The sequence below is a fragment of the Pogona vitticeps genome, chromosome 3 (assembly GCF_051106095.1).
Source record: "Pogona vitticeps strain Pit_001003342236 chromosome 3, PviZW2.1, whole genome shotgun sequence".
NCBI classification, from domain to species: domain Eukaryota; kingdom Metazoa; phylum Chordata; class Lepidosauria; order Squamata; family Agamidae; genus Pogona; species Pogona vitticeps.
The window spans coordinates 30,824,827-30,969,005 of NC_135785.1; the positions used below are offsets into that span (position 1 = coordinate 30,824,827).

Consider the following 144,179-nt stretch of genomic DNA (forward strand, 5'->3'; position numbering starts at 1 on the left):
CTCCAGCAAAGATGAAAGATTTCATACAGTTCAATGGTGATGGTCTCTTTACAACACTTCAGCACTTCAACAGGGATGTTATCTTTTCCAGGTGCCTTGCCAGAGGCAAGGGAATCCAAGGCCGCTTTTATTTCTCCTAAGGTTGGTTCACTGTCCAACTCTTCCAAGACAGGGAGGTACTCAATGGCATTCAACTAGCAGCATGACGTAACATAATAGAACACATAGCCTAGAAATACGTGATCTGACTTACAGCAGATAAGATGTCCCCTTTGCAGATGCATTTTATACATTCTTGGGACCAATGACAAAATACGCTACTTCATTTTTCATTTACATATGGTCACATCATTTTCTCCAGCTGTACAGCTTCAAGTCTTCAAACTAGGATTGTACACTTAGTACATGACTCAGGTTAAATCAGCCATTTTACTTTTTCCTATACAACATTTATATTTAATACATATTCAGATCAAAATCTCAACAGATATGAAAGCATTTTTCAAATATTTGAAAGGCTGTCATACAGAGGAGGGGCAGGATCTATCCTCAATCATCCCAGATAGCAGGGCATGCAACAATGGGCTCAAGTTAAAGAAGGTCAGATTTCGGTTGAACATCAGGAAAAACTTCCTAACTGTTAGAGCAGTACGGCAGTGGAACCAGTTACCTCAGTGAGTGCTCCAACACTGGAGACATGCAAGAAAAACTTAGATAATCACCTGGCAGATATGCTTTGATTGTATTCCTACATTGCGCAAGGGGTTGGACTTGATGGCCTTATAGGCCCCTTCCAACTTCTCTTTTCTATGATTCTGTGATTCTATTTGGGCATTGCTATTGATTCTAAAATGTACAGGCTAAGCTCTGGCAGTGAACAGAATTTGGGGAACTGGACAAATATGTCTAGGCTCAAATTTGGTCTTAATAGTACATATACAGTCACCTCTTCATCACCAAGTCCTTGCCTGTTCAGTGTATTATGGTACAGACTGTACATTTCAGTAAATGATGCCAATTTATTATAATTTTAGGCCAAATTTCCAAAGGAGTTGTCTGTATCTTTTCTGCACAATTCCTCCATGCAGTTCATGTCGTTTTTCTAAACCATAGGAGAGGATTCCTTGAAAGCTTTTCTCAGTTTGCATTATCAATAAAAGAAATAAAAGCTTGGATGCCAATAGTTAACAGAGAAATTGTGCTGTTTTACATGATTGTTACTACTGTTTGGAAGACATTACTTCCACCTCAGATTTTCTTCAGGACACATGTAACCTGGGGATATAAATATATGTATACTGATTGCTTGGATAAAAAACTTAGCTGCATTCAACTCTGCTTTGCAAAATGTAGAACCCACTCTCATTGAGGGAGGTGTACTAGCCTTGCCCACTCCATCTTTTCAATGACAGGAACATGATTGTCTGAAGACAAGAAGCCCTCTTCACATATGCCAAAGCTCCAGTGGTCTACTTGGGCACAGCAATTTTCCTTTTTCAGACAATAATGTATCTGTGACAAAGTAATGATGGAGGAGGAAGGGCCAGTGTTCACCTCTGAACACAAATTGGCTTCATGCTCTGCAAAATACAGGGTACAATTGAATAGCATTTTAGTCATACCTATAGTGGAGCCATTGTAATTAAAATCACATTAGTCATGATTACAGTTTACTGATTTCAATTGGTCTGCTGTAAGCATGACTAGACTGGATCCATCTCATTCTAATGATCAAGTTCATATGATGAAACTCCCTGTGGGTTACATCCAGCACATCCTTCCATTTGAGGCTGAGGTGGGGAAACACTTTAATCAAAGGAGGTGATGGATGCTTGCAAAATTTCTCATACTAGATGATTTTTGGAGCCTTGGCAAACAGATTTCTCTGGGTTTTTTTTTCATAGGAAGTTCCCAGTTTTGTAATCCTGTGCAGAAAGGATATCATTCTGCAGAAGAACTGTAATAAGCCTGCATAGCTTTCACTTTCTTACAGAAAAAAAAATGGCCATGACATCTCCAAGAAATCCTGTGACGTTCCTTAGGGGTAGCGATCACACCGAAAAATCTTATTGTGAGGGAAAAGAATAACTGCTATTTAAAAAACAAACAAAAAAACCCACCCTACAAAAACTTTGTCTATCTCCAAGAGCAGAAGGCTCCAGGTTTCAAACTGCTACACTGATAAAGCAGATCTTCTTACTAGATCTTGAAACATGGCAGCAATGTGGGGGCCTCAATAAATCCCACCCTAACCCTACCAAGAAGATAGATCTGGGTGGGTTCACAGGAAATCTCCTCAGTGGCACTTGTAAGCACGCACATTGTTTCCATGCCCAGAATCTCTGGTAAACCAGGGCTCAGAATCATAGAAATACAATAAGCACATTTAGTGAAACATGATTATAAATGATTATATGTGCTGCTGTACACCTTTGTTGTGAAGAAATAAGTGGGTGGGTGGCAGATGTAGGGCAGGGGTTACTTGTGGACCAGCTCCTCTCTGTGCTTCAAGTCTTATTTGCTGAGTAGGGTTCAAAGTCCAGTCCACCATGGGCCCCCCTTCCCCCACACTGGCTTTGCTGTGTAGCATTGACAGATAAATGTAACTGTGTTGAAGTTGGTAAGAACATATCCTAAGAGTACATGCAGTTTTCCTTACTTTAAATGCAACATTGCTTCAATATTTAGGGAAGAAACATGTAACTAGAGGAGGACTAAAGCAGTGTCAGAAACTCAAAAGATCTATCTCTTATCCGCTAGGCTAAAACACAGCTCCATGTACTTCCCTGTTCATAAATCCAGGCTTTTGAAAGTATTATACGATTTTCAGCTTAGAATGTGTTATTTAATTCCTTCTGGTTTAGATAAAACTATTACATAAAACATTTATAGCATGAGATTCCCAGATGGCTTTCTCTTAAAGTCCCTTTAGCTGTGCCATCACTATAAATTGTTATATTTTGTTGTATATAGGCCAAAATACACTTATTAAAACCTTATTCTTTCTCTATGGAAGTGGCAAAGAACCTTGACTATCTTGGAGTGAAAATAACTTTGAACTATGAAATATTGCTGGGGAAAATCTTTGTTTTGGCAAAACCAACACAGCCTATTCTTATACATAGACAGAAAGAGAGAGAAAGAAACGGTGGTAACAAGAACAAAGTTATAAACAAAAAATATATTTTATTTATTTATATTTAAATTTTATTGATACTATCCTCAAAATTTAAAATATGATATTTGAGATATGTTTGGGGTAAAATAAAATATAAGTTTCACACAATGTATGAAATAGCAATACTTTTAATTGACTCATGAAATAGCCCTAAACCTCATTTAAATATTCATCATATAGACCATGCCTATACCAGACAATTGAATGTTGTGTCAGGTTCTTGTGATCCATACAGTAAAAGATATCTCTTCAGTTATACGTTTTAGTTAGTAGTTAACTTACTGTCTAAAAAGTGAATATCTTCTGTGTTTCAATCAAGACTCTTGTTCAACGGCAGTATCTATTTTACCATCAGCCAATAAGTGGAGAAGCCATCTTCAGTAGTCCTTGGAGACTTTATTCTAGGCTATACATGGATCCAGCAGGTATACTCTATGATGGGGAAGCTGTCTGAAATGCAAATAACCAGAAACTCATTCTTAGAGGGCCAATCCTTATGCAGATAAAATGGCACCATCTGTACACAAAAGGGAAGTATTAATGGTCTTTTGAAAGCACGGAGGTTTGCAGAAGTACACATATACTGCTCAGGGACAAGGAGAAAGGCCCTCCTCCCCTCCTCTCCCCTCAAAAACATCCCAAATGCTCAGGAGGGTGGGAGGGAAATAAAGAGTGAATGGAATAGAGTCACCTGTAAGTGATCACAGGCTAGTTAGCTGAGACACTGGAACATTGGCCATACTGCCATACTTCTTTCCCACAAGTCTATAGTATAGTATAGGCTGGAATATGTTGTACTCCCTGCCTCAGATGTTTATTGTGTTTGTATATTTCACCTATCCTTACTATAAATTTTCTCTGAAGGCAAAATTATGTAGGCAGAGATTAAAGAAACACATAATTCTGACAAGGAAATATGGGAAAGTAAAATTTAAGTAATAGCAAAGTAAACATTCTGGATACTATAAATATTTAGCTGCAGAGAATTTAATTCAGAGTAGATGCATTCAAATAGAGTATTGCTTTAATATTCAGCTTGTGGACAACAGAGGGCAGTGCTGTCATAGGTTGTTCATTCATATAACTTTTTCCAGCTTCTTTGGAGTTTCAAGTGTTACCAGTCCCAGCTCTTTGCTGACAAAATTATGCTTGCTGTTTGACACTTTAGCTGTTTTCTGAAGTGATGCGATAAAAAACAGCAACAACACAAAACACCTATTCCTTCCAGCACAACAACAAGATTTAAAATATTTCTAGATGTTAAGAAATCTCCTTGGAAACATTTAGAAATATGTACACACAACGTGGTGAACCAAAAAAAAAAAAAAGGAAAAAAGTTAAAAAGTGCTCTAATGTAGCGATAATGGTTGGTTTTGTTTGGACAGAAGCAGCTAAGATAGCAACACAATCATTACACCTTTCAGCTGTTCTTCCTTCCCACTGTAATCACCCAAGAATGACCTTCTGTGTGAAGGACAAGACCTGGAGCTTGTGAGAAAGCCAGCCAGAGAAAGGAAAGGCATAACAACTGTTGTGCGAGCAAACCAGAGATCTGCCATAACACAGACTAACATTGAAAGAGCAAGAGCAAGATGGTTAGTTATGTTAACATATCACAATGCCATGGGGAGGGTTTGGCCAAAGGGGAGAAGAAGTTCAATTGTCGTTGATAGAAGTGAGTAATCACTTTAGCTGCCATCACGTGGAGTCTTGGGACTTATACTTTGATGAGGAACTTTACATTCAGAGGACTGTACTTGAGCTATCTAGTGAAGAATTCTACAGATTGCACCAAAATATAAACCCTGTGCCTTCTTGAGATGTTGTCATGGTAGTTAAAGTGATACTGAGTTGTGTAGTGTAGACACATTTGTGACATGGTAGGCTTTCTTCTTTGTGTCATAAGCAGAGAATACAAAAAAACAGATTAACTTGCCTGACTTCTCCTTACGTAGAGAATGGAACTTTTAAAAGTAAAAGCAGAATGTGACTCAAAGTCACCTTGTCAAATATAGAGTGATTCACCATAGTTCCACCACTTCAAAGCGATGCTACTTTTAGAAGTCTGTAGTCTGATCCAGAATTCCATTTCACTTCATTTTCTTCTTCTGCTTCTCCACCTTTTTAGGAGTATTCCATTGTCCTTTACTAATAGTATGGGTTTTTGTAGTTCGTGGCAAAAACTTGGTAATTTTCAGTCATCCTTTAGTTAATAGTATAAAAAGAAAACATTTTTCCCTTGACAGTGTTGTAGATCTGCATATCGTTTATTCTCTTTATTATTACTTGGAGCCTCACACTTTTCAGCCCAAAGGAGTCCCTGAAACAGCCTGCAAAGTATAATGCTGAGAATACTAATACTCACCCTATCCTTAGGCTTGCAATCTGAAAAAAAAAGTGATATGAGATGAAAAGGGGGGAGAAGGAGGAGGGTATGAAGCACTTGTTCTTCGCAATCACCAATGAGACGAGGAAGGAAAAATCATTCTTCCCTCAGAAGAACTGATGGAAAGGTCCTGCTTCCCTTTTCTCCCCCTCTGTTCCAACCTGATGGTGTGGCTGCTGTCAAATGGCAACTGATTGAGGGAGGGGGTTTCTCGGCACTGGTGATGGAACGGTCTTGCTGTGCCTTTTCTCTTCCTCCGCTGTAGCTTCAAGTATTTACTTGTTATTTCAGAATGTTTCAAATGTTTCTTCCCAATTTATTTTCAGGGCAAAGCTTAAAAGACTCACAGGTTATTGCTCATGGAGAAATGAATTCAAAATAAACTGATTGAGGAAACCATCCCTGGTTGGGTGAAATGAAAATTCAATTTTCCCAACAATTATCCCCTGTAAAGATGGGTGAGAAATAACATTCGTTTTTGAGAGAGGGCTGGTATAAATCAGTGGTTAGGAGGGTCTGCCTCCAGAGCCAAGCTCATGTTGAGATTCCAGGAAGAGGAGACAGCCTGGAGAGTGTGTGGCTAATGGATTTATGTGCCCGACCACTTGTGTGACCTTGGATAAACAGCATGGCCCCACAGCGCCACAGAAGGGAAGCCTGGTAAAGCACTTCTGAGTACTGTATACCTAGAAAACCCTGAGAGGGTAGCCAAAAGTCAGAACTGACCTGACAGCACATAATTATTAATTATTATTATTATTATTATTGGCTTTTAAATTTTAAAATTTCAAGTTTCTACATAAATTTCAAGGAAGGAATGACTTTAAAAATAATGTGGTAGAAAGAGAAATATACAGATGTGTCCATTCAAGCTGAACAGGTTCAAACTCAGGTTTTAAAAATATGTATGAAGAAGAAACAAAACGGATTTTCAGTTCCTAATACAATTCCAGTTGACTGGATTGATCAGCAAGCCAGGTATCTGACTGCTGAGCCAGGGGCTGGGAGTTCAGTTCCCCACTCTGTATCCCAGAAGAGCATAAGAAGTGTGGATGCTTTCAATAATGCCATGTCTTAATGAGGCAAGATATCTAAGATATTATAGAAGCAGATAGGGGCATTTCATTCATGCAGACAAGCTGGATAGGCAGATAAAGAGAAGTAATGGATAACAGAGAACAGCATATGTACAAATGCCTGACTTTGTAAGAATTTGGGGTCAAAGAAATTGTTTAGCTGCTTACAGACGATTTCCTATCATATAAGGAGCAACTGCTTGCTGGGGTTAAATAAAAGGGTATATATAAAAATTGTGCAAACAACCGGAAGAGGGGAACTGCACTGATTTGCTGCAGAATTTCCATTAAACTGTCTTTCCAAATCAGGTGTTTGGTGTTCACTTCTATAGTGACTTTTTATATCTTTTGTTGTTGTTCTTCTTCTTGTTATTCTAATAAGGAGTTATTTCAATATTGATTTTGGAATTTGATTTGTACCAACATAGCTATCTCTGTTTTCATTTTTAAAAAATGTAACTCAGTTATAATATCATTACTCCAAAAACAACTAGTTACACATATAGTATTTGCATGTAACTGCTTCCAAGCCCTAGTCTGATTTTACTGTGCTTTGTTTACATCTTCAAGCAACCAAACACTAGGGGATAAAATAAAAGTATTTTATCTCAGATAAGAGTCTGATGCTAAACTATCAAAGCATGAAGAAGAGGAAAGAAACAAATCTGTCAGAAGAAGGAAGATAAAGATGGTGGGGGGAATCATACTTCAGTTCCAATTCAGCATTCCTAGAGACTCACATCTGTTCACTCATTAGCTTACTAGGAGCCCCATGGCACAGTGGTTAAGCTGCAGTACGGCAGTCAAAGCTCTGCTCACAACCAGAGTTTGATCCTAATGGACTCAGGATTAAGGTTGACTTAGTCTTCTGTTCTTCTGAGGTTGGTAAACTGAGCTTGTGTGTGGAGATGTGTAGCTTGCATAATTAAATTGTAAACCACTCAGAATGCTTTAGGTGCTATGGGGCAGTATATATGCAGCACACTTTGCTTTATGTCCTAGCTCCTTTAATCAGCTGCTATATTCAATTTCTTCACATCTGGTAGTCTAAGAATTAATTGATCCAGTTTGTAGCAGCTCAGTGTTAGGTTTTTTTCCCTTGCACTGCTTGCTAATGGATGTTCCAACCCTTAGGTAAAGGTAAAGGTTCCCCTTGACATTTAATCCAGTCGTGTCTGACTCTAGGGCACAGTGCTCATCCCTGTGTCCAGGCCATAGAGCCAGCATTTGTCTGTAGACAGTTTCTGTGGTCACATGGCCAGCACGACTAGACACAGAAAGCTGTTACCTTCCCACCATGGTGGTATCTATTTATCTACTCGCATCTACTGTACATGCTTTCGAACTGCTAGGCTGGCAGGAGCTGGGACAAGCGACTGGAGCTCACTCTGCTGCATGGATTTGATCTTAAGGCTTCAATCTTTAACTTTGCATTAAATAAAATCAACGAGCCAACTGAACACATAGCCTGCTATGTGACCCACATTTGAGCAAGAAGACACTTGTTTGTTTGTTCTTAAAATCACTATTAGTCAGGAAGCAGAGTCCCAGAAGCCTTGGTCATGGTTTTTGAGGCTGCAATCCCATACATATTTAGGTGGGAGTAAGGCATGCTGAACTCAACATGACTTACTTTCAAGTAGACACAGATATAAATGTGTTGTCATCTTCTGCCTTCAATACATGCAATAGGCCTGGGAAAATGATGACAAATCAGTTTCTACTTGACATTATGTTTTTTAAACTCCAAGCAGCCAATATATACAACAGCCTAAATCCAATTGCCAGTCCTACTGGAGCAACAGAATTGCCTTTAGTATTGAATTAACATTCAGCCATTCATTTAATGTGTATAGCAATTGGAACTAGCAACTGGATTTAGTTGACATGGATTTTAAACACTGACACTGCTGCCATAAAACCATGGGTATGTGGTGTTACTTGGGATGGTGAGTCACAAATTACAGTATACAGACATAATATACAGACTTTCTAACTCTGCGTTCATACGTGTTTTGCAGACCAGGTGAAACAGGACATTTTAATTAAGACCATCCTTCTAACTATCCCAACTAGCTTCTTCTGCAAACAGTATACAAACACCAACAAGATTTTGACTGTTTAAAATATTCAGTGAGGACAACGTTTTCCAAGTATTTAAGCAATGCCTTTTCAAGTATATATGGCTTCTCATAATATGCATCAGATGTTCCTAATCAGGTGGAAAAAGGAAAACTAACTATTATGGTGAACACTGATAAGAACATACTGTAGCCTGTGTGCCTTTTCTACTGAACAAACTATGGGGAGGGAAACAAAGTCAGCAATGAGCTAACAACAACAAAATACAACAGTTAAAACTCAGTACTAAGCAAGAAAAAAAGTAGTTAAAATAAAATCATTTTTGCCTTTTATTTCCTACTTCCATACTGTGTGAAAAGAGCTCATACAGTATTGAAAACCACATTCAGTGCTGTCAGAGCAGACATTTGAAAGGGTGCACTGTTTTTCAATGAAGACCTCACTCATTGTGCAATCTTACTGAGGTTTCGTCAAACATATATCTCAGTGGGTTCTACAGGGATTACTGCTGGGCAAGTTGGTATTGAATTAGCGCAAATAGTTTTGAAAGCACAGCACCCTCTTCATCAGTTGATTTTTGCTTTATAATTTATTTCCAGACTGAAGTAGTTCTATGCACACTTAATACCAATAAAATACTTGTGATTTTCCGGCTGTTCTTTTCTAGAACATAATTAAAAGTATAGAGAAGTGGAAATTAATTGATTTGATAAATTAAATTCCCACTAGCACCACAGAACGTGTCAACACATTTTTATGCAGCATGACAAATGAAAGAGACCAACTCAGTTCAGACATAACTCAGGACAGGACGGAGTGGGCGTGGATGAAACCCTGAATGAACCCTAAGGTCTTGGGAAGCTGGAGTGGAAATCATAGCCTTGTAAACCAGAAGCTTTCCCTCACTAAAATATGAAGTAATCTTAAGCTGAGTCAACTCCAAGCCAGACAACCCAAACTAACAGAAGGGAGAGCAGCCAACATGGAAAAAGTATGTGTATGGCGTACGTGCAGCAGAGTTCAAGCAACTAATATTTGCTTAAGGAGGATTACATCCAGCTCTTAAGGATAGTATCTTCACTTTAACTCCGCTGTTCATTGTCTTTTTAAAAAGCTGCCTGGATTGTTTAAAATTTGTTCTCTGAATGTGCTGCAAAATATTCTTCATTTTAAAACAGGATGAATAAATAATAAACATCCTTTTTGTTTGTTAAGGACCATCTTAGGCTCCAGTGATGGGCTGTTTCTTGTACCTTCAGCTGCATTTTGACAGTCAGATGTTCTAAGGACTTGGAGCACATTGACTGGTTTGTAGCCTCTGCACATGAGGTGCCCTGTTTCAGTCTGTTTTCCGGACATGTGGCCTGATCTTTTCCAGCATTACAGGAGCAGCTTTCAGACTGGTCTCGTAGTCTGCGGTGGGAGCAGAAATGCACAGCAAGTGAGACCATTGCCAATTTTGTTATCTGAAATAATAATATATGTTGATTTTTTTTAAAAAAGAACAAAGATGTTATTAATGCAAAATGCCAATTGTGGCTTCCTGAACTTGCAAGCAACCTGCAGTTTCTGCCCTGCAATCTGTGCCATCAAGTTCAAAAGCATCTCTGGGCATAACAAACCAGCATTCAGTGAAAAAGAAATCATCATCAACTTAGAACTGCAGAGCTGGAAGAGAACCTATGGATCATTGAGTCCAGACTGTAAGAATTGAGTGCACTCTAGGGAAACTAAATTATAAACAGTTCTGCAAATATTTTTATAGTCACACATAATTACAGTAAATCATTACATCATCAGCACTTATGCAAGTTTATGTTTTTGGATTACAGCTCCCAAAATTTTTCACACAGCCATGGTCAGCACCATGATACAGAAAGAATTTATAAATTCTCTGGAATATTCAAGAGTGAGAGCATGCAAATATATGTATATGGTATGATAATGTAAACCCTGTCAAAGCATAAGCCTTCTAAAATTTGATGCCTCCCAGAAACTTGGGTGAACATTCATATTGCTATGGACAATGTGATTTGTACTCCAGGACATGTGGGGCCTACTAGTTTGAGGGAGGCTGTGTTAGGCTATTCTCATTTTGCAGCAGTTTGTCCCTTCACAAGCTCTGTGAGAGTCCAAGTATAGAAGAGAGAAGATGCTATGTATACTGCTAGGTGTACACTGCTAGGTGTACATAGCTAAGGAGGCTTCCAAAATTGATGTGTGGTGTGTCTTTCTCTCTTGCACACATGCACATACCAACTCATACACACATGTTTGATAATCGTTATGTCTCAAGACTTCATATTGAAATGGAGATAATAAAAGAAACAACTCAAGATCAAAGTGACAAATCTATGGAAATGTAGATAATATAGCATAATGTACATTTTTTTAAGGTGTAGAAAGAAAAAAAATCGGTAAAATAATATACTAAGGGGCTCAAGGTCACTCAATACACTGAAAACAAACCAACAGGATCTGTGCAAAGCTGAAAGTGTGGAGGAGGCTCTAATGACCCTTTGCTTTTTTGCCAACCATGGCGTTTCTCCTCAAGAAATTACTAAAGTTTATTGTAAGCTTATCATATTTTACCATAGATTGATCTTTCAGAAACGAGAGAAATTGTCCTCATACTCAACCTGAGATGTTTGTGCTGCTTTTTTGTTTTTGCTTTTTTAAAACAAGTCGTCGTCGTTTAGTCGTTTAGTCGTGTCCGACTCTTCGTGACCCCATGGACCAGAGCACACCAGGCCCTCCTATCTTCTACTGCCTCCCGGAGTTGTGTCAAATTCATGTTGGTTGCTTTGCAGACACTGTCCAGCCATCTCATCCTCAGTCGTCCCCTTCTCTTCTTGCCATCACACTTTCCCAACATCAGGGTCTTTTCCAGGGAGTCTTTTCTTCTCATGAGATGGCCAAAGTACTGGAGCCTCAGCTTCAGGATCTGTCCTTCCAGTGAGCACTCAGGGTTGATTTCCTTTAGAATTGATGGGTTTGTTCTCCTTGCAGTCCAGGGGATTCTCAAGAGTCTCCTCCAGCACCACAATTCAAAGGCATCAATTCTTCGGCGGTCTGCTTTCTTTATGGTCCAGCTCTCACTTCCATACATCACGACAGGAAAAACCATAGCTTTGTGTATTCGGACTTTTGTTGGCAAGGTGATGTCTCTGCTTTTTAAGATGCTGTCAAGATTTGTCATCGCTTTCCTCCCAAGAAGCAGGGTCTTTTAATTTCGTGGCTGCTGTCTCCATCTGCAGTGATCATGGCGCCCAGGAAAATAAAATCTGTCACTGCCTCCATACCTTCCCCTTCTATTTCCCAGGAGGTGATGGGACCAGTGGCCATAATCTTAGTTTTTTTGATGTTGAGTTTCAGACCGTTTTTTGCACTCTCCTCTTTCACCCTCATTACAAGGTTCTTTAATTCCTCCTCACTTTCTGCCATCAGAGTGGTGTCATCTGCATATCGGAGGTTGTTGATATTTCTTCCGGCAATCTTAATTCCAGCTTGGGATTCCTCCAGTCCAGCCTTCCGCATGATGTATTCTGCATATAAGTTGAATAAGCTGGGGGACAATATACAGCCTTGTCGTACTCCTTTCCCAATTTTGAACCAATCAGTTGTTCCATGTCCAGTTCTAACTGTTGCTTCCTGTCCCACATATAGGTTTCTCAGTAGATAGATAAGGTGGTCAGGCACTCCCATTTCTTTAAGAACTTGCCATAGTTTGTTGTGGTCCACACAGTCAAAGGCTTTTGCATAATCAATGAAGCAGAAGTAGATATTTTTCTGGAACTCTCTGGCTTTCTCCATAATCCAGCGCAAGTTAGCAATTTGGTCTCGAGTGCCTCTGCCTCTTCGGAATCCAGCTTGTACTTCTGGGAGTTCTCGATCCACATATTGCTGAAGCCTACCTTGGAGGATTTTGAGCATAACCTTGCTAGCATGTGAAATGAGTGCAATTGTGCGGTAGTTGGAGCATTCTTTGGCACTGCCTTTCTTTGGGATTGGGATGTAGACTGATCTTTTCCAATCCTCTGGCCACTGTTGGGTTTTCCAAACTTGCTGGCATATTGAATGTAGCACCTTAACAGCATCATCTTTCAAGATTTTAAAGAGTTCAACTGGAATGCCATCACCTCCACTGGCCTTGTTGTTAGCCAGGCTTTCTAAGGCCCACTTGACTTCACTCTCCAGGATGTCTGGCTCGAGGTCAGCAACTACATTGTCTGGGTTGTCCGGGATATCCACATCTTTCTGATATAATTCCTCTGTGTATTCTTGCCACCTCTTCTTGATGTCTTCTGCTTCTGTTAGGACCCTCCCATTTTTGTCCTTTATCATGTTCATCTTTGCGTGAAATGTTCCTCTAATATCTCCAATTTTCCTGAACAGATCTCTGGTCTTTCCTTTTCTGTTATTTTCCTCTATTTCTTTGCATTGTTCATTTAAGAAGGCCCTCTTGTCTCTCCTTGCTATTCTTTGGAAGTCTGCATTCAACTTTCTGTAACTTTCCCTATCTCCCTTGCATTTTGCTTCCCTTCTCCTCTCTGCTATTTCTAAGGCCTTGTTGGACAGCCATTTTGCTTTCTTGCATTTCCTTTTCTTTGGGATGGTTTTTGTTGCTGCCTCCTGGACAATGTTACGAGCCTCTATCCAAAGTTCTTCAGGCACTCTGTCCACCAAATCTAGTTCCTTAAATCTGTTCTTTACTTCCACTGTGTACTTATAGGGGATTTGGTTTAGATTATACCTGAGTGGCCCAGTGGTTTTTCCTACTCTCTTCAGTCTAAGCTTGAATTTTGCTATGAGAAGCTGATGATCAGAGCCGCAGTCAGCTCCATGTCTTGTTTTTGCTGATTGTATAGAGCTTCTCCATCTTTGGCTGCAGAGAATATAATCAATCTGATTTCGATATTGCCCATCTGGTGATTTCAATGTATAGAGTCGCCTCTTGTGTTGTTGGAAAAGAGTGTTTGTGATGACCAGCTTATTCTCTTGACAAAACTCTATTAGCCTTTGTCCTGCTTCGTTCTGAACTCCAAGGCCAAACTTCCCTGTTGTTCCTTTTATCTCTTGGCTCCCTACTTTAGCATTCCAGTCCCCTAGAATGAGAAGAACATCTCTCTTTGGTGTCAGTTCTAGAAGGTGTTGTAAATCTTCATGAAACTGTTCAATTTCAGTCTCCTCAGCAGTGCTGGTTGGTGCATAAACTTGGATTATTGTGATGTTGAAAGGTCTGCCTTGGATTTGTGTTGACATCATTCTATCATTTTTGAGATTGTATCCCATTACAGCTTTTCCCACTCTTTTGTTGACTACTTTTTGTTGATTTCTTCTACGGGATTCTTGCCCACAATAGTAGATATGATAATCATCTGAGCTGAATTCGCCCATTCCTGTCCATTTTAGTTCACTGATGCCCAGGATGTCAATGTTTATTCTTGCCATCTCCTGTTTGACCACCTCCAGCTTCCCAAGATTCATAGATCTTACATTCCAGGTTCCTATGCAGTATTTTTCTTTGCAGCATTGGATTTTCCTTTCACTTCCAGGCACGTCCACAGCTGAGCGTCCTTTCGGCTTTGGCCCAGCCACTTCATTAGCTCTGGAGCTACTTGTACTTGTCCTCCACTCTTCCTCAGTAGCATGTTGGACGCCTTCCGACCTGAGGGTCCCATCTTCCAGTGTCATATCTTTTAGCCTTTTGTTTCTGATCATGGGGCATTCTTGGCAAAGATACTGGAGTGGCATTGCCAGTTCCTACTCCAGGTGGACTGCGTTTAGTCAGAACTCTCCACTATGTCCTGTCCGTCTTGGGTGTCCCTGCACGGCATAGCCCATAGCTTTTCTGAGTTACTCAAGCCCCTTCGCCACGACAAGGCAGCAATCCATGAAGTATAGTAACATTATTTTGTTCTTTCCTAGGGTCTTTCATGATAGACATTTTCTAGGTAAGGGTACAACATAGAATCATAGAATAGTGAAGTTTCAACAGACTTATAAGGCCACCAAGTCCAACCCCATGCTTGGAGCAGGAATACAAATCAAAGGATGTCTGCCAGGTGGTTGTCTAAGTTTCTCTTGAATGCCTAAGCAGTGCTGAATAGAGGAGAACTAGCACCTCGCAGGATTTGGAAACTATACTTGTGTTAATGTAGCCTAAAATAGTATTTGCCTTTTTGTAGCCACATCGCACTGTTGACTCATTTTCAGCTTGTGATCTATGACAATTTCAAGATCCTTCTTGCTTGTAATATTGCTGAGGCAAGTATCCCCCATCTTGTAACTGTGCATTTGGTTTCTTTTTCCGAGGTACAGTACTTTGCACTTATTCCTGTTGAATTTCATTCTGTTCTTTTCAGTCCAGTGCTGTAAACATCTATTGTTGCTTTCCATATGGTTCCTCCAGACAGCATTGAGGGTTTCCACACCAGTAATAAATGTTGGTCGTCCAAAACCATCCCACACTGTAACAGAACAATTGTCAAATTGTTTGCAATGCACACACACAAACTCATGCCCATCATAAATTGGGTTGCTGTCATCGGATAATAAGTCAAATCATTGCAATCTATGAACAATACTATATTTTGGTTGTTGTGGGTTTTTCGGGCTCTTTGGCCATGTTCTGAAGGTTGTTCTTCCTGTCGTTTCGCCAGTCTCTGTGGCTGGCATCTTCAGAGGACTGGAGTAGGAACTCTGACCATGCTCTGTTGATGTTTGTTGGATAGTATTTATAGCTGTGGGAACGATTTTTTGTCTTTTTTCAGGAGATAGGGTGATTGGCATGTTTTTGTTGTGATGAGGGAGGGGGAGCGGGAGAGATTATCTGTCACTGTGGTTGATGGGTGTCGTTAGCTGGTCTTTTTTGTGAAATGATCTCTGTCCCTTGTGGCTGAGTAAGAGTTCATTGACCTTTTGCAGGTTGTATTTTTCAGAATGGGCTGCCTGGTCGTGTTTAGTTTCAGGCATTCTTCTTTCCTGTTGAAGTTTTGTTTATGTTTATGGATTTCAATGGCTTCCCTGTGCAGTCTAACATACAGATTGCTGGTGTTGTCCAGTACTTCAGTATTTTGAAATAGAATTTCATGTCCAGCTTGTTTTAGGGCATGTTCAGCTACTGCGAATACTATCTTTGATATGATGCAATTTGTATCAGACATTATAACCAAACGACAGCAGAGAAAACCTCATATTGCCTTGTCCAAATGTTAGCACTGTGTTATATAAGTTCCAGAGTGGAGTGAAGAAAAATATCTTCCCATGTAATTTCAGAAGCCATTTTTATGTTATTATTGAATTTCACCTGTTTGTGCCCCCAGCAAGCTTTGGTAATGAACACCATTAATCTTTTTGTTCCTCAAGCACTGATTATACCCCAGAGTCTATAAACTGAGCTGAGAAAACAAATAACTAGATCCAAAAACCTAGTTAAGACAGAGCTTTTGGGTTTAAGCTGCTTGGGTTTAACTCAGCTCTTGATCAGGCCGCAAGTAAAACTATTTCTAAATGTGGTTTCAGAGAAGCTATGTGTTGCCAAAATACACACATCCAGAAATTAAATGGGATAAAATTTCACATAATCTCACTTCAGCTTCAATTTACAGTTGAATGCTCTACTGTAAATGAAAAATTATAATGGACTGTAGTCTATGCCTTCTGTTACATAAAGTCCCAATAAAAATCTGGCATATTTCCAACAAGAGAGCTCCTGGTGCTACCAATCAAAGTTATCCCATCATCCCTTATTTTTTTCCAGATGGGGGGGGGAAGAAAAAGAAAGAAAGAAGAGTAGGACAAGAGAAGTAGATTACAAAGGTTGAGATTCTGATATGAAAATGTATTAAATATTAATGTTGTATAGTTAAATGTAAAATGGCTGATTTTACCTGAGTCACTGTACTGATTGTATTCAGGTGTGGGTATCAAGGATTAAGACTTAATGTTGTACAGCTGTGTACACGATGACACTTTGTGTAACAGAAAATGAAGTAATGTATTTTCTGCTTGGTCACAGAACTGTACATAAGTTATGTATAAAATGAGCGTCTTTATCTGCTGTAAGTCAGATTACTTTTTCCTTCTGCTGTGTGTTGCTTCATGTCATGTTATGCTGCCAGAGAAATGTCTAATCTCTATGTATATATGTAAATAGACTAAGTTGTTGGTTTTACTCTCTCAGTGTCGTACGTATCTCTGCTAACCAATATCGCCGTACTCTGCTGATGTTATGAGAATACACGTTATAATCAAAATTCTCAACGATTTCCAACAAGAGAGCTCCTCGTGCTACCAATCAAAGTTATTCCATCTTCTCTTCCTTATTTTTTTCCCAGACAGGGGAAGAAAAAGAAAAAGAAAGAAGAAAGAGTAGGACAAAGGGAGTAGATTACAAAGGAGAGACATCACATGACCCCACTCTCCCCCCCCTCAAAACTCTCCATAAAATCCATACTTGAGTCATGGTGACTGCAGAATAAAAGCATTTAGCATAGTATAAAGCTCTGAAGCAATCTTGAGAATCTGGCGTTCCACAGTGGTCAACAAAAGATTCCAAATACCATCCAATTACTTTTTTAAAAAGGGGGCTCATAATAGCATTTCTAGGCCTTAGTTATGTGAAACTGTCTGACTGAAGCTTAGGATTAAAGGAACACAACAAAAATAAATCTATTTTTAACTAGGAAGGTTGCAATTATGGCAGGAGTTATAATCAAGGGTTTTTCTTTTTTATTCTAAATGAGCAGCCCAGCACTTCATGTCAAGCTGAGGTTGTAATTTTAAACACTTCAATGTTATTAGTGTCCTCCTTTTATAGTCACAGAGTTTACAAAAGCCCTATGTACCTGTCTGAACATATGCTCATTTCGATGTGCTGTTGAATCCTTAGTCTGAATACAAGCGGGGAAGAAAAATTATTTAGTTCCAGACAGACACTTTAATAATGTGTTTCCAAGGTGTGTGGAAGAGAAAGTTAAAAACACCATCATGAAATATTTTTGAATAATATTTATGAGTTTTTTTTCCATGAGTCTGGGAAAACCAGAAAATGTCTTCAACTTTCCATTATTTCAGCGGTTTGTTTTTATTTGCCCATTTATGAATGAGAGAGACCATTTTCATTAGAGGAAGTACAATCCACATCTCACTGAACATTGAGGCAGAACTCCAGCTAATGTTTGTACTGACCTTTGTCAGTCTTGGCATATGAGAAATCAATTTATATATTTAAAATAGACAAATAACATTTTCATCTCTGTGTTGAAGGTTTTTTTTTTGTTAACTAAGACTAGGTTAATGAGTGACTACATTTAGACCCAGTTTTCACATAATTCTTGACTTTCAGAATGGAGCCAAATAATGATGTCATGGATTCATCATACCAAAGTTTACAATGTAAAAGAAGTGCTGGGAGACACATCAAGATTTTCACCATGAAAAGAACAGCCAAAGTGGATTCAGTAGGTTCTGGAGGAGGAGAATGCTATTCTATTAAAACCACACACACACAAAAAAGCATATACTGGTGGAGATGCATGAACAGTGATTCATCCCAGACAACACAGATCTGTTGATTTTTACCAGACATGTCAGATTCCCCATCTGTTCAAGAAATCTTCATAGCACTGAGGTGATGTTGTATACCCCACTGTGAGAGACATTTTCCTATGATTCTTCATCCTCCCCTTCACATTCCTATGAAGGTTGCATTAGCACTTCTTCAGACCTTTCAGCTTTGCACTAATGCTGCTTGTTTGCTTTTAATTTTCTAGGTGATTCTGAGTGCCTTTTTACACAAGTAATGTGAGCTTTTCCTGAGCTTCATATGATGCCTCCATGGCAAGGTTGAAATGAAGAGCATTTCTGCTGGTCTAACTGTGGAAGCTCTAGTCCACTTCAAACCATTACTGGTTTCCCTCCTGGCAGTGACCACCTAGAAGCATAAGACCTGCCAGAACGTGTTTTCCCTCTCCCTGTGGTCCTTCCAACTGGAGCTGAAAAAGCAGCAAGATGACTCAGGGGGATTCTGAGACTTGTAAAACTCCAAAAATAATATTCCTCAAGCTATGTCAAAATGTAGAGCTGCAGGGCTGAAGCCTAAGTTAAATCTGGTGGAACAGAGTTTAGTACTGGGAACAATGCCCAACATCTGCCATTTTGCTAACCAAATAATCACAGAAGCAGTTGGCCCACTTCTGTCAGTTGCCATCTCACAATAGGATATCATGAGGAAAATAGACTTGATGTTGCATACTTCGCCTCCTAGCCCCAATCCTTCTGATTCTCAATTTTCATTCTGGGCTGTGTGCCAGTGCTTCCATTCCAACACTCATCTTATTCATTTACTGCCTTGCCTCTGCTACTGACCTGTGATTCCACACTGGACTTCCTGGATGGATTTTAATGTCATTGCAACCAAGAGAATGGGCTACCTTTGATTAGTGCTGTATATTTGTTACTTCAGATTGAGGCAAATATTAAGAGGCTAACCTGAAATGAAACCATAATATGACTATCTGGTGCAGACAGAAGCAAATTCACACAGAGAAAGTAATTCTCTGAGGTTGCACTTCCGTTAAAGACTGGATTTTGAAAAGACGTCACTATTACAGAATATATTAAACAAACTATTTTTAACCATGCAAAGAAGCACATTGGACATTCCATAAAAATACATTTAACAAAGCAAAATCTGATGGTCTTCCTGACTTTAATTCAAATGCTACAAGAGTGTGCAAGCCTTTGAGTTTTTCAGAACTCTTCACTAGGCTAGCACATTTTTTAAAGTAGGGAATGAGGGGAAACATCCTAATGATTTCACTAGTGTTGTGGCCACGAAGCCTACGGTGTCATGCCCCAACTTGAAATTAAAGTTTACAGGATATCACACAAGTAAAGCAAGATCATGCAAGCAGAAACACTACCAAACACTTAAGGCTTATGCCAAAAAAAATAATCCAGAACTACTTGTGATTTGTGCTAATGTTATATAGTCAATGGAATAAATATTTAAAAGAACAGCAGGGGACGTGACACAAACAATGGGACAAACACCCATCTAGCCATTCCCTGAGTCACAGGGAGGTATTCCAGGCATCTACTTAACATCTAGCACTGCAGTGGCCAAGCTCCATGTTCAAAAGCACTGTTTTGCATTGGTTTTTACTCATAGACCAACACAACTATCTTCATAGGTGAAAACAAAATAAAAGTAAAAAAAAAATACAAAGACATGGTGCCACCTTAAAGACTAACATTTCTATATATTTTAATGTGAGCTTTCGTGGACAAGCCCACTTCATCAGACATCTGTATGTAATTTAAAGCTAAATCAGTTTCTCCCACTGGATCTGCACTCTCTTTCAACCTTTACAACTATCAGAGGTATTCTAGTTCACAGTGTTTTTAAAACAGTCATCTCTGTCAGCTCTTACTAGCAATTGCTCTCAGTCTGGCAACAGCAGACAGAATAAAATCCCCATATTTGCTCCCTTAACGCAAAGTTTTTTCAGATGGGGAATTTATATCATTCTCTCCCTTATTCTTCTTTGTTCAGGAAGACCATCAGATTTACCTGTATCTCATCAGATTTACATCCACAAATACAAACCAGGTGGCAGGAAAGCAAAGATCCAGGGTTATGTTCCATGGTCTTCTCTACTTTGATTGCTTCTTCCAACTCCCTCCCACACCTTGTTCTTAATTTGACAGTGGAAGTTCCACAACTTTATCCCTTCCTTTTAGAGGCCTGAGGTTGGGACAGTGCCAAGGAAAATAACCAGGCCTCAACTGTGAAGGAAAGGACCATTTTGCTATGCCTCTTTGCAGCTCCTTGATTCACCCTCTTGTCCAACAAGTGCCTGTAACATTGAACAGATTCAAAGAGCCTGAAACTGTTTTTTTTTTCTCTCAGAAAACTGTAACACAACATGCATATTCATGACATGCAGATTTATATCTAAAGCAAAACTTGTATCTGGGATCATCTTCCTTCTCCTCCAGATAGCTATTATTTATTCTTGTATCCTTTGGTCAAGAAATTGTATATAGTTAACCCTTGGAACTACCCTGTTTCTCCCAAAATAAGACCTAAACTGAAAATAAGCCCTAGTATGATTTTTCAGGATACTCATAATATAAGCCGTAACCCAAAAATAAGCCCCACTTAAGTGAAACCTTGCCCTCCACCATTGTGCAGCAACCAGAAGAAGATAACATGACTGTATTTGAATAAATGTACTGTAGATTGTTGTACATGAAAAAAATAACACCATCCCTTGAAAATAAGCCCTAATGCATTTTTGGGAGCAAAAATTAATATAAGACCCTGTCTTATTTTTGGGAAAACACAGTACTATGAAGTGCAGGCTAGGAAAGACTGATGACAGGTCCCTGATTTTGTTTTTTGCTTTTTGCTTCTTACCTGAATGGCAGTTGCAGCACAACTAAGAGAAGTAAATTCAAGCATTTGAGAGATTCCGAACTGTAGGCTGACTGGGAAGAATGGCATAAAGGGCTGCCTATAAAGAGCCTTGGCTTTGCACCTTGTCTGGTCTCTGACTCTTAGGGCTGGAAGTGAGCTGAAGAGAAAAGTGTATGTGCAAAGGAAAAAAAAAGATGCAGCTGGCAGGAGGAACTATTTCCACTTTGCTGATTTTCTTTCAGATGTTGTTGGACTGCAGTTTGCTTCTGCCCTAGTCACCAGATTCAACTAGAGCTTTAGCTTGAAACCTGGAGGGATGACTTTACTTTAAGAAGTAGTATATTAGAGGAGGAAGTTATAGTGAATTTTCCTTCTGTGAATTTCTCTGAGGATTCCAAAGACCCATTTAAACCACATTGAAGGTTACAGAAGGAACGTAGCTATGACAGCTTATCATAGAATCAAAAGAATATGGTCTTCATACTAGATTCAAATTCCAGACACTGCAAGATGTATAGAAATGAATTTGTACTCAGGATTTCCTCTCTGGGATTTGCCTAGATATTGCTCTTGGCACTGTCATGTTTGAATTATATAGTAGAGTTACATATTATGTATACAACACTTAGTCTTCCAGGATTAATGTAAACAGTTCACTTCCTGTAGGCTTCTTTGGTGGTCTAAGCATCAATTATGGAACCTCTACACTTCCCCAAAACTAAAGGTTGAAATCTCAGTAGGCTGACTCAGCCTTTCATCATTCTTCTCCTGCAGTCTGAAGCATGCTTCCCTGGAAGCAAGACTCATTCACTTAAGAGGGACTTTCATTTGAATGAAACATAGGTGGTGAAAATGGACATCCAGAACTAGCTCATTTGAACACAGAACCCATTCTTTGTAATATCTCTCTCTCTCTCTCTCTCTCTCTCTCTCTCTCTCTCTCTCTCTCTCTCTCTCTCTCTCTATCCATCCATCCATCCATCCATCCATCCATCCATTCACTCACTCACTCACTCACTCACTCACTCACTCACTCACTCACTCACTCACTCACTCACTCACTCACTCATTCCTTTGTTTTGCATTAGTGCAAAGCACTATTCTGGGCAAGAAAGAAATTACATAAAACCAATCAACAAATAAAATCAGATAAAATTATTTTCCCCAATGCTACTTACACATAGGCATCCTTCAATTTCGAGAGACTATGGTAAAGTGCTCTGAAGGGAGGACTTGGAACAGCGTCTAGTATGGCTGAGAAGTACAATTCGAGAATGACAATCCCTTCCACACTGAAGACAAATACAGTCTGTCCCTTGTCCAGCTCTCTGATTTTGCTGTTTCAGGACTGCCTCTTTGCCTCGGCCTGCTGGACAAGGGTCTCCCATGGGGACAACAAGCCCAGGAATAGGATTTATGGACAGACCATGCTTGGGGCTGCATACAACAAGTCTGTGAAGTGCATGTTGCCAACTGTGTTCATTTCTCTTCAAAATTCATGATGCAGCATTTCTATAAAAGAGAGGAAGAAATCATGTTTAGCCTTGAGAAAGGAAGACTGAGAGGAGATATAACATCACTTTTCAAATACTTGAAAGGCCGTCGTACAGAGGATGGACAGGATCACCCCAGAGTGCACGACATGTAACAATGGACTCAAGTTACAGGAAGCCATATTTTGGTTGAATACCAGGAATAACTTCCAAACTGTTAGGGCAGTACAGCAATGGAATCAATTACCTTGAGATGTGGTGAATATTCCAAAACTGGAGGAATTCAAGAGAAACTTAGATAACCACCTGGCACAGATCCTATTGACTTTGTTCCTACATTGAGCAGTGGGGGTGGACTCAATGGCCTTATAGGCCCCTTTCAACTTCACTATTCTATGGTTCTATGTGACCCATATGGCCTAGCAAAGCCCTCAATATGGTTATTTTGCAGTGTCCTTCCATGCCAGTTCCACCCCATTTCATTCTTCAGATCTGTTTTAGGCCCCGAATTGCACTTTTTTCATAAGTGGGAGTAGCCTTGGGCAGCTATGCCCTCCAGCCTTTAATGCTGCCCAGCCATGTTTTCTAAGTGGCACCACATCATGGGAATTGGGGAATGATTAAAATGGTGACTAATAAAAATACTTGATACAGTTGCCTGGGGTGCCGTGATGTTGTTAATGACAAGGATGATGGTAGAGGTGGTGTGTAATAATTTCTACAATATTTTCTATTCAGAGCTGAATGACTTCCACCTTTTCAGAACAACTTGACATGGGGGCGCTCACTACCTTGGTGCATGTGCTCGTAATCTCAAGATTAGACCACTGTAATGCTCTCTACGTGCGGCTGCCTTTGAGGCTGATGCAGAAACTTCAAGTGGTGCAGAATGCAGCGGCCAGACTCCTTACTGGAGTGAGAAAACACCAACATATTTCTCCTGTTCTGGACATGCTGCACTGGCTGCCCATCCGTTTCCGCATTGAATTCAAAGTTCTAATGCTTACCTATAAGGCCCTAAACGGTTTAGGACCTCGGTACTTGGCGGAGCGCCTGTTCCCACCAAGATCTACTCGGATCACCCACACGAGTCAGGAGGTGAGGCTGAGGAGCCTGACGCAGAGGGAAGCCCGGAGGGAAAAGACTCAAAGCCAGGCCTTCTCAGCGGTGGCTCCTAACCTTTGGAACAACCTTCCTCCAGAGATTCGCGAGGCCCCTACGCTGGGTGCTTTCAAATGCCAGCTGAAAACATGGATGTATATCCAGGCCTTCCCTTCTGTCAACTACTGATTTCTTTTGCTTTGTTATTTATTATTTATTTATTCCTACACTATTTGTTATTGTTGTATACTAATATTTTTATGTTTTTTAATTGTTTCGATATTCTGTAAGCCACCCAGATTGGTAGAATAAACCAGATGGGCGGGATATAAATCGAACAAACAAACAAACAAACAAACACATAAATAAATAAATAAATAAATAAATAAACAAACAAACAAACAAACAAACAAACAAACAAACAAACAAACAAACAAACAAACTTGAGCAAGTTCCCTGGCTGGACAGCAACTCCCCATAACCCCAACCAGTATATCCATTTGGGGAAAGGTAGTCAAAATAAGTAATTTTTCCATGGTCTAATATCACCACCACCACCACCATAAGGAGATGGGAGGAACCTATGGCTCTCTAAGTATTGTCGGATTCCAACAGACCTTGTCAGTATGGGTGATGGGAGGTACAGTCAACAACAGCTGGGGGCAAGAGATTCTTGGCCGCTAACAGTTCTTCTCACAAGAAAAAATCCATTGTTCATTCCCATCTACAGTATTGCATTCATTACTCTAAGAACATATGATCTTAATCTTGTTTGCAACAGTAGCTGGTTACATTTCTAGCAGATGTCCACAAGCTTCCCCAGCATATTCAGCAGCATATCTCTGAGCAAGAAAGTTCTATTTAATTTCAAGACCATTAGTTCTCAGTACATTTTTCTCATTCTAACAACTGTTATTATCCATTTATTATCCATTGGTCAACACACTGATGCTTTATACAGTACATAGCAGAAATCCACAGCAATCCTGGCTTTAAGGGACTTGGACCAGTATTATAAATGCAACCAAAAAATATGTTTTCCATGTGCGTGTCTTCATGTCATCTAAAACAGTTTCATATTATCTAAAACAGAATAATGCAAAACAAGCACTTTTTCCAGAGATCCTGCCATAAAGCAGTAAAGACCTCTTCATGCTTATTAGCTACATTCTGAAATATCTTATATTCTGCAGGAACAATTGTTGCTGATCTGGAGAAGCACTGTGTGTTTAAATAAACCAAGAAACAACAAGGGGCTGCTCCCTGTATTCCACAACATATTTCAGCATCTTATTTTGGTGGTGGTAGCTTCACAGCTGCATTCTAAAATCCATTAAACAAATATCGTATTATGTTAATGTTAACACAACATGCAGAAGCAGGCATAAAACTAATTTACCCAATGTTTATGACCCAACCAAATTAAAGCCTGCACTGTAGGAGGAAAAAAAGGATGAAAATCACCAGCTTCATTGCATTTTCATAGCTTTTTATCTGGTGTCACAAACACCTCGTTAAATAGACCAAATACTATTCTTATTTAAACCAATATTCTGTTCATACAATTGCCATCAATTTCCCTGTGGGACAGTATAATTCTGTCATCTGTCAGTTGTCAGGTTTTTTCTCCCCATGTCTTAATTTTCTGAATCATGTAGTCATTATAGGGCTGCTTAGGGTTTACCCCTTCTTCCTCTTACAATTATGTTTGGAGGAAAAATATATTTGGAGTATCCACCAGTTTCAGGTGACCCCAAATTAATTGATTTTTATCTTGTGTAGGGTGATGTGGCAGTTGTTGCATAAGCACAAATACAGAAAAACTCACAGCCTGTCCGGACTGACTGTTTGGGGTGTAGGTTGGATTGGGCTACAAAGGGTCTGCTGAGGTCAGGGAAAGGAGCAATGTGCCCTTTGACATGCTGCTCCCCTTTGGGCAGCCATAGGTTTCTCCCATCCCACTTTCTGGATGTCCAGCAACAGGCAACTTGTGATTTTTTTTATGTGTACAGTAGCAATATCACAAGCGTTTGGATGAGAAGACATGATGAAGTCACTCAACCCAGTTTATCTTTTTACTGCCACTGTATCCTTAAAAGGAAGTAGTTGCCTTGCTTTTGGCTTCATTGCCCCTCCTGCAACTCTCCCATGTGCTCAACCTTTCAATGACTTGGCAGTAGTGAAAGGAGAAACTCTCCACAGCAGTCTTGCAATTGCTTCTGCCTACATCTGCCATAATCACAACCCAGTCGGTTTGCTGGGAGAGATGAAAGAAGCTAGGAGGCAGCTGCAGGAGGTTGCTCTCAACCCACCAAGAAGAAGCTGGGACAGTCCATTTGCCCGCAAGATTGTAGAGAACAGACTGACTTGGAGAGAACAGCTGGGGATCAGGTCAGCTAACCCAGGGGTCCCCAACCTTGGGCCTCCAGATGTTCTTGGACTTCAGCTCCCAGAAATCCTGGCCAGCAGAGGTGGTGGTGAAAGCTTCTGGGAGTTGCAGTCCAAGAATATCTGGAGGCCCAAGGTTGGGGACCACTGATTGTCCTTGAGGGGATTGGTGTTTTGGATCATGAAGCAGCAGCCATACCATCCATGCAAAAGTAAAAGGTAGGTAGGTTGGTTTGGGATGCTTGGCCAAAATCAAACAAGCAAATACAAATTACCCTTAAGGTGAAGAATTAAAAAGCCCCAAGCATCCCCATAATTGCTAAATGGCACAGAGGCTAAGAGACCTGTTTGGACCTGAAAGCGCCACTTTGCAATCTGACGACCTGTGTCTCTGTGTGAGAATAGCAGAATGAACTTCTCTTGCTCCATAGTCAACGGGTTGGCCGGTGTATGAATTGGATAGGACTTTGGGCTGATCCACATGATTTTATGCTCTAGTGAGCATAACCATACACACACACACACACATAAAATAATGGGATAAGCTTTTTGAGGCTGTGGTCAACTACATTTGGGACATGAACATGTTATGTGGAATTAAGTACAGCATCTACTGTACAACTATATCTATTAGTGGTTGTTGTTGTATAGTTGTTTAGTCGTGTCCGGAGCGCCGGACACGATCCCATGAACCAGAGCACGCCAGGCCCCCCTATCCTCCACTGCCTCCCGTAGTTGTGCCAATTTCATGTTGGTTGCTTCACAGACACTGTCCAGCCATCTCATCCTCCCTCGTCCCCTTCCCCTCTTGCCTTCACACTTTCCTAACATCAAGGTCTTTTCCAGGGAGTCTTCTCTTCTCATGAGATGGCCAAAGTACTGGAGCCTCAGCTTCAGGACCTGTCCTTCCAGTGAGCACTCAGGTTTGATTTCCTTTAGAATTGATAGGTTTGTCTATTCATACACCCACAAACCATTCCAGGGCTCGGAGTTAAAAGCGCAACGCTTCCACATCGCGGGCTCTAATTCTCGCTCTCCCAAAGGAACCCTAATGAAAAGCAGCCTCACAGGCGCGTCGTTCCCGATTGGATTGGGAAGAGACCCTGCGCTGGCGAAAGTTGATCCGGCGATCCAAGCCGAAGAGGCTCTAACGAGAACTCCGGGACCGGGCAGCGGCTTCACGTCGCGCTACCGAGCATGTGCAAACGCTCCATATATGCTCAGTCGAGGATGTTTTGGCAACGGCGTGTCTCCAGGGTGGGAAGTGCGAAAAGGGAGAGTGGAAGCGAGGAGGAGGGAGGGAGAGACACCCCCGCCCCTTTCTCTCTCTCTCTCTCCAAGCCGCCCCCCCCCACCTCCAGTTGCATGGCCAATAGCCGGACTCCGGCAGCTCCTTCTCCTGCAGCGGTTCCGATTTCGCCTCGCTCGCATCTGCCCGCCGGACCTCCCCGCCCACTCGCCTGTCTGCCTGCCTTATAAAAGCTCCTGCGCGCCCCGAGGATGCCCTTTGCCTATTGCCCTTCGCAGAGGAAGAGAAGCCGGCGGGACCCGCTCCATCCCTGCACCTGATCGTCGCCGCAAGTCGACTCCTTTCCTCAATTGCGCCACGCGACACCCCCCCCCCCGCGCAAGTGGGTTGCTGTGAATTCCTCCTTAACCTCCCGCTCCCCTCCTCATTTCAAAACTTTTCTGTCGGAGACCTTCCCCCGGACGACGTGTTCGCGCCATTCACACGTGTCGAAAAGAACGCTCGGGCAATCAATCCCGCAGAGAACCTCGCGCCGTCTCCTTGGCGGCGGGGAGTCGAGGAAGGAAGGAGACGTTGGGTTTTTCTGTGTGTGTTTTGCCCCCTGGCCGGCTTGGCTGGTGCGCCGTCGATGATGATGAGGAAGCCCGCCGAACTCCTCGCCCTCCTGTTGGCTCTAGCCGCCCATCTCTTGCAGCCGATCCACCCCGCTGAGCCTGAACCCGGGTTATCGCCCATTCCTACAGGTAATTCGCCCGCTCGTTATTCGTTTTATTCTACACCCCCCTACTCCCCCCCCCCGTAGTTTAATATGAACCAGACCGCTGCCTTTCTGCAGAGATGAGCCCGGGCGAGGGGTGCAGTAAGATAGTGCAAGCCACGAAGCCTTTTGTGTCAAGGCCGTCAAAAAGGATGGCCTTGGATGAGACTGGAGCCCCTGGACGAGAGGGCCTCCCATCATATGCAGAGTGCTTGGCTGTACCAGGCTGGTTTCTAAAAATAGTCGTCCTGGGAGGGAAGTTGGTGGAAACTTGTCATTTAATAGCATATGGACCCCAGCATTTCTTAGGGGGAAAAAATCACCTCGGTGTTTATCTTCAGCTACCCCGTGAAGAGCCACAGTACAATGAAAGGAATGGATGGATGGGTTGCTAATATCTAATCTGAGAGGAAGGAATGGAATCCAGTGTTTGCCACCATGTGTTTAAATCCCGCCCCCTGTGTATTCACGGTTTAGTCTAAGATCGGATCTTGTTTTGTTCTGAAGAAAGAGGTTTAAATATTCCCGATGAGGTCGGAGTGGTTCTTTAGTTTCAGAACAAGTTTAATCAAAACTGCTCTTTTCTACAAGAGGCGGTGAGTGAGATCCCTCACCATATTGAGACAAAAGCCCTCTTGTGTTATACTTTTCCTTTCCTCAGTCTGCAGACAGCTTTGCTGCGCTGCTTGGTATTTTCAGGGAGTTTGTTGCACACAGCTTTGTGTGAACCAGTGGTGTCCGCCTCCCCTCTTTATTTCCTGTCTTTGTGTCAGTTTCCTTGTAACTTTTGTGTGTAACATAAATATCTGGCAGATACCTTCTCAGCCCACACTTACACAAAGTTAGGGGCAGAGTTGTTTCTTTGACTACAATGAAACAACTTTATTTGACTACAATGAAACACACTTCAAACACAGTTTCAAAAGGTACGTAGGTCAATTTTACAAAGGTTAAATTTCCCTGCATGGAAGAATGATGTAGTGATGTTCTATAGTCTTATGCATGTGTAATATACAACATGTGTCCCAGATGTACAGATAATTAAATCTTTGGGGGCCAGAGTAGGGAAGCTTTATCACCTACAGTAAATTTAACACATTTTCCTACATGGGATTGCTGTCCCATGTTTTTCATTTGTGGCTGAATCATAGTTTTCATTGCAGTGATCACTATTTGTATATGCTGCATTTGAGAATACAAGGGGTAGAAATATGGAAATGCAAGCTCCAGGCTGAAGAAAGTGGCAGATCCCTTATTTTCCATGTGCAGAAAAGGTATCCCTACTTTTTTGGAATCTTTCTCTTAAGTAATATTCTACCCCAGTAATTCACCAAGAGCCCTGTGGAAAGCATTCCCGCTGTGTTTCATAGTTCAGACTTCCTTATAAGTATATTTAGGTTTGCCATTTGAGTCAGGATATTTAACAGAACAGACTTGGCCTATGGAAATACACGGAGTTCCAGGTAATGTAGCCTCTTAGACTATAACTTTTACTTTTGCAATCCATCCTTTCTCTTCTTGGCTACACTTCTCTTAATGGGATGAATATCCCTTCCAGCCGTGTTCATGATCATCTTTTGGATGCTCTAAAGTGCTTGTTTGAAAGAGCTGGAAAGCAACAAGAAATTCAATGCCCAATGTGTAAAACAGGAGAAAAACATGACAGGCATAAAACCTGCTAGAAGAATAGTGCCTGAAACATGTTCTAGCACAGTCAGAACAGACAACAGTTTAAAATGTGCATCATATTGCTTTTTATATACTTCTTCTTTGAACCCTGAGCTAAATCAGGCCTTTGGTTCTGGTCTGTGAACTCACTCCTGTTTGGCCTGGGACATTTATAACTATTTTTTTCATATGGTATTGATATTAATTAAAAAAACTTTCACAATCTTGATTCACACCTTTGAAGTACTAAACAGCCCACTTTAAATATCCAAAGAACAAAAAAGGGTGTTTAAATGGTGAATATTCTAAAGTTGTGTCTTTTTATTTAACACTACAATTTATGGGGAAAATGGCTCAAGAATGAAAGCAGAAATGGCAAACCTTTTATATTCATAAATCTCATTTACATCCTGAGAATCTGGATCAGTGTGCATCAGTGACTTTCATTGTGTGATAACCTTCATATCGAAGACACTTTTATGATGAAGGGACTACCATAATTACCTCTGAAAATACTTGTTATAACTCTAAGGTGGTACAACTTTTTTGTTTAATCTGTTTTTTCAACTTAGCACAAAAATGTGAACCGAGAGTCTGAAAGTATTATTTGTTGTGATGTTAAAATAAAAAAGGAAGCTAACTCCGAGTTTGTTAATAAATAGTTGCAGAGTTTGTTAAGGACACAGTCTCTATGCATCTGGAAATGCAAATTTCTGCATTTCTACTCAGAAGGAAACCCCATTAAGTTAAGTGGGGAATAATCAGAGGTAAACAGATGTGAGAATATGTGATATGGGCATATTTCCATGTTTGTGGGAGAGGTTTCTCTGTTACAAACACATGAAAAATGAGGTACTTAGATGAAATGACAGAAGAGGAATGATGCAGGTCGGTGGGGAAGTGGGGGAATTAGCTTTGTGTCTCTCCATAGACAAATATGGAGCAGATAAGGAATCCTACATGATATTTTAAGTCAGAATGCTAGAGTCATTGTGTTTTCTCTGGCCACAAACATGCTATCCATTGTTCAGGAATTCAAAGAATGCAAATATGAAAAATTGGTGGCCAGGGGCATTGCACAAGGATGCTTCAGGACTTAAATGCACCCCCAATGATGCCTTGGCCTCCTCAGCTACCTTCTCTTCCAGTTTGATTACCATCAGCACTGTCTATCAGGAAAATTTTCTATTCCTTTTAGTAACCAAAACAGATTGGTGGCATGCATGTATGTTTACTGAGTACATATTTTGTGGTCTACAGCTCTGGAGCAATTACTGCACACAACCTAGATTATAGGATACATGCAGATCTAGGGAAGGTTGTACATTTCAGATTTAGGGAGTCAGTCATCTGTAGGCCACAGTAGACCTCTTCTGTACAGAAAACTAGTGGGAATGTAAAACACAAAGTTGGATGTGTAGCTAGGATCTTTTAGAAAAACGTCAACAAGTCCATTATCCAAGTAGCAGAGAAGTAAGGATGTTTACAGGGACGTGGTGGCGCTGCGGGCTAAACCGCAGAAGCCTGTGCTGCAGGGTCAGAAGACCAAGCAGTTGTAAGATCGAATCCACGCAACGGAGTGAGTGCCCGTCGTTTGTCCCAGCTCCCGCCAACCTAGCGGTTCGAAAGCATGCAAATGCGAGTAGATAAATAGGGACCACCTCGGTGGGAAGGTAACAGCGTTCCGTGTCTAAGTCGCACTGGCCATGTGACCACGGAAGATTGTCTTTGGACAAAACGCTGGCTCTATGGCTTGGAAACGGGGATGAGCACCACCCCCTAGAGTCGAACACGACTGGACAAAAATTGTCAAGGGGAACCTTTACCTTTACCAAGGATGTTTGCATGAGGAGGATTTTCCTGAGGAACAAAAGGATGGATGCCACTCTGGAAATATTATAGTAGCATCTGATGAGCAGTTTTTCTGGTACTAGGTGGCTCATTATTTAATCATTAAAATATTAATGAGTGGCAAGTTATTCTTCTGATTGAATTAGAGCATAGCAATCATGGTTCATCAGCTCCAAGGGCTGATGCATAGTCTAGGGTACTAAGAAACAGACGATGCCTCTCTTTTCCATTTCAATGGAAACATCAATCTTGATGGTCTGGCATCCTTGGTTATTAGCTTTTGCCAGCTTGGCAAATATTTAACAGATGAGATGGAAGGTAGGAGACAAAATGGAGGTGTTTTGACAACAGTGTCTTATAGAGCTGAAATGTTTACAGTTGGTTCTAACTTACCACAAAACAAGCAATAAACAAGAATGTCTATCCCAAGAAATGCCTACAGGCCTACTGTGAAGTATCGGAATTTAAGACACCAAATGCAAAAATATAAAACAGTGTAATCTTATTGAGAGTAATAGAATAAAAACAACAAAACAACACTTATCAAACACTTTTTGACAGAAAAAATCAATCAGTGCTGTGGATAAGGGTGGATTCTAGTTTACAGAAACAGTTCAAAGTTAGTCTTATTTAAATGAATTCCCCATTGCATAAATCAGTGGTTCTTAACCTTTGTTACTCGGATGCTTTTGAACTGCAACTCCCAGAAACCCCAGTCAGGACAGCTGGTGGTGAAGGCTTCTGGGAGTTGCAGTCCAAAACTCCTGAGTAACTCCTGGCATAAATCACTGGTGGTGGGACAAAGATTAATTGATTAGGTGTTTCCTGCACGTCCATCACAGGAATATCCAAGATTCAGCACCAAAAGATTCCTTTACCTCATGTGGTTTCCTTCTTTCCATGAACCAAACATCTTTCCATGAATCAAATAGATGTTTGGATTGCTGAATGTAATGTAATGTACTTTTGTGGTTACACTGATCTTAGTGCCACATAACCAGCTATTGTGACAATATTTGTACTGTTAGTAAATGTTCCTTTGAAAAAGTATTTGTAGGGCAAGAACTAGTGTTCTGTTGCAGAGCTAACACAAGTATCCCTGTACTTAAAAAATAATAATAGAAGTATCACTTCTTTAATGCTTAAATGCAGCTATTGGTGAGAGATGGCCAGTTCGTGACAAGCACTTTGACAGTTCCTTTTACAATGTGTGGAACAGCAGTCACCCTTGAATATGTGTGTGCAACCCTCCTCTTGATCTTGCATGTAAGCATGTAGAGTCGGCCTTTAATATCTGTATGCTGGTCCAGTTTGCATGATCTGCCCATTCTCTTGTCTGAAGCAGATTGGTTTTAGGGATGTGCACCGAAACAGGCTTGAAAATGGACATTTTGGAAGCTATACCAGAAGTGGTTTCCTAAAATCCTTCCCCACAGCAGTGGCTGAAAGAAATAATATAATCTGGGAATGCTATAATGCAATATACCATGGGAGTGGAGAATTCACTTCAAGTAAAGGTATCACTTGAAGTGAATTCTCTTTGATTCATCAGGCTTTGCCAGTGAAAAGATATGAAGTGTTATTTTGATGGAACAGTAATGAAACAAACATGTTAGTGTTATGGATTCCCCCTCCCTTTTTCTCCCATTTTAAGAGTGCATTCTGGTTTATATAAACAGTTTGGAAATCTTCAGTGATGTATAGCAGGCTGCTAATCTATAGACTCATGCCAAGCCCAGAGTCCAGACATTGCTGACTTCGTTAGCCGCATGCTCCAGCTTTAATTCATGTTGAAGTGCTGTCTGTTTTGCATACTGTATAAATCTGTGCCATACATCATCTGTTTCAAGATCTAGTGAGAGTGGTTTTGAGGGAATGTTCTCTTTCCTTAAGCTTTGTTTATAATATGTTTAGATTCAGATAATATATAAAGATTCAGAACTGCTGGGTAGTTCAGCGCTTTAGATATCTGGTATCTGACTGCTGAGCTGGAGGTTGGAAGTTTGATTCCCGACTATGTGCCGGGAATCAAACTTCCAACCTCCAGCTCAGCAAAATTTGACCCAACTCCGGGAGGCAGTGGAAGACAGGAGGGCCTGGCATGCCCTGGTCCATGGGGTCACGAAGAGTCGGACACGACTTAACGACTAACAACAACACAGCTGGATACTTTTCTCTCTCCTCTGTAAGCAATTAAAATAAATAAGCTACATTTCCCACCAGAAAATGCATCATGAATGTCTTACGCATGAAAAGGGGATACAAAGTATACCACAGTTACAACTTAATCTTGATTTATGTGTCACAGATACCACTGAGATGGATTCTAACAAAACTAGTTGCTGTTGTTTAGTCATGTCCGACTCTTCGTGACCCCGTGGACCAGAGCACGCCAGGCCCTCCTGTCTTCCACAGCCTCCCAGAGTTGGGTCAAATTCATGTTGGTAGCTTCGATGACATTGTCCAACCATCTCGTCCTCTGCTGTCCCCTTCTTCTCTTGCCCTCACACTTTCCCAACATCAGGGGCTTTTCCAGGGAGTCTTCTCTTCTCATGAGATGGCCAAAGTATTGGAGCCTCATCTTCAGGATCTGTCCTTCCAGTGAGCACTCAGAGTTGATTTCTTGCAAAATGGATAGGTTTGTTCTCCTTGCAGTCCAGGGGACTCTCAAGAGTTTCCTAATAAAACTAGATCTTGTCATAACTCATTTGTTGCAGCTACTCAGAAACTAAGAAAAAACATGATTCTAGAGTTTCTTTCGTAAGTTTTCTATAAATTTTCATAGACCTATTACCTGTGGGTAATTGTAAAGGTAGATACTTTATAATTACAATAAGTTCCTGTTATTGTTTTATTGTTCTTATATGTTTGTAGCTCTGTTAATATATAACAAGACTGCCATTCTATAGATTTTGAAAGCTGATGTGGCTTCAGTTTTTGCATTCTATCTTCTTCTTTCCCCCTTGCTATACAGTAACCCACAGAAGTGGGAATTTTAATTTAAAAAATACTTTTGTTGAAGAATGTTAATCTAAGCCAAACATCCCATTTGTAATAAAGATGTTTAAACTGTATGTTCTGCATTGGTTTTCCCATCAGGTTGCTAGTTTCTCTGTCCTTTTTTTCCCTTTTTGCCAGAAATGTGAGGTTGTCAGTTCTATTTAAAACCCCCCACATGGAATAGCTTGTGAAATAGCACTAAATATTCAGCATAGAATTAGACCACCTATTGGCTAAAACCTATTGGCCTTGACCTTTTAGTTCAAGGCCCACTGAATTAGTGGGGATATGGTAAGTCAACAAGTCTTCTTGATTCAGTGGGGCTACTCTAATTACTGGTCTGGATTTCAATGTGTGTATTTTTTTTTTAAAATGGCAATTGTTTAAGTAACTCTTTAAATTGTATTTGCAAAGGCTTTCATGGCCGGGATCTAATGGTTGTTGTGGGTTTTTCGGACTCTTTAAATTGTTGTATCATATGTGCTATCCTATTGTTTCCAATGAGTGGCAGGTTTAATGGGATTTTTAAGGCATGTGAAGTGTTCATGGAATGGTTTACCACTGCCACCCCAAAGTGCCTTTCCATGGCCAGATGGAGATTTGAATCCAGGTCTCTGAGCCTAGTCTGACACTATATCATAATGGCACTCAGCTCTTTAATACATTTCTCAAAAATATAGCTTAATCTGAGCCACGTAGAAATAAGTATAGTATGTTTTATTCTTGAGGATATGGCAATTTTAAACTGAAACAAATTAAAAATTGCTTCAATTCCTGAAGACTTTCTTTTTGTCACGAGCCAGAATCCCATTGGTAATTGTTTAAAATATGCATAATTGACCACAATCATTTCAAATAAGTATAATCACAGTCTGGCCATATTACTCCAATGGTTGATATGTTATAGCCAGGATGTGTTATGGTGATGTGAGGGAGACGGGAAAAAGAGTGAAAATGACAATGTGCCACAATGGAAGTACCGAAGCTACTGCTAATCAAAAAACAGATAGGCCCTAAGCACTGCTGAGGACTTTATATCAACAGGGATAGAAAAAGTTACTTATATGGCCCACAGTCCACAGAATCTCCCAGCCAGCACGGCCAGTAGCCATGCTGGCTGAGGTATTTTAAGAGCTTTAGTCTAAATGGCAGGGGAGGGAGAAACAAGAAGGAAGAACGTTCCTCATTATCTGCCAGTCAGTCAGGGGACTGGGTGATAAAAGTGATTTAGTGTTGTGATTTTCTTTACTGATGTTTAAACAGCTGGCCTTGTTTTTTTAAAAAAAATCATGTCAAGGCAAGTAGCTCTCTGCACTAGTGATCTTTTCTCACTTTGTAAAACCAAAGATAGTTGCTCAGCATTTAAAATACTGTACACACAAAATAGTATACTATTTAAGAAAGCAGCTGTATGTTGCACAGTTGGGCAATCTGATACATGGAAAAATGTTTAATACATAACAGTAAGTCATCTTATTGTTCAAATCCATTAATATTTCATATTTTATTCTCCCTCCCTCCGCCAATCCTGATAAATAAAGGTTGGTTGAAAGCTTATCAGTAGCTACCTTCCCATTCATCAGACTATGAAGTAACTCTCAGTCTTTAATGATTTCTTCAGCTGTTCCTTCATCAGACAAATAAGCTATGTATTTCTGCTATTTTGGTCTAGGTTCAGTTAAAGTTAAAATTAGTAACAAAGGATTTCCATTGAAAGTCATGTTTTCTAAAAGGCTTCAGCTGCAATCCTAAATGCACTTTTTGGAGAATAAATTGCACTAAACACAGAGTGAGTTATTCTGAGTAAAGATAATTAGGGTTATGTTGGGAACAGGCCTTAAATGAGCTGTGCAAGTTATTTTTGCACACCTATTGTAACAGGCTGTTCTGCTGGCACTTTGGGTCATGTTTCATGGATGCTATCAACGGTCCTTCTTTTCTACTTGCATTAACTCTGCTCTTAAAAATATGGCACAACTGTACTTCATAAAAAGAAAGAACTTCAAAACTTGTTTAGTCATTAAGTCATGTCTGACTCTTCCTGACCCCATGGACCAGAGCATGCCAGGCCCTCTTGTCTTCCACTGCCTCCCAGAGTTGGGTCAAATTCATGTTGGTCGCTTCGATTACACTGTCCCACCATCTCATCCTCTGTCGTCCCCTTCCCCTCCTGCCTTCACACTTTCCTATCATCAGCGTCTTTTCGAGGGAGTCTTCTCATGATATGGCCAAAGTACCGAAGCCTCAGCTTCAGGATCTATCCTTCCAGTGAGCACTCAGGGTTGATTTCCTTCAAAATGGATAGGTCTGTTCTCTTTGCAGTCTGGGGACTCTCAAGAATCTCCTCCTGCACCACAATTCAAAAGCATCAATTCTTTGGCAGTCAGCCTTCTTTATGGTCCAGCTCTCACTTCCATACATCACTACTGGAAAAACCATAGCTTTGACTATGTGGACCTTTGTCGGCAAGGTGTCTCTGCTTTTTAAGATGCTCTTTAGGTTTGTCATCACTTTCCTCCCAAGAAGCAGGGAGGAAATGCATGCAAACACAGAGTCATCCTCACCCCTTCCAAAGCATGTTCTGTGGGAGCACTTGGGTTATTTTTAATGCCACAGCTCTAAGGCATTCAATTGTCCATTTGTACTGTTAGTAGGTTTCTTGTGCAGTTGACCAATGATCCACTCCAGCCAAGAGTACAGAAGTGGATGAAAGTTATTTGTGTTTCCAATGAAACCAGCTAGTCCCTTTTCCTCTCTCTGGTTTTGATCATTAAGTTGGATCAAACAAGGGGTGTCCTGTTCTTTAAAAATATTATAAGGAAAATGCTACTGAAGAATCAGTTTTCATAGTTATGTATTTGTATATGGAGAAAGAGTCCACAGCTCAGTATTCAAACCCATTGCTTGTATTCAAGGAACCCTTAGTTTAGCCCTTGACATTTTCAATTGGAAAGGCAGCTATTAGCAAAGCACTGTCTGATCTCTTTGGAAAGCTATGGCCAGTCAAAATAGTTGATACTGAACTAGATGAGGCATGGTCCGGTTTTCTTATAAAACAGCTTTATGAATCTATGCTGTTTTAGTGAGTTTTTAAAATGAATCTGGCTTTTGAAAGCACAAAAGGTTATGAAAACATATATTTGGCTATTGCGCATATGGTCTTACTCAATTTCCTGTAGGACTAGTATGCACAGTGCTTATGATCCAATTTATGTGGGATTTAAATTGCCAGTGTGTAAGTAATTGCAGTGTTCATCGGAGAACTGTAGCTTATATACTTTCCTCTAACTTGGTGCTATTACTTCTGCATGTCAAAATGGGGGAAAGGGAAACCATTGTCTTATTTGGCAAGACATTTAAGCTCCCAGACCACACAACTACTTACCAAATACAGCAAGGGGATGATATGGTATGAGAAACTTAGAGACTTGTCAAAAGGCATGCTTTCCATTGATTTTAGAGCTGCTACAAAGAATTCTATTCCAGTCTTAGTTCATTTGAGAATTAGAAACTGTGTTTGTGCAATAAAACAACCATCAGTCATAGCAACCAGGTTCTAAGAAGGTTTACCACCAGCACTGTAAGTGTCTATACATTTCAGCATTAGAGTGATACAGAAGGTAGAAGTGTTTACTTTAGGCCCTCTGTTGCAGTAGGTGAGTAACTTGTGCCTCTCTGGATACTTTTAGATTTCAGCTCGCAGTATCATATCACTGGTTATGTTGGCTGAGGCTGATTGTATTGCAGTCCAATAACATTTGGAAGACCACACATTGAACCTATCTTCTCTGCTGCATCCTGGGTTGTGCAGTAGAAGAACTTAGGTATGTGTCAGAGCACATAGAATATTGATTGTTATTCCACATGTAGTTTGTAATATTGGCTGGTGGACCATGCCCACATCATCCATCACAATCATAATAGCTTTGGCTCAGAAGGAGCAGAAACTGTTTAATAGGTTATCTGAAACTCTTTTATCCTCTTATAAACACGGAAAATTGGTCTCATTCTTGATTTGGATGAATGCTCCTATGGAAGTCATTTCAAACGTGTTTCTGTTTTGGATTACAGGTCATTGGCTTTTTCCAAGGAGCTGGCCCAAGGCATTTTGCTATATGAGGTAGAGCTGCATATTTACACACTCAAGTCGTGATGTATAGTTCCCTAATCTAGCCAAGTTATTTTGGCACAGGAGGCATCAAATCCCACAAGTGTCTCTTTGTATGACTGGAAGTAAAAAAGAAATAATGTGAACAAGTTAAAGAATAAACAAATGACTGCCGTTTCATGACACCCAATATTTGCTGCATATTTCCTAAGGGTGGGCATTCTGTTTTACACAGGAATCCATTCTGCATGATTGAGAAACATGTCTTCTCCGTAAACTTTCTTTATAGCCCACTTGTAGAATCCTTCCTTCTTGCTAAATAGGCTTGTATGTATATTGGTACCATGCTTTTATCACATCACAAGGTGGGTGGGGAAGGTCACTGATGTCATAGCCATTCATTCATGTCCTAGATTTTGATCTTAGCACATATGTGAAAAAGCTGGTTCTGAAGCATCTCAGCGTTCTATTTCTATGCTTGTACCTATATGCCAAACTCCCAAGTTATTATTATAGTTGCATTTTTCAGAGAACTGCTTCTTTGTTAAACTGACTTGACTTGAATTTCTGTTACAGTGGGGTCTTGACTTGAGAACTTAATCCGTATTGGAAGGCGGTTCTCAAGTCAAAAAGTCTTTAAGTCAAGTCTCCATTGACCTACAGTGCATTGAAAACCAATTAATCCCGTAACAGGCCGTTTCTGTTCCATTTTGGTTTTTTTCTGGTCTGTAAGTCAAATCTCAGTCTGCAAGTCAAACCTAAATTTTGCAGCCAGAGAAGTCTTTAACTCAAAAAGTCTGTAAGTCAAGCCATCTGTAAGTAAAGGGTCCACTGTATTCAGATTTTACAATTCCTGAAGCTTCAGTTAGCCACATGTTTGTTGTTGTTATGTGCTCTCAAGTTGCCCTCAACCTATGGCAACTCCACGAATGAGCAATCTCCAAAATGCCCTGTCTTCAGTATCTCTGCTTATTTCTTACAAACTCAAAACATTTGCTTGCTTTAGGGAGTCAATCCATCTCATATTTGGCCTTCCTCTCTTCCTGCTGCCTTTACCAGCATGATTGCCTTGTCCATAAAATCCTGCCTTCTCATGATGTGCTCAAAGTAGGAGGGTCCCAGTTTCAACATTTTTGCCTCCACAGATAGTTCAGGCTTGATTTTATCTAGGACCCGTTTGTTTGTCTTTCTGGCAGGCCAGGGAATCCAGACAGCCCCCCTCTAGCACCACACTTCAAATGAATTATATTTTTTACCTGTCAGCTTTGTTAACTATTCTGCTTTCACACCCATACATGATGATTGGAAATATGATAGATTGGATAATCTTGGTCTTGGTTTCCAGTGACACATCCTTACACTTGACAGTCTTTTGTAATCCCTTGATTTATGCCCTTCTTCATTGTCAGCATTAAAGTTGTGTAGTTCTTCTGTAATCATATTGTTTTGTCTTTTTAATGTTCAACTGCAGTCCTGCTTTGCCACATTCTTCTTTCATTTTCACTTAAAGCTGTTTCATGTCATCTGCATATGTTTCTTCCACCCATTTTCACTCCTCCTTCATCTGAATCTTGTCCGGTTTTCTGTATATGTTCTGCATACAGATTGAACAGATAAAGGATATAATGCACCCTTCTCTGATACCTTTGCCTATAGGAAATCATTCTGTCTCTCCATATTGTCCTTATGGTAGCTTCTTGCCCACAGTACAGGCTATGCATCAGGACACTGAAATGCTGAGGCACATCCATTTCTTTCCAAACTATTCACAGTTTCTCATGATGTACACAGTCATAAGATCTTTCTGTGGTCTATAAAGCATAGACTAATCTTCTGAAACTCTTTGGATACTTGTTATGTGATCTTGAGTGCTTCTTCCTTTTCGAAACCCAGTTTGATCATTAGGCACGTCTTGGTAAAAGACTTTGTTGCAACACCTTGAGCATCAGTTTGCTTATATTGGGAGTTAAAACAATGGTCCTACAGCTACTGCAGTCCTTGTCATCTCCTTTTTTGGGGGGACTTGGAATGTTGTTCACTTCTATTTCTTTGCATTGGTTGTTGTAGTTGTTCTTGTCTCTCTGCAACATTCACTGAGAAACTGCATTCAGGGTTATAAACCTATTTCTGTCATTTTTTTATTTTTTGCTTCTCATCTGCCCTTTACAATTTTAAGTGTTTCTTCCATTGTACACCTTGGTTTTTATTTTCCTTTTACTATAGGAATTGTCTTTTTGCATTCTTCTTTAATAATATCCCTGGTTTCAATCCACGGTTCTTCTGGCTTATGGTCAATTGAGTTCAGTAATGCAAATCGGTTCCTTATGTGAACATGTGTTAAACCACATGTTTAGTAAAGAACAAAGGATTACAGCCATTGCAATGCAAACATGCTCTTCCCCATGTCTGAGCTTGGGACGTGTTCTAAAGCCTATATTTTGCATTTTTAGCAAAAAAAAAAATAGTTGTTAGTTATCAAGAGATGAGCAATCAGGTCTGGTAATCTCTGTGGGTTTTTTATCCCAAAATAAAACAGATAGTCATACATAATACACTGAGATATGAAAAATGCCTGAATTGTAAAATAACATGAAGTTTGTGTGATGCTTGACTTTTGGACCATCTATAGGTGTAGGGGCAGCTATTTCAAAAAGTACCTGGAAATGAAAATTCCTGTGCTTATGGTTGAAATGTTGCCAGATGATGCTGAATTGAAAACTTAGGCTAGTAATAAGCTTAGTATTCTAGTAATAGTTATCAGTTTACTAATAAACTCGTCATCTGGTATAATCCTGAGTAACCTATGAACAGTTTGTGCTGGTATTAAGAGAGATGGGGTGGATTAAAGGAATCTAGCCCATTTTCAATAAAAGGAGGAAAAAGGCATTTAGTATGACCGTAGATCTCATACGCATTTAAATCCATTGGCATCCTTTAAAACTCATGCTAGTGAAATAATGTGTGCTAGATGCTAGTGAAATAATATGTGTGAGAATTTTTGTTGTTTGATATGCAGAAGAGTCATCCATTTGACTTTAATGATTGGAAATTTTGTGTTTTTCAACCACTGCACAAGTAGCGAAAGCCAAGCTGACTGTGTAAACATGGACTAGTTAAATAAACTATTCATACATTTATGAGTCGTTCAAGAAAAATGTTACCAGAGTGCTGACTGCTGGATAACCATGTAGGGTCTGCTTTGTCATTCTTTTCCACTTGCTCCAGAAGACAAGATGGAGGGGGTGGGGCATTTACCGATACAGAAGCATTCTGCATAGCATACAGTAGTTTCATTTACTTGAAATTACTCACATCTTGCAGCTTTGGAACATTATAGCTCTAATTTTATTTCGAAGGAAATGATTGCTGTGGATTTTCATTTGTGGTTCCTTTACATCTTGGCATATAACTATATGAAATATACAAGCAAAAAATGAAAATAAATGAGGATGATTGTTATCTAAGGAAGAAGTGAAGTCTCTTTCTCCTTGACTCCGTTGAGGAAGTAAAACTTGGGAAATTAAAGCATTTACATGATGTTAAACTGGTCATACATTCATTATTTATATATTGGTCAAAGTCCTTTGTGTACTTACATTGGTGGAAGTAGCAAATTGCTACTAATTAACAACTTCCTGCTTGAATTCCTCTTTCTGAACCAGCAAGATGGCTTGATGCACAGCTAGGAATCCAAGCAGAGACAAGTCGGGTAGCAGCAATTTCCTGCTAAAGTATTCCTCTTCTGCTGGCATAACTGCTTAATAGGATTTTGGTCAATATTTACAACACTCCTTCATTCCTAATGGTCACTCTAGGACAGCACACGTACCATATTTTTCAGTGCATAAAATGGCACTTTTCCCTAAAATCATAAGAGAAAAAATTGAGGCTCGTTTTATACACGAAGGAGGTGGAGGCGAAGGAGCAGCCACGCTTAGCTGCCTCTCATGGCAGCCCATTGATTGCTGCCGCCACCTCCAGATCGTCTCCTCCAACACCACTCGCGGGCTCTCTTTGGGCAGGGGATAAGTTGGCAGCGTGAGGTGGAGGTGAGTCCCGGCACTGGTGCTGGAGGAGGCAATCGGGCGGTGGCAGCAGAAGGCGGAGGAGCAGCTGGGCTGGGCCACCGCTCGTGGCTGCCTATTGACTGCTCCTCTGCCTCTGGCAAGGTTCAAAATTGGGGGTTGTCTTATACATTGGGGGGCATGTTCACAGAAAAATATGGTAATATTATGCACAAAAAGTAAACTCAGAAATTAACATACAAATTAAGAAGAAGCAGCTATATATTGCTTGATATGCAGTGTTCTTTCTATGGTGTACACCAGAAAGTAAGCCAGTCTGTTATACTCCATAAGTGAGGATGTGGGCCCTGATCCTGCTAAGCATCTCTGGAATGTAATGCTGCTCTGCCACTGTGATGCAGGAGTTTGTGTGAGTGGTGCCACTGTGCGAGTTGAGATTCCCCCTTCCACATGGCCATCTTAGATGTATGCAAAGAGATACTGGATATTACTTGCACAACGTCTTGTATGTGTGACCAGAAAAAGTCAAATGGCTTGCACTATGACCATTGCACAAGCAGTTTGGTTCCGCCAGGATCATAAATTGTGATCCTTACTTGAGCTTTAAATTCCAGATTGCTAGTACAGTATAAAAAATTTTCTTCCCTTATGTGCCAACACATAACAAATCTCTAGCCAACCCAAATCCCTCTGTGAAACCCAGCCAGCAGAGCAAAAAGTTCAAAAACCTAAAACTGTAACTATTCAAAGTTCTAGTTAAATAGATAATGATGTCAAGGTAGAATTTGGTTTAAACAACATCCATCAATAGATCATTCCCCTTTTCGGTTGTCCTACATGGAGCCTTCCCAATGTACTTCATAGTAGCCTTCTTGCCTCTGGAATAGGTTAGGGTGAGGTCACAAGAAGGAGCATCTGTTCAGTTTATGGTGTTTCCTCCAATCTTTCTTTCATCCACCTGCTTCCAAATTTCACTCTTTCAAGGTTTCATGCAGGCCATACCCACCCATGTTGTGTATGTTCACCTAGCAAGTCATGACCCTTCTCCTGTTACAGCTCTGGATCTAACTGCAGCAAATAAATAATCAAAATAAAAGCTCTAAAGGTAGAACAGAAAAATTGGCAGATCCAAAACAAAAACATATATACAGTACAAACAAAAACAATCCTCAATGCTTTATCAAAGAAGCTAGACTGAAAATTGTGGGAAAGTTAAATAAGGGAGAAATGAAACTCTTGGTTTGATTGATTTGTTTACTTGCCTCCAGCCTCAAACATGGGAAGCGCCTGTATCAAATCTGAATGCGTGTATGGATGTGTTATACCTGTCTGTGCCATGGAGAATGTATGCCTGCTGAGGAGAAGTGGATGTGTGTTTGTAAGAACCCATGGCAATGTCTAATCTCATTGCATTTAGAAAATGGAACACTTTTCTGGGTGGGAGCGGATGGTTTGGGTGGGGAAAGATCTTCACAGTCCTTCGAAAATTATAAAACTATAGCAGGGCGAACTTTCTAATCCAAGTTCTGCGGGCACACAAATTGGCAGTTCAAAATGGAATGGATGAGTCACGTCTTTCACTTATTTCAGGGATGTGCTTTGGATTTCTGCTTCCATGTCAGTGGAAATGTCATCAAAGGGAAGGATGGCAATCTTTCTTTAAACAAAACTGCTGACCAAAGTTAAGAATAATGTTGGCAGTAGTTCATCTTTTTAAAATATGAAAATCGGTGGTAGCGAAGTGGCAAAATTAGGCTTTTTATTTTTATCTTCAAGTTATTTCTTTTTAGAATTTGGAATGAAAATCTACACAAACCTGGAAATTTTGAGGTACAGATCTTCCAGAAAGGATCTGCTCCCTTCCCCTCCCCCCATCTAGCTTTTGGATGGGAAACAGCAAGAAACCTATAAGCAGGAGCTTAATTTTCTTCAGTGATTCAATGTTAATTAAATACTACTACTATTTCTAGGCTCTGGGAAAATAGCAATATTTAGGCACAAGAGGAACCATCAACGTCATGGTGTCAAGATTCACTTAATGTGGAGCCAAGATCTAAACCAGAGTAAGCTGTTCTAGAAGGAGCTGCTAACTCAGCAAAAATCCTAAGTTCTTGTCATCTACAACAGTGTTCCCCAACCTTGGGCCTCCAGATGTTCTTGGACTACAACTCCCAGAAGCCTTCACCACCACCTCTTCTGGCCAGGATTTCTGGGAGTTGAAGTCCAAGAACATCTGGAGGCCCAAGGTTGGGGACCACTGATCTACAAGGTCATTGTTTTCTCTGGAACTTCCCCTTTCTCTTGAGTACAGTCTTCCACTTAAGAAGATAATACCTCTTAGTTGCCATACAGAGTGCTGTTACATTGGTACTGGGCTTCCCACCATATTCACTGCTCTGCATTCTTTAATGGGAGTAGAGGAAACTCGCAGAATGAGGATGTGCTTGGGATATGATTCAACAGATTATCTAGCAAGCCAGACGAGATGCCTGTGAAATCAGGCTCTATGGCTACTTTGAGAATAAAGTTGGTTCTTGGCTTGTACCATTATTTTCTGTGGTGTTTCACATCTCTGTAGAGATGCAAGCTGTGCATAGAGAACAATCTTTATAATCTTGAACCATCCTACATTCATATCTGTGTTCTAATACTAATGTGCATAGGCCTGGATGGAGCCAATGAGATTCCTTACACATTGCATTATTTGCTCATGCAGTAGGTGAGTGGTAGACATGTTGAAAGGACTAAATTGTGAAAGATGTGAAAACTGTGATGAAACAAATATTTTGATTTAGCATGATTCTTATTAAAATACTTTCCCATCCAGCTTCTTGACTATTTCAATGGTACTCTCTTTGAAGACAGTTTTCCATGAAATTATGTTTTTACATACACATATTTCATTGACTTGCGGGCTGGGAAAATTTATCAAAATATGAACAAGTTGCCTTCTTTCTACACAAAACAGTGCTGCAGGTGTCATTCTATCATCACTTCTTGAGTGATATTAATAGCTAGAATTGCATACTGAGAAATCAGTTTAAGTAAACAAAGCCTGTGAATTAAGATGACAGTCATGGAAAATATTCTCCCTACAGTTTTTTTTTGACGAAGCAGATCTTCTTTATCAAAGGGTGAGTAATGCAGTCTGGTGGAGTGAATGTAGCTGTAACTTAAACAAGTTATTACAGTGTTATTCTCGACACATAATAGACAGGATGATGATGTGCACTGTCTCCGCTTTCTCTCTCACAATAGAAAGTTTTTGTGAATTTGTTGAGTTTATAAACACCACAGTAATTTCTTCAGTTTTTGAAAATCAAGAGTTCTTAGCCTTCTCTGTTGCTTTGTAAGAAAGCTGGGTGATGACAACTGAAGTACTTAAAGCTGAAGTGCATTTTATAGGCTTTCAAGCCAAAATGAACCCACTGAGAGATAATGATCTTCCTAACAACTATAGTTTATATAAAATGGTTTGGAGATTGTTTGGGATTTGTGACATTTTTGTAACCGCGAAGAGCTGGATTTTGAATTGTGCTCTGTATCTTTAGTCATTTCTGAGCTTTCTGAAAGAAACAACATGCTCATATTAAAGAAAGGCCCATAGCATGTAAATTACACATGTAGTAGGACATTAAGCTGAATGCTGAGTATGTGAAGAGTCTTACACTGTACATAATTTTGCTCAGAACTAGCACCTATATGACAACATCCTATTTATTTTTTATTATTTTCACCTGTATATCACCCCATAGTGTTTGGAAGACTCTCTGAATGTTTACAACATAATTATGCAAGGAACACTCCCCCTATAAGCTATGTACTTATTTTATCAAATTTTGAAAGATGGAAGGCTGAGTCAACCTTGAGGCAGTACTTGAACCATCAGGAATGAACTTAGGTTGTGACAGAGGCTTAACTGCAGTGTTGCAGTGTAACCACTGTGCTATGGGAGCTCCTTATATTTCTCTCATTCTATTACCCATGGGAAAAGGAGAGGGACATAATGAGCAGCTGGGGTTGTTTCTTTTAAAGTATGGTTCCTCTCCTTCAAATAAAGCATGGTCCCCTCTCCAGATAAATTGTGTGTGAGGGGAATATATATCTGTTTCATAAGAGACTCATGTGTTCCAGTGGCTTGCGTTATAGTTCTTTATATGTCTCTGTGTTTAATGAATTTGTAGGTGTAAGAGGGGGTTACCTGTTGGCTGCCTATATAGGGCTGGATGTCCCACCCCAATCAGTGGATGCTTATATGGGTAGACTTCAGTTCCTACTGAAGGGAAGTATAAACTGAAGGCTCAGCATTATTTGATTTTCATGGCGTGATTCAGACTGAAGAGTCACAACAGGTGGTAGTTTGGCTATGACTTTAAGAAGCTCAGGTCCTTGATTAGAGAAGAAGCTCAGGAGAGAACTTTAGCCAAGTCACTACCTTGCATTCTGTGCTGCCTTGGAGGCTGTTTTAAAAGAAGCAGTAAACTTCTGGCCTTCAAGTGTTATTGGATTGTAGCCTTAGCTGGCACAGCCAATGGCAACAGATAAGGGAAGCTGCAGTCCAAGAATAACAACAGGGGCAAACATTACCCACCCTTAGTTTATAAAAGTAAAATGAAGCTCACTGTCACTGCTCTTAACTCCTTTCAAAGAGCTTGATGCAAAATGAATTAAAAAGAATTATCTATAGTACATCTGTTGTACTAAGTCGTTTGTAAGCGGTTCCCTGAGTGGATGCAAACTTGAATGTCATGAATCGTAACTTCGTAAGCTAATATAATACAACAACCTCTGAGTTCGTTGTGTAGTTTCCATAAAATACAGAAGCAGTTCACCAAGTCTTGAGATGCCAGCTGAAGTCTCAGGTAATAGCTGTGCTTCTCCAGGCCACAAAAAAGGGAGACAAATTGCAAGGCTAGCAACACCAGAAGACAATTAGGTTTTTGTGGCTTTAAAACCTGGACACACATCTTCACTCCTTTCCAACTGGCACAAAGGCTTCTTTGTTTACCATGAAAGGGTGTGTGTACTGTATGTTCCTTAAAATGGCCTGATGAGCCCAGATGTGCACACCTGTCAACATTCTCCTTGGTCCCTGGTCCTCTCTCTCTTTGAGGACTTGCTGGGTAGCCCAGTGGTTTAGGCTGGCAGTTCATTTCCCCACTGCACCTCCGTGAAAGGGGCTGGACTTGAAAATCCGTAGGGTTCCTTCCAGCTCTGCACTTTTAAGGTTATTATTATAATATCCTGGACTTCTTGCATGTAAGGCTGGGCCTCTCCTGTCATTCAAGGCACAGAGTAGAGCATCAGTATTGTGAGTCACAAACTGTCATATTGCACAAGCCAAAGTGACAGCACTGCAAGGCCTGGAGGGAAAATTTCCCTGCCATCCTTTACCTGCCCTGCACCTGCAACATCACAAATACTTTTATGATGACTAGGGTTGGGGCAAGTTGTACTGCAAAATAAAGTGTTGATATTTGTTTCTCCTATATCTCAAATTTACCATGTTCAGTTGAGTGAAGAACCTGTCACATGTTTTTTTTCTCATATTTTCTGAATTAAGGTGTGGGGGCTTATTTTCCAAAATAGAAAAACAAACTTCACTGCATTTCCCCCTCTTGGCTACACAAAGAATGACTCTTTTGGAAACCTGTTACTATCAGATCCCTTGGTAAGCCCAATAGTGAATCTGTACGCTATTATGTCTCATGACTGCAACAAGTAGAAATAACTTGAAGATCATTCCCCCCCCCTCCTTGCCTGTGTAACATGCTGTGTAATGTAACTTATTTTTGTAATACATTATGTGCTGAAGAGAACTGAATATCCTGAATGCTCACACACAACATTATGCCCTCTGGTTGGGTTAATATGCATATTACTGCAATATTGATTCTGATTTTTTTTTCTTGAAGCCAGTATGCCTTTTTTTCTCACACTTTTTAAATCATTCTCACTGCCAAGAGTAGGTGTAAAATATATCTTTCCTCACAAATTTTTGCAGCTGCTGCCAGAATTGCTTCTGTGATCACATTTTCCATTACACCGTGCACATTATTCAAAAGCTTTTTTCAAAAGAGTTGTTCCACAGGCAAAAGTAGAGGGGGAAGAGGGTAGTCAATTCCCTTCATGTCATACTGCCTTCCCCCCCCCCTTCTTGACACACGTCTCCTAAATAGGAAGAAGAGGAGATTGCTAAGGAATAGGTCACAAATACTCACAGTATCTGCTCATTAGGTATGTGTGTGGGTTGCTGTTGTCTGTACCTGTTCTATTCCTAGTGGCCATCAATAGCAGTTTGGTTCTCTTAAAATAAGTTTTGATGGAAGCATGTATTTTAAACCAACTAATCCCTAATAATGTTTGAACCGATGACTTAGTAGCTTGGAACAACAGATTTCTAATACACAAACTGGATTTTCCCTTTTGTGCTATGTAAGCCAGGATATTAAAACTGTATAATTTTCCATGAGTGTGAAGGGCTTCCAAATGGCTTCATTCCTACTTGTGCTAATAATCAAAGACTTGAAATGCTATTATTGAGAGACAGACTTTCCACATCTTTGGGGAAGTACGTGTGTGGGAGATGCCAAGTTATGATTTTGGCATGAATTTTTAGTACCGAGTAATATAACATATAGTTTTAATTTTGACAGCTGTAATTCACAAATCAGTTTTCAGGGCCTTGCTTTGCCTTGTGGTTTTGATTATTTGCTGTTCAGTTTTTAAAGTGAAAAGGGTCCACTAGTCTGGGTACTTGACACTGGGAAGTTACTTTTTACAACTAATTACTTACGTGTGGTACCCAGTGTAATATAGTGGATAGAATGGACTATGAGGATTCAAGAGCCCTGGGTTCAATTCCCTGTGCTGTGGAAATCTCTCTCTCAATCTCTCTCTCTCTCTCTCTCTCTATCTATCTGTGTGTTTGTCTATGTATGAATCAGCATCATGCTTTATAGTTATGGGTTGTTGTTTTTTGGGAGTCATAAGAGTTTTATAGTGATTTTGGACTATGGTGGGTGGGGGAATCAGGCATCCCTAACTCCAGTGTTGTTGAAGAAAGAAATTATTCATTTATTTTACCTGTTTATATGATGTTTTTCAGGACATAAGAAGGATACACATTTAGTTTTGTTCTAAATTGCTTTGTCCCCCCTCCCCCAATAACAAAATGGGTTAGGACAGGTTTGTAAATAGCCAGTTTCCTAAGTGTCTGTCATAATTACTCTCTTTGGTTTCTTTAGAGAAAATCAGAGAAAATAGTTTATTTTTAAACAGGAACAGAATCACTTCTGTTGTCCATTCAAATTAACAGGATATCTCACATGTAACTGCCTTCTCATATGCCAGTCTGTTGCTCTATCTAGTCTAGAACTGCCTATCACTGATTGCAGGGGCCTTACAGGGTTCCATACAGAGGTCCGTCTCAGTCCTGTTCCCAAAGACGCCAGATAATCTTGAATCTTGGGCTTTCTGAAGGTGGTGATCCATCATTGAGCCACAGCCCTTCCCCCAAATGAAGAGCCGTGAAGCCAGGGCATTGACTAGATGGCCAACTTGATATCTGAATTCCAAAGGGTATGACTGGCAGCCTGTTCATGTTAGTTGAGCTTGCTAACTTGTGATTACCACATATATGTCTGGGCATCTTTTAAATAAAGTAATTTTTACTAGCAGTGTCCATGGACCTTGCTTGCAGAGCTGGAGTGGATGTTTGATAAGTAACTGAAAGTAATACTTAAATGTTTGAATAGTAAGGATGGGACTTCTGAAATTAGAGCACTTCCACTCCCGTACGTTGGCCAGAACCTCCCAGGCAGAATTGTAGGAGTGAATGTCCCCAGACCAGAAGGAAAAAGAGAAGCTCACTCTACCTCCATGCTATTCTCCTGCTGTTGTTTATTTGTGTGGTAAGAAAACTGTCCTGCTGCACTATGAGTGTCCCACGGATCTCTGCAACATGCAAAGCTTCATGGGAGGGGTAGTTTCATTGGAACTGCTCTATGTGATAGATATCATGATTTGCCCTGCTATGGACTTTGTCAGTCACAGATAGGGTTGCCAGATACACGGGTACTAAAAGGAGGACATAGAAAGACAAAAAGGAGGACAAAGGAGGACATATTGAATGTTTCATTTGAATCATTCCAGATTAAACCCACAATCAATAGAATTTTATTACAATAGCTGCCAATAAATGTCTTTTAGTGAACCGACCAAGAAACAGTCATGTTAAAAAATAAAAATAAATTCAATGGAGGCTTTTTTTCAAAATACCAGGAGTGGGCAGGCAGGTGGGGGAGGGGAAAGCCAGGGGGAAGGGGGTCCTTCCACCTCTCCCCCTCCCATCCAAAATTATAACATAAAATATACAAAAGCCTGACATTTTATCTTTGCCTGCCTGACAGAGGACATTAGGCTAAAAAGGAGGACATATCCTCCTTTTGCCTGACATCTGGCAACCCTAGTCACAGAGATCCTTGGGATAGCCAAAGTGCAGTAGGGCACTTACCTTACTGTTAGAAGAAGTAGTGGTGTGTGTGAGTGGCATGTAAGTAGAGAAGGCTGCTCTAACAGCTTCTGGTTTGAGAAGCTTCACTCCCATAATTCTGTCTGTGGAATTTTGGACAAATTAAGAAAATACAAGTATTTGAAGTCCAAATACCTACCTCCTTCTATATTTTTGGTAAATCTGTTCAGCAGAATTATTACTAGTTACAAAATTTAAACCGTTCAAAATTCTTTGTCCTTTACTATGCCTTTAAACCAGCCCTTTTCTTTGAATGTTTGTAACTACAACTCCCAGAAGTACCAGCAAGCCTAGCCAAAGGTAAGGAATGGCATAAGATATAGTTGAAAACAATTGGAAGCCAATTAGGGAGGTTGCTTTGAAGTATCAATTTTAGCTATGAAAAATTTAAGGGCTCTTTCTTTTTCCTTTCCCTAGACAAACTGTTAGTTCTAACGGTCGCAACCAAGGAAACAGACGGCTTTCACAGATTCATCAAATCCGCAAAGCACTTCAACTATATAGTGAAGGTATTGTATTCTCGTTTTTCTCTTTCAGAAATATTGAACAATTTTCACTCTATACAAGCACATGTGTTTGTGTGGTCTATTCCTATGCTGTACTAAAATGAAACCATTATAGAATGAAATCATGGAAAATACCGCTTTGGTCATTTGCTGCATATGTTTGGCAATTCTGAATTATTCCATAGTGAAGATTTGATATAGGTTCTTTTCTACTCTAGCTCTTAATATTCCAGATGGTGGAGTCTAGCACATACTCAAGAGGGTATTCCACAGGCATGTAGATTTAAGTGGCAGAAAATAAAAATTAACTCATAGGCTGTGTAAACATATATCTTCCATTTTCCATTAAATTTCTCTTATACTGTATTTATTCCCTATTTTTGGCATCCAAAACCAATCTCTCTTTATTCTATGACTCCTGAAGAAAGTGCATCAATTTCCTGACATTTAGATCTTTCAATTTTTGGCCTTATCCCAATTTTTCCTGTACAAGTTAGCTGTTCATGAAATTGTGCTTGTTGATCTTCTTCTCAAGCATCACTCTTTTGCAAACCAAATATTTTCACATGGAAGTTGTGTGTGTGTGTGATACACAAACAGGATTCCTAACCCTGAAAAAGGCACTGTCTGCTTATCGGAAGACAGCTTGTGCATGTGTGAAACCTGTGAATGTTCCTTCATTTACAAAGCAGGAAAGATGAGAAGGGAATGAATCTTTAAATGTGAAGGTGATGAGATTTCAGTAGAGCATAAAGGAAAAAAAATCATTGGCCTGACATGTTTAAACACTCTTCCTTGGGAGAGTAGAGACTGCACTCATTCAAGAAACCCACTGAAATTCTTTCACAGTGCTCGAAATGGATGGCCTGATCCTAGAGCTTGGTGTGTGGAGATAATAGGTGCACTGCTGTTTCTGGTTTATTATACCCAAGTATCAGTTTTGTGAAAGAGGTTTATGTCTTGTAGTCAGAATGGAAAGAGGAAAAATAGTCAATAAAACGATGATATCTTTCTGTTGGTTCTATTTTGCTGTCTGCTGGTAAATTTATTAATATTATTTCTTTTGAAATAAAATAAAACAATCTAACCAATTCAGGAAATAACTAGTTCAACCCAAACCCACCAACTGATCTGGCATGGTAATACTATGAAAATGCCTTAGCTGCTAAAGTATTAATGTTTATTCCACTGGAAGGAACAGAATATAAGCAAAGCAGAACCTCTTTTTGCAAGCTAGGCAAAAAGTACACTTACCAAAGTCCAACAAATCATGCACATTTCTTGAGTCCCTGTGTCATTTATGATTCAACAGACACCTTCCTTACAACAGCATGTTCTGTGTGAAGCAATTCAGCTGCTCTAAGGAAACTAGAAATCGCTACAGGATGTTGAACAGGAAAGCAGGCTGGCAAAGGCTGCTGAATAGAAAAATATATATAACCTGTGCCATAGGGAAATTTCCCCTTCTTGGATGCACATCTTAATGCCGTGAGAGAGTTTGATGTCAGAGAAGTTGAGTGAAATGCCATCAGGAGGCTAGACTCCATCGTGAGCCTGGATTCCTGGAAAAGTCACCCAAGGTGGAATGTTCACAGCTGACACACCAAACTAAGATGCATCCACTCTCTTCAGAATCTATGGCTGCATCAGCATAAGAGATATTCCCAGTGGCGATGGGGCGGAGAAACATCTGGAGGGTAGCTACTGGGCAACAGTGGTAGCTAAAGATGATTCTAGTGGATGATCTTTCAAAGCCAATGGCAGTGACACTCAAGCTAAGTTCCCTTAATGCTGTGCATAAGGAGGCAGTGGAAAACCAGTGTGGAAAACATGATTCACTGGGGAAACCCTCCCCCCTCCAGTAATGCTGGGTGCAGCAGGAAAACAGGAAGACTAAATATGAGATAGATTGACTCCCTATGAAAGCCGGAGGCTTAAATTTACATGAGGTTAGCAGGATTGTTGAGGACAGGACATTTGGGAGATCATTTATTCATATAGTCATAGGTTGGAGGCAACTTGGCAATACTGTATATAAAACAATATAGAGAAATTTAGGGTCCCCATTGGGATAGTTTAGGGCAATAGTTCCCAACCTTGGGTCCCCAGATGTTCTGGGACTAAACCTCCCAAAAGCTTTCACCACAAGCTGTGCTGGCCAGAATTTTCAGGGATTTTAGTCCAAGAACATCTGGGAATCCAAGTTTGGGAACAACTGGTCTAGGTGAAGGACTCTGAACATCAAGTTGGAGAGAAACTGAGCAATAGAGAAGGCACTGTCCCTTGCCTCCCCCCCCCCCCCAATCAGATTGGTAGTATTTCCAGGGATGGAAAGAGAACAAATATTTACAGATACCATTCAGGACTGTGCAGACATTCTTTATGCATGTTTGCTCAATACATGAAGAGCAGGTGTATTCTGGCCATGCTCTCCCAGTAATTTCCATTACATTGTACGTGTTGAAGGTGATCGTGTGTATGGAAAGCCTTTGCTATCTGTGAAGTGTTTTTACACTCTTTAGATTGCAGGATTCAGAATCAGTTAGTTCTTCCTTCACTGAAGCTATTACTTCATTGTTGCCCTTCTGAATCTCAGTCTTCTTCTGATTTCTTGACTGCAGCCTCCAATTGGTTTGATGTAATTAAAGCAATTTAATGTGGGTTCTGAATCCCAGGGGAACTACTACATGTCTGGATGCATGTGTGAAAGTCTCTCCTGAGGATATTTGCACAATATCTGTGGATGCCTATGGGGATGGGTGCTTGAATAACATAACATCTGGCATGGGCTACTTGGTGCTGGCCTTGGTTCTGTTCAGGTAGGGAGTTCCCCCAGTTTTTGTATTGTCTGAATAGGGCTTGATTGTCTTCCCGAATTCTACTCCAGCTTTGATAAGAACAGAAGAAAATCCATGCTGGATCTGACCAGAGGCTTGGAAAAGCCAAACTGTTACCTCTATAGTGATGAACCAGATTCAAATAAGAAGCATGAGTACAGTAGTGCTCTCTTTCTGGTAACATGATTAAGCTTTTGGAATGCAAACTCTTTCCCTGAGCAGTTTTGCTTGCTGAGGTCAAAGACTTCCGTATTCCTGGCAAGGGAATCTGTTGAAGGTTGGCCAATTTTTGATGTTGAATTTGATATACGTTTCTTGAAATCTGTGTTGTCACCCCAAGAACCTTCCACAAAAATAATAGCTATAGGTGGAAAGATAAAATAATAGCCTTAATCATGTCAGGCTGCTGTAATGTTGCCTGCCCACTATATTTTACTTATGCACGACACTTTTCCTCCAACATTACAATGTACGTGTTGACATTTTTACTGTAAAATTATAAACCAGCACTTATCTTGTTTTAAGATCTGTAAAGTGCTTCTTTTCCCCTCTTCCTCAGATACATGGTGCTCTGAGTAACTTTGTGTGGTGGAAAGTAATTGCTGGGTTGTTGCTCATTTATGGGTTGTCTCATATTTCTAGAGTGATATCATTGTGCTCAGCGCTGCTTGGGATGTGGAAAATTTATGAGCAGTGAAATGCTCCCTTAATAAGTATTAACTCTTGCGGAGAAAATTATCTGAAGGTGTACAGAGCTTGGAAAAAGTTATTATTTTTAATTAGAGCTGATAGAATTCTCAAGCCAGCATGACCACTGGCAAGACATTTTTTCCCCTTAAAAAAGTAATCTAAATTTTAGAAGAGCTATTTTAAAATCTAGATTTAAATTGTGTTGCTTTGTTTCAACTTTCTTTTATAAAGAAAAGGAGACACTCTCACCATATTTTCTTCGAGATGAGTTCCGCTAGTATTCATTCACCAGCTCCAAGCATGCATTTTTCCTATTGCTTCTTCCATTGGTTTTCTTCTTACTTCATAAAGAGGAGAATGACTTGATTTTTGTTCTTACGTGCTATCAAGTCACCTCTGACCCATGGGGACCCTATGAAGGAGTGATGGCCAAAATGCCCAGTCCTCGGCAGCCCTGCTCAGCTCTTGTAAATTTAAGACTGTGGCTTTCTTGATGGAGTCAATCCGTCTCATATTTGATCTTCTTCTTCTTCTTCTTCTTCTTCTTCTTCTTCTTCTTCTTCTTCTTCTTCTTCTTCTTCTTCTTCTTCTTCAATATTTATTTTTTATCTGTCTGTCTGTCTGTCTGTCTGTCTGTCTATCTATCTATCTATCTATCTATCTATCTATTCATTTATTCATTTATTCATTCATTCATTCATTTATTTATCTATCTATCTATCTATCTATCTATCTATCTATCTATCTATCTATCTATCTATCTATCTATCTATCTATCTATCTATCTATCTATCTATCTATCTATCTATCTATCTATCTATCTATTTATTTATTTATTTATTTATTTATTTATTTATTTATTTATTTATTTATTTATTTATTTGCTGCCTTCAGTCTTTCCAAAGAATCTTCTCTTCTCATGATATGGCTATTTCCCTCATTTTTGCCTCCAGAGATAATTCAGGCTTGATTCGATTTTGGTCCCATTTGTTTCTTTTTCTGGCAGTTGAGGGTATCTACAAAGCTCTCCTCTGGGACCATATTTTCTTCGATGTCCAGCTTTCATAACTGTACATAGTAACTGGAAATACAATAGTGTGAATGATCTTGGCCTCGGTCTCTAGTGACACATCCTTACACTTGATGATCTTTTACTCATTCCTTCATTTCTGCCTTTTTGAATTTCAGTCTTCTCCTGATTTCTGGGCTGCAGTTTCCATTTAGATTGATGATTGAACTGAGGTATACAAAATCTTGAACAATTTTGATTTCTTCATTGACAACATTAAAGTTGTGTAGTTCTTCTGTAGTTCCAACTTTTGTCTTCTTAATGTTCAACTGCAATCATGCTTTGGCACTTTTCACTTTCATCAGAAGTTGTTTCAAGACATTCCTGCTTTTTGCCAGTTAAATTGTGTTGTTTCCATATTTTAAGTTATTGATGTTTCTAACCCCAGTTTTCATTCCTCCTTCATCTGAATCTGGCTCAGCTTTCCATATGATATGTCCCAAATATAGATGGAATAGACCAGGCAATAAAATGCACCTTTGCCTATAGGAAACCATTCTGTCACTCCATCTTCTGTCCTAATAATAGCTTTTTGTCCATAAGGTTGACTCAGCCTTCCATCCTTCCGAGGTTGGTAAAATGAGTACCCAGCTTGCTGGGGGGGCAATGTGTAGCCTATATAATTAAAAATTGTAAACCGCCCGGAGAGTGCTTGTAGCACTATGGGGCGGTATATAAGTCCAATAAATAAATAAATAAATAAATAAATAAATAAATAAATAAATAAATAAATAAACAAACAAACAAACAAACAAACAAACAAACAAACAAACAAACAAATAAACAAACAAACAAACAAACAAACAAACAAACAAATAATAGAGGTTACACATCAGGACAATCAATTGTTGAGGCATAGAGAATAGCAGCACAGTATCTTGATTTGTAATGCTAGAAGACATCCACCAGCAAGCATTCTAAAATGTCAGCTGAGCTGAGGGGAAAAATGCCTTCTTTTACGGGACTGAACTGTAACAGCTATTTTTCTTTGGATTTTCTTTGAAGTTAGAAAAGATTGGGTATTTGATATCAACTCACTTTAGCATAGCAGGCCACAGTTAGAGTAGACCCACTTGACTCAATGAAACCTATGGCGGAACTGACTCATGAAATCCCCATTGATTCAGTGAAATCAGAATTTTGACCATAGAGTCATAAGGCTGGAACGTTCCCAAGGGGCATCTAATCCAGCTTCTACAAATATATAGCTAAAGCATCCCTGACAACCATCCAACCTCTGTTTAAAAACATCGAAAGAAGCATCCAGCGCATCCTGCGGTAACGCAAGCATCTGGAAGTTCTTTGTAATACTTTGTAAGAATCTGAATTTTTTTAACCTGAATCCATGCCTTACCTTGTGAGGTAAGTGCAGATTGTGAGACTCATTTGACAGAGACTTTTCTTACATGTTGCTGTTGCAGCAGATGTTGTTCAGAGGTAAAGATAAAACACGTTTATCTCTTTCCCAGGTTCTGGGTCAAGGTGAAGAATGGAAGGGAGGAGAAGGTATAAACTCTATTGGAGGAGGCCAGAAAGTACGTCTGCTGAAATCTGCACTGGAGGCATATGCTGATCAGGAAGATTTGGTGGTTATGTATGTTGATGGGTAAGACGATTTCCTTGCTTGGCATGCTGCGGTCAGTGGGAAGCTTCTGAACATCTGTTTTGTTGTGACATGCAGTTGGTTAGCATACAGATGTTTTTCTCTGTCCTAGTTTTTTTAACTGGGGAAAGTGAATACCTATTTTCCATTTACACAGACGTTAAGCTGTCTGTGGCCCAGACAGTGTTTGTTCACTGGATTGTCCCAGAGCTTTGGCTTCTGTACTCCTTGATGTTATCTAGAGAGCTGACATGCTGTGAGACTCACAGACCCGAAGAAACATTCCTGTATTATGACTTAATAATTCCTGTCAAGAATGAAAGAACTGTACTTAAAATACCAACAAGCGAGTTCTCTTCATAGAACTACAGAAGCATGGTGAGCAGTAGTAAAGATAGCAATAACCATATATGTATCTTCACTTCTAATGATGCCTGATTTCCAAGATGGGGTCAGGCGCCAGGTCATAATAATTCCTGATCATGCCTTTATTTCTAAAGAGGAATCTTGTCCCAAAAATCTCAGGGGTATAAGAAATAGCAGTAGTTACTTTATGGTATCATTTTCACATGGTCAAAAATCCTCTTCTCAGAGATGTCTCAATGTTTTGCTGCCTGAGGTGAAATAATGCCCTCACTAGTTCTTGGTATAAAATAGCGCTTTAATTTTAGCAGTTGCACAACAAAGCTGTGTGATATTGCTCCGTCTTCTAATGCTTTGCTACCTGTGGAGGTTGCTGCGGCTCCGCCTAATGGTAGTGCTGGCCTTAGTGGAAACTGAACACGTTACAAACAAGTGGAGTCATGCTTTTGTAGCCAGAATTAGAATGCTGGAAAGTAATGGGTGTCTACAGCTAAAGCAGGGATTCTGTCAAGTTTGGACTGTGTTAGTTAATAATTAGAGAGAATAAATCCAGTATAAACTTTTATGCACAATATTGAGACAAATAATCTTTATTCTATTCAAACTCTGTGCAGATTTTTATTCCACATGCCACTGGACCATGGTACTTGGGTAACAGGGTGAGACTGAAATCCATCCCATTTATTGAGCCCAGTCTCCACATATTTTGAGGTGACGTTCTTGCAGGTACAAGCTCTGATGCTTCCCTTATTGCTCAGTTTTGTGACATTATTTCCAATGCAGAGAGATTAGGCTAAACAAATTAGTAGGATTGGTGAATCATGACCAGAACATGCTCAGTAACTGTGCTGGCTGGGTAGATTCTGGGAATGACAGTCCAAGAAATTTATGTTTCCAGGCTCTGAGACTTGGTGTACAGTGTCAGTGCTTGTATGGGAATGTGTATGCATACTTCAGTCTATGTATATGACCAAAGGAAGCCTTCCAATATAACTTCCTCCCTGTGGGGTGATGGGGTTATTTCTCTGGCTAAACTACAAGAAGCCGTGCTATTCTATTTCCTTCACCTGATTAGCCAAGAAAATTGCTTGTCAAGAAGAGGCAGAATGTAAGGGCTACAAGCGAGAAAAGATAAAAGCAAGAATTGAAATGGACAGAGTAATACAGTACTGGTATTTTTCGGTAAGGTTTGCAAACTTGTCACAGCTAAGCATGTCTAATTAATGAGGTATCAGGTTGTTTATCGGTGGTGTGTTTAGTCATAAGACCAGTTATGCAACTGAGATACATCCAGGCATTAGCCTTGGCAAGTCACACAGACCTTATGCAAATGCAAATAAGATTTTGGTCACTGTGTATTATCAAGAACTGTGAGTTCCATAATTTTCATTCTACTTATATGTTTTTGCTGATAAAAGTTAGGTGCATATCTCTGTGGTCTTGGATTATATGATTATATGAAAACCTGAATGATGGCTTTGAAGTCCTGTTTCAAAGCTTACAAGCTGATGAGTAGAGAATAGAAAGATGGACCATTTTATAATGGTTACTCATCTTTCAGTTCTGAGACTGTGCTTTGCTCTTGCTGGCAAATTTGGAAGTGAACTCCCTTAGATCTTCCTGGCATGCTTTTTACCATTAATTAATTGGATTTTTAGTAGGATGATACTGCCATCTGCTTGCCCATCCTCATTCTGAAAAGTTCAGTGAAGCTTATAGGTTAGGGTAACCTGGTACAGTGGGGTCTCTACTTAAGAACGTCCCTACTTAAGAACAATCCAACTTAAGAACAGCTCCATTTGCTAAATTTTGCTTCTACTTGAGAACAGAAATCCAAGATAAGAACAGGAAAAAAAACCTTTCCTGCTCTTTTTTTAACCTTAGGTCATCTTAGGTTTAAAAAAATTCTCCCCCTAGTGGTAGAGTACGTATTAACCAGCTTTGCATTAGTTCCTATGGGAACTAATGCTTCAATGTACGAACGCACCTCTACATAACAAAAAAAAAAAAACAGCCAGAACGCATTAATTGGTTTTCAGTCCATTCCTATGGGAAATTTTGCTTCAACTTAAGAACGTTTCAACTTAAGAACACCATTCCAAAATGGATTAAGTTCTTAAGTAGAGGTTCCACTGTAGTTTCTATGGATGGAAAAGAGCAGATACGGATTAAATGGTTTTCAATGCATTCCTATGGGAAATGCAGATTCAACATAAGAACTTTTCAACTTGAGAACCACCTTCCAATACGGATTAAGTTCTTAAGTAGAGACCCCACTGTATCCTGCAGGCATTTCAGATACATGGTGAGCAAAGCTAACAGTGGATATTTTAAGATGCACCTTGACAGAATGGATATGATTTAAATTTTAAAAATCAGATTCTTTCACCATTTAAATAAAAAAGTTGCAATTTAAATCAATTTGATCTTTAAAAGTCATTGATTGCATCTCAGCTTAAACACCCATGTTAGGCAGAGCCATGACCAACAGTTGGCAAAGTTTTGTCCTTCCTTATTGTTGTGCCATGGTGTCAGTTTACACAGTAAAGAGGAAAATGTGCTCCTGCATGCCCCTGACCATCCAGAATGAACAGAGTGGATTGTAGCAGTGCTAGAGAGGGTAACAAGAAAGAAATAGTGTTGCACTGGTACTGGAGGTGGCCGTTGAGAATAGAAAGTATGGCCAAGAACAGGCATGGATGAATAACTTAGCTACCACTACAACTCCCATATTTCCTGCCATGCTCACTGATCCTCTAAAACATAACAAAGATACCATGCAGATGCTGACAAGGCACAGCACTGTACATCAAGGAATCTTCTTATGTGGTCCAGGATGGGAATGTATGAATTGTGTTTCGGTTGACCTGATTTCTCAGTTTCTATGTTCAGTAATGGATGAGATTTATGATGGTAACGGATAGCCACCCTCTGTATTCTGTATATGCATCATATCCCTTAAATATAGTACTTGTTTAAGTCAGGTGAACAGTCTTTTAATGGTTGGGTTGAATGCTAATTTGGATGGTCAGCCTAAGAATAGGTCTGCTGAGAAAGAACAAAATTCTGTTGAAAGCCTACATCTTATTTGGTGCTCCAGAGACTAACAGGAAATCTACAAGCAAGATATGAGGGCAGTGACCCTCTCTTGCTACTGTTCCCCAGCAGTGGCTATCACCATATCCTATAGCAACAAATTCCATAGTTTCACTATGTGCTGTTTTCCCAACATTCAGCTTTCTTAAATAATCCTAGGGTTTACTATTATCAGCAGAGAGACAAACATCTCTCTTGTCACTTTCTTCATACCAGGAATAATTTTATGAATTTCTATCATGTGTCTGCTCATATCTTTTTTAAGATGAACAGTCCCATACGTAATCCTTTCTAACAAGGGTGTAGTTTTTTAACCTCCTGATCATTTTGGGTTGATCTTTTCAGTACCTTTTTTGAGAAGTGGCAGCCAGAACAATGTTCTAAGTGTGGTCATATCATAGATTTGTAAAAAGGTCATAAGATTATGGTTAGAGTTATGGTTATGAGATTCTTCATAGGAGTTCAGGAACTACCAATCTATACTGATGTCTTTATTTTATTCTATTCTATTCTTTATAACTATTTCTAATGACCCACAATACAGAATTCAATATTTGTTGCACACGGAGTAAAAAATGTCACTGAACATTTTACTATAGCTCCAGATTTTCCTTCTGGTTAGCTTCATTGGCAGTTCATCTTCCACCGGTGTATGTTTTTTTGTTTTTATGCATTGATATACTGCCTATCTAGATGCAAGCCACTACTCTTTATAAAAGATGAAACTAGAACACCTAATTTATATATGAAATTAGAACATCTTGTGTTACTCTGATCTTTTTGCCCTTACTTTATTTTTTCTATGAACGGTCTTGCCATATTTTTTTTAGCCTTTTTAGATAACCTGATATAGAATCAGTATTTTAGATGTTATTATTCATTTTCCAGTTTGGTGAGTTGTTCTTAGAACTTTCTGCTATAGTTGCTCCACAAGTGACAATGGTTCAGTGCTATCCCCAATAGCTTTCCTTGCAGTGTTTATTGGACTCTGGACTTGGGGATAAATGGGATGTAATGGCCAGAACCCTACTGGAGGTCATGTGTATCTTGCTGTGATAAATTGCAGCTAATTGAGGAGGTGCAGGGGAACATCTCAAGTCTATGCTTGGTCGCATGCCTGATCCTGCAGCTAAAATGTTGCCAGTTGCCTTGGGCATTAGTCATGGTGAGGTGTGGAAACATTTTGTTATCCCATTCTGAGGACAGTATTTTGGGGGTTACAGCAGAAATTGATGGGAACTTTTTCACATGAAGAACAGTATCTTGGCCCAGGTGGCTTTTCATGTGTTGGCTTTTACAGAATATAAAGAAATAATTATTTTTGTTGTTGGAATTTCAAGTCCTCCTCCCCTGAAATCCTAAAAAATTCCCTCCTCTGGGCTTGGTGGCAGCCCAGTTGGTGGTGTTTGCCATTGAATATTTGGTGCTATTTAATAATTTGGCCCTCATTGGTGATTGTTGTTGTTTAGTCGTTAAGTCGTGTCCGACTCTTCGTGACCCCATGGACCAGAGCACGCCAGGCCCTCCTGTCTTCCCCTGCTTCCCGGAGTTGGGTCAAATTCATGTTGGTAGCTTCAATGACACTGTCCAACCATCTTGACCTCTGCTGTCCCCTTCTCCTTTTGCCTTCACACTTTCCCAACATCAGGGTCTTTTCCAGAGAGTCTTCTCGTCTCATGAGATGGCCAAAGTACTGGAGCCTCAGCTTCAGGATCTGTCCTTCCAGTGAGCACTCAGGCTTGATTTCCTTTAGAATTGATACGTTTGTTCTCTTTGCAGTCCAGTTCAAAAGCAGCTCAAAAGCACCACAGTTCAAAAGCATCAGATGGTGATATGACCATCTTATACATGGAATGAATGCTAGGATTCTTAATACCTTAGAGATCAAAGCATTCTCACATAGTGCTTCAAATATATTTTGGATGACAAAAGAATTCAGGCTTGTGGTAATCCAGATGCCTCTTATTACTGGTTTTTTTTAAATAAAACTATTAGGACAGCCACTTTAGGAAGAAAAGCAAGGGTATTATGGATTCAAGTGAATGTTGAGAGACAGAATTTGAAAGAGGCTAATTAATGAACTCTAATTACAGTGTCTAACAAAGATGCCATTTAAATCTCTAAGCATATCCCTTTCCCTTAGACTGCCACTTTTACCACATCAAAAAGCAGTCTGAATGCCTTAACATGCTACTGCTGTGGGACCAAAAGAGGCAAAGGAATACCATTAGGTAACTCTGGTTGTGATGAAAAATGTTGTCTGGGAAACAGTGGTCGAGAGGGCATCTGGTGTTTGTCACTGGCTGAAAGTTTCCTCTGTGAATTTGCAAGGGGAAAAAGCAGAGCTCTTAGTTAGCGAACACTTTCTCCTCTCCATCCGGCTGTTTCCTGTTTTGCCTTGTGCTTTATGTCAGCCTCTGGATTCACCAGTTTCAATGGAGGTTTGTCTGCAACATAAACCAGCCACACTTCTTTTTAACCTGGAGAAGCTCCAAGGCACACAATTTACATCTATCCTTCTGCCAAACCTTGGGAAAAGAAAGACAGTGAGGCTCTTCATAGGTAACTTTTTACACATGTTTATCAGGATTCCGTTTCTCAAAGTTCCTGAATACCTGCTTTCTGCTTAGAGCCGTGGAGGAATTCTTGCTTTCCCCCACTTTCCTCCTGTAAACCCCACATAAAATGGCCTGCCATTCAACTGTACCTGTTTAATAATTATGCTGCCCATATATGTATTTATTTTTATATATTCCAGTTTTTCAAGGGTTCTGCTCTAATTCGCCTTTCCCCTAGGAAGCTGGGCTGAGGGCGAAGGCCGGGTCTGTTTGCATGGATGCCTTGCTGAGTTTTTTTCCTGGGCTTTCTTTTTGTCTCCTGAGCACATGGCCTGGGGGTGGGGCCTAGGGGTGGGACTTCCTGATTTAAAAGAGCGTGTCCCAGGACCCTGGACCCTTTCCCCTAGGAAGCTGGGCTGAGGGCGAAGGCCAGGTCTGTTTGCATGGATGCCTTGCTGAGTTTTTTTTTTCCTGGGCTTTCTTTTTGTCTCCTGAGCACGTGGCCTGGGGGTGGGGCCTAGGGGTGGGACTTCCTGATTTAAAAGAGCGTGTCCCAGGACCGCGCGTATGGTAAATAGGAAAGGCAATGAGATTTGCATAAGCCGGGGAGTCAGGAAAGTTTTAAGGATCAGATCATACTTTTGCACTATTAAAGAGCAGGCCGGGTAGGTGGGGCTCGTCAGCCATGGAAGGCAGCCCATCTAGGAGAAGGAAAACTCCGATTTCAAACCTCCACTGCCTTGTGGCTATATCCACTGATGGAAAAGGCTTCAGGAGTTAAACTCGAGGCAAAATCCGGAGCTGGAGTCCCGAAGGCAGCATGTGTCGTTCTGCCAACTCCTGTGACATTGCTGGAACCAGTTGTATTGGCTCTTGCCTTTCCATTGGACCATTTCAGCAATGTGGAGAGGGGGGATCTGCTGCTTGGATAACAGCCTATCCTCCATATTACCTTACCCAGGCTTCATGCTCTGGAGAGGACACTCCTCAATTCAGAGCATGTCACCATAGTCTCTCGAGACTGAAGGATGCCTATGACTGACTGCTCTAATTCTGAATAATTAGAGTGATTGCAGTTCATAGGCACCTGGCTGGATAGGTCAGTGGTTTAGGTATCTGGCTGCTGAGCCAGAGTTTGGAGCTGGATTCCTCACTGTCCCGCCTGTGAGTAAAGCCGGCCTGTGTGGCCTTGAGCAAGATGCACAGTCCCAGGATACCCCAAGAAGAAGGGAAGGGTAAACCACTTCTGAGTATTCTCTACCTGGGAAGCCCTGAAAAAGCTAACCATACGTCAGAATTGACGTGACAGCTCATGATTATTATTTATTAAGGATGTTCAATTTTTCCCATTGATGGGATGTAGGGCACTAGGGAAACTTTTCCCAGAGAATGTTCTAGAGTTGTGGTGCCATCACATCTTTATTCAGGAAATATTTCTATCTTTAAAAAATGGTTTTGCTATGATGTGCAGTATTTAATATGAAGTTATTTGAGTAGTTAGATGCTTTTTTATGGGATAATGTGAAGTCCTACTGGTTTTCATACTGGTTTCAATGTCCTCTGCTGGTTTCTATACTTTATTAAATTGTTTAAATAATTTGCTTTCCTCACATTGGACGCTAAAGTCTAACTCATGTAAAGGAGGCCCAATATATAATTTATAGGTGAACTAGTTCTCTGAGATGATTTTTTTTTAAAAAAAATTTGAGATGTTCTTTTTTCATTCATGGAAACTTCTTTTTTGTGTTCTACATGACATTTTCCTTGAAAACTGAACTGCTTTTTTCTATTTGGTTTCTTTTTCTCAGGAAATATCTTGCATTCATAATATTTTTGCTTTAAATGGGATGGGAGGGAGCTTTTAACTGCTGGGCCACAGGCTTCTCATGCATGTAGTCCACAGATGGCTCAGCTCTGCTGTCTACTTTGTTATAGGGACACATCATCCCTTTGTGCATAAAGGTCAGCACTGACTTATTTAAACAGAAACCACATTTAAAAATAAAATGGACATGGAGTTAAAAGGAAAGGAACTCTGGCGAGGTGAAAGGAACAAGAAAAGCATATTTTGCCATGAGAAATCATGCCTTACTCTGCCCTAAAGCTTGTGGAACTGAAAGGTAACCAGGGAGTGATCCTCTACCAGCTATTATTCATATAGTATTTCTTAAAACATAATAAGTCATGTTAATTGTATGTCCTGTTTTGGCTCAGCCCATTAGACTTAGTTTTCTTCAGTAGTACCTCCCACTGCAGAAGGATTCAGTTTCTTGTGTTTTTTCCTTCTTCCCTGATCTGTCTGAAATATCCTAATTCCTGGATATTATCCCAAGGCTCATACTTCTTTGCTGTCATAGTTGGATGCAAATTTTATTAATTATGTCAAGACCTTCTATTATAAACCCTCATAGGAATGAATCTACTTTCTTCCCTCCATTGTCTGAGTTGGCCCTTTGTGTTCCATTTCTGTTGGATCAGCTGCCTGGGAAGTATTCTCTAGAGTGAAAGGCAGAAAGGGGGAAAATGTGTAGAAAAAGAGTGGAGGAAGCCAAGGTTTCTGAAACACCTGGAGCTGCAAGAGAACACTGTCTGAAAAATGGATAAAAGTGCAAAAAAGGAGAATAGAAAAGGAAATCAAGGTTAGACTCAGGACTTGGGAAACCTAGATTCAAATTCACACGGCCACTAAACTCACTGAGCTAACTGGCATCAGTTGAAGCACTCATCTCACAACAGGGTGTTGTGAATGTAAAGTGGTAGGTGAAGAGATATATGCATCTCCTTGAACTCATTAGAGGAAAGGTGGGATATAAATGAAACCAATAAATAAATAAAGATTACATCTTCTGTGACCTCTTCAGTGGTACAGAGTGAAGATCAGTGTGAGTGTATATTCATTGTAACATAATGACCAAATGTAAATAAAGTATTTTGTTCTCTTTGCATGTGAACAAAAACTGCTGAATTAGAAGGAGCTCTGCTGGTTTTGCATTTGCAATATTAGTTTGCTGCCTGGAGAAAATTATAGAGGATGAGGAGAGACAGTGGGACCAAGAAGGAAAGTATGGCCACAGTGAAGGATCTCGAACAGCAGGACAACATAGTTTGGCAAGCTTCTGGATTTGGGGGCTAGGGATTGAAGAAGGCATAGTTTTTCTTTAAAAGCTCTCGAAAAATGTGTTTAGAAACATATTTGAGGAGCTGCGGAGGGAGAATTAGAGGACAAACTGAAACAAGATGAAATATAAGTACAGTAACTGTAAAGTGAAGCTAGGTTGAATAGCCCACATGCATTGAGATGTCAGGCTGTAGAGGGTTTTAAGCAAAAAGAGCAATTTTGTCTTCAAGAGCTTTCCAAAGGCTACTGAAATGAATATTGTTGACATAGATCCTAATGGTTCTTCTGGTTACACTGACTGCACTAGATTAACTTTAAGGAAGACAAGTCACTGTTACATCTTACCAACTGGCAGCTCTGCTTTTACAACTGCTTTTACAAAAAAAGTAAATGTTAGGAAATACAGTGAGGGTAGAGGAGTGGCTTGCCTGAATGGGAGCAAGCAGCAATTGGCCCCTTTTCCTGGAAAAAGACCATTTTGATCTAATGAAGGTGCAGCATAATAATTCTAATGGGGCACAGGCTGTAATTAGACTCATTTACTGTCAAAAGGGCAAACCCAATATAGTTCCAACTGGATTAAACCACCGAATCAAGGGAACTTAATAAGAATTGACTTAAGCAGTCCCCTTCATTCAGTGCAGCACCTCTGGTTGGGACAAATGATGAGACCAATGATTTTCATGGTATATAAGAAAGGGAAACTTTTAAATGAACAACTGTATATGTCATATGACACAACATTCTGAATGAAACTTCTCTGGCCTTACATCATGCAGTTTTAATGATATCATTAGCTGCAGCTATGCCACAGACTTTCATGGTGAATTAAAAGGGTTTTGTTACTCCCCTGCCAGGTTCTGGGGATCCCTAGACATTCTGAAGGTTTCATCCTAGGAAGTCTTCAGAAACCACAGAACAGAGTAGGGAACAATTTAAAGCCAAAAATTGCTGTTTCTGGTCCAGCTTTAAACCACCCCCTACCCCATTCTGAATCTCCAAATAGCTTCTTAGTATGAAAGGGATCCCTAGGGCCTGGAGGTGGGGGGAGAGATAAGAAGCTTTATTCTCCAGAAAAGGCTACAGCATGGCTGTGGCTGATGATGTTATCAGAGTTATATGGTATAATTTGTGCCAGATGGATTCTAGCCAGTGTATGGCAAGTTGGCAACGAAAGCCAACAGATCAGTTTCCTTGTGGAAACTTGCTTTGACAAAAATAGGACATAGCTAGCGATTATTACAAACCATCTTGATGTAAGCAACCCATTTGACTTGACCAAATGACCACAGTGCAGCTTTGTACATATACCGTGTTGCATTTCTGAATATTCCTTCTCTAATAGCTGATTGGTGTGCAGTGTAAAATGTTGGCAGTATCCACAAAAGGTCATTGTGATACCCCATGTTGCACCATTTAGTGTGCTTCATCATGAACTGTTCAGCTCTCAAAAGCGATTGTGTGAACCAATGCCAGCAGAGAGGGCTCAGATGTTTGACCCTGGAGAAATAGCATGAATGTGAAAGAAGTAGACTGCTTCTAGTACATGTCATCATCCAGACCAGATGTAGCTGCTGTTGTCTATAAGGTGTTTTGGATTACAACTCATATCAAGCCTAGCTTCCATGGCTAAGTTGTACTCCAGAGCATCTGGATATCTACCTCTGATCTGGAACATCTGCTGCTGCAAAGCTGTGCTATTCTGGCTGGGCAGCACGTGTGTAGCCCACATTGATAAAAAGGGTTGGTATGAAAATATGTAGGGAATAGTTACTGAAATATTTGGGGACATATGGAGGCTTGGCAGTATGTTTTCAGGGGGAAGGCGCTGAGACTCAGTAGCTTGCCAGGATTTGTTTTGCCTTCCAGTGACAGAAACAGAATAAATTTACAGTTTGTATAAGTTGGAAGATTCAGATTGTTGGATTTGTAATTTGTATTACTTTTGGAGGAAACCAATGCATCATCCGCTCCTCAGATTACGTCTGGTGCTGAAGACTGTTGCCATGTTCGTCTGTTTAAAATAAAAGTATGAGGGGATGGGATTTTGTCCATTGGCCTCATTTTCCAATGTTCACATTTCCATGTGCAGTCTGGTGAACAAAGCTTGTCTGCAGTCATAAATGTGGATGGCAATGTGCAAGTAAGGCAAAGGATAAAGGTCACAAGGACCTGATCATCTCTTTCCTGATATGGCAGAAGTCACAACCTGTTCATCTGAATTTCTTCAGTGTCTTCTCAGGTTGTTGTCTAGGAGCGAACTTACCAATTGGCAGTGTGAGGCAGCTGCCTCAGTCAGCAGATTTCAGTTTTCATGCAAGGGCAGCAAATTGTTATTATATTTTTACATCCCTAAATGGGTTGAGGCACTTGTGTTTTTTCTGGATTCCGTGCCAAAATCACATGGCTGGTTTGCGCGCATTGCATCTTGATTCCAGTTGGGAGTGACACTATGGGGTTTTTTTTTAACCTTGGGCAGCAAAATATCTTTAAGCAAGTCCCGGTTCTGTGAGATTGATTCCTCTCTCCCTACCCTTATTTATAATTTAAAACATTTATCTTCAAAATGATATGGAGAGTTACCAAATGATAACAAGATCCAGAAATGCATGTTAATTCATATTTTGAACTCTCAGACAAATAAGCAATTGTTGGGAGTTGTGTTTTCAAACAAAGTGTACTCATTGATATTGATAAAGTGTAACTATTTTTTAATCAGAAGATTTCTGGTATATCCCTAGCTTTGATAGATGGGCTCTGTCATGAGCAAAAGGCCACATTTCCTGAGTTTAATACCTAAGTTTAATAATCTAAGATATGATTGTTGCAGCTCAATGAATTTTTAACAACAGAATAGTATAAGTGAAATGAAGAAGAAAAAACTAGTTAGTCTGCATCTTTAAGAAATAACCTGGATTCTAGGTATATGCACTTGTAACATGTTAAATTATTTTTCATGCAAATGTGTATTGTACAATTCACTTTCCACAAATGATATGTCATAAATGAATCCAGCAGATAAATTGTTAAAACTATGACAAACCTATGATTTTTTTTCAAAATAGGTTGAAGAGTTTAGGGCTCAGCTATCATATCTTGCTGCTGGCGTCATTTCTTATGACTCACCATATGAAAACCACCGTGTGGAAACATTTCAGTGGAATAATTTTGCTTATCAGATCTTCAAGGAATACTTTTCTTTGGAAAATATAGGAAGCACATGTAGGGATACTGGTCCTAAGTTGCTGCAGCTGTCCACAGCTAGATTTACAAAGCATTAGTACAACAAATTCCACAAGTTCGTTGTGTGACCCTACAATAAAAAAATGATCTTTCTGGCAGCTATTTCTCTGACCTTTGTGTCAATTATATTTGCAAGTGGTAATACCTTTCAGCCATTGGGATATGGCAGAACATAGAATATGTTCTTCTCATTTTCTTCAGCTTGGGAGGATATTAAAAATGAAAAGTGAACAAACGTAGAACCCAGAAGGCCACCAAATGGAACCAGGAGCAAAATAGTGGCCAAAATTCTATTGCTTTGTGGTAGTAAATTGCTCTAGAGTAGGCGATTGGACCAATGGGGATTTTGTGAGTCAACTCCTCTTTAACTTCCATTGAATCAAACAACCCTACTCTAATTGTGACTTGCTTTAGCCAACTCTGGCTGTTTTTACAGAACAGAACTTGAGTAATTAAAAGCAAGCACAGAAGACCTTTAGTTGGGTGATGTACTGGATCCGTCATGATAACTGTAACTGGCCTGTGCCTCAGGAACTTCAAGGTTCAGTAGTGTAATTCCTTAGCAACAGTAGTGCAGGAACAAGTGTAAGAAAATTGTGTTGATTGCTTGAGGGACAAGATAATCCTGTGCTCACTTCAGGAAATTTGTTTAGCATCATAATTTGCTGAACAAACTCTGTGTAGGCTGAAGAACACAATTGGCTTGGTCAGGACGCAGTGTTCTTGAGAGTAGGGGAAGACTGAAGAATTTAAACAGGTTACCCTCAACATTCTAAAAATTCTAGTTTTAGAAGTCCAGACTACATTATAAAAGTTCATGGTTCATGTTTCCACCACGTAAGGGCAATTCTATCATTAGTGAAAGTGCTGCCTAAGGCAGCAGAGCCTGGGAGACAACAAGGTCTCAGAGAAAAGAACTTTAGGGACTGCAGTTATGCCCCCAAGCTAACCTCCTGCCTTCAGTCATGGTCAAGGATGATCAACTGTGTTAAGGAAAGAGTTGACTGTCAGGCCAACAGGTTTTTGTCCAAAGAGTGGAAGAACATTTTTATAATTGCCTCAGACACCAGGTGTCTTGGGTTAGCCCTCCTATTCCATTAAGATGTATAGCAGAGGTGTGCAATTTTACCTCAGAATCAGTTACCTTAGATGCTCTTCCAGGAATAAAGAAAGATGGCTGGAGTAATGAAAGGAGTAATAGAGATGGGATCTCAAAAAGTAACAACAATAACAACAACAACAACAACAACAACAACAACAACAACAACAACAACAACAACAACAACAACAACAACAACAACAACAACAACCACCACCACCACCACCACCACCACCACCACCACCACCACCACCACCACCACCACCACCACCACCAACTTCTCTATCTACAGTATTTTGGCCAAGTGGTTTAAGTTTCTGGCTGTGGACAGGGGGTGGACTCAGAGATTCATAGGGTCTTTTCCAGCTAAGCAGTTCTAAAATTATGATAGTGTGACCTTCATGGACTATGAAAGAAGAAAGAGATAATATAACTACTGCTATCACATTACATCTGTAAAATATCAAAATAAAGTCATTTCAGTACCAGCTGCTCTTGAGGTACTATATACATACTAGTAAACTGCCAGGGTAAGGAGTTTGATCACCTGCTGTTTCTTGTAGGAGAAGAACCACCGTGTATGGTTTTGGAAAAGTTACAGAGTCCCAGAGCAACTGCAGAAGAAGGAAATAATAAACTGCTTTGAGAACTCTATACCTTATACATTGGAATAAGTTGTAATTGACTTGATGGCACATATTAAATTATCAGCATGTACAGATTTCAGATCACTCAAATTTTATTGGTAAATTGTACTAAGTGATCTTTTATCCTTCTGCCCATATCTGAAGACCAAAGTGTTCAGGCAGGTTTTTCACAATCATGATTGATTCCCTGAATGGCATTTCAAAGTTAAGATAGTTTGTAATATGCACCTGCTTTTAATTGTTCAATTGTATTTTAATTGGTGCTTTATTTTTTTAATGTTTAACTTACTATGTTTTTAACTCTATTCTTTTAATACTGTGACCCGCCTTGTGTTCCTTTATTAGGAGAAAGGCGGCCTATAAAACAAGCAAACAGTAAATTTTGGCAATGCAAATTAGGTTAATAACGAAAGGAAAAATGAGGAAGAATTTAGCACCGACTCTTCATGCAAGTTTGGCTCCTTGTTTTATACATGAGCAGGAGGGCAACAGCCAGATTCTGTTAAAGAATAAATGATTCCTGTATAAGAGCACATCATTCTCTTAAAAGTAAAATCTGCATTTGAAATAGCCAAGGAGTATGATATTTCTTCTTACAATATATGTTAACAAAGTAACTTTTATTTCCTCCTGATTTGACAGCTTATGTTTATATTATACTTAAAAAGGCTTTTAATTTTCATTTTGTTTTGCCTCTGCAACCAATAGCTACGATGTTATATTTGCTGGAGGACCAGAAGAATTGTTAAAGAAGTTCCAGCAAGCTAATCACAAGGTTGTGTTTGCAGCAGATAGTTTAATATGGCCTGATAAAAGACTGTCGGACAAATACCCTATTGTTCGCAGTGGGAAACGATTTCTTAATGCAGGAGGTGAGTAATGTTTGTAGAAATTAAAAAGATCCTTTTGTTCTTGAAAACAAAATTGTTGTCTGGTAGTTGTTGTGGGTTAACTTGCAATATTATACTCTTGAGAGTCCCCTGGACTGCAAGGAGAACAAACCTATCCATTCTAAAGGAAATCAACCCTGAGTGCGCACTGGAAGGACAGATCCTGAAGCTGAGGCTCCAGTACTTTGGCCATCTCATGAGAAGACTCCCTGCGAAAGACCCTGATGTTGGGAAAGTGGGACGACAGAGGATGAGATCGTTGGACAGTGTCATGAATTTGACCCGACTCTGGGAGGCAATGGAAGACAGGAGGGCCTGGTGTGCTCTGCTCCGAAGGGTCATAAAGAGTCGGACACGACTAAACGACTAAACAACAACAACATTAGACACACTACACCAGAACACAGAGACAATTCTAGCTCCTGTCCTCTGAAGATGCAAGTCACAGAGACTGGCAAAACATTAGGAAGAAAAACCTCCAGAACACGGCCCGAGAAACCCACAAGAATCATCGTAACCCGCCCATGAAAGCCTTCAAGAATAAAATTGTTGTCTCATTGTTATATGTTGTATACAAATTCCACCTCCTCCACCACCATTGATAATATTCAGTGAACAATATTTCCTTATGTGCATGGGTATTTTTTAAAATTACGTTTTTAATTGAAAACAGAAAAAGAGAAGAGGAAAAGTGGGGGAAAGGAATGGGAAATACATGAAGTAATGGACTAGGTATATACTGACTATATAGGCTGACCTTGGCCTTAATCCAGTTGATAGTCCCAATTAGAGTAGACCCACAGAACTGAATAATTATTCAATGTTTACATAGTTATCATCGATTCAGTATGTCTACTTTTGTTGAGGCTACCTGCTGGATTCAGATATTTATATCAGAAACATTAATGAAACAAACCACAACTTACTGAACTTGGCATCTATAAGATATAATTAAACCTCTGATAAAAATTTCCCAGTTGTCATTCACTGATTTTCAAGTGAACATGAATAGAAGCTTCTTTCAGGTCATTTCCAATCAAAGGTTACATGTCCCTTTTTGTCCTCATGTGAGCAGAATGAATGTTCACTCAAAGTAAAGATGTCTTCAGAATGTATTCTGGGACTGCAATCCTATGCATAGTCATCTCGGAGAAAGTGCCACTGAATGTAGTATGACTTACTTCGGATTAAGTCCATATATGATTGCTCTGAAGATTTTTTCCCCTGTTACGTGAATTATTTCCTCGTCCTCCTCCTGTGTGCTGAAGATGGATTACCATAATTCTTTGCTGTGATGACATCTGTGAGTACAAGAAAAAAGTGAAGACTATTAGTTTCATGTATTCTTTCTTCCATGGCAGCAATTACTTCTCAAGATCCATACCTGGAATGCTTTTATTCTGGCCATAAGGAATATTAAACTAAAACATGGAAACAATAGAAATTCAGAAGGTTGTTATTATCAAACACCATCAATTTAGCAGCTTTTTTTAATAGCAGCCTTTGTCCATCTGGTGCTCTCTAGATGTTTTAGAGCACCTTCCTTCAGCCCAAACCAGCAGTGGTGATGACCACGAATAATAGAAGTAGTAATCCAAAACTACCTGAGATTCCTCTATACTTGGTGTTTGGTATCCTAGAACAGACATAAATGTATTGTATTTTAAAGTTGAAGAAATGATGCATTAATTTAAGTCAATTTGATTTCTTTCAGGATTTATTGGTTATTCTTCATCTGTAAACCGCATTGTACAACAATGGGACTTGCAAGATAATGACGATGACCAGCTTTTTTATACCAAAGTTTATATTGACCCATTGAAGAGGGTATGTAGACTTTAATAAGTAATACTTCTTGTAACTTGGAGTATTTCTGCTTTGCAAACAGTTTTTAACAATGAATGAAGAAAGTTCAAGCTGCAATCCTGGTTTCATCTGGGTTTAAAAATTAGGAAAGACATTGACATTCTGACAGTATTTGGTTTCAGTGCATGATTGGCTGGCTTAGTTGGGTTCTGTAAGAGTACTTGAACTTGCTGGAAATAAGTTCAAGCCCTTACATTGAAGAGTATATCCAATATAAAGGGTCTGAAATGGACACCAGCAGCACTAAAATACAAAAATCTTGTGGAGTCTAATACTATACTTCAGGCTTAATCAGTACAGGATTGTCAGACTTAATCATGTGCAGGCATTCAGCAAGAAGGGGACAGCACTCAGCATTTCTTCCCACTGCTTCTCTTGGCAATATCTCCCTCTTTGTGAGGTCCTAGAGAGATTCTCTGGTGGGTCGAAATGTCCAAAATCACAGGGAATGATTTTTTTTAAAAAAATTCCTATTACATCTTTTGTGTTCAGAATTCCATAGCTAATTATGCTTGAAAATGCAGAACAGTTGTGCCAATATTCAGAAATCTGGGAAAAAACTCATTAGAGTTCTAAAGGTCCTAGGTCAACATTTATATAGGTAAACATTCTCATCATCATCACACATTGACAGTTTATAGTGTAACCAGCAGGGCACTTCACTCAGGCATGAATGTTACCTAACATAGAGCTGCTAGTAGTCCACTCCAGATGTGGCAACAATCAGAGGCAGTTCCCAGATGTGTGGACTGCAGACCACCCATGACTTCTGTGCATGTATCTCTTTGCAAGTGGAGAGCTGCATGTGCATACCCATTTCCCCAGATCTGTTTAGTATATAGATCGGTGTGCCTACATAGCCCCTTACAGGCAACTGTAGCCCTCCTATAGAACTGTGCAAGGAGGGAGAGAACCTCCCTTCGATGTTGAACAGTTGAGATACAAGATTATAATAGTTTTTGTTACACTTGGAAGGCAGAGCACAGATACTTCCAGAATGGCTTAAAGATAACATATATGTTAAAAACACAAACACACACAACATATATTGTTAGGATGTTTCTCAGATAGCAAGAAGAGGGATTCCATTTGGGAGAGGGCAGGTATCCAATGCCTTCCCCTGGTTTTCTGAGCTGCTCTCCTGGAGCCATGTTGGTTTAAAATAGCAGTGTGTACCATTCATGATGGATTGCATTCTGTTGGACTGGATCAATTGTTTTAAAGGTTTAGATACCCTGATGCTAAAGTTATATGTGGATTTTCCATGGACTTACACCAAATGTAGAAAAATATGTGGATAAGATTCCAGGAGAGTAATCCCCAGGAATAAGCCTTGCTACTCTATTTAAGGAAAAAAACCTGAAGGAAATGATCTTATACAGTTTATATTAGAATTACTAATACTGTTCTCTATTTGCCATTTAACAATCTTTGTGAAAACATTTTTAGCTCTAGTTTATATTAACAATATTCTGTATATATAATGACATTTTCAATGTTTATTCCTTTTATTATATTTTAAACTGTTAATCAGTGGAATCTGACAGATATTTCCTTACTTTTAAACTGCCAAATCACCATTCTTTAGAAAGTCGTGAACTTCGTTTGCTTAGGTTATAGAACAGAAAGCAAGCCTTTGGTGCTGGGTTCGTATAAACAGTTTCTCAATGAATCATAGGTGTTACATACAGCACTGATGTTACCTGTCTGTCATGGGTTTGGAGGGAAAGTTCCATCCTATGGGGAGTGGAAGGCGGGACATCAGGAGGAGGGGCTGTACTGTATATATATGTGAAGCCTGTGTGGTGAAGGGGAGATGCTGGGATGTGACGAAGCAGCAGCTGGGAAGAAGAAGCTGGTGTGGGAGTCTGTGTGTCAGACAGGGTACTACTGTGTGTCAGAGTACCAACCTGATAGGTTCAGGTGTCTGTTGGTCAGCCAGAACTGATAGGTTCAGGGTCTGTGCTTCAAGTTAAGGGTTCTGTGTGAACCAAACTGTGTGTATGTATGAGTGAAACTAAGCCACGTTACTATATCTTATTCACCTGATCAATTTATTTTCCCTGTGTGTTGTTTTAAATAAACCTTATTCTTTATTTGTTTAAAAATCCATCCCTGGTCTGTGTGACTTCTTATAGGGAATGGTTGGTGGCAGCTTAGTTAAAGTGTGGCAGATCCCAGTAGGTCTGGGTTTGTCACATTGATTGGTGTCCAGCGTGTGGGATACGACTGGTCCAGTTGTCCAGCGGTCCAGCAAAGCCTTGGCAAGTGTGCCCAGAGCAAGGGGGGTCTAGTCAGGGACAATCTGAGGCGCGTAGGTAATCTTCTAGGTGTACCTCACGGGGAGGTGCGCTAGTGGAAGAACGTGCCAACTGGGGAGACTAGATTAGAGTGCTCTGAGGCAGCCTGGTTTTGGCGGGAAAAAGCTGAGGCAAAACTGTGTAATAGCAGTGAGCTAGCTTGTCTGCTGAGAGGCCCAGCAGAGGGGGGTAGACTCTGGCTCGCAACTGTTGCAAGTTACAGTAGTGCTGAAGAACAGCAGTAATCTATAGAAAGCTGGTTCTGAGGCAAAAGAGAGAAAAAAAAAGTGGTCGTTTTATTTTGAGGCTTGACTTTTTAAAGCAGCTTGTTCTGAGGGGGGATTATGCCCTTGACTCGAAGCCAAGTGGCAGAAATGGGTGAAGTGAAAGACCCCCAGGTTGACCAAGGTTCTGAGGATGAATTTGGCTCAGTGCAGGGTGACAGCACAGGAGAGCAGAACCCAGAACTCAGAAAATTGCTCCTAGCCCAACAGCATGAACTGAGGGTGAGGGAAATGGAGGAAAGGTTAGAGAGAGAAAGAATGAAGGAAAGGGAGAAACAACGGCAATTTGAACTAGAGAGAGAGAGAGAGAGAAAATTGCTCTGGAAAAAGAAAGGATGGCGTTTGAATTAAGAAAACTGGAAATGATGAACCAGAACAATAATAACAATAGGGATTCTGAGGGAGGCCAATTGTCTAAAGCTGACCTGAAGAAATTCCCTGTGTACCACAAGGGAGATTGTCCTGAGGTGTTCTTTTCCTTAGTGGAAAGAGGGTTTGTGGACTTCTCAGTGAGGGAAACTGAGAAGATGACCATCATGCGATCTTTAATCAGTGGTAGCCTGGCTGAGGTCTATGCCGAGATGCCTGAGGAACTGATGAAAGATTTTGCAGAGTTTAAAAAACTGGTGTTTGCAAGACATGGGATAAATGCGGAACAGCTGAGGCAAAGATTCAGATCAATCACCAAGAAACCAGAACAGACTTTTACCCAAGTGGGGGCCCAATTGGTGAGGCTGCTTGAGAAATGGCTATCTCAGGAGGGGACAGAGACCTTTCAACAGCTTAAAGATTTGATAGCGCTGGAACAGTTCTATTCAGTTCTCCATGGGGAATTGAAGTTCCAGGTGAGGGAAAGGAAACCAAAATCTGTGGTAGAAGCAGCCGAGATCGCAGATTTTATTTCGCAAATAAGAAAGCCCTTGGGTGAGGGGAAATCTGTAGGTAAACCCAAAGAAACCTACAGCAAGTACTCTCAGGGACCAGGGAAAAGCCAGCAAGGGGGAGGGGCCCATGGTGAAGGGAAGCCCTCAGACATGAAACTAAGACCTCAGATTTTGGAGGGAAAACCAAAACAAGATGAGAGAGAATCAAAATACACCAGAAAATGTTATTTCTGTCAGGGAAAAGGCCATCTAATCTCAGATTGTGAGAAATTAAAGCAGCTAAAAGGAATGGTGCCTCAGGAGTCGAGTGGAACCAAGCCAAAAGCTGTGTTCTGTGTCCAGAAAGAGCAAGGCTCATTGTCACTGAGGGAGCCTGTTGCCATGGCTACTCAGTCTGGAACAGCTACATCTGCTGATCAGGCTGAGGAAAATGGTCCTCTTGTAGAAGTCAGGCGCTGCCTGTTGGTGAGAACAGATTCTCAGTTGTTTGAGACAGCAGGGGTGGACGTAGGAATACTTGACCGTCAGTATCGGGGGCTGCGGGACACTTGTTCCCAGGTGACCCTGTGCCATCCAGATATTATTCCGAGGGAATATGTAATCCCAAATGAGAGCATAAAGGTGGCAGGGATTGAGGGGCAGATAATCTCACTACCAGTCGCGGAGGTACCTGTCAACTTTCAAGGCTGGAGGGGAGTTTGGCGGCTAGCGATTTCATCGACTCTGCCAGCAGCCGTGCTCGTGGGAAATGACCTGGCTGAACATGTGAAACGGGTGCTAGTGATTACACGCTCACAAGCCACCACGGGGACAGTTCAGGGGGGTAATGATGAGCCAGAGACGGAAGCAGGTGGGGGGAGTTCAGAAGCTGTGGTGGAAACCTTGACCACAGACAGCAGATTTGGACAAGAGCAAAAGGCAGACGCCACTCTCCAAAAGTGTTTTGAACAGGTGACTGATGCCCAGCTAACACCTGAAACCCCAGTGAGATTTCTGGAGAAAAAGGGGGTTTTATATAGAGAGACCCTGAGGAATATCTCAAAAGGGGGAGATGGGATCAGAAGTCAGCTAGTGGTACCTGAAAAGTATCGCCCCATGATCTTACAAAGGGGACACTCTGACATGTTTGCTGCACACTTAGGGGTGAACAAAACACAGCAGAGAATCACACAGAATTTTTACTGGCCTGACATAGGGAAGCAGATCAGGGAGTTCTGTAAACAATGTGATGTGTGTCAAAGGCAGGGGAATAGCCGCGACAGGACCAAAGCAAAGTTGTGCCCTTTGCCTGTGATTGACACTCCGTTCAAATGCATAGGGGTGGATATTGTGGGACCTTTGCCCAAGGCCACAAAGAGGGGGAACAGGTTCATTCTCACCATTGTGGACCATGCCACGAGGTACCCTGAAGCCATACCCTTGACTAACATTGAAACTAACACAGTGGCAGATGCCTTGGTGGGGTATATGTCCAGGATGGGATTTGCCTCAGAAATAATCACAGATTTGGGAGCATCGTTCACATCGAAGCTCATGAAACGCTTATGGCAAATCTGTGGAATTAAGCACAAGGAAACCACTGCCTATCATCCTGAAAGTAATGGGTTAACTGAGAAGTTCAATGGGACTCTAATGCGCATGATTAGGGCTTACTTGGCAGAGAATCCAAACAATTGGGACCAGAAGCTGCAATCCCTTTTGTTTGCTTATCGATCAGTGCCACAAGCCAGTGCCGGGTTTAGTCCATTTGAACTTTTATTTGGGAGAAGGGTGAAAGGGCCCCTTGATTTGATCAAACAAAATTGGGAGCAGATCACCCAGGATGACCCACGGGACGTTGTGACAGATAGAGACTCTTTGAGGAAGGACCTAAAGAGAAACCTAGAGCTAGCAGCAGAGACCCTGCAAGCTCAAAAGGTCAGAAAGAAAGCTTGGGATGACCAGAGAGCCGGGGAGAGGCACTTTGACCCAGGGGAGGAAGTGCTTTGGCCTAGGCTCTGCAAAGAGAACAAACTGCAGCTGGGTAGCCCAGAAAGAACATACTTGGGTCACATGGTAGGGGGAGGAGTGATAAAACCCCTAGAGACCAAAATAGAAGCAGTTCGTGATTGGCCTAGACCCAACACCAAGAAAAAAGTCAAATCATTTCTTGGGTTGGTGGGCTACTACAGAAAGTTCATCCCGAGGTTTAGCGAGATTGCGGCTCCGCTGACCGATCTGACGAGGAAGAAGGCTGATGACCGCATCCCGTGGACCAGCGACTGTGAGGCGGCGTTCCAGAGGTTGAAGGAGGCGTTAATCAACTATCCTGTGCTGCGTGCTCCAGACTTCGACCGGGAGTTCATCATCTACACCGATGCGGCTAACAGCGGGGTAGGAGCAGTTCTGTGCCAGGAGGATGAGAATGGTGACCAGCATCCAGTGTCCTACCTGAGTAGGAAACTTCAAAAAGGTGAGAGACATTTGGCAACCGTGGAGAAGGAATGTTTGGCCATAGTCTACGCGATCCAGAAGGCCAAGCCTTACATCTGGGGAAGACATTTTATTCTGTGCACTGACCATTCACCACTGCAATGGTTAAAGACAATGAAAACCCACAATAGCAAACTTATGAGGTGGGCTTTAAACCTACAGGACTATGACTTTGAAGTGAAGGTGGTCAGAGGGTCAGTGAACTGTGTTGCTGACGCCTTGTCAAGAAGACCTGAAGAATGAAGACGGCGAAAGAAACATGGACTATGTATATATATTGATGACAAAAAGTTAAATGTACCTGTTTTTTGAACTTGGTTTGTATGAATAAAGGTAAATTGATGTAATGTATATGGTAAATGTTTAAATGCCTAATTGCTATGGTTAACTTAGAATGTAAGTATAAGTAAGTATGATATGGTATGTATAACTGTTGTTGTGTGTTTTATCCAGGTTGTTTTTTGGGAAAAAGCACCTTAGCTTTCCCCCTACAAAACAACTTATAAAGAGGGGAGGTGTTACATACAGCACTGATGTTACCTGTCTGTCATGGGTTTGGAGGGAAAGTTCCATCCTATGGGGAGTGGAAGGCGGGACATCAGGAGGAGGGGCTGTACTGTATATATATGTGAAGCCTGTGTGGTGAAGGGGAGATGCTGGGATGTGACGAAGCAGCAGCTGGGAAGAAGAAGCTGGTGTGGGAGTCTGTGTGTCAGACAGGGTACTACTGTGTGTCAGAGTACCAACCTGATAGGTTCAGGTGTCTGTTGGTCAGCCAAAACTGATAGGTTCAGGGTCTGTGCTTCAAGTTAAGGGTTCTGTGTGAACCAAACTGTGTGTATGTATGAGTGAAACTAAGCCACGTTACTATATCTTATTCACCTGATCAATTTATTTTCCCTGTGTGTTGTTTTAAATAAACCTTATTCTTTATTTGTTTAAAAATCCATCCCTGGTCTGTGTGACTTCTTATAGGGAATGGTTGGTGGCAGCTTAGTTAAAGTGTGGCAGATCCCAGTAGGTGGAATCAGTGGAATCTGACAGATATTTCCTTACTTTTAAACTGCCAAATCACCATTCTTTAGAAAGTCGTGAACTTCGTTTGCTTAGGTTATAGAACAGAAAGCAAGCCTTTGGTGCTGGGTTCGTATAAACAGTTTCTCAATGAATCATAGGTTCATAAATCTTGATGACATAACTGAACTCTGAAGATATGTGAAACATTGAAAAAGATCTGGCTGAAAAATTAAGGTTCTTAATATGAATTTTCAAGGAAACCTGTACTCATGATTTTTAGCTAGCATACAGTTTTCAAGGTATTTAGCTTCAATTTATATTGCCCTGCATTTTATTATGCCTCATTTAGCATATTTTTCCCCTGTTATTATTCCTTAGGAACGTATTAATATTACCTTGGATCACAAATGTAACATTTTCCAGTCTCTAAATGGAGCTATCGGTATGTATGCTGAAATGTCTCTTGAGGAATGGGAAATATAGTCACTAACTGTCTGAGAGGGTTTTTTTTAAATGGATTATTGTGCCTTGTTGCTTTTATAAGTGCTTTTAGCATTGAGCGTGTTTACGGTTTTAATATGTGTTTAATTATTTCCTAAATATTAGTATACTCACTGTTTTTGCTTTTAAATATTTTATTTTTTAATGATGTACACTGCTTTGGATCCTTTTTAAGGAGAAATGCAGTATAAAATACTTTAAATCAACCAAATAAATAAATAAATAAATATAGGTATCACATATATTGCTTGCCTGTGATGCACCACCTCTTATATAATGCCCTTGACACAAATACTTCTTTATACCTGTTACATCACATGGGATTGTTGGTGTTTGGTGACCAGGCTTTTGTTTTCCCTCACAGTCTCCTGCAGATATGTGAACATTAGATTTATTCTGGACCCTGAAGCTTTAAAACCCCTTTGAATATCTCTCAGTGTGTTTGTTCAGTTTTTCTCATGAGAGAATTAGGAATAGAAGAGGGGCTTGAGGTGATGAGAGCAAGCTACGGGCCTGGCTCTAACCTTTTCCCAGGAACAATCCTCAGTGGAGTGTACCTGAGCAGGCCCCAAACTTGCCAAAAAAGTGTTGGAGAAAGAACATCCAGTTCCTCAAAGTTCTGAGATAAGAACTTTGGCAGCCCATTGTAAAAAAGCAGGCTCTTGAGACAGATAAATTATTATCTTAAAAAATCTAGGAGGCTTCATATTCTTTTCAATATGTTCCTAAACAGTGGAACAAGTGGCTTAAAGAACTGTAGGTTTAAATGACAGGAAATGCAGGAATCTGTGTAAAATGCAAGTACTCAGACATTGGCGAAGAATGTTGTGCTGTTCTTCTTTGAGGAAATTACTGTTGACATATTATTAACTTCTTGATGGGCTACAGATGAAGTCCATCTAAAATTTGAAGAAGGAAGAGCCAGGGTTAGGAATTCTATGTATGACACCTTGCCAGTCACTCTTCATGGAAACGGACCAACTAAAGTAAGTGATAGTAATTTTTTTTCAGCTGTGATTTTTTTCAACATGAAGAAATGGGAGGCGGGGAATGCATAGCATAATTTTGGCTAGTAGTGTAATGACATTTAATTAGCAGCATTAGGAATATGCAATTTATCATATCTGATAACTGCCCCATTGCCACTCATTTTTATTGTGCAAGCATTACTGCAGAAATGTGTGGAAGGAATATTTTTTGAGATGTGCCAAAGCAGAGTTTATTAATCTGTTCATATGATTTAAACATTCTTCCCCCAATCAAGCTTACTCTGAATTACTTTGGAAACTACATTCCCAATGGCTGGACCCCTGAAACGGGATGTGGCACCTGTGACCAAGATTTACTAGACCTAGCCACATTGTCTGTAAGTATACATTGCATGCAGTTAAACTTGTTCCATAAGTAAAGCTGATAACATTTCCCAGATTTCTGTCCACTTGGATAGCACTGCTTCTGCTTCTCTTACTCCTTACCTTCCACAGCATTTCTTGACCTGACATACCCGGTGTTTATTTCATCTCCACAAATGTCTCAATCCTGCCACCACTATAGCCCTAATCAATCGTATTTGATAGCCCCACCGCCTCCATCAATTCTTTAATCATGGAAAAATGACTGACGGAAGAGGAAGAGGAAGCTGTTGCACCAGGTAGCCTCTCCAGGACAACCAGACTTACCCACTCTCAAAATGATATTCCTCCCGCCTTCCATTCCCATCATACTCATTCTGGTCTCTCTTCTTCCATTCAAAACCACCTTTCTCATTTTAAATTATCACTCATTTTGCAAACTCAAATAGCACATCTGGTTTTGAAAACTGACTTCATAGACTTCCACTATTTTCCCCTGTTCCTCTCCCAGTCACATATGTCCCCCTGCCTTCAATTCTCCTCTTGTTCTCAGAGGCCTGAAAGGGTAACAAGGAGAGAAGATGGTGAATTGAGGCAGAAGTACTGTACATGTTGAGCATATGGGAAGCTGTTCACAAAGAAGCAAGGAAAATAGGATAGGTTTGGTACTATTGGCAGCAATAGAGTAAGAAAAGGCAGAGGATGACTTAGAAGGACCCAGAATTGAAATCTGGTTGAATGAAGAGTTACATGAAGCAAGGAAATGTAAGATGTAAGTTGAGAAGTAGACGTATAAGGAAGAAGTGGAGAACACAGATGTCTGAAAGATGGAGACAATTCAAAACTATCTCAAATGGTGTAGGACTAGTTTTACTTAAGGGTAGGATGGCAAAAGGTTGCTGGAGACCATGACGCTTTGGTTCAGAAAGGCCAAAGAAGATTAGGAGGTCATACCAAGTTTAGCATATTGATTATGTTGTGGATCTCTTAACAGGTTGAAGATCTCATGTGTTGGTTCTAAATCTCTAATGCATTTTGGAAACAATTTGGAAGATTCAGGTTTTTTTAAAGACATGAAAAGATAATAATTCTTATTGGGATGAATGGTATACGTTTGGCTTCACATCCAGACACTGCCTTCATGAAATTTATCACATTCTGATATTTCAGACAGATACAAAACAAGTTCTAGGAAATTTGCCAGACCTTTCATGCCCATATTTAGTTTCAGGCTGAAATGCAGTTTCCAGTGTTTATACAAAATGTCTGGTGTAGAGGTAGAAACATATTTCTGTCTCACCGGTACATATCTATGCCCACCGCAGTACATTCTTGACCTATGTTGATTTAGCAGAACTACAAGGCGCTCATGCCCCCAGTCACAGACAAACACACCCACACGGTTATTGGCCAAGCTTGCTACTAAGCTTGTTTATACAGGACTCAAATTGGTTGCAATGTGCAGGATTGGGGATGGGTGGGAGAGATGAGCAGAATTGCTTATTCCCATTCAGGCAATTTATAAGTAGAGTTTGATTTTTTTTTTTTTTTTTTGTGAAGAGTGGTACAGTATGAATATCCTTTGATAAAATTGATTTTTTTATGAATTCAAGTGAAACTATGGACTTCAGTGACAAGGAATTTGCTTCTCATTAATGAGCAGCAATTTACCATTGCAAATCACACTCTTTCTCCTACACCAAATAACTGTACAACAGGATTGGGGGAAATAATTTGTACAGATGCATCATGAGACCATTTTAAAGATTCTTTAAGTATTTTACAAACGTATATGAGAGGAACAGTAATTCAAAAGTAGCTTATTCAAGGCTATAGTATATGAAAAATAGAAAAGGAAAAAGAATTTTGAATACTGAAGCTTGCAGTATATTTTCCAAGACATATAATATGATTAATTTTTGGTTGAATTTAGTTCTTATTGTATCAGACTTTGAACTGAATGCATTGCACTTTTTTGCCCATGTATTATTGTTTTTAGGAGACTCCAAGAGTAACAATTGGTGTTTTCATTGAACAACCAACTCCTTTCCTGAACAAGTTTTTAGACAGACTTTTGACTCTGGATTATCCAAAGGAAAAGCTTAGCCTCTTCATCCATAATAATGTGAGTACTTTATAACTTAAGTGACTATTGAATAGTTATTTTTGTAAATTAATTTTCGAAAAGTCCATCTCATAGATTTAGATTAACATTCTTAACACTGAAAGCAACAATTTGCTGCATAATAAATATAGCATGCATATTCACAACAGCATTCCATCAAACAGATTTGAATCACCATTTTACCTCTCAATATGTATTGCTACAGTATGTATTGATGAGACTGTTCCTAAGGCAAGATGTTCAGAAAGTTACTTTTTGGGCTATAGCAACCTGAATTCCCCCAGCCAGTGTGGCCATTGGCAACAGTCATCCCCAAAGGTAACTCTTTGAAACTCTTAATTAATCCTGGAAACACTGCTTCTTTGATGGTTGAATGCATAGTCTAGTGATGGGAAGGACAGGATGGAATTACAGTCACCTGCACTGGCCTCCAGTTCTTTCTGATCCGATTTCAAGCTGCTGCTTTTGATGTATAATCCTGGAGGCCAGGATGTCTGAAAAATTATTCCAAATGACCCCACCTGGATCAGTGCAGATAGGTTAGTTCACTTCCACTTGTAAACTGAACAGAATCCTTGAACACTATTGCTCAAAACGTATCTCAGTTAAACATCTCCGAACCATTGTCCAAAGAGGCAGAAAGCCTGGAGTTTGGATGAGTAATGCCTTCTTCTCGTAGTATAGGGTCCAGATTTATACCACCAGGTATAAATAGCCCACAAATGCTTGAACATGCCTAGATTGTTTCCAGCATTCTACTTTTTTCCTGCCATTTTGGGGGCTTTTGGAGGTCTTTAGGGGACTGCCTCCCTTTTTGTATAAAAACAGTGCCCCTAGATAGTGCCAGGTGTAAAAAATACCAAGGACTAGTAAATCCCAGTTAGATGGATCTAAAGTGTGCTGCCTACTTTTTGATTACTATAAAACCCTTAGGACTGAGCTTCATGACAATCCCTTCCACACTGAGGACAAATACAATCTGTACCCCATCTAGCTCCCTGATGTTGCTGCTTTCGGGACTGCCTCTTTGCCTCGGCCTGCTGGACAAGAGTCTCTTCAAATTGGGAGAGGCCGTGTGTCCTGAGCACACTCCTGTACTACAGTGAGTCCTGGACCCTTCACGTATGGCAGGAGAGAAAGCTGAACACGTTCCATATGCATTGCCTCCGACAGATTTTTGGTATCACCTGGCAGGACAAAGTGCCAAATAGAGTAGTCCTAGATCGAGCTGGAATTTTTAGCATGTATACATTACTGAAACAGCGACATCTATGTTGGCTTGGGCATGTTGTGAGAATGGCTGACGGTTGGATTCCAAAAGATCTCCTGTATGGAGAATTAGTGTAGGGACATCACCCCAGAGGGAGACCACAGCTGCAATAAAAGGATATCTGCAAGCGGGATTTGAAGGTCTTGGAAATGGATTGCAACATTTACTCACACAGAAGCCAGGGGAAGATCTCAAGTCCGATGTCCCTCAAAGCCATTTAAAGTCAGCCAAGTGAACTTTCTTTCCCCCAGATAGCCAGACAGCCACAAGAGGACAACAAGAAAAGCCAGAAAAGCTTCCAAATTCCCACCTACCCAGGATGACCCGAACCAGCCCTGTCCCTAGAAATCCTGCTGTGCCACTCCAAACCGATCCGTTTCTCTCCATGCTTCCCTTGCAATGGGCGGGAAGGTGAGCGGAAAGGCAGCACGGACAAACGGGGCTCGTCTCTCACTCCTCACCCAGGTGCAAGGCAGTGCTTCACCGGGTGAGGACGGGGACCTGAGAGACCCTTTCCTTCCACCCGATCCACACTCGGTGCTCCCCTGAGGGAGAAAGGCGACATGTAGCAGGCAGAAAGAACTGGATCATCTGGCAGTAGTGGTGGTGGCACTGGATCCACTGCCAGGACCACGGCTGCAGCTGCCTTCACAGGTTTGGCTCGCTCCAGCGCCCCCCTACCGCCCCCTTCTGTTCCTTCGCCCCACACCAACCCTTTTCATTCTACCGCCCCCCTGAAAAATGAAATCGCCCCCTGGGGGGCGTTATTGCCCATGTTAAGAACCACTGTACTCGAGCATCACTTTGCTACTGCAGCAAATTTAGTGACATGATGACGGGGCAAAAGCAACCAATTTTCCTTTTTAAATAGGGTGCATTACTTTCCTGGTGCATCTTGTTTTAAAGGGGAAATTGTTGGGTTTGTTGCAGTGCTAGTTTTTGTTGGTACAACAACAAGATTATGTAGTAGGCAGGGACCATAAAATGAATTGGGACCACGTATGATTCATGGACTTATTTCATACACTGGATTGCAACTTCATGGGAGGGATTATGAAGCAAAAATAGAGAAGGAAGAATCCTGTATTCATAAATCCTTGCCACTATGATAGATTGTGTCGTCTGTTTCCTTCTTGCCCTCTGCTATCCTGGGGACTAAGTCTTGCTGCATGTTTAATTTTTACACACTTTGACTGGTCTGTCATTAAATCTGTCCTTTTATCACTTCCAGGAAGTATACCATGAAAAGCATATCAAGAAATTTTGGGAAAAAGCCAGGCACATGATCAGAAATATACACATTGTTGGACCTGAAGAAAATCTGAGTCAAGCTGATGCCAGGAACATGGGAATGTAATTTTATTTTGAATCATTTATCTTTTTTAAAGTCTATATTTCTCATAAAGCCAAACATAGATCTTGAGTGGGAAGTGTCTGATTAAAATGAACAAGAAACAAATGTATTTTTTATGAAACGCCCCAGCTAGGTTTATGAGTAAGTTTTATGTTTATATGTGGGATTATTTCTCATTGGCTAGGATTCAATGATCCATCGCTGAAATTTTTGACATATGTTTCTATAATATTGAGAGCAATAGTTAATGTTCAAAAAGAGCAGATGTTGTCGATTATTCATCAGCCTCTCTGTTAAGATCATTACTTCATTTTTGGTTTACTTAAAACATTTCTGCTGACCCTTTCAGTAGAACGTACTGGTGCAACTATTCATTTTTTAATAAACAACATTTGGCCCCAATATTTAAACAATAAAGAACAGAAATAATAAAGAAATATTACAATAAGATAAAAACAGGAAGAGTGGCAATAAAAAATTAAGCAACAGCAGGAATGAAATGCATCGTCCATTGCAAGTTCTGGATAACAGTACTGTCTCAAACTGACATCTGAGAGCTAATAAAATAGCCACAAACTGTGTATCTCTGGAGAGGATGCTCTAAAGCAGTGGTCCCCAACCTTGGGCCTCCAGATGTTCTTGGACTTCAACTTCCAGAAATCCTGGCCAGCAGAGGTGGTGGTGAAGGCTTCTGGTAGTTTTGGTGCAAGAACATCTGGAGGCCCAAGGTTGGGGACCACTGCTCTAAAGTATTTTCCTTGTGACCTCAGGAGGACTATTTCCAGTCATTTCCTAACACTGGTGGGATCATGAGTGTTTCAGGAGGCCACATCTATGTAGATGTTTCTCTAGGATCTCCTTCCATACCTGAGAAGCAATCTTTTTCAGAGAAGCAAAATTTTCAGAATTTTTGCTGAACCCTTATAACAGTGATGGGCTATCACAGGTCATGGGCCTCATGCTGCTCCCATAAACATTGTTGTGGTTCTCCAGTCATCACATACACTCTGCAAAAAGTATTAGGATGTTTGGGGGAAAGTCTTTTTTTTTTCTAAGAACGTTTTCTTATGTCCCTCTATGGATGGGGGTGGTGGTTTTGCCACTTCTGAGAGGTACAAGCATTCCTGTTTCCCCTTTAAATTGTATTTATTCATTTATTTTTCTCCACTGAGGGAGGTTTTAAAGCTTAAAACCCACATTTTTCCTGCTAACAGGTTGCAGCAACGTTTACAAACAATTTTTTTTTAAAAAAAATACCTATTAGCCTCCTTAGACTATTGCATTTTTTGCTCTTCCCACCTGGGAGTGTAGCCATTGGGCTGCCACCAAACCTGGAAAATTGGCCTTCAGTCGTTGCCCACCCAAGACCGTAAAAATCCTCCAGGTTTTGTGATTGCTTACTTGAAACACTAACCAAAAAGGCTGACCCCTTTGTGTCTGTGCACCCTTACCCCTCACATCTGAAGGTTGTATCACCCAATGAAAATCTTAAAGAGAACCTATGTTTGCAGATCTTCATACTCCACCATATATTTTAAGGCAAAAACATAGGAAGTTTAAAACAGTTTATATCCATATACATGTATATCCATATTTAAAAGTAAATATGAACAACGTAAGTAATGCTGCAGTTATGGTATTAAATATGTAGCACTGACAAATAAACTGGATTTTATATACTGTTCAAACAAGTTTAGAGATTGCACTTGCACATCACATGGGCCATAGTATAATTTGTTGAAATCTACCTTGTTATATGTGAACCTACCTTTGCTGGCAACTAACCATTTTGTTAATCAGCCACATACCACAATTTACACCCCTGTCTTTATTGCTGGCTTCTAGAATAGAACTTTTTAAAACCCTGGTTTGTTGTAATATCTGAGGCCACAACTCTTGACATGTCCCTGGTTATTTTTCTAGCTGTCCACCCTAAAATAGGTACTGATTGAAGGTGTGGTAAGCAATTAACCATAAATGTTTTTCTGTACAATTTGTGCCTTCAGTAACAAACCAAGACTTGCTGTAATATGCAGTTATGCCCTGTGAGCTTCTTGCCACTTGTTGTCTGTCTGTTTTCTCTACTCCTTTCAGACAGACTTATCCCCTCTTATAAGTCAAGGACATGTCTGATGTTGAACCACCAGTTGCCCAAGTTTTTTCCCTATTCCAAAAGTTGGCCAGGATATTCACAGGATCAGTATGAATATCAACTGGATAAGTACCCTGGAGAATTGTGGAATCAATCTAGATTTGTAAGTCTTCAGGGACAGACCATATGAACTGGCTCCCCACCCCTTCTCCAATCTTCCATTATGTTTTTCATTGAGAAGTCACAGAACCCTTTGCTCTCAAATAACCTTTTGACAGAACAGTGAAAAATGATTTATCCAGTGTATGATGTGCAACTGTTTCCTGTTTTCTATATGATACAGCTGGTTCTCATCTCATTGAGGGGCTGCACTAAAGTTAGACTTTAAGCAGCCAACTGCAGATTCTAATAATAGAGAATATGCAAGAGATCAGAATCTTCATAGCTTTGCAGAAATGATAAAAAAAGGTATAACTTTCATTATCAGATCCCGGAACTGTGTTTCTTCCCCAACACACAGTAATCATGCACTAGCAGTTCAGCAGGCAGTAGCCACAATCCTGTTGATATTTTACTCATACACAAAGGGAATGATATAAAGTTCCGTGGTTAATTGAAATCTGCCAACCATGTGCCAAGTGCATGGCTGATAGTACAAGTAGATGTGTGACCAGCATGCACGTGATACTTCAACTTGTGATTCCTCTTGTAGGTGCATGAAGCCCCAACAATATTTTGACCAGCGAATTAGCATTCTCTGGTGTAAAACTGTCTATATTAAAATAGATTTCAGTCTATTTCCAATTGTAGAATAATTATTTTGGACATTTAAAGATTACAATGGAGGAAAAAAAGTGATATTAAAATCCAGACACTGGAATAGTAGATATATATATTAGGTAAAGGGCGGTGCTCATTCCCATCTCCAAGCCGTAGAGCCAGCGTTTGTCTGTACTGTAGATATTTTCTGTGGTCACGTGGCCAGCGTGACTAGACACAGAACGCCGTTACCTTTTTGTCTACTGGTGGTACCTTTTTATCTACTCGCTTTTACATGCTTTTGAACTGCCTCTGAAGCACTATCGGCGGTGGGGGGGACCTCCGAGATGCCTCCCGTGCCGGAGAGAATCCCTGGAAGGCATCCAGAGGTATGACCTGCAGCCTACAGACTGGTAGGGGGAGGTAGGGAAAGCACCAAATTTTAATTTGGTGCTTTCCCCGCCTTCCCCTTCTGGTCCGTAGGTCAATTCTCCGGCCGCAAGTCGAAGTGAAACTTTGCGGCCGGAGAAGTCCGTAGGTCGAAAAGTTCGTAAGTGGAGCCGCACGTAAGTCGAGGATCCACTGTATTTGAAGTTATAGCTGTCATTTCCCATTGAGAGGCATGGGATTTTTCACAGAGATCTGGAAATGCAAAATGCTTGAAGGGAACAGGCACCATCTGTGTGCTGTTATTTGGCCATGGACCAGGAAGGAGTGTATGTTCCTAATAGACATCATAAAGAAAACACTTAAAATCAGAAATCCAGAACCAGATAATTCACAAAATGGGCAGCATGATCGGCCATGGAAGTCTGGGATCAAAATCTTTATCAAACAACTGAACTGAGCTGGAAAGGAGCTTTGCACATAGTGGAAACCACCAAAGAGAATTTCCAGATTATTACTAGAGAAACAACTGTGGATCATATACAATGGGCAGTTTCTCCCCTAGTGGTCTTAATGATCACAAAGGACTTGATCCTAGGTTATTTAATCACATTGACTTCTATGTTTTACAGTGTGTTGGTATTTTTTAAATCCTGCATTTCTTGCTCTATAAATCAACTCACCAACCAATCAATCTTGAATGCAGCTCACCAGGCTTGTAAAACTTATTTTAAAAATTATTTTCACTTACATAAGTGATGAGAGATTAGCTGTAGTGAGTATATCTTTAGGTAAGATTTGATTTTGTAACATGAGAGAATCTGGAGGAAATTTGAGTCATGACTGATAAACTACAAAACCCATAGCAATGAATCTTTTAGAAAATTTCAGATGTTTCCAAAATTCAGAAATCAAAAAGACAACTTTTGCAAATGGCAAGAAAGATTCTTAGAACAACTTACTTCTGATGAAGCAAGATTGCTGGTCTTAACCAAACCACTGGCTCTCACTGGCCACTTTGGGATGATTGTATCTCAGTAGGTCAGGATATTATTTTGGCCATTATTCTTCCTTTCTGGTGAGCCACAGAGCAAAGAAAGCAAAAAATCTTCTTTAGTTAACATTTTCCATTATTTCTGAATTGAGAAGCTATACTTAACAACTTGACAGAATCATCCAATAATTGAGTTGGAAGGGGGCCTATAAGGCTATTGAGTCCAACCCCCTGCTTGATACAGGAATCTAAATCAAAGCAGATCTGACAGATGGTTGTCCAATTTTCTCTTGACTGCCTCCAGCGTCTGAGTGCTCACCACCTCCCAGGGTAATTGGTTCTATTGTCCTTCTGCTCCAAGAGTTAACAGGTTTTTCCTGATATTCAGCCTAAATCTGGCTTCTTTGAGCCCATTATTACTTTTCCGACACTCTGAGACGATTGAGAATAGATCCTGGACCTTCCCTTTAGTTAACATTTCACAGTCTTCAGTTATCATTTCACATTATGTTTGAACTGAGAAACTGTACTTAACAACTTCAGCATAAGTCCAACTATGAAACTATAGGTTGGCATTGACTTAATAATTCTTACTTACTCTTGCCATGAAGAGGCTGTGTGTATGACCCACAAGTTTTTTCCCCCCTAAGTTTCATCTTATTCAGTTGAAACACAGTTGTTCAAACCAGCCTACTAACTAGTCACTGATTGGGCTTACAGAATGTCCAGAACAGATAGACAGTTCAAATTTGATTGACACAGGAGTCTAATGCATCCTGATTTCCAGAAAAGGGACAATAGTCAGAACACTTAGATGGCATCATAGCAATGGGCAACACTGTGATATAACAGTAGCTGGGATAGGTTGCTATGGATGTGTTGATTTTGTCTGCTGAAAGCATTTTTGGATTGAGGAGAGAGATTTACAGAGGCAGCCTAGCAATTTAAATCTGAAATATGTAGAATTTCTCACACCACATGATTTAAGACTCCTTACAGTGGAGGAACTGGACTTTTTTTTCCAGTATCTAGAAATGCATCATTGGTTTTGGAGTGCACTAAGCCCTAGTAACTCCAGCAATATGCATGAATAAAATATTGTTTGTGTTGATTTTCATTATACATACATTATGGTTGTTGTGGGTTTTCGGGCTCTTTGGCTGTGTTCTGAAGGTTGTTCTTCCTAAAGTTTCGCCAGTCTCTGTGGCCGGCATCTTCAGAGGATAGCACTCTGTGCTCTGGTGTAGTTGGCTTTGGGAGTGCAGTATTTATGGCTGTGAGATAGGCCTTTGTCTTTTTCTGTAGATGGGTGATTAGTGTGTATTGTTGTGGGTGTATTGTTGTGCTAAGGAGAAAAGATTATCTGTTCCTGTGGTTGATGGGTGTTCATTAGCTGGTCTTTTGTGTGTAGTGATCCCCTGTCCTTGTGGCTGGGTAGAGTTCGTTGACTTTTTGCATGCTGTATTTTTCAGAGCTGGGAGCCAAGTTTTGTTGAGCTTCACACTTTCCTCTTTTCTGTTGAAGTTTTGCTGGTGCTTGTGGATTTCAGTGGCTTCCCTGTGCAGTCTGACATAATGATTGCTGGTGTTGTCCAGTATTTCAATATTTTGGAATAGAATTTCATGTCCAGTTTGTTTCAGGGCATGTTCAGTTACTGCAGATTTTTCTGGTTGTTTTAGTCTGCAGTGTCTCTCATGTTTTTTGATTCTGGTGTGGATGCTTCGTTTTGTGGTTCCAATATATACCTGGCCACAACTGCAAGGTATTCGGTATACTCCTGCAGTGGTGAGGGGGTCTCTTCTGTCCTTTGTAGTGGGCTTGAATACTGTTTGTAGTTTGTGTTTTACATACATTATATTGATCATCCTTGGAGAACAACTCAAAGTTAAAATAGACAGACAGACATTGTTACAAACAAGAGCTTTGAAGACGAGGCAACATAAGTCAAAATATGTTGCTTTAGCTTTTGAGAACAAAACACTCAAGTATCTCCTAAACAATTAACTACAATGTTTATTGTTGCTTGAAATTAACTTACTTTAATTGGCGAGTTGCCAGTTTAATTATCTAATTACCAAAAGTTCTTGAAATCACACTTTCTGTACTTCCTTGCAAGCGTCTGCTTAAAGCTATTGTGATCTGTTTGGAACTGGATACGCTTACCGTGCTAATGGGAAAACTGTAATTAAGGTGGAGTGACTGGGACTTTGCTCTGGAGCACCGAAATTTAGAGGTTATTAACATCTAGAGGTGAAACTACTAATGAATGTTAGGAAAATGAACAATAATACATCCTGGACTCATTAATTCCCCCCCTTTTTTAAAAAAAAAATCAAAAACTTTTTTTTTTTGAGTGGCCATCACATTCTGCTCCTTTTTCTTAGAGGAGTTCTTGCCTGTGTAGCCGGATGGAGTGGGCAAAAGGCAGCATTAATTGTCCTGGGTGCCAAAACTGATACTTACGGCTATGGTTAATAACTTGTCTTTCTTTTAATTTTCAAGGGATATCTGTCGGCAGAACAAAGAATGTGACTATTATTTCAGTATAGACGCTGATGTTGTTTTAACAAACCCAGATGTTTTAAAACTACTCATAGAACAAAACAGGTAAGCTTCAGGTGAGGAAAGTGGTGGAGCTAACCAACCCTTGTTTATTTCCTAGTGGCTGGATCAATTTCAAATAGTAGTTGTTTAAATAGTTTTGTCACTGAGGAAAAGAAAGAATGGGTTGCATCCAACCATGGTATGCCACTAATACGATGGCAGCATGCATCAGGAATGGGAAGAAAGATTCCTGGATGCAGCCCCTCCTCAAAAGCCTGTGAGAACCGGCTCTGAAAAGCTGGAAAAATTCTGAAGCTGGTTTTCAGTCAGTAAAAAAAGTGCTCACACAGTCAATTAATGAAATGCTGGTTTAGGTAACTGGCTGTGAAGCCAAAGGTTGGGAGTTCAATTCTCCACTGAGACTCCTTGACAGTGATCTGTAGGGTCCCTTCCAGCTCTCTGCAGTTCTAAGATTATGATTATAATTCCTCTTGCTCAGTACGATAGCTGGCAGCTCTCCAAGACCGGGGGCAATAGTTTCCAAAATTCTTACCCAGTAACTTTTAAATGGAAAGCCCAAAACCTACTTGAAGACTTTTAAACATTAGGCAATTTGTGCAGCCGTCAAGTTGTACCTTCTGCCTTTGCTGCATTAAAAGATTAAATGAAATAAATAAAAATATTTATTTTCTTGTAGTTCATTGCTGTGTCAAATGATGGTCATAGGCAGGTGAACCTGTATGTGCCAGGGCATATCTTAGAAATGGCTATTTAGCAAGCCTTCACAGCACACATTTAGGGCATGAAGGAATCATTGGAAATTGAAGGGAAGCAATAGTTGGGAATATAAAAAGCCCTGTGACATCAGTATCCAGCTGTTCCTTTGTTTTTGCTTTGCCCCTTTTCGACCATAGTGCTGCTCCTACCGATTTTCATCTCACATTTCAGCCCTATCAAAGTCAAGGTATTGGCTATTGTTCTTTACCTCCAATGTAACTGCATGCATCTTTGTTTTGTTTTGCTTTTTTAAAACCAGAAAGATGATTGCTCCTCTTGTAACTCGCCATGGGAAGCTCTGGTCAAACTTTTGGGGTGCACTGAGTGCTGATGGATATTATGCAAGATCTGAAGATTATGTGGATATTGTCCAAGGAAAAAGAGTGTGAGTTAATCTTACATTATTTAGTAATTTCACATGCAGATAAGTTGGCAAGTTTACTATTGTTTTAACTGCACATCGTTAATAATAAAGATTTCAGAGATGTCTTGTTGCTTCTCCCCCCCCTTCAACTTCTTAAATGTGTATAGATATATTGAGAGTCTGTATCGAAAACGAAGATGTGCCAGATTTTTAAGAATTGGTAACAGGTTGTAATATTGTCAGGAATCTTGGTTTTTCTTTTGCAATAACAATACCAAAGTTAGAGCTGGTAAATTAACTTTTGTTAATTCAGTGGTTAAAATATTTGTAGAATCTATGGAAGACAGTTATTGAATCCTAGTAGGAAAGCACTGGTCCAGAAAAGATGCCTCAAATATTTTTGAACTGTTGGCATATCTTTATTAAATTTGTAAAGTACATTCCAAATAATTTCTCACATTTCCTTAGCAAAGTGCTTACACTCATTGTGATGTAGGTATATTCATAATAGTATGATGCTTTTAAAAGTTTGTGCCTTATGTGTAGGTTTAATCGAATAAAATAGTGAATCAGTTCTAAAACTGAACTGTTACCCTTATTTCTCATGTAAACCTCAGTTTGTCCAGCACAAGCAGGTATCAGGTGTGCAAGAGCTGAGCTATGATGTTGCTTGCCTGTTCTTCATCAAGCTTTGCAGCCTTCTTCTTGCATGATTCAGTATACAGTGAGTGCAGGAACACTCGATGACAAAAACAATTTTAGAAAGTGCTTTAGTATGAGTGTTTTTTCCACTACTGAGTTTTCAAAAATTCAAAACCAAAACAGAAACAAAATACAACCTGACTGGGTTCTTTGTCTAATTTGAAATTTTTTCTAAAATTCAGCACAGGGGACTTGTTTCATTGAGTTGTTGCAGAACGAGAAAGTGCTGATTATAAAAATTATTATGAACCCAGAGTGCCCCAAGAAGAAATGAATAGTAAGCCACTTCTCAGTACTCTTTTTCTAGGAAAACATGGAAAAAGACACTGTAAGTCATAATTGACTTGGTGGTGCACAAATAGCCCCGTAGCCCCTTGCTTCCCATGAGCAAGGAAAAAAAGCTAGAGCTCTTCCATTAACCATGGATTCCTATTTCTTATAACCCATAAAATCCATGTTTTGAAATTGGTTTACTATCCTAGTTTGTCCTGAAACCATTGATGAACGCTGCCATAAAATAAGATGCCTGAGGGCAACAGGACACATTCTTAAAGAAAGAAATATAGGGACTTTGTGCCGATGTTGTAAAAACCTCACTGAGATCTTTTGATATCCTGCCCAATTGTGTGCATATTAACACTCCTGTCATCTCTACTTATCATTTCTTTCACAGAGGTATATGGAACATTCCTTATGTAGCTAACATATACTTGATCAAAGGCAAAGTGCTCAGATCTCAGATGAAGGAGAGAAATTATTTTGCACGTGATCGAATGGATCCTGACATGGCCCTTTGCAGGAATGTCAGGGAAATGGTAAGGAGCATGCTTTGTAATAGCTTTGAAAATGGCCAGCTACACTTTTGATTATTATTCTTTCTTATGAAAAGTACTAGCCAATTTTTTCAGTTGTAATCGTGTTTTCTTGACATTTTACCTGTTCCACAAAACAACTAAAACCCCAATGTTGTATGCTGCCAAATTCTGAATGCAGAATTACATTTCATAATGTTAACTTATCACTCACTATTAAAAACCATCATGATAGTTAACACTGATATTTTCCCCCTCCATAATTGGAATTGCCTTTGTTAATGGTTGAAAATACTGTGTATTATACAAGAGACACAATAGTATTGATGTCACATTGCTGATTTTAGAACTATCTATTTAAAGGACATGAATGATTGATTTTATTATTTCAAGGAAAATTAAATTTTGCTCAACAAGAGCCATGCTCTTTGTTCTTAATAGCATTTAATGGATGTTAACATTATGAGAACCTATATGAATATCATTGCAATACAAATGTAAATCTGTATTTGTACTGATATTTACATTAGTTCCACAGCAGAAACAAATGACAGCTATTTCCAGGCAATGTAGCACTGAAAAAAATAATTTTGCTGAATTGAACAAGAAAAGTTGGCAAGTATTAAAGTTTATTCCCTCCTTTAACAAGGCATGACTATCATCTGTTCGTACTCATTCTGCAGAATATTCCAATCAACTTCTCTTGTTCTCAACCTTTCCAGCATCAGTTATTGCAATCTGTGCTTACCATGTGCCTGTGTTCAACTAATCTGACTTGGTGGCTCACCAGGAAAAAAGAAATGTCTTCTTCTCTTTCTCATGCTTTGAAGCAGCCTGGTACTGAGCATGTGTATGTCTCTGTATTTCTTATTGCAGCAGAGAAAGGGCTGATAGATCCAGCTTTTTTTTTAACCTACACATGATAAGCTTTGCCTGAAGCTGCATGCTGTTTGTAAAGGTTCCTTTGGAATACCAGCTTTTGATTAAAGGATGTTGTTAATCTAACATGGCCGTAGAGACTTAACACAGCTCTAACAATGGGAACGAGAAGAACGAAAGGTCAACTGATGTGGTCCTTCTCCTCCTTCATTTTAGACCTTACAAAGGGAAACAGACTCCCCTTCTGCGGAAACATTCCACATGCTCAGACCCCCAAAGGTTTTTCATTTTTTAAAATTCATTTATTCCACTGCAATCTTGCTCTTTTAGAGGACGTTTTCCTGCCATTTTCCTTTCTCCTAGAAAATAACAGGATGCAACTTTTTCTCTTGATGATTTAGCCCCCCCATGCATACTGTTTTTTCAAAAAACATGTTTTTTGGGTGACTTTGTTAAACGATAGTGTTAGATCCACAGAACCAGGAGAACAGTTGCTAGTACTGTCCCACAAATTCTTCTGCAGGAGTTCACTCTGGGATATATTATGAAGGCTCTATGGTTAGTTAAGCTGGCTGGATAACTCAGTGGTTTAGGCATTTATTTATTTATTTATTTATTTATTTATTTATTTATTTATTTATTTATTTATTTATTTATTTATTTATTTTATTTTATTTATTTATTTATTTATTTATTTATTTATTTATTTTATTTTATTTTATTTATTTTATTTTATTTTATTTTATTTATTTAACTTATATGCCACCCACTCTACCCAAAACAAAATTCTCTGGGCAGCTTACAACAATTAAAATACAATAAAAAGATAAAACAATTAAAATACAATTAAAATAGATACTCTATATGTGACATCCTACCTAGTAAGCAACAGGTAAGTTCTATGGAGAAGTCTTACCTTATGACACTTTGCCTCTAAAATTTATGCAGTTTGTAGAACTGCATAACAGGATTTCAGCAAATAATTTAATACAAGAATGGTTTTCTTGTTTAGTCATTAAGTCGTGTCCGATTCTTCGTGACCCCATGGACCAGAGCACACCAGGCCCTCCTGTCTTCCACTGCCTCCCAGATTTGGGTCAAATTCATGTTGGTAGCTTTGAAGACACTACCCATCCATCTCATCCTCTCTCATCCCCCTTCTCTTCTTGCCTTCACACTTTCCCAACATTAGGGTCTTTTCCAGGGAGTCTTCTCATGAGATGGCCAAAGTATTGGAGCCTCAGCTTCAGGATCTGTCCTTCCAGTGAGCACTCAGGTATGATTTCCTAGGTTTGATATTCCTGCAATCCAGGGGACTCTCAAGAGTTTCCTCCAGCACCACAATTCAAAAGGATCAATTCTTCGGTGGTCTGCTTTCTTTATGGACCAGCTCTCACTTCCATACATCACTACTGGAAAAGCCATAGTTTTGACTATGTGGACTTTTGTCGGCATGCTGATGTCTCTGTTTTTAAAATGTTGTCTAGGTTTGTCATCGCTTTCCTCCCAGAAGCAGGGGTCTCTTAATTTCGTGGCTGCTGTCACCATCTGCAGTCCCCATGGAGCCCAAGAAAGTAAAATCTGTCATTGCCTCCATATTTTCCCCTTCTGTTTGCCAGGAGGCGATGGGACCAGTGGCCATGATCTTAGGGGGTTTTTTTATGTTGATCTTCAGACCATTTTTTGCACTCTCCTCTTTCACCCTCATTACGAGGTACTTTAATTCCACCTCACTTTATGCCATCAGTGTGGTATCGTCTACATATCTGAGATTATTGATATTTTTTTCCGGCAATCTTAATTCTGGTTTGGGATTCCTCCAGTCCGGCCGTTCATATGATGTATTCTGCATGTAAGTTAAATAAGCAGGAAGACAATATACAGCCTTGTTTTACTCCTTTCCCAATTTTGAACCGATCAGTTCTTCCATATCCAGTTCTAACTGTTGCTTCCTGTCCCACATATAGATTTCTCAGGAGATAGATAAGGTGGTCAGGCACTCTGTGAGGGTCCCTTTGTCTTCGCCTCCCCTTCACACACTCCCATTTCTTTAAGGACTTGCCATAGTTTGCTGTGGTCCACACAGACAAAGGCTTTTGCATAGTCAATGAAGCAGATGTTTTCCTGGAATTCTCTGGCTTTCTCCATAATCCAGCACATGTTAGCAATTTGGTCTCTAATTGCTCTGCCCCTTCGAAATCCAGCTTCTGGGAGTTCTCGGTCCACATACTGTTGAAGCCTGCCTTGGAGGATTTTGAGCATAACCTTGCTAGCATGTGAAATGAGTGCAATTGTACAGTAGTTGGAACATTCTTTGGCACTGTCCTTCTTTGGGATTGGAATGTAGACTGATTTTTTCCAATCCTCTGGCCACTGTTGGGTTTTCCAAACTTGCTGGGATATTGAATGTAGCACCTTAACAGCATCATCTTTTAAGATTTTAAATAGTTCAACTGGAATGCCATCACCTCCACTGGCCTTATTGGCTTTCTAAGGCCCACTTGACTTCACTCTCCAGGATGTCTGGCTCAAGGTCAGCAACTACATTGTCTGGGTTGTCCGGGATATCTAAACCTTTCTGATATAATTCCTCTGTGTATTCTTGCCACCTCTTCTTGATGTCTTCTGCTTCTCTTAGTTCCCTCCCATTTTTGTCCTTTATCATGTCCTTCTTTGCACAAAATGTTCTTTTAATATCTCCAGTTTTCTTGAACAGATCTCTCATTTTTTCTCTTTCTATTATTTTCCTCTATTTCTAAATGAACAGTGCAAAGAAGACCCTCTTGCCCCTCTTTATATTTATTTATTTATTTATTTATTGGACTTATATACCGCCCCATAGCGCTACAAGCACTCTCCGGGCGGTTTACAATTTTAATTATAAAGGCTACACATTGCCCCCCCCCAGCAAGCTGGGTACTCATTTTACCGACCTCGGAAGGATGGAAGGCTGAGTCAACCTTGAGCCGGCTACCTGGGATTTGAACCCCAGGTCGTGAGCACAGTTTTAGCTGCAGTACAGCGTTTTAACCACTGCGCCACGAGGCTCTTTGTTATTCTTTGGAAGTCTGCATTCCATTTTCTGCAACTTTCCCTATCTCTCTTACATTTTGTTTCCCTTCTCTTTTCTGCTATTTGTAAGGCCTCGTTGGATAGCCACTTTGTTATTTTGCATTTCCTTTTCTTTGGGATGGTTTATGTTGCTGCATCCTGTACAAAGTTACGAGCCTCTATCCATAGTTCTTCAGGCAGTCTGTCCACCAAATCTAGTTCCTTAAATCAGTTCTTCACTTCCACTGTGTATCCATAAGGGATTTGGTTTAGATTATACCTGAGTAGCCCAGTGGTTTTTCCTACTTTCTTCAGTTTAAGCTTGAGGTTTTTCTATAAGAAACTGATGATCAGAGCCACAATCAGCTCCAGGTCTCATTTTTGCTGACTGTATAGAGCTTCTCCGTCTTTGGCTGCTGAGAACATAATCAATCTGATTTAGGTATTCCGCATCTGGTTATGTCCATGTGTAGAGTCACCTCTTGTGTTGTTGGAAAAGAATGTTTGTGATGACCAACTTGTTCTCTTGACAAAACTCTATTAGCCTTTGCCCTGCTTCATTTTGAACTCCAAGGCCAGACTTACCTGTTGTTCCTTTTATCTCTTGACTCACTACTTTGGCATTCCAGTCCCCTAGAATGAGAAGAACATCTTTCTTTGGTGTCTGTTGTAGATGGTGTTGTAATTCTTCATAGAATTGGTCAATTTCAGACTCTTCAGCATCGGTGGTTGGTACATAAACTTGGATTACTGTGGTATTGAAAGGTCTGCCTTGGATTCATATTGAAATCATTCATTTTTGAGATTTTATCCAAGTACAGCTTTTCCCATTCTTTTGTTGACTATGAGGGCTACTCCATTTCTTCTACAGGATTCTTGACCACAAGAATAGATATGATAATTGTCTGAGCTGAATTCGCCCATTCCTGTCCATTTTAGTTCACTGACGGCCAGGATGTCAATGTTGATTCTTGCCATCTGTTTGACTACATCCAGATTACCGAGGTTCATAGCTCTTACATTACAGGTTCCTATGCAGTATTTTTCTTTGCAGCATCGGACTTTCCTTTCAGTTCCAGGCGCATCCACAGCTGAGCGTCCTTTTGGCTTTAGCCCAACCACTTAATTAGCTCTGGAGCCACTTGTCCTTGTCCTCTGCTGTTCCTCCGTAGCATGTTGGATGCCTTCTGACCTGAGGGGCTCATCTTTCAGCATCATATCTTTTAGCCTTTTGTTTCTGTCCATGGAGTTTTATTGGCAAAGATACTGGATTTGCTTGCCAGTTCCTGCTCCAGGTGGATCGCGTTTAGTCAGAACTCTCCACTATGACTTGTCCATCTTGGGTGTCCGTGAACGGCATAGCCCATAGTTTTTCTGAATTACTCAAGCCCCTTCACCATGACAAGGCAGCAGTTTGTGATGGGAACAAGAATGGTACAAACACTGAAATATACTGCCAAAAATAGGTGATGTTTCCTAATCTACAATTCAATAACCTACATCTTCCAGAAACCATAAATACAATCAATGGGCTTTGTGTAATTATTATTGAATGTAGTTTGATAGATTATGGTAGTGAAGCCAAGTTACTTCATTTCTATAAGGTATTCGAGCTTTAGAAAACAGAAAAAGCTATTGCATAATAAGGGTTGTCATCTGTTCACCTAACACACATTCCTCAGTATCTTGTTTTGAAGAAAACTGATGTTCTTTCATTCTGTAGAAAGAGAATATATACTATGGCTTTCTTTTGTTTTGCATGATAAATTTATGCCTGTAAAGTTTATTTATTTATTTATTTATTTATTTATTTATTTATTTATTTATTTATTTATTTATTTATTTATTTATTTATTTATTTATTTATTTATTTATTTATTTGATTTATATCCCACCCATCTGGTATATTGTACCACTCTGAGCGGCTTACAACATAACATAGATACATTAAAATAACGTAATGACACAGTTCTAAATACACCCACTATCAGAAGCATGCGTCACCACTGTATTTATTCAGTTCTATGCTGATTCAATTCCATTGGAAGTAATGGAGCATAAAACTGAGCAGTGGGTGGTGTATTTCCATTAAGCAAGAAGTATAACATAATTGACAATTCATTTTTTTCTCAGTGCTTTTTAATTACAACTTTCTGTATATTTTAAAAAATAAGAGCCCCAAACTGAGCATATGTTTAATGTCTTCAGTAGCAAGATAGCACTTGCACATTTTTCTAGGCCAAAAATATAAGGCTTCCAATGACTTTTATATACTGAAGTTGCCATATATGCCTGTAGGTCTTGAACATATAAATTCAAGAATGTGGAAAATCATATGGGTCAGCCATGACAAATTACCATATTTTTGACTGACAATTTAAATAAGGTTTGATAACAAGCTGGTCTAGAAAAACAAAGTCTCACTTCCAAATTTGAAATGCTGTAGTAATATTGAAATCGCACAGCTTTTGTTTCAGTTAGGCACTAATTTTGGTCCTCATCCTTATTTAAATATTACATAAGCTCTAATTTTAACTCATTCATATAATTAACAATTCTGAAGTGAACATTTTTATTCCAGGCTGAGTCATCGTTGACTGTAACGAGAAACAATCTGAAGTAGTTCATAGTAATGTGATACTGATTTCCAGTTCTTTCCGTATTGTTATCTGAATCCACCCAACTGATATTTCGGGGTTGAGGACAATTACATAAAATGTACAGATAAAAATTCCACTCTTTTCTCTGTCAGGAAATTCTAATGATTAGTCATCAAGCCTCATGTCAATGATAGATACCCCATGTGTTTATTGTGTGTTCTTAGTATGGTATGGTTATTATTTCCATATAATGTGATATTAAGGTCATGTATAGATATGGGGACAAATATAAAAACAGATTTTTTTTGACAAATATAACTGATTCATCATATATTTGTCGATCTGTATTCATCAAATTTTAAGTCCTGATAAATACAGATTGACAAATATTTCCCTGTTTTTATTTATCCCCATACGGGGAAAAAAGCCTTCCTATGGCTTTTCCATTCTGCCTACCGGGCTGCCAATCAGCTGATCAGTGGGCCAAGAAGCAGCCACCCACGCCCACAGTCTACCACCACCCACTTCCTCTCCCTACCTTAGTCCCCCACCCCTGCCGACACCCCCTTACTGTAATAATCGCTGCTGCTGCTGCTGAGGTCTCCATCAGGCCTCTGCAGCTGTAGAAAGGGAAACTGGGTGCCCTTTGCAAATATGGTGGTTGCAGCTTCATTTAGCATAGGGAAGCTGCAGCCACCATCTTTGCAAAGTGCAGCCTGGATTCCCTTAGCCTGCCACAGCGGGACAATGGGGGGGGTGACAGTGTGTATGTGTGTGTGTGTGTGTGCGGCAGCAGGGGGGGAATGGGTATATGGGGTTTTTTTAGTAACCCTCCAGAAATAGTTAATGGGGGCAACTTCGTGCTTTATGAGTCATCAACTTTTGACGACTCACGAAGCAGAACGACTCGCCAAAATGGTGAGTCGTCCCCATCTCTAGTCATATGCATAATACATGCCTTTGGTAAAGACATGGAGTTTTCCCTCACTTGAATTGGGGATGCTTTTTTTTTTTTGCATAGTGAAAACCTGCCTTTCCAGTGCATGCTGCATATGAAAAAGAACCTCTGCATACATAAGAATAAAATCTTGGAGAACTTGCTTTCTCAGATTGTAATTCCCAGAGCATCCCAGCTAGCATGCTTCTCAGAGTTACAGTTCAAATAGAATATCTATTCCAAGCACAAATCAGAATTCATACTTCAGTCACCCGCTACCTGTGGCATTTAATTATCAATACAGTTCTTCTGAATCCCCACTAAAAAACCCTACATAGCTAGAGTATTAGATAGATGGATATAATTTATATGCAATTGTCCTCATTAGGGAAATCCGCTCATAGATGTTAAATTTTATCAATATCTTAAATGGCCAGAAGGCTGAATAATGTTAGGATGAATCCAATCTAGGTTGTCCTTAGTTCTTATTGAAAGAAATGGAGTCTAGATGTCTTGACTACCTTACTCATTTCAGTGGATCTACTGAAAATATGATTAAGTCTAGATATAACTCATTGGTATTTTTGGTGTTTCCAAATGTTAAGTCTAGTCACTAACATGAGGATTTTATTTTTATTTTTTATTTTATGTCTGCTGGTAGGGTGTCTTTATGTACCTCACTAACAGACATGAATTTGGGAGACTTTTGTCAACTGCCAACTACAATATATCTCACTACAACAATGACCTCTGGCAAATCTTTGAGAATCCTGTGGTATGTATCGAAATGTTCGCTAAAATTATTTTCAGATTTTATAAAGCAGTAATCTTTTTATAAGGAACAGATCAAAGAAAATATTCTTAAATGCAATACCTTTGGTATTGTTCACACTTATTATTTCTATTTTCTTATTCAGTCTGAAGAAAAAATGTACTCTATGCATTTTTAAAAAATAATCAAAAAATCATTTCCCCCAAATTATTCCTTCCAGGACTGGAAGGAAACTTACATAAATCCCAACTACTCGAAAATCTTCACTGAACATATAGTGGAACAGGTAAGTGACCACTCTCCTTTGGATAGTAATACAGTGTGATCTTCCAAATGAGGTTAGATATTGTCATTTGACTCTAAGGGCTCCAGTCAGTCAGTGGGAAAGAAAGGAGAACTGTAACAAATCAAAGAAACTCATCTTTATTTGAACAAACTGGCCACAGCTTTATTGATTACAGCGGGCACCTCCAATGATAAAAGAGGACAGCTAGCTAAGCCTAGAACTTTTTATACACTCCAGACTGAGTCCTGTCTACCAGCTGACCCAATTAGTTGGCTTTGGAAGCATGAGGAGCTCCTTCTTTCACACAAGAGGATTCTGTGACAACAAAGACAGCTCAACATGGTGGCCACTAGAGATGTAAAATTTCTATACATTTTCATTTTTCCAGAGAGAAAAAAAGATCCCCATTTTTTTTCTGGAATAAATGGAATTTTTGGGGAAATTTTAGATCTCTAGAGAGAACTGAAATAAATAAATTCAGAAGCTTTTCATTAAGGTGTTCATGTTTTGTAGTTCAAATACCATGTTGTAGGCATATTATTTATTATTATAAAAGAACATATTCCACATTCCTTCATTTTTTTTTCATTTTTTTTCCTGGAAAACAAAAAACAGTTTTGGGAAAAATATAGGAAAAAAAACTCCTGGATTTTTCCCAATTTTTCCATTCCCCCTCCCCCCAGGCCTTGTCATCTCTAGTGGCCACCATGCTTCCCCGCCCCTCCAGAGCCAGCCAATGTGAAAAATGGCCACCACTAAGTCAGAGGCTGCCACTGCTTCCAGATTAGGCATTCTGTACAGAGTTAACATGCTTTATACATTTTGCACATAAATTCTCTGTAGCAAAGAACACTACATGTCTCACAAAAACAACAAATCCCAGGATTCCATAAGATGAACACATGGCAGTTAACATGGTAGCAAACTCTCTCAGTTTCCAGCTGATATTCATCTAGTTGTCTTCCTGTATTTGATTGTGGTGGTACTATCTTTCCCAGACCAGAATTTCATGAAAAGGACAAAGGAATAGTACAATTTCTACTCGTGTAAATTTTATGTTACATTTCCATCTTTTTGAAACCATGTATGTACACTTAGTAGTGTCGATGGTCATAAGAATATAAGAAGAGCCCTGCTGGTTCAGGCCAAGGACCCATGTAGTCCAGCTCCCTGTATCTCACAGTGGCCCCACCAGATGCCTCTGGGAGCACATGAGACTACTAGATGCCTGTCTCCTGATACCCCTCCCCTGCAAATGGTATTTTGATATACCTTCCTTTTAAGCCTGGAGATTATACATCCCCATCATGGCGTGTAACCTGCGATGGACTTTCCCTCCAGAAATTTGTTCAATCCCCTTTTAAAGGCATCTAGGCCAGATGCCATTGCCACATCCTGGCAAAGAGATATTTTCTTTTGTCTGTTCTCACTCTCCCAACATTCAATTGGAGTGGATGTTCCCTGGTTCTGGTATAGCGTGAGAGGGAAAAGAGCTTCCCTCTATCCACTTTATCCATCCCCTGCATAATTGTATACATCACAAGGTCAGTTCTAATTCCCATTGTAGCTTATAATAGGAGAACAATTATTAGTACAGGGAGCTTCCTCTATAGAAATAGAATAGAAGTGTATATTTAAGCCATGTGAAGGCTAGTTACAGGAGAGACCAAACTCTATGGGAAAAAGAAGCCAGGGAGGGAGAAGAATGGATTTTCCCACAGTTCTGTTTTGAAACTGATTCAGTTTTGCATGTGATCCCTATTCATTTGTTCCCTAAGTGGGTATGACCAGTGCACTAGCCTAAGTGGGTATGACACCTTGTCCTGTCCATCATTATTTTCAACCAGCAAAAGTGAAGCTCTTAAGAGGGGGAGGCTGCTTTGTCCATGTTGCCTCCCCATAAAAGCCAGAACCTCACCCATCCAAAATATTTCCCTGTTGTCCCCTTTCTATACTATACTATCATTGCAAGTATCTCATCCTATCAGCTTCTTAAAATTTGGAATGAGGAAGAGGGAAAATTTGGCTGGAAAGAAAATGCACACTCACTACTCTTCCCTTAAAGAGGCCTGGAAACCTCTTCAACCCTCATGTAAACTGGCCTTCCTGTTTTGCCTGTCCTTGGCATTCAGGATGAATGAGGAAGCGTAAAGAGGGAGGGTTATTTTTTATTCTCAGGTTTTATGGCCAGAAATTTCCTGTTAGGCTTTACAGAACAAATGTTTTCTGTGGTTCCCTCACCACCATTCTTGCTGCTGGAAGGTAGATATTAAAGGAAACATAGGAGCTGGATTTATTTACCACCCAGGAACTTTGACTCTGATTGTAAAGGAAAAGTTACTGTTGCACATTCTCCCCCACCCCCTGCCTCATCCCAATTTCAATGTTGCTCCAATCCCAAATTTGCAGCATTGCTAATAATTATTTATGTAGCATCCTGTCTCTTTGCTATGACTCTGGCAATCTGCCGTTCTAGCCTCAAACCCAACTCTCCATGTCTCTTCTCCTCATGTGCTTATGGGAAAGCCCCCACAAGAATAAACCACCAATACTGGCTTCAGTATCAGAGTTGACAAATGTTTGCAGGGTGCCCATAATCTAGAAACTGCTTGACACCTGAGGAGTTGCTTGGGATTACTACATCATAGTACAAGTGCTTCTAGGAGAAACCAAATTACTGGAAAAGGAAACATTATTTTTTCCATGTATGGGAATGTTAGAAAGATGAGTATCAGTATCACATACCAGTGTGGGTATTTGTGGGCATAGGAGAGGAAACTACTCTTCACTGACTGACACAGACAGCTGCTGATGTGGTTTTTCCTTTCAGATAATTAGAGATTTGAGATAATTTCATCTTATGTAGTTGGTCAGATACATTATGCAGAATAACCAATGCATAATTTTAAGGCCGAAATCTTGTTCCTTCACCTAATGAGTCACAGCTAAAGTAGGTTGATTGTTGTTGTGTTGAGTCAGCTCCTCAATAGGTTCTATTGATGCAATGGGCATTACTCTTAGTTGCTACTTATTGTATTAAGCAACAGGATTTCAGTCAGAGTGTTAAAAGATAATGAATGTCTTTTTAAAAAAATAAGTGATTCAATCTGACTGGTAGAGGAAGGGAAAAAGAAAGAAAGAAAGAAAGAAAGAAAGAAAGAAAGAAAGAAAGAAAGAAAGAAAGAAAGAAAGAAAGAGAAAGGATATATTTTTCCATTTCTCCTTTCTTTAAATTTGGAGAAAGAAAACAAAAGCTGTGTGGCAGGCTCATCTGCTGATGTACAGAGCATAGCATGATAATAATGCAAGGGTGTATATCTTTCTACTTCCTACTTATAGCCATGCCCAGATGTGTTCTGGTTTCCCATATTTTCTGAAACAGCGTGTGATGAACTCGTGGAGGAGATGGAACATTACGGACAATGGTCTGGTGGAAAACACCACGTAAGCATAGCATTTGGAAACGATATATAAAACTGTTAGAAAGTGTGCATATTGCTGAAAAAAGGTGAGCAAAACCCAACTCCTCTGTTCATGCAGGGCAAGGTTGCAGAATGACACTATAGCTATTTCCAATAATAGCCAGCATATGGGAGTAAGGTGCATGCTCACAATCGAGAACCAGAGGAGCCATTCAGGTATATGGCCTATAAAAGGGGTTTAAGATGGGTTGTAGACTTTAATTGCTAGTTTACAAAGCAAAACTTTGAATCAGTAATGTGAAGAATGCAGGCACATTTTTGTTTTCATTTGATACTATATACAGTATATCCATCTCAAAAGCCAAGGAGCAGCTTTGCTGAAGCTAATATTCTAAATTTTAATACAATGCCATTTTATCTTTATTTCTTTTAACATTTCACTTATGTTTTGTCCTTTCTAATATTTAGTAGTGTCTTTTAATATAAATATGCATTTTGATGGAACCCTAACAAAAAAAGGATATTCCTGTACAGATCCTTATTACAGTTTAAAACTTTTTAAAAAGTTTATGTGTTTTCACATTTATATTTACTATGGCTATGATGGTTGAACTAACAACAAAGACTATCAACTATTTATTTATTTATTCATTCATTCATTCATTCATTCATTCATTCATTCATTCATTCATTCATTCATTCATTCATTCATTCATTCATTCATTCATTCCATTTATACCCCGCCTATCTGTTCATCGTGAACTACAACATAATGTCTTGGATCCAGCATTTCATCTTACTGAAGAGATAGTGGCTGAAACCCTGTTTTGTACAAGTCTGCTGTGTAAAGGCTCCTGTGGAATCCTCTTCATCTTTGGGAAGGTTTAGAGGGACTAAGAAGACAAGTGGGATGTCTTTAATTTCCCCCTCTCCTTGCACCTCTCAGCATTACTCACTACGCTATTCTGACAGTAACAGAATTCTCTGTTGACAGCCTGATAGAAGTAGCAGTACAACAGAACAAATGTTATATTAGGGGAAAAAATTCAAAATATAAATCCTGTTTCTTCAAAAGTCAATGAGATGGCTCCTACTAAAATAAAATCAAAGTGCAAAATTAGTTTTGGCTGAAGTCAATATTACATTAGCTTAATAAACTTGCAAATCAGTTCCTTCTGTGAGCAAAGGTACTGCAATATGGAATCTAAAAGTCAGAATCCTATTGTTGATTTACACCTGCATAAGTGTAATTGTGTAAATCACAGCTACTAATTGCCACTAATTTCTGAGTTGCAGTTCATGAGCCTAGTTGCGTACCAGGCATGCAACTTGGCATGTGACTCGTAATGTGAGCAGTAACTTATTAATTAACAGCAATTCACTGCCACAATTTATGCAGTTAACCTTATGCTAGTGTAAATCTATAATAGGATTCTAGCCATAGAATTCATGTTTTATTATAAAGTGTCACCTGTGATGTGCACAAGCTCATTTGCAAAGAAGCTGTTCTTACCTAAAAGGTGTTTCTGTTTAAAATTAGTTCTGTATTATCTTGTCTTAGGACAGCCGCATTTCTGGAGGATATGAGAATGTTCCAACTGATGACATTCACATGAAGCAAGTTGGGCTGGATCATGTGTGGATACATTTTATTAGAGAATTTATAGCACCTGTGACATTGAAAGTATTTGCTGGTTACTATACAAAGGTAAGTGGGAACTGGTATTAAATGTAAAGTGCCTTGTTCGGTTAAGCATGGGAGTGTGCACAGCTTTGGCCCCAGTGATGATAATGAATTTGAGATTCTGGCATTCTTACAGACAGCAATTCCACCAGGCTCAACAGATCCTTATTTGTTTAGTCTCTTTCCTAAATGTGGCTCATATAAGGTCACAAACACATACAGCATGAAAAGAAAGTGTATGGGATAATAGTTCTGTACATTCTTCCCATCGCCCAATCCAAGCTTCTATTTCTGCCCTGTGCAGATTGCTCATGCCCTGTAGTGGAAGTGATTATCCATTATCATCACCAATGTTGTGTCTCATATTTAGAAAACATTTTACATGCTGTACAGTTGTGGTTGTTTTAACTTGCCATCTGCTGACCCTACCTCTTAAAGAAAAGAAGACAAAAGAGAGAGATTGGAAGTAGGAGATATTGCACAAGCTGGGATGGATGGTTTATGTAAAATAAAAGTAAAAGAAGCTAAACTATACATACTCAGTGTCTTAAAGAAAGTGTTTGATGGGATATTTTAGAATAAGGTATTTCCTATTATTTCCTTTCAGGGCCATGCCTTGCTGAATTTTGTTGTGAAATACACTACTGACAGACAGCGTTCCCTCAGACCTCATCATGACGCATCTACTTTTACAATTAATATTGCTCTGAACAAAGTAGGAGAAGATTTTCAGGTGATTTTTGGAGCACAACCAGTTTGGATTATTTAAACCCTTCAGTTTCTTGAATTAGTTTCCATAAAAATAGTTCTCCCACTTCTACTTATGGAGCCTAAGTAAGAAACTGGTATATTTTGGGTTAGAAAACTCTTTTTTCCTGGATAGGAGTGATGGATGTTGTAGTCCAATATCTTTGGAGGGAGCCAGGTTTGGGTATGCTGGTGTAAGGCTAGTTGCTAATACTTAGACTAGAAGAACTTGAAGATGTTGATGAGTAAATGATATCTACTATGCCATTTACACATGGGTTGATGCTCACATACCAGTCCAGAATCTTCCCATGTGACTAGTAATGTGAGGCCATATCAGGGCAAGGACATGTAATGGAATGGGAGCCCCCAACAGAGATTTCATTTCAGATAAGATGCATTGCTTATCAAAGTCAATATACTTGTTTCAGAGTGTAATGGTAACACGGGTTATTATTATGGCTTTCAAGAGACTATACATTGATCAATTTTCACAGATTTTGGTAGAACTGCTTAAAGATCTAAAACTTTGTTTCTGGTTCTCTTATAGGGAGGTGGATGTAAATTTTTGAGGTACAACTGTTCAATTGAATCACCCAGGAAAGGATGGAGTTTTATGCATCCAGGAAGACTTACTCATTTACATGAAGGACTTCCAATCTTGAATGGAACAAGATACATTGCAGTATCATTCATTGACCCTTAATTTTATTTCCCCACTGGCTTACAGACAACGTTTGGCAATCTATGACAAACTCTTATTTATAATTCTTCTCCCAGAAGATGGTGACAAAAGAAGCTTCTTCAAGACAGCTGCTTTACTTTGGGCTAAAATATTGGGGAAGGGAGAGAAATCAAACACTTCCAAGCATCTGCTCTGAGCCTCAAGTTACCAAGTAGAAGACATTTTAATTCCTCTCCTTTTCTGTTTGAAAGGGAGAGGAATTTCCTTGATTTGCAGACAATCGGTAAAGCTTTTCCATGTGGATATTCCATTCATTACATCATGAAGATCAAGTATTTATCTTGATGAAAGAGGATCATATTTTTGTATGAAAGAAATGTATCACAGATTAATGAGAATCATTGCCAAAAAGTACATGTGAATTATTCAGGTACTATAGAATGCCTTTAAAAGAAGACCAAATCCTCCTAGAATTATCTTCTGCACACCAAGTGTGGTTTGATTAACATGCGTTATACTGAAAATACTTTTTTTTCCTTTTTTTGCACCAGCTGGGGGCTGGCAATCCTAGTCCTCTTTTGAAAACTTTCTAATACCAAGTTGTCTTGGAAACCAAATTTTCTATTCTTATTTAAAGCTACTTGAATTTTATAATACGAGATCAGAAAAGTTTCTCATTTTTTAAAAAAATACAAGCAGGTTTTTAACTTGCCTTTGTTTTTTAAGGGCTCAGTTTTAAATAATTCCTGCTGTGCCTACTGTTTGTAATTTACACTTGAAGAAAAAAAAAAGTTGAAACCATGAAACCTGAGGTGCTAACATGCACATATTTTTTAAAACATGTGGAAAAGAATAAAGAAATCTTAAATTAAGATAGACTTTTCATGTCTTTGCTTTGAAAATAAAGAGAATGTGTGTGTGTGTGTGTGTGTGTGTGTGTGTGTGTGTGTGTGTGTTTGGAAGTATATTGTGCTTTAAAAAATTGTTATAATAATTTGATGAGTTTGTATAAAGGACTACATGTCTTGCATGGTTTCATTCATTGGCAGTTTTATGGAAAAATGCTTGTTTTGATTCTAGACCACAGTAGCAAAGGTCTAATAGTCTAGTCTGCTCAAAACTGAGTGGTTGTGGATTTTCTTGTTTCCTACATTAGTTTTACAGAACTGGGTTCTGTTTCCTGATGCCTGTAGGGAGGCGTCCTCATACAAAGGGGAAAATAATCAAAATCAAGATGTTACCTTTTTAAAAAATGGCTACAACTTCCAGAATCACCTAGCCAGTGCTGTCGTAGCTCAGTGGTTTACGTTTCTGGCTGTGGAACCAGAGGTTGGGAGTTCAGTTCCCCACTGTGTCTCCTTGACAGGGGATCAACTCTTAATGATCCATAGGTTCCCTTCCAACTCTTCAGTTCTAAGATGACAATGATGATAATGATTTCAGCTTCCAATTTCCTTCACTGGTGGTTCCGTGTCTGAGGGTAAGCCATAAATACAAACAATCATGTAATCTCTATATTTCAGGTAGGCAAGAATTATGGTTCTATTGACACCTTATTGGCTGAAATCCAGTAATGTTGCAGCTAGAGTAAGCCCACTGAATCAGTGGGGATTTGACAAGTCAACACCTGTGTAAGTTCCATTGACTCAATAGGCCTACTGTAGTTGCAACTTAAACTGGATTTCAGCCCTTGTACTAAACCAGTAAAACACAGGGCAACACTCAACAGCTGTTCCATAACTGCTTTCCCATTAGAATTTAAGCAGCCATGGCATGTGTCCCATGCCTAAGCAACTGACCTCCACAAGATAGAGAAAACAAACAAGCAAAAAAAAAAGCAACAGAAAGTATTATACGTATATCAATTTAAACCAAATGCTCTGCCTTAGAACAAATTCTTACTAATTTTCTTTCTGAAATTCGTCACTTTTTGGAAGAACATGTATATATGTGCATTGAATTTTGCAGGGTTTTCCTTCTGTCTGCATTCCCTTTGACATCTTTGATCCAAAGGTGTTCTTTTTCCATGTTCTTTTTCAAAGAACATGAATGACGGGAATGCTGCTGACATGCAGATGACTTGAAGTTCCCTTGATCCCTCTGTAAATTGGTGACAGTAATGTAGAACATAAGCCTTATTTCTTATTCAGCTTGGCCGTTTATTTTCCACGACACTTACAGTTAGCAGAAGAACACTGCACTGGTCTGGACAGATTTCTTAAATGCAAATACTGCCAAATGACTGGCCTCTTTTGAGGAAATATATGTTGTACCTTTGCAAATTATGGGACTCGGAAGCATCCATGATTTCTCACACTGAAAACTACCTTTGTGTAATGAGGTAATTTCCAGCCAAATGGACTCTTGTGCTTGCACAGTATGATGTGCCTTGTCTAAATGAATTATTGTGTTTTTTTAAATCTACAGCACATAAAGTTCTTCACATTCCTTTCGTAAACACCCATGGTTGACCACTGAGGTAACAGTCTAAAATTATCTGGGGTGTGTGCATATATGTGTGTAATTACATAGTATAGGATGTATTGTTTATATTCTCTTTTGTATGCAGTCATTCAGATCTTCACAATAAGGATTCTGAACCACAGATCCAGATGTACACAGTAGGCCACGTACGTACTGCATCCTCAACAAGTAGACCATCATGTTGTTATTTGCCCTCTGAAGCAGGGCCTGGATCATCAATAAATCCTTTCTTTATTTTCAGGAACAGTAAATGCAAAGGGCAAACCATGTAAATGTATGATATCCCCTCTCTACAAAGAACTATGAGGCAGGGAGCCACAGTGCCGGGCTCTTTCTCAACAGAGCAAATACCTTGTCCTCCAAAACAACTTCAAAAGCTTCTAGAGGACCTGCCTCCTGAGGCATTCTGCATTCACAACTTTATCATCCCATGTCCTGCATCAATGATTTTTAACCTGTAGTGTTTAATAACCCAGATTATTTTGAACTCTTTCCAGGGAAAATGAGATACATTATTTCAAACCATATGAAGTTCCTGAGAAATGCTTGTTATTCAGCTATTTCTGTGGCACTGGATTACCCCACAGAAAAGGAAGACAATGGCCCAAATTTCATTGCTTAGCATACTGAAAGGCACTAAAGTAGGCCCATTGAATCCATGGGGATTTGGTAAATCAACTATGTAAGTTCTATTCTTTTAAATGGGCTTACTCTAACTGACTTGCTTTAGCATAGCAAATCACATAGTAGGCCCATTTGAATCAATGGAACTTATGGAGGACTTGACTCATGAATTCAGTGGGCCTTCTGTAGTGTGATCTACTGCATTAAGCAATATTTGGGCAATGTTGACTAAGTAACAAGAGGAAAAGAAGGGAAAAGAGACACTGGAATAACCTGAACTAGCTGACTTGTTTAACTGGCTTTTGGTTCCCCCATCGTCCATTTGTTCAAGAAAATGTTTTAAAACATTACTAGACTATATGGCAAGAATCTTTTTAGGAGCATCTAGAACTTAAATTTCTATTTCATAGGTGATGTAAGCCATTTATTAGTTAGGTGTGTGGTGACTGGTGCTAGTCATGGGTTTATTTTACCTCTATATTTATATCCAGTACTTTTTTTACAGTTTAAGTAGATTTTGTGTTTTTGCTCTGTCTGTACCTCTATGTAAGCATGAATGTACTCATGCAGTTTTAAAGGCTGAATATATACTACCTTGGTTTACCTTAGCTTTAGAGTGACCACATAAATGAATTAAGAGCCATCCACAAGGTACTCTTGAATGTAATGCAAACATGGCCTCTTCTATATTTATTTGAAATCTTAAAGAAAAAAACTAAAATATAGTGTCAGGAATAATATTTCTATTTAGAGACTTTGAGAATCAGAAATAAAATCCTGTCTAACTTTTAAGAAATTGTTTTCTTACCAAATAGAAAAGTTTCATTGTTTCCACAGGAGCGGATGAATGGAACCATTACATGACCAAATTCCCAAAAAAGGTGCAGCAGGGGTATATTTCAAGAACCACAACTATTTGGCTCTGTTTATTTCTGCTACCTGTCTATTTTTGCTTGGTTTATTTTGAATAAATTTGAAGTATTTTTATGTTCCCTTGGTTTCATTGTGAGAAAACTTAAAGTATGTCTAACTCTCCCACTTGAATCACTGTACTTTAATGTCTTGCAGCTTTGGCTGCATTGCACTGCAGTTTTCGGTAAATGAGCTTAAAACTGAATGGTGAGGATTTATGTGTTTAACTCTGTGACCCTTAGCAGCTTTATTTACTCCTCCCTGGATGTGTTTATATTTAATCCATACACATGGTTCAGCTGTTGGAAAGTCACTTCTGAATCAGAATCAGACATAGTTTGGATTCATTTTAACTAGGATTAAGACATGTGAAATACATTTCCAGAATAATGTATGAGTGAAAAGGAGTAAAGCACACAATTCTGCAGTCTACCAGATTTTTAAAGCAGTGTGAGAAGCGTTGCCCTTCCAAACGCTTTGCCCTTGCATTACCCCCACTTAGCATGGCCAGTGTGGGGGAGGGATAGTGGAAATTACTGTTTAAGACATCTAGAGGCAAAAGGCTCCCTACCTCTGACTCGCATCTTCACCGTGCTCTTTAAAAGGAATATCTCATGTCAGTGGTTCCCAACTTTGCACAACCCAGGTGTTCATGGACTGCAATTCCCAGAAGCCTTCACTTGAGCTGTGCTGGTCAGGGTTTCTGGGAATTGCAGTCCAAGAATACCTTGGGAACCACCGCCCTAAGTAACGATTTGTCTTTAGGAGACACAGTAAAGGGTGTGATCGGATGGAATGATAGCTTGTATTTTGGACCATTTGTGGCATGGTTCAATGTGAACCGTTTTTGAGCAATCACATGACACATAGGCACTGGTGAATCCACCCAACCCTGCTCAGTGTCCAAGCTGTGCCTTTTGGTGCAGTGGCAGGACTACTCTGTTTGAAGGCTGGGGTGGCTGGAGCAATTCCTGTACAGACAGAAAGGCAATTGTGAGGGAGATAACTCTCAGCAATACGATCCTTTCCAGCACAAACAGGCACATTTCTTCTCACCATCTCATCACACTTTAAGCATGTTTGAGTACATATATAACAAGTAAATTCGATGTAGGTGTAAAAGATGTAAAAGAAATAACAAAATTCCCATAAAATGCATAATACTCCAAGCAGATCGACCTCTTTTATTCTGAAAAATATTGATGTTTTAATTTTTCTTCTTTGCCAACTAAGTTTTGTGATTGATTGATTGATTGATTTTCCCAGCTTTTACTCCGCCCATCTAGATTTAGTGAATCTACTCTGGGCAGCTTACAGTCTGAGTATAAAACAAAAATTAAAACAACAATATTAAACAACATAGAGATAGGCAAAGTCCAGGATGGTAAGACATAGATAAATAAGAAATGTAAGGGGAGAAGGCCTGCCTTAAGAACCAAGTCTTCAGCTTGTTCTTAAATACTCCCAGTGAGGGTGCCAGGTGAATCTTAAGGGGCAAGGTGTTCCAAAGGCGAGGGACCACCACCGAGAAGGCCCAATTTAAGTTCTCTCCTTCCGAGCCTCTCTTGAGGTCAAGCCCGTCAGCTGCCCAGCCTGGCTAGATCAAGTGACATGAATAGAGCTAGGTGGGAGCAGGCACTCTGTCAGGTATTGAGGTCCTAAACCGTTTAGGGCTTTATATGTTACCATTAATTCCTTGAAGGAAATGAATGGACAACCAGTGTAAGGCCGCCAGAGTGGGGGAAATGTGATGATATTTTTTTCCACCCCAGTTAATAATCTGGCGTCTGTGTTCTGGACCATTTGTAATTTCTGCGTCAGTCTCAAGGGCAGCCCCACGTAGAACACATTACAGTACTCTAATCTCAAGATTATGAGTGCATGAACCAGAGTAACAAGTGCCCCAACATCAAGATGGAAGCGCAGCTGGGCAATCTGCTGAAGATGTAAATGGGCAGTGCGGACCACGGATGCTACCTGGGACTCCATGGTAAACTCTGGGTCATGATGCTGTAAACAGCCCAGAGTAGCCTTAGCCAGATGGGAAGTATAAAAATAAATAAATAAAAGTTAAGACTGTATTCTTTTATCATCTAAATTAACTTCTTTGGTTTATTCAGGCAGGTATTGGTTGCTTTTGTTGTCATTTTAAGAAAATGCAACTGTTTCTGCCGATGCAGGTATAATTTTATGAGGCACAGCTACAGAAAGAGTTGAAGATGGTTGTTTGACTTTGTAAATTACAGGCAAAAAGAAAATCCTTCAACAGGATTAATTTGCATCAAGTGTCTTCTGATTCTGATCAGCATAGGCTGATTTTCTGTGACTGAACAGGATGTTAGTTGTGCAACTCCACTTACTCACCACACTTTGCACGAGGATTCTGTTTTGGCATGCTGCCATCAAAACTGGAATCCTTAAAATCTGTTATTTTAAATCTCAGTTGCAAGAAACTCTGTTTGCAAAAATCCAAATGCACTAACAATTCACAGCCAGAAAAAAAACATGCATGCTAATGTAATTTTGCTTGGTCTCCATTTTACCCACCATAGTCCTTAGATGTTTCTCAGATGTTTAAGCCTTATGCAGGCATTCCAGAAAAAAAGGCCAAAGTGAGTATGCAAGCAAAGAACAGTACTAGTCTCTTTTCTAGCTCTCCTCATACGTGGATCTAAATCTGAAGACAGAATCTTTCTCCATCTATGGAACACCCCTACACAGTTCAGAACCCTGTTTTTTTCAGGATTTCTGATTGTGCTGAGAGAATCCATGAACAGAGATAGGGTTCCTTTTCATAGCCAGCTCTACAGACATAAAACTAGTATGGATGGGTTGTGATTAAAATTTCTTTCCCTCACATGTTTACTTTAACCTTTTTTGTAGAAATCCTGAAGTAGAGCTAGAAAGATTTGGTATCATATGTAGAGTTTATGCACTATAGAATGTCACCACCTCAGTAAAACCGATCCCTTTAAGTTTATATTTTTTCCATTTGTGTTATAAAAAGTCTTAAGGGCTTTTTGGGAGAGTTTATTTACATGGAACACATCTATACCAAAACTATGGTTCTGCCTTTATTTCCATAATTAAATGAAAGTCCTGACTGCAAAAACAAAGCTGCTCAAATTTCTAGGTACACAGAAACATCTCCCAGACAATTTCCTGCACTATCTGATTCTAAAGAAAGCAAGTGTCAATCTCATTTATGAAATGCCCTTCTTCAAAGGATCTCATGGCAGCATATACCCATGAACTTCCCCAGTGCCCTTTAAATAAGGTTAGATTGTTTTCTATGAAAAGACTTAAATATGCTGTCCAGAGTTGGGTGCATTTCAGTGCATATTGAGATTCCCCCAACAGATTTTCTGATAATTAGTTCAGGGAAAGGAGTAACTGAGGTGCTTCCAAAAGGAATGAGTAGTAGTGTGCTTTCGGATTGGGCTTATTATTTTGCAGATAACCTGATTTATCCACAACAGGTGGGGTGGTTTCTTTGGACAAAATCTTTCATTTGTAAATTATCCATGTCTCCCCAGCAAGGTCTTTTTTCTATGTATATAATCATGCACAAAAGTATCTGCAAAATACTTTTTGAATGGTAGATAGAAGAGCCCTCCTTAAGGAAGCCCCAATGGCATTATTCCTGTTCATGGTGATATTTGTGTTGTTACATTCATTCGCAAGAGAGCAGTGGCAAATTAATACATATGTTGTCCCCAAAGCTCAAAGTCTAGTTTAGCCCTGGGAAGGAAAAGGATCATGTAAGCCGTGTTGAGCTCATTAGAGGAAAGGTGGGGTGTAAATGATGATGTTAATGATGTGGTTTGTAGATGAGGAATGGACCACAAGAAAAGGTTCTGATCTGCATAAGTCTATCTTGTCCAGGAAACCAACCTGCACAGCAATTTGGCTGGTCCAGGGCTGCCATGCTTATGGGCAGGGTATTGCTCAGCATTATGTCTGGACCCACTAACTGGCTATACTGAATGGATGCCAAGCAACTTTCCAACTGAGGGGACCCTTAACGTATCATCTTTCCCACACAGTGAATAGCAAGCAAGACTAGACTTGTTTATAGGTAATGATCACTATTGCTAGATATACTGTAGGTAATTCAGTGAGGTACTAGGCATCTGAAAATATAGTGGTGCCTTGCTAGATGATGATAATCCGTTCCACTGAAATCGCTGTTTAGAGAAATCATTGTCTAGCGAAAAGCATTTCCCCATTGGAATGCATTGAAACCTGTTTAATGCGTTCCAATGGAGAAGAATCGTCATTGTCTAGTGAAGATCGGCCATAGGAAAGCCGCTTTGCGAACTGCAGATCAGCTGTTTAAATCACTGTCTTGCAAAACTTAGGTCCTGAAAACACCTGTTTGTGAGCACGGAGGGAGCTGTAAAAATCGTCATCTAGCGAAAATCAATTTGCAAAGCAGGGATCAAACATTGTCCAGCGAAATTCCCCCATAGGAATCACTGTTTTGCAAATCGCTATAGCGATCACAAAAAGCCAATGTCTAGCGAAAAAATTGTCATGCTGGGTAACTGTCTAGCGAGGCACCACTGTATTTCCTTTCAGTAATTTAACTACAAATTTTTTCACTGGAGTTAAAATACATAAACATTAACTTGAGATTGGCGTTGTATCCTATGCACAAGAAAAAACATAATATTGAAATTTCCAGTGAGCTTTTGTTTCTACATACTTTCCCCCCTACTTGTTGATTTTCTATAATTAAAACCCTACAGTAAAAGCCAGTGTTCACACTGTAATGAGAAAATTTTAGTTCATTACTATTGAGCGTATATGCAGAGAAGCAAATAACAAAGTACCTGATTGCCATTGATTCTGTCTGATCTATTAATAGAAGCTGAACCTTCTTTTCTCAGGCTGTGTTCATGCCAATATCTTGATAAACCTTTCTGTGAATCATGGTCAAGCTGTGTGAACATTGTAAATGGACTGGGGTGTGCTGTAAGATCAATGAATCCAAGAAGTTAAGAATTGAAGAGAAGTCCTACATTAGGCAGCTGCTTTGGGGCATCATGTTAGGAAAGCATCTTTGTTAGCTGTTTAATTCATTGCTGCTAGATTTTATTGATGTATTTGTGGGTTGTGGAAGAATCTGGGTGCAAAAATATCATGGTTGGCAGTGTGTGTCATGCACATCCTGACAGAGGGAAGAGAGTACAGTCTGCAGCTCTGCATTAAGCAGCAACATGTTTTGGGTGAGCCCTGGACACACAGGAATATATAAGCCATAACTGGAATGGATGCTTTTGAATTGTGGTGCTGGAGGAGGCTCTTGATAGTCCCCTGGATTGCAAGGAGAACAAACCTATCCATTCTAAAGGAAATCAACCCTGAGTGCTCACTGGAAGGACAGTTCCTGAAGCTGAGGCTCCAATACTTTGGCCATCTCATGAGAAGAGAAGACTCCCTGGAAAAGACCCTGATGTTGGGAAAGTGTGAAGGCAAAAGGAGAAGGGGATGTCAGAGGACGAGATGGTTGGACAGTGTCACTGAAGCTACCAACATGAATTTGCCAAACTCTGGGAGGCAGTGGAAGACAGGAGGGCCTGGCGTGCTCTGGTCCATGGGGTCATGAAGAGTCAGACATGACTTAATGACTAAACAACAACAACTGAAATGGAAACACTAGCAAAATCATTAATGTCATTATTAATAAAATCTTGGCCTTGTATCTGGGAGTTCCCCAAAGGTACAATCCATGAAGGATATCAGCCCATGCTATTTCTACAGACCCAAATTAGCACAACAACATCTTTTCCCCACAATCCAAGAAGAGCTGCAGTTCACTGGTAAGATACAAGCTTCAAATGGTGAAGGCCTCACTTAAAAATCTAGCCTTTCCATTTTAAGAAGAATATTATTTAACAATGTAGTAAAAGGAAATCAGAAAAATTACTGCCTGAACCCTTATAAGGTTGCTGCAAGCCAAAGTGGGACCATAGTGGGTTTGATGATCTAACCCACTGACAGAGCTTGGAAATATATAAAGCAAAGCAAAGCAAAGCGTGCTGCTTATATACCGCCCCATAGCGCTTCAAGCACTCTCTGGGCAGTTTACAAGTTAATTATGCAGGCTACACATTGCCCCACCAGCAAGCTGGGTATGCATTTTACCAACCTCAGAAGGATAGAAGGTTGAGTCAACCTTGAGCCGGCTACCTGGGATTGAACCCCAGGTATATATGGATTAAATCCATTTATATGGATTAAAATGCCTTCTAAAGTTATGACTACTAAGAATACAGGAGTTTCCCTTGCTTTCTGTATTCCTATTGGATTAGTCTTTGGGATACCTAAATTATGAGAATTGTGTATTGGAGCTACTGTGCTTGAAAGCTGAAATGACTGAAATTTTTCAATACTTATCTTCTCCCTGTAGCTCAATATCAACACACTCCAGTTGACTGGTTTCATTTTGAACCAAACAATTTATTCTTCTTCTAGTGGTCATTTGGTTAACTTGTGAAATGGGGTGATTAATCCACCGCAGGTTTTAGTCCACCCTTTAAAAAAGCTATCCAAGGTGCTCAATCTATTTCGGGGGAGTAGGATTGAGTTCCAAGGATAGCTCATGTAACATTTGGATTTACTGCCACCCCTGAAATTGGAGTCATCGCCTGAAGCTGCTGTCTGCTTCAAGGAAGAATATTCTATGTAATAACCCTGGTGTATCCTTCTCCATCTATTTATTCTGGAATAACGTGAAAGATGCAGACCATAAAATGAGTATCAGAACATGTATTGTGAAGAGTATAAGGTCATTTGAATCAGAATGGGTTCCATGCCGGTTTGCTATGTTTATTTTCATTTATTTATTTTTTTCATTTTGTACATTTATCAGCTGCCTTTTGCCCCATAAGGGGACAATGTTAAAACAAGAAATATTACAAACACAATAAATTATAGTTTTAAATCAAATGAACTGCATTAATGCTTAAAATCCATTAAGTGATTAAAAACATTAATTTCCAACTTCTAGTTTTCATCAGTGCAGAAAAAAGAGCTCAACTCCCTTCTTTTCCCCCTCCCTCACTCTTTCTCCTTTTAATAATATTTGTAAACATGGTTTCAGAGCAGAGGCTAGCAGGATTTTCTAACGGGCAATAACAACAAAAGGTTCTTCAAACCAGTGAAATGGAGAGGCACAGATGTTGAAGTTAACTGGGGCCACTTTATTTCTTCAATTTTAAACCACTCACAACCTGCAGAGGGGCCTGAATGCAGGGCAGAAACCTGGGGCAGGCTTCAGAGTAACTCCTACTCCTTTCCAGACCCCCCAATGGGCAAGTCCCAACCCCCTGGCCCAAGCAGCTTGAATCGCCAGGGCAGCTTGTATCCAGCAGGCTAAAACTCTCTTCCCAGATGCCATCCATCCAAGCCTTGAACTTAGATGACCAGAGGCCAAGCCAGGCTCCCAACAAGGATCCCTTGTCACAGCAAGCAAATCTCTGGATCCTAGTTGCTGTGACACCGGGCACAATGATACTTGATGTGCCTATTGGGCACTCACTGAAACCGACTTCCCATTCTGCATTACCACTTTCAAGAGGTTTCATGAAATCAGTCCTTAATCTTGTTAACTCACTCAGGAAGAGATCACATCAATCTGCATGGAAGAAACCACACTCATTCTAACCCCTCAGCCACTGTTTTACATATGTGAAAATCAATGGTTCCAAAGTATATACCCTCTTCTACACACTGAGAGTTTCTGCTTGAGCCAAAATTTTGGAAAACTCTTGAGTGCTGAATTCATGAATCTTCCTGTTTTTCCATTATGATTTATTGCCATCACCCCCATTTAAAGAAAGTGGGGATAATTCCTTATTTCTTCAGGGAGCTATGCTATTGTTCCTTGTCTTGCAAGTACTATGGCCAGTTTATGAGTGGCTTATTGACTTCAGAAGTGATGTGCCTTCTCCATCCTTTTATAGAAAGACCCCCTGCTCAGTCCACAAGCTGCCAGGTGTCTGATGATGGAAGTACACTTAATCCTCTAATAAGGATACTGGGATCTCTTTCCAGGTGCTGGTGAGTATGTTAAATTAAGCTTCCAACCATTTTTTAACTTTGGTTTATTATCATTAGTAAACCAGGCTCCAAGATTTCTGGCAATTTTCTTTCAGAAGGTCTGCTACTGTTTTAAAGATTTTGTAGTCAAAATGTTACACTTCCCAAGCCCCTAGATCTCTCTAAAGTAGGGTTTTTTTTTTTGGTGGGGTGGGGTGGGGTTAGTTATTGTGTTTAGTTTTTGTATTTTGTTTTGGATTGTCACTGAAGCTGTGTGGGCATTTTAACAGTGGGAAGAAAGATATTGCTATTTTCTCAGAATGGAACATAAAAATATGGAGCACTTCATAAGCTTCCTCTTTCACTCAGTTCAGGTTTTTTTCCTGCTAGTAAGAAGACAGTCTACAAATTAAGCTAAACCTGCCACAAGAATGGTCGTAATTTAATTCATAATTGTTAGTGAACATTATCATGATCAGCATAAAAATTTGTTCTAAGTGTAAAATAAATAATTGTAATTGTAGCCTGTCCACAACTATATGCTCTATGTAAAACAAATAATAGTATCAGTTTGAGGGTTATGCTTGGGAAGTGCTTTGTAGCAATTTATTTCTATTATCAGTTTAAAGTTTACAGCTATTTGATGAAAACTATATAATGCTATTACAAAATAGCACCTTATGAACCTTTCTTTAATCTTAATGCTGTTCACTTAATCCTGATTTTTTCAAACTCCACACAGATATTCATTTTCATGTACTTTTCTCCTAACACATACTTTTTATGCAATTTGGATAAACATATTCAGTTTTGCCAGTGACTTCCACCTCATATAATGCTTCTCTTTGTGTGTTTTTCTCAAACATACACTTCCTTGTGTGTGCATTTCTCCCTAAGTTCTCTACCCATAAAAAGAAGTAACCGCACTCCACACACAGTCAGTAGTTCTGGGGTAATTAGTTGGTACCTATTTCTGGCAGATTTTAAACTTGATTTCCCAATAAGTTCAAAAAAAGTTTCCAATAAGAAATATATAATTTAAATGCAATGCTGTAACATAACAACAGTGTGGAATCAATCATAGTAAATAATATTCTCATATCTTCTGGAAAGCACCACAAACACAGGGCACTTGCTGTGTATGAATTGAACTTCCTTCCTTCCTTCCTTCCTTCCTTCCTTCCTTCCTTCCTTCCTTCCTTCCTTCCTTCCTCTATGTCTAATAGACCCAATTTCTGGCTGTTTTTCTCCAAAGAAAGGAAGCACATGATAAAGCTTGCCAACTAGGACTCAATTGATTCCTAGCAATCCTTGTGAAATCCCAAGTGCATGTCTGTTGAAATAAAAAGTATCATTTCTTTTGTTACTGCTATGACAACAACCTTGGTGGTGACTACCAATCCAAAGACAAGTAATACAGATCCTGGTGGGTTTCAAAGATGCCAGTGCCCCCCATCATAAAAAAGTGAAGTTGGACTTGATGGCCTTCTAGGCCTCTTCCAACTTCACTTTCCAAAGTTATGACTCTAACAAAGAGAGGTCCCCCTGCTTTGTGCAGGTGTGATCACAAAAGCAGCGTCATAATTTCTGCCTTTTCCTAAAAGATGTGGTCATTTATGCTGAAAACAGCTGGCTCACTCCTAAATCTGCCAACAAATCCCTCTCTAAAAGGAATGCTAATGTGCAGCCTTTGTCAATATGACATTTTTCAGATACATTGAAATACAACTCCCTTTATCCCATGGGGGGTTGTAGCCCAATACATCTAAAGAGTGCCAGGGTGGCAATGGATGCCTTTATTCATTCTTACTTAGCATGCTTCTGAAGTGACTCTAAGACAGCGATCACTGTACATGTTGGCAATACTAGATTTGTTTTGATTAAACAAATCCAGTACTGGATCTTTTCTTGGACTGTGGGTCTTCTCTTGCGAATACAGAAGTCATCTTGCCTCGGGGGAAGCTTGCTTGAATTCCAGCCAATTGTCCAGCATTTGAAACAGAAAAGGTATTGAAATCTTAAAAGGCTAAAGATGCTCAGAGATAGGGGGTTCCTAGTCTTACCGACTGAAAAACATTGTTGACAGCTCTACTGTATGAATGCAGATTGGAAGACCAAGACACACACACACACACACACACACACACACACACACACACACACACACACACACACACACACACACAACACACACACACACACACACACACACATGCCATCTCTACTCCAGCAGGCTTTCTGTCATTAAAGAAAATCATTAAAGAAAAAGCAGGAGTCTTTATAACAAGGTACATATCTGACCTTTTGTATTCTTTCTTTCTTTCTTTCTTTCTTTCTTTCTTTCTTTCTTTCTTTCTTTCTTTCTTTCTTTCTTTCTTTCTTTCTTTCTTTCTTTCTTTCTTTCTTTCTTTCTTTCTTTCTTTCTTTCTTTCTTTCTTTCTTTCCTGGCTCCCTTGAATATAAACAGCATGTCTTGGGCATCCAGTCCAAGGAATAAACTCCACAGAGTTAATGATCCAGTGGTGCAGCTGGGATTCTTCCACACCACCCAAAGTTTATAAATCTGGGCTAGTTTTCCAAGGACATACTCATAGATCCTGTTTACATATACTCAGATATGCACCTTGGTACAGTCTTACCATAATTTTCAACAAACCATGAAAATGCATCATTGAGAAGATGTCTGATCTTAACTCAAGAACAGCCCAGCCTACCAGCCCAGGAATAACATCCATTAACTGAATGATGTGGTCTAGTTTTGCAGTGATTTCATACAGCATATGGAAATACAGTCAAAATGACTGGCTTATTCCAAATGCATACAATTGTTCCACAAACCACAGAAACTGGTTTTGTGTACTGAATGCAAATTTTCCAAGAAATTGAGCTATCTTAAGGAGGAAGAGAGGAATGCTCCTAGTCAAGAGGTGAAGAACATGTGACTTGACACATATTTTGCTTTCAGTGTCTACTAATTCTAACCAGTGGTGGGATAGCAGAAGCTGAAGCACAACAGGAGAAGCCATAATGATAGAGCATGCAGCAAGTTCCAGATTCAACCCCTACAACCTCAGGTGGGGCTAAGGAAGAACCTGTCCTGAAATCCTGGAGATCCACTGTCAGTGTTGATTATAAGGCCTGATTCATTGTAAGGCAGCTTCCCAACATCTTCATAAATTCAGAACTTTTTTTAAAGCTATGACCAGCCCCACTAACAGATTGACCTTCAGCCAGATGGGCTGTATAACAAACAAACAGACAGACAAGCAAGCAAGCAAGTAAACGTCTTATTTTTACAAATCAAAATGACAGGATAACTAATTCACTCTAACATTCAGGTTTCTTCCCTAGAAAGGAGGAAATAACACCCTAGTTTAATCAATAAATCATTTCTCCAACTACTGTGGAGGAAATGTTTTCAAGAGAAATGGAAAAATTATATACACAACTACTGGACATGCTGGATGGCTAGAGAGATGCAAAGCCAACATCAGTTACCTACTGTAGATAACCAGTGGACATGTTGGCAGGAAAAGTGGAGTTGTTTTACAACACATAAGACTGGAGAAGGATATTTTATATTGATATTCAGGTTATTAATATAGCAAAGGGATTTTCTCAGAGGAAAGATGTCATTTTGTTTACACATACTACAATTTTTAGATAGTTCTTAAAATGGCAAAGACCAGTGTGGGCTACAATCATTGCAGGACTACGAGCTGAGATCAGTTCAAACATCAATACAGCCACATTTCATAAATCTTGTTCTAATTGTATATTTAAATGTAAGCAGTTTTCCCAGAACAGTTTAGGAGGATTTGAGTGTGGGGTGCTGAGCTAGTGTTTCCACTTCCGATGTACAAAATGAAACCCGTACAGCTGATTCAGCAAACAGAACAGAAAAATTCAGCTTTGTGCCATCAAGCACTTTTGTAGCAGTGGGGAGGGGAATAGATCTTTCTTTTTTCTTTTTATCTATATATCTGGGTTTTTTTTCAACAAGAAAAAATGCACTTGAACTAAATAAAATGATAACAGGATCCTTCTCTGTTACTCCTTCCTGAACAGGGGCCAGCTGGACACTGTGTCTACTTCCTCATTAAGAAACAAAAAAATAGGTAAGATATATCAGCAGAATATTATTTCTGATGACATAACATTGATTTATCTTCTCCCATATAACAAATGGAGACAAGTGCTATTAAAGAATGAGTCAATTGATTCGTTTTCACTGAGAGTGGAGGTTTACTGTTGGGAGAACGCCCTGGAAAACAGCAGAATGCATAAATGAATATACACGGTCTAGTTGTCTCTTTTTTTCTCCTTCCCCTGACAGTTCTTCTGTCTCTCCTTCAGCTCTTTCCTCTGACAGCTAAAGAAAATGTAAAGCCTTGTCTCTCCCATTTAAGAAGAGATTTCTGCTTTTTTGCTCTCCGTGGTGTGCCCGTCTAGATGTCTATAACTAACTCAAATGAAACACTGCATGGGTCAAGGAGGGGAAAGAAGACCAGTATGCCTAGCCAAATTTATCAGGATGCCATATCAAGCTCTCTCTTACATTTGTAATCCTCTCCCTCTACAGTTTGTTACCTCTCTGACATGAGATTTACTTAAAGTTTTTTTCTTTCTTTCGGTGAGGCCACTGGTGGGATCCAGTGACCTCACAGACCACTGGGAGGTGGCATTCTTGTGATTGAATGGAGGCAAGACCTCATTTCTGCCCACAGAGCTCCCTGGATTTGCTCTCATGCATCTTGCCTTTACTGCAATTTTCCTCATGCAGGAAGAATCCACTGGTATTGCCTCCTCAGAACTCTGTCTTTTCCCTCCTGGTGCTGAGGAGAGGAAGCGGATAATAATAGGGAAGAAAAGAGCCGGTGATGAGCACCTAGCCCAACCCACCTGGTGTTGGCTGCTCTCTGCAAGACTCACAGGCCAGTGTTATAATGGGTAGCTCCCTTCTCCACCCCCACAACATGAGTTCAGTATACAAGGAACAGACAGGCAAGGATGAATAGCAGCTCTTTCATAACTGAATCAAGGTATGTTACATAATTGGTCCATGGAACTACTCCAAGGCATGGAGGAGTTTGCAGCATATGTTTGTTACAGGATAATTAAGGAGTTGTTTTAACACTGCTAGTGTGGATACCCTTCCTGGATAGAGAGTGACATCCTCAGATTCAAGAGGTCTGGGTTTGAATGCTCACTCAGCCATGGAAGCTCACTGAGGGTGTGGAACTGGCAAAACCACTCTTTAAATATCTCTGTTACTTTGAAAGCCCTATTGTGGTAGTTCTACGTTGGCTCTGACTTTATGCCACAGAACATTTTAACATTTGAGTGTTGTTTAAGTTGTTTATGTTATTTGATTTATCTTTATTGCATTTTAGCTGATTGTAAAATGCCCAGAGTAGTGCATTACACCAGGGTTCCTCAACCTTTTTCACTCCATGGATCGGCTGGAAAAGGTGGGGCAGCCCATGCGCATGTGCAAACAAGCAAGTGCTCTCTCTCACATGAGCACACATGCACCCATGTGAGCGATGCAATGCTATTTGCGCATGCACATGAGCACCCGCTCGCTTGTGCGCATGTGCAAATGACAGCACAGTGCTCACACAGGCACGCTGGAGCACACACACAGGCGCAAACGGGCTGTGTGGGAGTGAGTGCATGTCGGGGGTGGGGTGGGAGGTCTATCTTGGCAGCCCGGTCTGGCTTAGGCCATGGACCATCACCGGGCCACGGACCGGGGGTTGGAGACCTTTGCATTACACTGATGGGGAGGTCTATAAATTCAATTCAATTCAATTTAAAGAAAGAAAGAAAGTTGCCACCCCCATGAGTTTCCATACTTAATGAGGATTTACACCCAGGTTTCCTGAGTCATAGGGTGTCCACTACATCACATTGGCTGTCAGTAGCATATACCAATGCTGTATTTCCACATACAGTTATACACTTTTATTCCATCAGCAGTGGAATCAGGACTGCAGCTATCAACAGCATGGAAGTCCTGCTCAAAAGAATATCCCAGAGCTGTTTTTCTTAAGGTAGGTGGGGTTCAGGAAGGAGGGAAGATCACTGGTTCTAGAATAAATGGGATGAAGTGAAAATACACCATTGGCCTATAATTTGAGGGTGACCACAGGGAGATTTACTTAAAATGGGGAGATGTGGAAATGTAGTGGGGAGAAGAGTACAGTTGATAAATACTGGCCATCCTAAAAAGAACAAAGACTTTTTCAATAGATGTAACATAAGAGATATATTTAGAAAAGGAATAAGTAGAACAATTACATCAGTTCAGCTCTGCTACTATCAATTTCTCCTTCGGGAAAAGCAGAACTTCTAAGTTGACAGATTTTTACAAAACTTTTATACATAAACTGTATAGTAATAATCCCTTGTGCATATGAAGTATACGTAATTGCATCTCTGAGTTCAGAATCTACAGCTGGCCTATTTTCCCACAAGCAGATAAATCATCTGTTCCCTCCAAAGCTTAAGAATCCTAGCACGCTAACAAATTGTGAAGGAAGATCATCAAACTCAAGATGCTGGTTATAGAAGTCATTTGCCTCTTTCATCATATCTCATTTTAAAACCTTCTGCATGTAATGAAAAGGCTTTCACTCTCCTCCCCCGACCATTTATAATTTCTTGTCAGTGGCAAAGTATGCTGCTCTGATGCCTTTAGCTGGTTTCATAACCGTGCTGAGGAGCTTTTTTTCAACATGTTTGTTGCGGCATTAGCGTTCGTCAGCCTCTCAAGGGAAAGGAACGTTTGCTAAGGGATGACACTTAAAATGTAAAAGTTTGTGTGCATCTTTCAAGGAAATGAAGACCTATCTCCTAGGATAGGTTAGGACAGTTGTGCTCCCAGAACCATCACCACAGTTGATGGATAACCTGTTCCTGCCATTTTGCCATCTAGACAGATGTGTTTTCTCCAGGGTTTCAATGTCCTTTTCAGCAGCTGTGTGCACATTGCAGAGGAGAAGAGAGCAGGTTTGTTCTCTCTCTCTCTCTCTCTCTCTCTCTCTCTCTCTCTCTCAGTAATGAATACAACTGAGTTGCCAATAAGAGTTGGAGGAAATTCCCTTAGTGTTCACATTGTTTTCATCCTTGGCAAGCAGGCATTTGGCTTTGTCTTCTGATTCTTTTCTCTGTATTACGACTACTTCCAGATGTTTTCTCTGGATGATTTTCCTGTGAACTTGTTTGTACTGGACCAGTCACTTCGTTAACATCCACCTTTCCTTAATGGAAAGCCTTTACAAATATCAAAACCACTAATTTCACATTCACACCCTTCAAAAATATGAAATTGATGGGAATGAGGTTTGGGGCTTGGCTTATTGGGTAAGATTTTGATCCGGATGTGAAGCTCAAAAATTCTCAAACCATTGCACATCATTGTTTTATACACTATTCTCTCTTCTGTATCTTTTTCTGGTAAGCAATGGTTAAATATTTCAATGGTTAAGTATTTCAGTTTGGCTTTTAATATCACGGATACTCCTTTATGCTAAAATCCTTTATAGCCACTGGAAGAAATACTATAACTATTTCTATGAGTACACTGAACATATGTCCTTAAGTTCCATAGATCATTCTAAGTACCTTCATGCAAAACCTGATGTTTGAAAATGGAACACTGAAGTTTCATATCTAGCACATGATTGCCTGCACTCAGACTTTTCTCACAAGCCTGTTTTTGAAGTTTATGATAACACTTTAGTTTAACACTAGGAGCCATGTGGGAGAAACAGCTCCTAATACGGCATATTCAAAATGTACCCTAGAATAATATCTACAAAGTAATACGTTAGGGATGTGCATTTTGGAGCAAAATGCAAGGGAGATAGATTTTCTTGAACAGATCTCTGATTTTTTCCCCTTTCTATTATTTTCCTCTATTTCTTTGCACTGTTCATTTAGGAATGCCTTCCTGTCTCCCCTTCCTATTTTTTGGAAGTCAGCATTCGATTTTCTGTAACTTTCCCTATCTCCCTTTCATTTTGTTTCCCTTCTTTTCTCTGCTATTTGTAAGGCTTCGTTGGACAGCCACTTTGCTTTCTTGCATTTCCTTTTCTTTCAGATGCTTTTTGTTGTTGCCTCCTGAACAATGCTACAAGCCTTAATCCATAGTTCTTCAGGCAGCCTGTCCACCAAATCTAGTTCTTTAAATCTGTTCTTAATTTCTACTGTGTATTCATGAGGGATTTGGTTTAGGTTATACCTGACTAGCCCAGATTTCTGTGATATTGAAAGGTCTGCCTTGAGTTTGTATTGAAATCATTCTATCATTTTTGAGATTGTGTCCCAGTACAGCTTTTCCCACTCTTTTGTTAACTATGAGGGCTACTACATTTCTTCTAGGGGATTTTTCTAGTAGATGTGATAATCGTCTGAATTGAATTTGCCCATTCACATCCATTTTAGTTCACTGATGCCCAGGATCCTCTTCATGGATTGCTGCCTTGTCGTGGCGAAGGGGCTTGAGTAACTCAGAGAAACTATGGGCTATGCCGTGCAGGGACACCCAAGACGGACAGGACATAGTGGAGAGTTCCGACTAAACGCAATCCACCTGGAGTAGGAAATGGCAAGCCACTCCAGTATCTTTGCCAAGAACGCCCCATGATCAGAAACAAAAGGCTAAAAGATATGACGCTGGAAGATGGGCCCCTCAGGTCGGAAGGCGTCCAACATGCTACTGAGGAAGAGTGGAGGACAAGTACAAGTAGCTCCAGAGCTAATGAAGTGGTTGGGCCAAAGCCGAAAGGACGCTCAGCTGTGGACGTGCCTGGAAGTGAAAGGAAAATCCAATGCTGCAAAGAAAAATACTGCATAGGAACCTGGAATGTAAGATCTATGAACATTGGGAAGCTGGAGGTGGTCAAACAGGAGATGGCAAGAATAAACATCGACATCCTGGGCATCAGTGAACTAAAATGGACAGGAATGGGCGAATTCAGCTCAGATGATTATCATATCTACTATTGTGGACAAGAATCCCGTAGAAGGAATGGAGTAGCCTTCATAGTCAACAAAAGAGTGGGAAAAGCTGTAATGGGATACAATCTCAAAAATGATAGAATGATGTCAATACGAATCCAAGGCAGACCATTCAACATCACAATAATCCAAGTTTATGCACCAACCAGCATTGCTGAGGAGACTGAAATTGAACAATTCTATGAAGATTTACAACACCTTCTAGAACTGACACCAAAGAAAGATGTTCTTCTCATTCTAGGGGACTGGAATGCTAAAGTAGGGAGCCAAGAGATAAAAGGAACAACAGGGAAGTTTGGCCTTGGAGTTCAGAACGAAGCAGGACAAAGGCTAATAGAGTTTTGTCAAGAGAATAAGCTGGTCATCACAAACACTCTTTTCCAACAACACAAGAGGCGACTCTATACATGGAAATCACCAGATGGGCAATATCGAAATCAGATTGATTATATTCTCTGCAGCCAAAGATGGAGAAGCTCTATACAGTCAGCAAAAACAAGACCTGGAGCTGACTGCGGTTCTGATCATCAGCTTCTCATAGCAAAATTCAAGCTTAGACTGAAGAGATTAGGAAAAACCACTGGGCCACTCAGGTATAATCTAAACCAAATCCCTTATGAATACACAGTGGAGGTAAAGAACAGATTTAAGGAACTAGATTTGGTGGACAGAGTGCCTGAAGAACTTTGGATAGAGGCTCGTAACATTGTCCAGGAGGCAACAACGAAAACCATCCCAAAGAAAAGGAAATGCAAGAAAGCAAAGTGGCTGTCCAACGAGGCCTTAGAAATAGCAGAGAGGAGAAGGGAAGCAAAATGCAAGGGAGATAGGGAAAGTTACAGAAACTTGAACTCAGACTTCCAAAGAATAGCAAGGAGAGACAAGAGGGCCTTCTTAAATGAACAATGCAAAGAAATAGAGGAAGATAACAGAAAAGGAAAGACCAGAGATCTGTTCAGGAAAATTGGACATATTAGAGGAACATTTTGTGCAAAGATGAACATGATAAAAGACAAAAATGGGAGGGACCTAACAGAAGCAGAAGACGTCAAGAAGAGGTGGCAAGAATACACAGAGGAATTATATCAGAAAGATTTGGATATCCCGGACAACCCAGACAATGTAGTTGCTGACCTTGAGCCAGACATCCTGGAGAGCGAAGTCAAGTGGGCCTTAGAAAGCCTGGCTAACAACAAGGCCAGTGGAGGTGATGGCATTCCAGTTGAACTATTTAAAATCTTGAAAGATGATGCTGTTAAGGTGCTACATTCAATATGCCAGCAAGTTTGGAAAACTCAACAGTGGCCAGAGGATTGGAAAAGATCAGTCTACATCCCAATCCCAAAGAAAGGCAGTGCCAAAGAATGCTCCAACTACCGTACAATTGCACTCATTTCGCACGCTAGCAAGGTTATGCTCAAAATCCTACAAGGTAAGCTTCAGCAGTATGTGGACCGAGAACTCCCAGAAGTACAAGCTGGATTCCGAAGAGGCAGAGGAACTCGAGACCAAATTGCTAACTTGCGCTGGATTATGGAGAAAGCCAGAGAGTTCCAGAAAAATATCTACTTCTGCTTCATTGACTATGCGAAAGCCTTTGACTGTGTGGACCACAGCAAACTATGGCAAGTTCTTAAAGAAATGGGAGTGCCTGACCACTTTATCTGTCTCCTGAGAAACCTATATGTGGGACAGGAAGCAACAGTTAGAACTGGTCATGGAACAACTGAGTGGTTCAAAATTGGGAAAGGAGTACGGCAAGGCTGTATATTGTCCCCCAGCTCATTTAACTTATATGCAGAATACATCATGCGGAAGGCTGGACTGGAAGAAACCCAAGCCGGAATTAAGATTGCCGGAAGAAATATCAACAACCTCCGATATGCAGATGATACCACTCTGATGGCAGAAAGTGAGGAGGAATTAAAGAACCTTGTAATGAGAGTGAAAGAGGAGAGTGCAAAAAACGGTCTGAAACTCAACATCAAAAAAACTAAGATCATGGCCACTGGTCCCATCACCTCCTGGGAAATAGAAGGGGAAGATATGGAGGCAGTGTCAAATTTTATCTTCCTGGGCTCCATGATCACTGCAGATGGAGACAGCAGCCCTGAAATTAAAAGGCGCCTTCTTCTTGGGAGGAAAGAGATGACAAATCTGGACAGCATCTTGAAAAGCAGAGACATCACCTTGCCAACAAAAGTCCGAATAGTCAAAGCTATGGTTTTTCCTGTCGTGATGTATGGAAGTGAGAGCTGGACCATAAAGAAAGCAGACCGCCAAAGAATTGATGCCTTTGAATTGTGGTGCTGGAGGAGGCTCTTGAGAATCCCCTGGACTGCAAGGAGAACAAACCTATCAGTTCTAAAGGAAATCAACCCTGAGTGCTCACTGGAAGGACAGATCCTGAAGCTGAGGCTCCAGTACTTTGGCCATCTCATGAGAAGAAAAGACTCCCTGGAAAAGACCCTGATGTTGGGAAAGTGTGATGGCAAGAGGAGAAGGGGACGACCGAGGATGAGATGGCTGGACAGTGTCTGCGAAGCAACCAACATGAACCTAACACAACTCCGGGAGGCAGTAGAAGACAGGAGGGCCTGGCGTGCTCTGGTCCATGGGGTCACGAAGAGTCGGACACGACTAAACGACTAAACACATGATGCCCAGGATGTCAATTTTTATTCTTGCCATCTCCTGTTTGATCACATCCAGCTTACGAAGGGTCATTGATCTTACATTCCAGGTTTTTATGCAATATTTTTCTTTGTAGCATCAGACTTTCCTTTCACTTCCAGGCATGTCCACGGCTGAGTGTCCTTTCAGCTTTGGCCCAACTACTTCATTAGCTCTGGAGCTACTTGTACTTGTCCTCTGGTCTTCCTCAGTAGCATGTTGGATGCCTCCCAACCTGAGATTCTCATCTTCCAGTGTCATATCTTTTAGTCTTTTGTTTCTGTCCATGGAGATTTCTTGGCAAAGATACTGGAGTGGCTTGCCAGTTCCTGCTCCAGGTGGATCGCATGTAGTCAGAACTCTCCACTATGACCTTTGGTGTTCCTGTACGGAATAGCCCATAGCTTCTCCAAATTACTCAAGCCCCTACACCACAACAAGGTAGCAGTAGCAATGGCTTTGCTTAGGCTTCCTAATGGCTCATTAACCTTATCTTTCTGTCTGATGATATCACAAAGTGAAAGCAGGATTTGAGCGGCAGACATGGCTTCACTTGTAAGAAAGGGTTTACACTTCTGGTTTGTCTGTTTAAAAAATCTGTACTGAGGTTGGCTTGCTTAACTGACACACTGCTGTTTTTCTCAGTACCAAATGCTTTTGAATTTCTCTATGCCCACTGATTTTGATGTGATATTCATGGTCCTGTCCCTTTTTGTTTATTGTTCTTTTTAGAACACTTGGTTTGACATCTTTTTTCTTTCTTTTATGTTCAGAAATATGCTTTGGGGAGCAAAATATACACATTCATTTAACAAAAAAGAAAGAAGAAAATAGTCAAATGGTATGACTCATAAGAAAATATTGTTTGCTTGTAAATATGATTAGGAAGAACAGAAATTTCTACTTCCTGGATTACCTGTGGTAAAGTCAAACTGGGACATATTTCCAGTACAATCCTTGCCAAGATGGATGAGGTTCAACTGAGCTGACAATAGGCCAGCTGGAGCTGTGCTGAATCTAAACCTTTCCCAGCTCAGTGATGTTGGAAGTTATTTAAATCTCCACTCAGTTTGACCTAAATTTCTATGTTTTTCCAGGCTGGAGGAGGTGTGCATCTGACATAATGTCTCTCCTCCCTCCCTCTGACCTTTCTCTGCCCATTTTGTCTGTTTTGCTAATAGATTGGTCTGCTGACAGATCTTTGAGATCAGCCAGCAGAAGATAGTTCTGCCATAATAGGGGATTTTTTGCTGGCAGAAGAGATTATCAGTCTATTCACACCTATAGCTATGGCACCATCCATCCATCCATCCATCCATCCATCCATCCATCCATCCATCCATCCATCCATCCATCCATCTTACCGTCTGTCCGTCCGTCTGTCCATCTATCCATCCATCCAATTTCTATACTGCCCATATGACTGATGGTCACTCTGGGTGGTTTACAATAGTAGGAATAAAAAAAATTAACAGAAGCATAATCAAAATTAAAATCAGATAATATTACATTTAAGAAGAGAAGGAAGTTAAAACTGGTAGGCTGGTGCCCTCGATAGCCATTCAAATAGTATGTTTGAAAATCTTGCCGAAATAAAACAGTTTTAAAGGTTTTCTTGAAGGTCCCAAGAGAGGAGGCCAAGGGGGATTTCGGGTGATAGCTCATTGCTAAGGTGAGGAGTGACTGTTGAGAAGGCCCAATTCCTTGTTTTCTCCCTCTAGGTCTCCCTTGGGGTTATGTCCTCAGCTGTCCAAAGCAGAAGGTGTTGGTAGGTCACACAGTCTGTGCTGGAAGTGATCTCAGTTAGGATTGCACTCCTGTTAGATGTGGTCTTTTAACATGGATGTGTTTTTGGTACTATTTGATTTCAATCAGATTGGTTTTGTGAACTCTTTGAATTTTCTCTGAGTGTACTGTTAACATGAAATATTAGATAATGTGCTCTGATGCCAGCACAGAAAGCATCTTTAAACAATCAACAATATAACAAACTTCATTGTGCTTCAGTTAAACTGAAAGAAATCACACACTTGAAGAAAAAGATTGGTATGATTTCAGTATCATAATAATAGCCTCGTTATACCTATTGTGCCATTAAACAAAGTGAGGAACTGCACACATTTACCATTTAGTTCCAGGCTTAAAAGAGTTGGAGCATTTTAGTTATTCATTTTCTCAAACCAGAAGAGGGCAACATTGAACTGCGGTTGAACACTAGCAACAGAGTAGGTGTAGATTTATTAATTTAAGAATTAATAAATTTAAACAAATGAGTTCATTCTAAACATTTTACTTTCAATACTGGAATGCAATATTATGTTAGATCCAAATGACTTGTGTTTTATTCATGCTTGATAATTCAGTAACTCTAAATTACCTTTGTTAATTAAAAAATACTTTGTAGAGAATCAGGGAAACCTAGATTTCCAGTGGAAGTGTCATTCTCTAATTGGAAAGTGGGTGAAGAAACAAAGTATATCTTACAGGAGAAACACTGACCAAGTTATAAAGGAGACAGCAGGATTGTCGTTACCTATTTTAGGTGGGCAGTCTAGGTTTTAAAATCAACACAGCATAGCTGTTTTCCTCCTCTTAATATCTACCAAACATTACCAAAAAAAGGCTATATCCATCACTTGGAAAAATGAGGTCACACCTCAGGCAGCAGATGGTGGTTGTCACAGTGTATCAGCAAATTATGTTTTTGCTTTGTTAGTACTGTATTTTTACTGCTGGGGACAGGTGAAACTGCTGTTGGATTTTCTGCCTCATGTGCCCAAATAATTTGGCAGGTCTTTCATACTACGCACCTTGAAGTGGAATGGAAAAGCTACCTGCTGCTCAAGCAGGAAAATCTCTTCAGCTGTTCCATTACTCTTTTAACCAGTTAGGGTCTGTAATATTACAAGCTCATGCAGATCTACTCAGAAGTAAGTCTCTTTGACTCTATTATGGCTTATTCCCAGATAAGTGGATATAATCATCGGGCTGTGGAGCCAGATGGCTGGGAGTTCAGTTCCCCACTGTGCCTCATTGACAGAGGCTGGACTTGATAATCGATGGGGTCCCTTCTAGGTCAGCAGTTCCAAGATTATTGTATTATTATTCTATTGAAGCCAATATATATTGAAGCAACTGAACTGGTCTCAGTCTCACTATCTTTTATGTTCCCCATTGTCTTTCAGTATATGATCACGTCCTCTAATTTGTTTTATTTCATTCTTGAAGTGGAGGAATAGTGACAGACAGTTTAGCAGTGCAGGGGTCTAAGTCTGACATTTTTGTGCAAAGGTGCGGTCAGTTTTAATAATAACACTGAGATTAGGAGAAAGATTTGTAGATTTCTTTTTACCCCTTCACCCTTTTTCTGGCTGACATCAAGGTCTAGAATGGAAATGTTTGGGACAGATTGTCTGAAACAAAAAAGTCTACATGTAAAAAACAAAGATAAGGACACTTTGAAATTATAATGAATCTGATGCTTTCAGAAATCTCTTTTGAAGAACTTTAGAAAATGGTCAATTATGAAATGGAAAATTTTCTGGTTGAAATATTAATGTAATTGCATACATATATATAATTACAAAAAGAGTCATGTTAACTTATTTTTAATGCAAAATGTGATGAAAAGCAGGGTTGTGTTCTGGGAAAGTACATTATTAACAAGGAAGCAAATTCTTTCTCTTTTTTAAAAAATAATTCCAGAAAATATTAAATGTAGCAGACAACAAATAACTTTAAACTCAATAAACTAAAGACTTAGAATGAAAAGACTGTGTGGCTGAACTTCTGTTGCTTAGCACAATACATCACAACAAGAATTGTTGTTATGTTCCACCAAATTGCCTCCAATTTATGGTGACCCTAAGCATGAAATGTCCTCTCTTCAACTGCCCTGTTAAGGTCTTGTAAACTCAAGCCTGTGGGTTCCTTTAGGAAGTTAGTCCGGCTTGTATTTGGTCTTCCTCTTTTCCTGTTGCCTTCTATCTAGATAGGTTCATTGAATCATTAGGGATTTGGTGAGTCAAATTCTCTATAAGTTCCATTCATCCAGTGGGCTTTTAGTTCTGAGTTATTACTCTAAGTAACAGGAATTCAACCAGTGGATTCTTCTGAAGTGAACAAAATCCCGAGCTTCATGCCAGTTTGCAATAGTAGCATGCACAACCTTCCATATGTCCAGGTTTTATACATGGGATATTTGTATCCATACCCCTGGGGATATGAATATGAATATCTGCACAACAGGTGCCTGGGAAGTCCAGTCTCTCTCCTTCAAACTGGCCAGTCCACAAACTGGTTGAGGCATGGTGTGCGTGGCTGGCATCATTCTTGTAGTACCAATCATGGAAATAGCCTGGCTGATGCTTCCCTGCCTCCCCATGCAGCTGACCATTCGGGCAAGAAGGTGGGATGACATGTCTCCCCACTCAGCTCTTGAGCAGTCAGATGTGTGCGGCAGTGGAAAAGCACTGGCTGGGCTATTCACTGACTTGATGAGAATGATGCCAGTCTTGTGCACTGCGTGGGAACCACTTAGAACGGCTGGTTGGGGGGGGGGAGGGACTGGAGCTCCCAGGCACCTATGGTGCGGATATTTGTATTTGTATCCCTGGCAATATGAATATGCATATCCAATGTCTAGTGCATTTCTTTGTTCTTTTAATCCACTGCTCTCCAACTGCTTTAGCTCTCAACTTTCTCTTTGGTTTTCTTCCAAGGGTGCTGAGGATTCTCTCTGATTGATTGCAGCTGCTTCCTTCCCTGCTTGGTAGCATCCCATAATTTAGGGCTGGAGAACATGTGGCCATCTAGATTTTGTCGGACTGCAGCTGCTGTTAGCCAGACTAGTCAGTGGTGAGGGATAAAGGGAGTTGCTGTTCAGCCACATTTGGATATGATTCCCAGCTCTGCCACAATTGAGAACCAAGAGTTATAAATTAATGTTCGTGAACCTCCTTGGAAATTGCATCAGATCAGTTAATTATTGGGAGGTAGTAGTACTTGAAACAGATGGTATCTACTTGTAAGCCTAATATAGTATTCCAATGCTAGGTATGAAAGAGGAGAGGTTTGCTCATTTGGAAGAATGAGTGCATTTTCAAAAGAATTAATTTGCTACTACACTATTCTCGTAACCTTATTCACGTTATAGCAAATCCCATTAGTTTTGAGAGAGCTCACTTTCGGAGAAGTGTGTTGAGAATCATATAACAGCTCTGGAGTGAGCAGATCACAGAAACTGGTTGGATTGCCCAATTCTATAGACCTAAAAAACCATTTTGAGGCTAACTCCTTTGTTGTTGTTGTTTAGTCATAAAGTCATGTCCGACTCTTCATGACCCAATGGACCAGAGCATGCCAGGTCCTCCTGCCTTCCACTGCCTCCTGGAGTTGGGTCAAATTCATGTTGGTAGCTTCGGTGACATTGTCCAACCATCTCGTCCTCTGTCATCCCCTTCTCCTCTTGCCTTCACACTTTCCCAACATTAAGGTCTTTCCAGGGAGTCCTCTCTTCTCATGAGATGGCCAAAGTATTGGAGTCTCAGCTTCAGGAACTGTCCTTCCAGTGAGCACTCAGGCTAACTCCTAGCAAGGACTAAAGTAAATGCACGGTTTGCACTTGCATCTTTTTAAAAAGATGGATACTCTTGTTTCAGACTACATTACATTAGAAATAATCTAATATGCTTATCCTTCCCTCTCTTCCTCCATTTTGGTAAATAGGCAAACTGGGAAATTTTTACATTTTTCCTGTTTTAAACTTACTATGTGTCAAATTAAAAGGAACATGTCATTAGAAGAGGGAATACTTGAAATGCTGAAAGCAGCTGATTATCAGAGCAGAGATTTTGCATACGTCCTGTAGCTGTAAATTATCTAGTGTTGCCTTTTTTTTTTTTGCAGGTTTTATACTTCCGACAAGAAAGTCCACCAGAATCATGTCTCCATGAAGTAATGTGATTTCAATTAGATGTATCATGTTGCTTGCAGTGTATAGCTTGACCTTACAGACATTTCTTAACTTGTGGCAATTCATTTCTAAAAGTTATACTATTTGGACAAATGTGCATCAGGATTTCAGCCAGTGTGTACTTAAGAGCTGAATATCTCACATAAATGGAACGCTTTTTGCAATTTTGTAGACATATACATACATCACTGCACTCATCCTATACTGCATTTAGAAGAACTGCACAGGAGTAACCATGTGTTTGAGGAATCTAATTTATAACACAGGATTGGATGCATCACCTGGGAGAAATTTTACATTTAATTTGTAATTGTCACTATTGATCTGTTTCTTCCCCGTGAAGCAGTGACTTCAGTACTCTGAGTTTCTGTTATGCTTTTTTAAAGCATATGACATTTGGTCATATGTCACTAGCAAGAGATTGATACACTACTCCAATACAACTTTTTGGGTGCTTCTCTTTTTATCTAGGCTCCCCGCAACTCCCCACATTTATGCAAAGACCACAGGCAAAGCCTCAAGCTGGTGGAATGAAACACTGCAGCTTTCGCCAGTGAAATAATGGGCAGATGATTAAGGTGTGAGGTTACACATGCAGGGTTATGACTCACTCATCCCTGCATGAGCTTTATAGCAGTTGGAGACTTGGGCTTACCAAAAAGAAAAGAAAGAAAGAAAAAAGCAAGGCAACTGCTTGGTCTCAGATTGTATGAAGGAGATATGTTATAAAATCTGAAAGTACATTTCACAGAAGAAAATTGCCAAATAGCTTCAGATTTCCTCTAAGCACACGTCCAAGTGTCTGAAAATCAATAATTAATATAAAACCCGAAAGCCAGAGCAACACTGAAGAAAAATGCACAACTTTTGCAAACTGTACCTTACACTTAAATTGATCTCCTCTTCCTGCAGTGTAATTTGTGCTTCTATGTCTGCCTCCTATGAGGCTGAATTTAAGGAAAGTGGACTAGGTTAGGCACACATGCTACCTCTCCCATCAGAATGAAGGACTCCCCTTCCCTTCTCCCACTACACCCTCAAAAATAAATAAATAAATAAATAAATAAATAAATAAATAAATAAATAAATAAATAAATTTAGGGGGAGGACACTGGCTGTGCTGCTGTTACTCCGGACACAAGCTCTTAATCCATTAACACAATATTGTTATGAGCAGCAAGATTAATGATTATTTTAAAAAGTGGAGATTAAAGCATGGATTTCAGTTAAATGTATGGCATAACGAAGTATGGAATATTGCTGCTGATGATCAACTGACTGTGATATTAAGTTTAAAAACAAAAATATCTTCAGAAATATTTGGTGTTGTGGTGTTGTTTTTTAAACCAAATATGTACCATCAAAAAGAATCAATGCAGTTGATGGATAAATACTATCAGCTACATAATTCATAATTAGAATTACAAAATATTTGTCTGAATTTGATTTTACCTCTTACACACTGTCTATATTTCTTTA

The 144,179-nt window shown here is 39.9% G+C and overlaps 1 protein-coding gene across 2 annotated transcripts; it reads left to right on the forward strand.

Annotated features, from left to right (window-relative positions):
• The first annotated feature begins 27,875 nt into the window (after nucleotides 1-27,875).
• On the forward strand, nucleotides 27,876-113,832 carry PLOD2 (procollagen-lysine,2-oxoglutarate 5-dioxygenase 2). Of its 2 annotated transcripts, XM_020815230.3 has the most exons (20): nucleotides 27,876-28,123; nucleotides 51,740-51,831; nucleotides 57,894-58,030; nucleotides 72,860-73,023; nucleotides 74,756-74,868; nucleotides 82,243-82,306; nucleotides 83,254-83,351; nucleotides 83,630-83,731; nucleotides 85,717-85,842; nucleotides 88,344-88,465; nucleotides 95,201-95,305; nucleotides 96,279-96,404; nucleotides 97,759-97,900; nucleotides 98,993-99,055; nucleotides 106,026-106,139; nucleotides 106,357-106,422; nucleotides 109,762-109,866; nucleotides 111,406-111,552; nucleotides 112,136-112,261; nucleotides 112,826-113,832. In XM_020815230.3, exons 1-20 carry the CDS (start codon nucleotides 28,009-28,011, stop codon nucleotides 112,979-112,981), a joined length of 2,283 nt encoding a protein of 760 aa, XP_020670889.3. In that variant the 5' UTR covers nucleotides 27,876-28,008; the 3' UTR covers nucleotides 112,982-113,832. The 2 variants fall into 2 exon arrangements, with proteins under 2 accessions (XP_020670889.3, XP_072852132.2); XM_072996031.2 differs by lacking the exon at nucleotides 98,993-99,055.
• The last annotated feature ends 30,347 nt before the right edge of the window (nucleotides 113,833-144,179 follow it).

Excerpts from the sequence above, each read along its gene's own strand:
- PLOD2 (XM_020815230.3), top strand. The coding sequence starts at position 28,009 with ATGATGATGAGGAAGCCCGCCGAACTCCTCGCCCTCCTGTTGGCTCTA. Across the intron at positions 83,352-83,629 it reads ATGGAAACGGACCAACTAAA|CTTACTCTGAATTACTTTGG; the intron begins GTAAGTGATAGT and ends CCCCCAATCAAG. Across the intron at positions 88,466-95,200 it reads GATGCCAGGAACATGGGAAT|GGATATCTGTCGGCAGAACA; the intron begins GTAATTTTATTT and ends TTAATTTTCAAG.